General features: G+C 33.8%; 6 protein-coding genes and 3 long non-coding RNA genes across 10 annotated transcripts; 4 read left to right on the top strand and 5 right to left on the bottom strand.

Annotated features, from left to right (window-relative positions):
* Positions 1–1818: 1818 nt before the first annotated feature.
* Positions 1819–2340, bottom strand: LOC123671270. The gene is made up of 4 exons (XR_006746070.1): positions 2312–2340; positions 2139–2255; positions 1910–2081; positions 1819–1833 (listed from the first exon to the last, which is right to left on the bottom strand). It is a non-coding gene; the product is annotated as an uncharacterized LOC123671270 (long non-coding RNA).
* A 391-nt stretch (positions 2341–2731) lies between these two features.
* LOC123671271 lies at positions 2732–48307 on the top strand. Its single transcript, XM_045605018.1, has 8 exons — positions 2732–3143; positions 8478–8653; positions 11083–11305; positions 14877–15081; positions 18486–18722; positions 24035–24233; positions 28560–28689; positions 45159–48307. Exons 2-8 carry the CDS (start codon positions 8495–8497, stop codon positions 45260–45262), a joined length of 1257 nt encoding a protein of 418 aa, XP_045460974.1. The 5' UTR covers positions 2732–3143; positions 8478–8494; the 3' UTR covers positions 45263–48307.
* LOC123671272 lies at positions 28764–34292 on the bottom strand. The gene is made up of 3 exons (XM_045605019.1): positions 34049–34292; positions 31181–31452; positions 28764–29169 (listed from the first exon to the last, which is right to left on the bottom strand). The coding sequence occupies exons 1-3, from the start codon at positions 34166–34168 to the stop codon at positions 28965–28967; spliced, it is 597 nt and encodes a 198-aa protein (XP_045460975.1). The 5' UTR covers positions 34169–34292; the 3' UTR covers positions 28764–28964.
* Positions 48308–49080: 773 nt separating the features above from the next.
* LOC123671273 (transmembrane protein 181) lies at positions 49081–58624 on the bottom strand. The gene is made up of 14 exons (XM_045605020.1): positions 58381–58624; positions 58257–58313; positions 56682–56842; positions 56254–56357; positions 54509–54688; positions 53747–53849; positions 53529–53682; positions 52547–52627; positions 52395–52494; positions 52113–52240; positions 51908–52057; positions 51755–51857; positions 51081–51305; positions 49081–49660 (listed from the first exon to the last, which is right to left on the bottom strand). The coding sequence occupies exons 3-14, from the start codon at positions 56837–56839 to the stop codon at positions 49530–49532; spliced, it is 1617 nt and encodes a 538-aa protein (XP_045460976.1). The 5' UTR covers positions 56840–56842; positions 58257–58313; positions 58381–58624; the 3' UTR covers positions 49081–49529.
* A 2182-nt stretch (positions 58625–60806) lies between these two features.
* On the top strand, positions 60807–62595 carry LOC123671277. The gene is made up of 2 exons (XR_006746071.1): positions 60807–61280; positions 62294–62595. It is a non-coding gene; the product is annotated as an uncharacterized LOC123671277 (long non-coding RNA).
* A 544-nt stretch (positions 62596–63139) lies between these two features.
* LOC123671276 (protein quiver) lies at positions 63140–89256 on the top strand. 2 transcript variants are annotated; one of them, XM_045605023.1, is made up of 4 exons: positions 80601–81046; positions 81115–81162; positions 83802–83948; positions 86114–89256. In XM_045605023.1, the coding sequence occupies exons 1-4, from the start codon at positions 81019–81021 to the stop codon at positions 86323–86325; spliced, it is 435 nt and encodes a 144-aa protein (XP_045460979.1). In that variant the 5' UTR covers positions 80601–81018; the 3' UTR covers positions 86326–89256. The 2 variants fall into 2 exon arrangements, with proteins under 2 accessions (XP_045460978.1, XP_045460979.1); XM_045605022.1 differs by lacking the exons at positions 80601–81046; positions 81115–81162 and adding an exon at positions 63140–63363.
* LOC123671274 lies at positions 66022–69759 on the bottom strand. The gene is made up of 2 exons (XM_045605021.1): positions 69187–69759; positions 66022–67109 (listed from the first exon to the last, which is right to left on the bottom strand). The coding sequence occupies exons 1-2, from the start codon at positions 69323–69325 to the stop codon at positions 66286–66288; spliced, it is 963 nt and encodes a 320-aa protein (XP_045460977.1). The 5' UTR covers positions 69326–69759; the 3' UTR covers positions 66022–66285.
* On the bottom strand, positions 74294–78725 carry LOC123671278. The gene is made up of 2 exons (XR_006746072.1): positions 77491–78725; positions 74294–74545 (listed from the first exon to the last, which is right to left on the bottom strand). It is a non-coding gene; the product is annotated as an uncharacterized LOC123671278 (long non-coding RNA).
* A 7769-nt stretch (positions 89257–97025) lies between the features above and the next one.
* LOC123671280 (NAD kinase 2, mitochondrial) lies at positions 97026–99514 on the top strand. Its single transcript, XM_045605024.1, has 7 exons — positions 97026–97210; positions 97316–97404; positions 97616–97892; positions 97949–98159; positions 98226–98405; positions 98733–99000; positions 99060–99514. The coding sequence occupies exons 2-7, from the start codon at positions 97368–97370 to the stop codon at positions 99287–99289; spliced, it is 1203 nt and encodes a 400-aa protein (XP_045460980.1). The 5' UTR covers positions 97026–97210; positions 97316–97367; the 3' UTR covers positions 99290–99514.
* Positions 99515–102036: the final 2522 nt, after the last annotated feature.

Here is a 102036-nt window from a genome sequence, read left to right on the forward strand (position 1 = left end):
CTTGAGGAATTTGGTTCCATAAACGGGACAGAAGCTCTCTCAGATCATTTAAGGATTCTGGGGTAGGTTGATCTAATCTTCTTTGGAGCATATGCCATGCATGTTCTATGCAATTCAAATCTGGTGAGTGCGGAGGTATTGGTAAATGTGGAATACCATCAAGCTCCTCGCACGCATTCTCAACTATGGCTGCACGGTGCGGTCTGGCGTTATCGTCTAGAAATTGAAAAGTTTCACCAATAGCAGCGTGAAAATTTGGCACAACATTGTCAATGACATGCTTCCTTATAGTGTGAGGCGGTCATATTCCCAGGAAAAATGTGTAGATCAGTTTGCCCGTTGAAACATATCCCGGCCCATACCATGAGACTACCCCCTCGGAATGGATGGACTTCGTGACATAGCGACGATTACGGGGTATGCGTGGGATTGTCCATATACCTTTATTCTTCGAAAATCTGAAAATCGTCCATATCTGGATTCATCAGTGAAAAGGACACTACGCCAATAATCGTTCAAATTGATATGTTGATTTGCCTATTCCAGTCTTTGACGCTTATGGTCACGTGTTAATGGAAATCCTCTTAATGGACGTCTAGAACCTAGATTCACCTCTCTCATACGTCGTCTGATGGTTTCGATGGAAACTTGGACCCCATCTGCAATTTGAAGAGCATTCCGTAGCATTCTACACATAGATGTAGGGTTGTTTCTCGCCGAAACGGCGATGAAATGATCCTGAGCAGGTGTTGTTTTTCGTCGCCCACCAAGCCTTGTTCTTTCCAACACGGAACCTGTCTCCCTGAATCTATTCCAAAGTCGAGATATCACACTTTGGCTGACTTGAAGCCTTTCCGCTACAACAACCTGAGTTAGGCCATCCTGTAGCATTCCGATAGCCCTATTAGCCTCAGCGTTTGTTAATTTACGTCTTGGCATTTTCAGAAAACTGGTTTCAAATCGAAGTCGTTGATAAACTGACTCTATTTCAAAATAAGAACATTCATGAAGCATATGCAAAGAACCAAACTTTAGAAAAAAGGCGACCAGATTAACGAATTAATTGGATCGGAAGTTGTTATTGAAATTTAAATAATTTTACAGCGATTTTCTCGAAGATTACATACTTTTCAAAACGATTGAATACGATATCCCTAACTCTTGTGGAGCAGTATACTTTCCTCTGTGAAAATGAGTACTTATAGGTCCTTTTTTGCCATAACTGATTTGAAAGTAAAATGAATTCTTGATAGTAATAAGGTTTTAGTTTTTGTTTGGTCTGTTGGTTTGATTCTGCAATTCTAAACCGAAATTTGGTATAGGCATAGAGTTTGAGCTGTAGAACGTCCCATGCAGAAATGAACACTTTCAGATATTTCACTGTGTAGCAGATTTTCAATGTTTTGAGGTATTCTTTAAGGAAGGAGAAGAAGGAAATGAAAATTTCCAGTGTTTTTTTCGAACAACTCGAGATAGATACTCTACAAGCAACCTTAATGTAAATCACCGATGTTTTTATGCCGAAAACCCCTCGTTTCTCATATCCACCCTCAGCATGAAGAAGCATCAAAAATGCATTTCTCTTACACGACATATTTTGCTCACCATCCAAATAATTTGATATGAGTTCTGGTCCATCAGGGATCAAGGCTTCAAAGTTTAGTTAAATTGTGAAAATGGCTAGAACTTCATTTCTACGTACATATGATGCCTATGTTCTAAGCAGGATCTGATTGATGGCATCAAAGGTCTAAGAGTTCTGGTTCTTTGAGTTTACATAAAAAACGTAAGGTTGATCCACGCAGGAACTCATTTGGATGCTGCAGATCTTTTCTAAATAGGAAATAATGTGAGATATATTGAAGGATGAGTGAATATAGGAGTTTCGATTGAAAATCAAAAATCTTACCGGTATGCGTCACAAACAAGAATCATTTCTTGTAAAAGTTTTCCATCAGGAGTTGTTTATGGGACGATTTCCCAGAATATTAATAGTAATTTTGGAGGTAAACGTTCCCCAGCCAAAATCATGTGAATCGTTTTCTTTAGAGCTTCAATTTTAACTTTCACATCTCCTTTTTCTGAAATAATGAGATTTGTAGAGATCGTTAATTAGGGCAACACAAAAGACAGCATACCTAAATCATGTTTTAGCTGTAATTCACTGTAGGGCTCTGAATCTATAGGAACGTTTATGAGAGTATAACAGGGTTGCTCTACAGCAGCCATTCTGTAGGTTTTTTCAGAATATTCACCTAAACAAGAGAAATAGATTTTTCAATTCTGATAATGAGAATCGGCATAATATTACCTTTATTATTTCAGTAATTTATCTAATTTGGAATACGATATCCCTAACTCTTGTGGAGCAGTATACTTTCCTCTGTGAAAATGAGTAGGTACTTATAGGTCCTTTTTCGCCATAACTGATTTGAAAATGAAATGAATTCTTGATAGTAATAAGGTTTTAGTTTTTGGTTGGTCTGTTGGTTTGATTCTGCAATTCTAAACCCAAATTTGGTATAGGCATACAGTTTGAGATGTAGATCGTCCCATGCAGAAATGAACACTTCCAGATATTTCTTTCTATAGCAGTTTTTCAATGTTTTGAGGTATTCTTTAAGGAACGGGGAAACGATAAAGGGGAAATGATAATTTCCAGTGTTTTTTTCGAACAACTCGAGACAGATACTCTACGAGCAACCCTTATGTAAATCACCAATGTTTTTATACCGAAAACCCCTCGTTTCTCATATCCACCCTCCAAAACCTCACAAACCCTCCTCACCGGTCGAGTCCGAAACGTAAACACGGCCCAAAGCCAAACAAGATCTGATACCGACCTAGGCCGCCAGCGCCACCCAGGATCGAAAGCGGCCACCCTCCAAACCTGCCCCATCCCGGCTGGATGCGAGATTTACGATCGTCTCCTGTCTCTCCTCTCCAGTACTCCCACGACCTGCTTCGATCTCGGGACGATCGGGGCGGCCAGATCGCCGGAACGCGAAGTTTCTTGAGCAAGGGGGTGAATTATGATCTCTTACGTTTGAGTGAGATTGAAGAGGCTGTCGAGGAGGGTCTTAAGACGTCCATTGCTCCGCCGAGGTTTGATTAGAGACGTGACTGGAGAGGAAATTAAGATGGTAATTTTTTTATGGTTTCGGTTTTTTTTGCGTCGGTTTTTTGATTGGTGGGTGTAGTTATAAGTGTTTTCTCTTGTGTTGATTTTTTTTTGGAAGATTTTGGGGGAAGGTAGTTTGAATTTGGTTGATTATAATCGTAATTGTGTTTATTAATGAGACATTTTAAGGGTTCGTTTTTGTGTAGGTTGTTCGTATACCTCTGAAATCATCGTATGCCATCACCTATGGGTTGAATGACCTATATAGTGAAAAAACTGACTCAAGTTTCATTCAAAATTAACATAAACTATCAAATTTGACAATGGAAACATATCAGTGATACGATATTTCACTCAATTCGCGAGTTTCTCCACAAAAACGCACTTTTTATGTCCATAGTGAATCAACGTTTCATATCAACTCGAAATATATTGAAATAAATACCTTAATATATCAGAAATTCAGAAAATAAACTTCAAGCGCGCCAAACGACGTGAAAAAACCGATGACACTAGGAGAGCAAAAGTTGCAAAACCTTGGATTTCAGCAGGTAGATACAGAAAATAATAAATATTCTGCTCATTATAAATTCGACAATTAGGAAAACCATCGGGTTCTAAATAACTTTTGCATATTTAATCAGGAATCACTCAAATAAATATATTTCATTCAATACAACATACATTCATATATATAGAGGGAGTATACGCAATTTGTACATTTCCTCAACATGGTTAGATTACGTTGTAGGATTGTGATATATTTTCAAATTCACAATTTTACTATATCGTTATGAATGTATGTTGTATTGAATCTATGTTTATTACTTTATGCTAAATACTTAAAAGTCTGATATATATATTACGATGCACCTCTGTATGCAAGGGTTACCTTTTAGGGAGCATGATGAATAATTATTTTTTTTCTGATGGGCCTCACCATCTTATACTGTCATTAAACGCCACTGTTTATATCTATACCAATACCCAAAACGTAGTAATAATTTTGTTCTCGTTGTTTCATCATCGTGTTCAGTTTAAAAACTAAAACAACGTAATTAAATATGCACTTGCGAGATTATACATATATGCAGGTCAATCAGACTATTGTAATTTTCTCAACAATTTCCCACTGATAAAGGGAGAGCTACAACTGAATATAACGTACCTACATCGTTCTAACGAAGCAATTAGTGATGATTACTCTTGATGAAAATTGTTGTTCTCACGCAGTTTCCACAAGATTGAACATTTTCCGCTTGCAGAATTTGCAGCGTTGTTCTGTTCATTCAATTTCACAGGATTATGTTATTATTTTCCACTTATATTCAACCCATTAAGGAAATTCCTATGTTACCAGATTTATTTTTGAGTGCTAGTTTTATCTTCTTGTTGAAAGACTCTCACGAAAATTTAATTTTCATTTTCATTTTCGGCTCACAACAAATTTCATATGAGTATAACTCCGAAGAGAGTGTTAAAATTTCAAGTCCCTAGATATTTTGTTTCAAAATTTTTCGTGTTTCATTCATTTTCAATGTCGAAATACCAGAATTCCGAATCAATATTATATTAATTTTCGAATGCGAAACATTTCCGCTCTAGTCTACAGAGTGAGAATTGAATATATTGTTGTCAGATCTTTACTTTTTTCGGAATAATGATGAAAAATCATGTTACTTCATATGTATCATTCTGTATATTCTTGAAATTCTTGAAAAATACTAACTAGTTTTCATGTGATGCTCCTCATAACTAAATGCCATAATTTCGAAGTTAAAGCTGCATGAACATTATCTTCGTCAAAGTTAAATGATACATTTATTTAGATGGCTTTGATTGAATGAACTGATTTTTTATTACTCAAATGTGGATTACCTCCAACAGTATGAAACAATTGAAGTTTACTCAAATTAAACGATGTTATTTAATTATATATGTATTATTTCAACTTCAGTGAGAATAATATAAATGCAGTTATAACTTCAAAATTATGGTTGAGGTTTGGAGAACATTTCATGAAAACTATTCAATATTTCTCAAGGATTCCAAAAGACGAAAAATATGCAGGATAATCTATTTGAAATATTATAAAAGAGTTCATTAATATTCTGGAAAAAAGGAAGATATGACAACAATGTGAATACCACCATAATATCGACCATATCACAAAAATTTTGCAAGAATTCAATGCTCAAAACTCACTTCGTATAGTCGGCAGTTGATTTAACGTCCATCAAATTATTTCTGAAGATCATAAGTTTGGTTGTTTTTGTGTTATATTGTTGAAACAAATCCAACATTCTTCAAATTTGAAAATTATGAGTCTGTTGATGCAAATAGAAAAGAAATGTCGATTTTAAAACTTATAACCTTATAACACATTATGCCAGGGACTTTGATGTAGCCCGACTTAAGCCAGAGATTTTGATCCTAAATGTATTGATCCAAATTATTTATTCTCCAAAATATATTTTCGAAATCATTACCAAGAAATTTGTACGTTGAAATTATTTCGATGATTTTTTTTAACTCTGGCAAAAGTATCAGTGTTTTAGATTGTACAGAATAATGTACAACCATTATTCATTCTTTATAATTGTATATTTTTTCCTCAATTATTGTATGCTGAATGATGTGAAATTTTAATCTAGGTCAGCTCACTCAGGCTGAGTGAGTTCCTAGTGTGTTACAGAGTCGTATTATAATTAAAATGTATTGATAAATTGAAAATTATCAGAATGGAACTGCCTGTAATTGAAAAACTATTGATTTATTCGAAATAAATGTACATGCGCATCGAATTCATCAAATACTTTCCAAAAAATTTGGATATGCAATTCTTTTTTGTAAGCCCATCTATTTCACTGGATCCATTTGAAGTGTCGGAAATTGGAAAATAAATGAAAACCTGTTATGCTCCGCTCCATGCCACATTTATTTGATGTTTTCTTTTCCGCTCTGTTTTCCCAATTGAATCATTTTTGACTGTTGGGACAGCTGGATATATTTCAAGCGTGGTGTGGAATGAAAAGGTCGTTAAACTGTCACATAAAGCTTGATTAATTCGTATTAGTTCGGGACGTTGTAAAAATTCGGAGCAAAATGGAGGAAAACAATAACATATTCAGATGTACATCGTGTGTGTACACAGTGAAATGTCTGTTCAATGTTGAGAACAAACATTAGTTGATTCACGGAAAATTCTATTTTTCTTGATTATCGAAGCGATAAATTAATTTGATAGGAAACACCTGAATTGAAAAACGTTGTAAATTAGGTTTTTTATTGTCCTAAGAAATTTTCTCTGAAATAAATCTTTGAAATCTTTCGATGAAAAAATGAATTGAAATTGAAATTTATAAAATCCTGAAATCGAATGAAAAAAATCCATCCGCCGGATGTCCAGAGGTTTTTCCTGGACCTACAATTGGCCTCATGTCAAATTGGCTTGATATATTCTAGTCTAAGTCATTCCAAATGTTGAACGATATAAAATGTTATCCTAGATAATCATCACTATTCTGAGTAATCAAGATGTAAACAGTCATCAGTTACATCAGTTACAATTTTTTAAGTTCAATTATTCGAAATTGGTTACAAATCGCCTAAGCGATCTACAATCAGAAAATATTTGTCTATTCTACACCTCATTCTACATCACATTCAGAAAAATATACCGAGTGTTCGTTTCAAAAGAAAGCGAAAGTTATATTCGAAATTAGGGATTCACGGTTTGACTTGATATTCAAGCTACTTGACTTGATATTAAAGCTACTTGACTTGAGCTGGACTTGAGATCAACTCGAATTCAAGTCAAGTAGTAGTTTTTCTATATTAAGTCAAGTACTTATTGAATAGATTCTTGACTTGACATTGAAAAACTATTACTTGACTTGAACTTGAGTTGATTTCGAGTCAAGCTCAAGTCAAGTAACTTGAATATCAAGTCAAGTAGCTTGTATATCCAGCTGTGAACCCCTATTCAAAATATTCTGAACTGAAAAATATTTTTCGACCATCATAATTTCTCGGAATGATAAAAGAGGATATATTATATTACAAATCTATCTATAAAACGTCCTTGAATAATTTTTTCGAGTTTGATGTAGAATAAGGTGTAAAATAGGATTCATAAACATTTCTTGATTTTATATCGCTAAGGCGATTTGTAACCATTTTCGAATAATTGAACTTCATTAATTGTAGCTTCGACACACTGTATAATTGACCAAATGTAACAACCCCAAAGAAAAACGCTTTTGATAGGGTGTCATATTAATGACTGTTCACATTTTGATTACTCAGAATAGTGATGATTATCCACGACAATGTTTCGTATTGTTCAACAATTGAGAACAAATGAGAGCTTTCAGGGGCCTCTAGCGTCAAAACTATAGCCTATAGAAAAACTTTTGCCTACTGAACTTTTTGTTTGGAATGACTTGGACATTACATATCAAAAATTGAGCTGATTTTACAGGAGACCACTTCGGTCTAGCAATTGATTTTTGTACACTGTTATGCAAAGATCTCCAACTTGTACTTGTAATACTTTCACATCTCGGATTATCTCCGCTATGTGAAGTCCTTATATTCCTTACTATTCTTCTTAAGATATTTCTTCTTACAAATCACCGATTTTTATTGGGTTTTCACATAATTTCTTGAAACAAAAATCTACATGGAAAAAAGTGAATAATTTCAATTTGCGAAAAAAAAATTGGTAACTGTTAATTTTTCTCATGAAAATTGGTGATATATACTTTCTACAAAGCACTGAAATATTTTCAAAATATTCGAGAAGAAAAACCTACCAAAAATCATTACAAAAGAGGTGAAACTAAATTTCGGGAATTTGTCTTCGTCTTCGTGCTGCTCTCAACCTATTTGATTCGAAAAAAGAAAGAAGATGAAGTGAATGTACAACTTCGTACACCCTACAAAGTTTGGTCATCCCAGGATCGCTAGAGCGGAAATGAATGGGTACTAAAGTTTGGTTGATACGCGAAAAACCACGTGGTGGTAATCCCTCTTAAGCCACTAATTCGATATAATTTTCATCTGTTATGCTTATAGTTTTCCACAATAAGAATTTGATGAATGATAATTCATTTTCTGGAGAAAATATCAAAATTTGTTTTGACAGATCGGCAACAATATTGTCCCTCCGCTCGCTGATAAAATGAAGAACTAGAGACCCAAAATACTAAAATAAAAAATACTCACCCCCTTCTAGACTCTTCAAATCTGAAGTGCTCGTAAGCTGAGTAGGTGTTCCAACAATCTCCATTCTTAATTAGCATCTTCAGGGCCTTCATCTGAAACAAAATATTCATCCCTGGAATATTTTCAGGCGGTGACCAGGAGGTGATGCAAGTGACAGACAAAGCCGTTTCCACTGATGACGATCTCAAGCAGGGGGAGGGGGCAGCCCCTGTCGCACCTGTGCTATCCCCTCGCTTCGACGTCACCAACTTGGAAGCAGTTCTGGCAACCCTACTGGAGAACAAGGTGGAAGCGATCAAACATGTAAGTTGTTTACGAAACACAAATATTTACATTCTTTAAAGCACAATACTCGTAAATTTAGTATGGTTTAAGGTAGAGTGACTTAATAAACCACAATGGAGATACGAGTGATCTCGTATTTGATTGGCTGCCGTTTTTTGAGCCTAAATATGGCGGCTTTTTGTTTGTATCCTCCGTTTACCTGATTTTTGGGATTTATTCGAAATGTAAGGCAAATTTTATTGAATCAATAGTATGTATTGAATAAATTTGTTCTACCGGGTGGTTCAAAAGTCTTGATACGGTGAATTTATTTAGCGCCCAGGTGGAAAATCGGAATTCCGATGCTGGGATCTTTAGTAATTTCGTTCCATGGAATCGAATGAGCCCATCAGGTTTTGGACCCAAAAAGCTATATACGAGATATGAGGCCCAACTCTGAAATTTCAAATGCAAACCCATCTTTTTTTTGCAGATTCGGATTCAGCGCGAAATTTTACATGCCCTTTTGGGCACAATTTCTGATGGGTCCATCGATTCCTCTGGTGAAATTACTAGACTCCAGTAACAGAATTCCGATTTTCCCCCTGTGCGCGAAATAAATTCACCGTTTCTAGACTTTTGAACCACCCGGTATATACAAATCTAACAGGCCTGATAATTGTAATTTTGGACGAAGTGTCAGTGCAGTTCAGTCAATCGTATTCTGTAGTATACTAGTTCTATGGTTAAGCCCCGCCCCATTCGCCATTTTTAGGCTAAATTTGAACGTATTGTCGACATTATGTTCGTATTAAGTCACTGTAGTATAAGGCATGTTTGTTTAGCAGAGGATGTTTTAGAGCGCTGGTTCACCTAATAAATCGTGCTCGGTCTCGAAAATTGACCCGGAATTGTCTTAAAGATAAGGTTGGAATCACTGATAACAAATTCGGGTTGAATTCAAAGATGACCTTCCACCTATAACCTCCATAACTCCCGAACTAGAAATTTAAAATTTTCAGGGTAGGTTGAGATCTCCAATGTCGCGGCTAAGTGTCGGTAGTATAAAAGATGGTTGACCGTCGGTTGAGTTCAACCGAGCGTCAATGAATAAATATGAGATCATAGACATTGAGGCATATAGAATTATTAGTTATTTTCTTTTTTTTTGTGTTCGGACTAGGAAATCTAAGAAAAAGTGCACGAGCAGTGTAGCCAACCGAAAAAAATTCGGGCATAACCGATGGTTGTACAACCGACAAAAAAAAAATTTATAATGTCCGCCCTTAGACAATACAATACTTTGCGCCAAAAACTTCAATTCTGCTAGACAGCACTACCCGAGAATTTCGAAGGAATTATTCCTGGATATCATTCTACTGAAAGGGACTACCTGTTTGATATTTATGGCCTCTAATAAAACTTAAACTCGTGACAGGATCCCAGCCAAAAGTAAACTAGTGTTAGAGAGTTTCTTATTATCAAAGCTCTTCATCTAGATAAAAATAACCGACAAAAATCATATAATCATAAATCTCATTTCATATAATTGATATTGTGTATATGATGTAATAATGGTCTAAAGGATAAATATATATTATTATTATTATTATTATAATATATGATATGATATGATATATAATATACGACTATTCTAAGAGGTAGTACTACCACTACTAAGTTCAAAACGAAATTATAGAATTTTCTTCTTTGAACCTCCGATTTTTATGGGGTTTTCACATAATTTAATTATGTGAAATAAAACAAAAACAATAATCTACATTGTGAAATGACATAATTTTTGATTTGCGAATGAAAAAAATCGTTAACTTTTCGTTTATCGCAAAAGAATTGATTATATGTGTGATGTAGAAAGCACTGATATAGTTTTGAAATTTTCTTTAAAAAAACATTACAAACAAAGAAAAACTACAATTTTGTCAAAAAAAAAAAATCGACCGCCGTACAGTGGTGCTCTCTACTTATATGATACCTAAAGAGATAAAGTGAATGTACAACTTCGTACATCGTACAGTTTGGTTATCGCAGGAGCACCAGAGGGGAAATGTACTAAATGTTTGACTGATACACGGAAAGCTACGTGGTGGTAATCCCACTAAAGTCTAAGTCAATAGGTGCATGAATGAACCAGCGCACAAGAGCTTTTATACAGTAACATTCATACAAATTATACGACTCAGTTTCGTCCCCTGATAATTTTCAGTTTTTGTCCAACAATTTCTTCACTTTCCAATTGAGTATAGAACGAAGTTTTTATATCCTAATACCTCATCTAACTACCTACCTGTTAAAACTTCGTTACAAGACCAGAATTTCCTTAATTCTCCTTTGTGCCGATAAACTCTAATCGAAAATTCCAAAGCAGTAGCCAAGTTTCCTACAGCCTCTAATTCTCCCATCATTGAAAACTTGCGATGGATTTCCGTTCTGAACAAGGAAATTTGCAGGAACGGAAGCAGTCCAGTGTCGGCTCCAGTCCGAAGAGCATAGTACATCGTTTGAGAATCACTTCCACCTCAACAACCTCATCGGGGAAGGGTGGGAACGATGTCGATTCGGAAACAAAGAAACGACCACCCAGGCCGATGCCAGTTGCAAGTGGAATATCAATCCGCAGATGGCAGCAGATGCAACCTACCGATTCTTGTGATACTCACTCCAGCAACTGCGGTAAGTGGGAACGTTTATAACGCTTAGCGGGACATTTATACCCCTTTGATGCCAGAAGGGGTGTATTGTAGGTTTATTGATTTTGAACAAACGGTATTTTGTCTTTCTGGAAATTAAAATCCAAAATTTTTGCCACCCCTATGGTATTGGAAAATACTACCCGGATCCTTCGCCATTTTGCAATCATTAAGATTAAGATAGATGGGTAGTTTTTATTTATTCAATGATAAAGTTTGAAAGTAGTATGCTGATTTTAAACATGGTGGAAAAACCAGCGAACATACTGAACTCTTTGGTCGCCCGAATTTGGCATTCGTTCCAGAAAACATCAAAAAATTTCACGAAATGGTTTTGAGTTATCGTAAATTGAATTTGGAACGTTTATAATGCCAAGCGGGACATTTATACCCCTTTGATGCCAGAAGGAGTGAATTGTGAGTTTATTGATTTTGAAAATATGGTATTTTGTCTTTCTGGATATAAAACATTGCTTCAAAATTTGCGCCACCCCTAAAATTGCGGGGAAAATGCTACCCGGATCCTCCGCCATTCTGTAACCATTAAGATTGGTAGATGGGTTGTTTTTCTTTATTCAACGATCTTTTGATTATGAAATGAGAAATATAATCGGTACAAAATTTGTGTTGGGTATGCAACGGTTATGCTAATGATGAACTCTGATGTATAGACGGCACCGTCAAAGCCATACCACATTTTTTTCCGTTTACTAAACTTCAAAAGATACGTGTCAAAATTTATGAATATATGTTTCTGTCTGTATATGTTGAGTCTGGATCGTGATACTGAGGGTTAAGTGATGCTACATTCGTTGTTGCCTAGAAAATGGATTTGAAAGAGTTTGGTGTATTGATAAAACACGTTTTTTTGATGGGAAAAAATACTGTGAGGGCAAAGAATGTTATTTAGGCTCTATTTCATCATGCGCAATTTGGGTTTTGTTGATTCCCTTCCGGTAATTTCGAAGTCAAAGATGCATCACGCACTGGAAGGCCAATTGCCGAAAATGTCGATAAAATCATGGACATTGCCGAGTCCGATCGTCATGTAAGAACTGTTTCGATTGCCCAAAAGCTAAAGATTGCACAAAAAATCGTTTGGAACCGCTTCTATAAGGCTCGATAAGAATCTCGATGTATTGATACCACATGCGTTCACGCAGAAAAACCTCATGGACCGAATTTCTATCTGCGAATCGCTTCTAGATCGCAACAAAATGGACCCATTTTTGAAGCGATTGAAGACTGGTGATGAAAAATAGATCACTAAGGAAAACGTCAAGCGAAAACGATCGTGGTTGAGATGGCAAAAACGGTGATCAAGCTAGGATTGACAGGAAGGTTTTGCTGTGTGTTTGGTGGGATTTGCAAGGAATTATCTAGTATGAGCTGCCCCTCACGGCACAACTATTAAATCGGAACTGTACTGTCGACATTTGGACCTTCTGAAGGAAGCAATTGTCCAGAAGCAGCCAGCTTTGGCCAATAGAAGAGGAATTGTGTTCCATCTGGACAACGCAAGGCTAAACATATTGATAGTAACTCGCCAAAAGCTCCGGGAGCGTGGTTGCGAGGTTCTTATATATTCATCCTATAGTCCGGACCTGTCAACGAGTGATTACTATCTGTTCATGTCTATGAAGAAAAATTTTGCTGGTGATAAATTCGCTTCAACAGAAGCTTGTGAAAATTGACTGTATCAATTTTTTGCCAATAGGGATATTATCTTCAAAATGGCAACAAGTTGTCGAACAGAACGATGCATATATGACCTTAATCAGATGAATCTAACTATGATAATTAAAGCCTTATTTTTTATGTCGAAATAATGGATTTCTTTCGACTATACCTTACATTAACTACTTTGCGTGAATATTTGACCATGAGGAAGCTTTTCTGGAAATGGTTGCTATGCTTCAATAATGTTATACATACTTATATATACGTTCTTCTATAGAAAATCGAAAATAAGATTTTTGAGTGCTTTATCAATTACTTTTGGCAAATTTTGTGTTTGGTCATTAAGGGAGAAGGTTAATTCATAGTTCAAGACTGAAACAAAAAAAAATAGTATGATCATCCAAAATTCCCCATCTATCTAGGTTCCAGGAGTGGAAAAACCTAGCGCCTCTGGAAAAACAGATGAAAGTTACAAAATTTGGTTTACTTTTTGGTATAATATCGAGCGAAATTCTCCTGATTTGAAGATTGAAGGAGAAGAAAGGAAAAAGGGCGTAATATGCGCAAAAACTAACTCACTCAGAACTCCTAATATTGCATCCAATATTAGCAACTGAGGTGGACTGATAAAATATATTACTGAAAATAAACTGAATATCGAATGAATACTCAAAATAAGAATAAAATACATCTGTGCCAATTTGAAGACTCAAAGAATGCCTTTAAATGATTCACGCTTGTTTTCTTTATATGTTGTAAATGAACTAAAAACTTTGGCATACGGGTATATTATGAAACACATTTTACACATTTATGTAATGAGAATATTCGACAGGAGATAATGGCATAGTATACTCCCAAAATACGCAAGCGATGAATATCGAAATGTATATCGAATCGTAATTATGAAATCGATTAATTAATTATTGAATTGATAGATAGTGAAATAATGATTCAACAATTACATGAACATGACAGGTTGGTTAGCGCACTGCAAATAGTTGAGGTTAATATAAATTGATTTCAATTGAATAGATAGCTACTCTTTAGCAATCCACAGAAGCAAAATAATGAAACAATAATTTTTGGTTTTCAATTTCAATATAAAGATCGAACTACTAATGGAAATGAGTACATTCCTCATTTGAAAGTCATCCATTATGGTAGAGATACATACACCATACACTTATTTAGGTACCTAACATTTTGTTATTGGCGCCTTCGCCATTTGGTAGATTTACGGATAATACAACGACTTTCAAAAAGTCCCGGGTCTGGCGCACAGATCACACCTCCAGAGCCATACATTTTTTTTCGTTAGTACCAAATATAAAAATACAGAAATCAAACGAAAAATTTGTTCGTTTGTCGGCAATGGCCAGAGTTCTTTTCAGAAATTATAAGAATTTTCATCATTGAATTTGGTGAAAAATCTATTTATATCGCATTGATATTTATAACTCAAGAACAAGATCTATTTTGAAAAATATAAAATTTTGAAAAATTCATAAATCCACGAATTGGCTACCTAGAATCACAGAATTCAATGTGAGCATAGAATCGATTGTACTCAATATTATATTTTTCACCATACAGTTCTAGCCCTAATATCATAGTTTAGGTGCTTTTTTGGATAAATCCTTTTCTGTATGAGAATTTTGAACGCATTTTACTTAAACGTCACAATGATCGAGTCGCTAATGGGTTACATTCTTAACTGGAAGGTTGAAGGCTCGAATCTTAACAGACTATTTTTTCATTCCATAGGTCGATGTTTCGAGGATTGGAGATAATCTATAAAGCTTTTTTAAATAATAAACCATAGTATGAAATTCTTTTATACTTCAGCACTGATGTTTTTTTTCAATTTCCAGGACCACATAGTCAAGAAATATCAATTTCTTCAATTGACAGTCACCGTTTAATTCGTCCCCATAAATCAAGCCTTAAGAGTCCTCCTGTGATGAGCAGACAGAGCTCACGTGAGACAGATGACCGCAGCCTTCCATCCTTCAGTAGACAGGAATCCCGAGAGTCACATCCTTCTTTCTGTCGTCAGGATTCTAGAGATTCCTATAGGTGAGTCAATGCAGGAATTATAAATTAAACTTATAGTTGGAAGTTTATGTAGAGATCTAGAAGTTCAAAGAAGTGTAGAAAATACAGTCGAATGTCCTTCATTTGGGAGAATGTTAGTTAGTATTTTACCAAGGTTAGTCGTTCTCAAGGTACAACAAAATTTGAATGATATTAAAGATTAAGATCTAAGCTTTTGATCCGCCTACTCTATAACAAAACTAAAAAACCAACTTACAAAAGTTATACACTACTTTTCAGAAATATATTTCATTTCGCTTTTTCGTTAAATATTCAAATGAGAATGCATCAGTTCGACAAATTTTTGCAAATTTTTCTGATTTGCCTAGCACATGAATACACAGAACATTATTTTTGTCGCTCATCTGCAACAATTTTGGTCAATGCTGGGGCGGATTTAATTGCTTTTGAGAGAATGGGGAATGCAGAATATTGTAGAATTTGAAAGTAGCGAATTGTCTTATATTTAAGATTCTAAAGAATGAGCTTCAGTGAAACTATTTCAGCACTTTTCGAGAAAAATCTAGAAAACGTGAACAGTAAAGAATATTTTGCTGATTTCTCGGTGAAACTGATAGCCACTGTGTTATGATTGTCTATATGCCTTCGAAAGACGTAGTAGATACAGATTTGAAGTATTCAAAAGAATATTATGAAACTCAAATTATTGAATGAAATAATACTAATTCATGAAGAAATATAGATAAATAATAATTGCACTGTGAGGTTTCAACAAATACAGGGTGGCCATTTGAAAACGAAACAGACGAGATTACAGACGAAATAAAGTTTTTCGATAGAAATGCTCGGACAGGTCGATTTCTGTTTCGAGGGGGACAACTTAAGATGTAGGTTACGGACGCATAGCGCTTCAACCCTTGCTACAACAACGCTCACCCCCAAATTTTGAATAGGGAAGATGGGGTGAGTGATACCACATTTGAAAGGTATTTTTATACTGATTTCAGCACAGTAATTGTTTTTTCATTTTATGCATTAGTTCTCGAAATATTCTTAACTAAGTATTTGAAAATGAAGTAGTGTTTTCATGGCACTTGTAGTGTTTTGTGAAAAATCGACATTTTGAGCTTCAAAACAACCATGACTGTGGCTTCCTTCCTAACTAACTAACGCATAAATATTTCGAGAACTAATGCATAAAATGAAAAAACAATTACTGTGCTGAAATCAGTATAAAAATACCTTTGAATTGAGGTATCACTCACCCCATCTTCCCTATTCAAAAATTGGGGGTGGGGGTTGTAGCAGCAAGGGTTGAAGCGCTATGCGTCCGCAACCTACATCTTAAGTTGTCCCCCTCAAAACAGAAATCGACCTGTCCGAGCATTTCTATCGAAAAACTTTATTTCGTCTGTAATCTCGTCTGTTTCGTTTTCAAATGGCCACCCTGTATATTATTATTAAGACATAGTAGTCTAAATATTTGGAGGGAGAAGTCACAAAAGGTAATTCTTTTGTACTATTATTACTTTTATGACCTGGAAAGGTCAATGATTGGAGTTAGTCTCAGAGATAGAATACCAAACCGAACGACAAAGAACTAAAAAGCACTTAGGACTATAACGTTGATGCATAAGAATCTCCCAATCAAGCTCCCAGAGCTTCTGGTGAATCACTATCGATGTGTGTGGCCAAGCGTTCTGTGTTGTCCTGATGGAACACTATTCCTCTCCTATTTTCCAAAGCTGGCCTCTTCTGAGCTATTGCTTCCTTCAGACGGTCCAATTGTTGACAGTACAGTTCCGAGTTAACAATTGTGCCGTAAGTGAGCAGCTCATAGTAAATGATTCCCTGAAATACAACCAAATACACAGCAAAACAAAACATTTCTGGTCGTCAATCTTAGTTTGGTGACCGTTTCTGCCGGGTCACTGCGTTTCGACTCCGACCGTTTTCGCTTGACGTTGTCGTAAGTTTCCATCATCAGTCACCAACCGTTTCAAAAATGGGTCAATTTTGTTGCGATTCAGCAGCGATTCGTGAATGGAAATTCGATCCATTAGGTTTTTCTGCGTCAACTCGTGTTTTAGAGTTAAATTTTTATGGGAATAGGGAACATCAAATAAAGAAAACCACTTTATGTGTTGGCCGACGTTTCGAAAATTTCATTTTTTCACCATCAGGGCTCTAGAATTAAAAAAACACATCAAGTAAATCAGAAGCACACACCCAAGTAGATATAAAATTCGAAAGAACAGATCGTAAACAAACACAGCTCAAGAGCAACCAAAAGGAAAACAAACCAAGATGAAATATTGCACAGGGCTATATCAAAATACACATAACATCAATACTAAAAAATGCAGACAATATAGTTATAGATGGATAATTATTTTTTTTTAAAACTCGTGTTTTACCCATACACCGAGCTTCTTCTGGAGACCAGCCTTATACAAATGGATCGAAACAGTTTATTTGTAATCTTACAATGACGTCGGAATCGACAATGTCCATGATTTTGTCGACATTTTCGACAATTGGTCTTCTAGTGTGTGGTGCATCTTTGACATCGAAATTAGCGCAACGGAATCGACAAAACCAAAATTGCGCGTACTCTTAGAGTATCAGGACCATAAACACTATTTATATTTTCAGCCGTCTGGCTTGTATATTCGCCCTTATCGAAGAAAAACTGTAAAATATATCGTATTTTCTCTTTGTTTGTATCCATCTTTGACGCCGAGCTCAAACTGAAATGATTCAACTAATCACAAAACTGTCAGAAAAGTTTTTGTAGTACGAAATCTCATCTTTCTAACGCTGTCCAGTGGAATCCGTTCGGACACGAAGATACAGACAATTCAAGCCATCTATTGGAGAAATAATAGATTTTTTTACTACAACTAATATTCCATCCAGTAATTGTTGAAATATAATTTTTGTTTGAAAAATATACCAGAAATTGAAATTCATTGTTATTTTATATACAGAATGAATTTCAATCAGGTCTGAAGGGAACCAATCCGAAATGAAGATATTTTCATTAATTCCCGCAGATTCGAATAGGAATTCCCTAATCGGTTATAAATTCTTGTTACGAGTAGTTTATCCTTCCATTCTGTTACGAATTCAATCCTTTCCAAGCGTACTCCGTGTGATATCATAAATTCATTTTGTGTAGTCGTGCACAAGGTCAGCTCCAACAATTTATATGTCTCTATATGCTTGATAATACGCTGCACTGTTTATCCAGATTAATATGAAATGAATGGCTTATATTTAATGAAAAATGCCCCAAGGGTTGCTCGCTTCGTTTCAGAATTATTACCGCAGTTGCACTATGCGAAATAATTGCACTGAATATTTAAACTTCCAAGTCGGGCTTTCATTAGACCTCGGGGTGATCTTTTGAATTATATTTTTAGGTACGGCTTCAACAGGCAGGACTCGAAAGATTCCAGGGAATCGACCTCTCGAATATTCATAAGGCAAGACTCGAGAGATTCTAGAGAATCAACAACGAGATTCCTCAGGCAGGATTCCAAAGATTCGAGAGATTCTTATAGGTGTTGCGATGTGGAAATATGCAAGTGTAGGACCTGCCATCTTCAACAGAGGAACCACTCGGTGACCAGAACTTGTTGTTGCGAAAGAGGAGAAATGTAAGTTCTGACTATGCTCTCTTCGCAGTTATTTGTGTGTTGTTATTTAACAATAGGTAGGTAACTATAGAGTTCGGCAGAATTTTGAAAGAATCACAATGGGATAATGGGTACTATAGTTCTTCCAATCTTACTTCAACTATTCCATAAAAACGCTTCTCCAGATTTTCATTTGATCTCGTACCGCATCCACACTCTTTTTAAATTGAATTCTTTTATCGCAAAATATTCATCTTCGTTTGATTTAAAATGCTTGAGAATTATGCGTAACACCATCGTCGAAATCATTAAAAGCCCCTCTCTAATTTTCTCGAGAACTGTAGAATCCTTCGTCAGTTTTTGATTAGATTTTCTTAAACGACTCATAATAACTAATAGTTTTATTGATGAGATGTGGAAGATGAAGACAACTCCCACTAATAAAAGCGATCAAATTACCACGCAGCAGCATGTGAACGATTTCGAGCAATGAAAGTGACTAAATCGATACATAATATATAAATAGAAATAATCAGTTACAAAACGAACTGAAACCGAGTAAAAATGCTCATTTTATGAATGTACCTACGCACTCATCTATGTGAATCATAATAAAGATAAGTGATAGATGTGCGTAGATGCAGCCAATGAGAGTAACCAAATTGGCATGAAATGGAACGTGGATTATTTTAGCCAATAGAAACAACCAAACCGAGACATCCTAGTTCCAGAGACTATTCGCTATAATACTATAATAATAATAATAATATAATAATTATTTAAGCACCTGCGGTTACGGTGAATGGTAAGCGATATCGAGCCATGCTAACTGATATTTTATTTCCAAAAATTAATTTGCTAAATATCCATGATATTTATTACAACCCAACCAAAACAACGCAACCTGTCTTACAGTGCGCTTAATCATTAATTCATTGAAAAATCAATTTGGTGACAACTTCATTTCCAGAAGTGATCCTGTTAACTGGCCTTCTTTTTGAGCGACACCTCTCAATTACTTTTAATGAGTGTATGTTGAGTCCTTGGTTCATGCCGACTACCAGCATTTCTAGAAGTATTAGGAGCCAATAGTCTGGAAATCATTTTCGCCATATGTCCAGATTTATTGAAAAAAATTGTAAAAAATTGGACTGAGCGAATGGACTATGTAACTCGTAGCCGCAGTGTACATATGCTAGAAATCATATTGAAAAAATAAATGCCATGAAATTATCTACCAGATTAAAATAATAAAAAATTCATTCCAACAATATTTCTCTCTTGTATTATTATTTAAAAGTTCAAAGCTCTGAAAAAAAAAAACGTTTTGATAAAATAACTCATATGAATAAAATAATCGACAAGGATGACATAATAATAAATCACATCTCTCACAATAACATACAAGATAAATGAAGCTTCTGCTAATTTTATGCTTCATTCCGATAGCTGTTCAGGAAATCTTCATTAATTCAAAGCTCTGAAAAAAAAAACATTTTTTTCAATAAAATAACTCATATAAATAAAATAACCGATAACGATGACATAATAATAAATCATATCTCTCACAATAATATACAAGAAGCTTCTGCTAATTTTATGTTTTTTTTTCGATAGCTGTTCAAAAGATATATTGAATTTCATTCAGGAAATCTACTTTGTCAATTCAAAGCTCTGAAAAAAAACCTATTTTTTCAATATAATAACTCACATAAATGAAATAATCGACAACGATGTCATGATAATAAATCATATCTCTCACAATAAAATACACGATAAATGAAGCTTCTGCTAATTTAATGCTTTCTTTCGATAACTGTTCATAAGGTATATTGAATTTCATTCAGGAAATCTACTTTATCAATTCGAAGCTCTGAAAAAAACCGATAGCTGTTCAAAAGGTATATTGAATTAATTTCAGGAATTTACTTTATTAATTATGGGAACGTCTCTTATTCAATCGATTTCTCCAGTCCTCGACTCTTAAAAGCCCTCCAACAATCCGTGGCTCAAATTTCAAATAACATTCCAAGGAAAAGCACTGTATAGGAGTAAGAACCTTTTCGTTGAAGGAACGAAAGGATCATACTGGCTCCAAATTCCAAAATAACTGACATAATGAGTTGTGGCCTCAGAATAATAAATTAAGATAGAGGGAGTATATGTCATTTTCAGGAAAAAATTTTTGTCACCAACATGAACTTTCAAATTTGAAATGAAGCGCGCGGAAATGAAAACATATCACTGATACGATATTTCACTCAATTCGCGAGTTTCTCCACAAAGAACGCACTTCTTATGTTCCACAGCGAACCAACGTTTCATATTAACTCAAAAGATATTGAAATAAATACCTAAACATATCAGAAATTAAGAAAATAAACTTCAAGCGCGCCAAATGACGTGAAACAGCCGATGACACCAGGAGAGCAAAAGTTGCCAAGCCTTGGATTTCATCAAATAATAAATTTTTTGCTTATCATAAATTCGACAATGAGGAAAAATATCGTAATTCCAATTATTAAAATTTACATATTTAATCGGGAATCGCTCAAATTAATATATTTCATTCAATATGATATATATTCATAACGATATAGTAAAATTGTGGAATTGAAAATATATCACAATCAGACAACGTAATCTAACCATGTTGGGGACATTTAAAAATTGCGTACACTCCTTCCATCTATGTTTATTACTCTATGGTAATGAGTAAATGATATAGAGATCTGTTCGGGGAACGAGCGCTCGAAAAGCATAGTTTTAATCGACTCCTCATTTCACGAGGAATTGAAAATCAATTCAAAAGCAATCCACACAATTGAATCCAGCATAGAACATCATCAATTCAAGCCAGACTCAAATTCCTGAACTCGGTCGAATTCCAAGACGTCGCCCTCCTGATCTCCGAATTTAGATCTATCCTCGCGATATTCTCCAAATCCCTCCGACCTTTCACTATTCAATCCTCCTCCCCCAACGAAGGGGGTAACGCACTTGTTGCTCCTCCTGGAACAATGGCTAACAAACGCTGGAAATAGGTGGAGGATCGATATCATCGTTCTGGTCTCCTCCAGAGAGTGATTTACTGCTCCGTAATATATGACTGCTACTTACAGCCTGCCTCCTTTGAGGTTGATATCGCCGCTAAATGGAGGACCAGGGAGGGAATTGTGGAGATCGCGAGAGAGCTATTTTACCGTAAGGAACGTTAGATATTGGAAAACGACCCTTGAAGTATATCACTTCACAGGCGATTAAGCTGAAGCCACGTTGTTTTTATGTTTTATAGACGACTGAGTTTTATTCCTCACGCCTCTTATCTTATTTTTAAACACTTTCTTTCAGAGTTATAGTTCTTCCAATCTTTCTTGAACTACTCCATAAAAATGCTTGTGAAGATGTTAGTTTGATATCATGTCGAAACTATGGACGCGCACTATCTTCACACCCTAGAGTTGAAAATGATATTTACGCGATTGTATTGAACTCTGATGTCGATACTTTCAGATAATTCGCGACGTGAATAGCTTTTGTTGACATATCATTAATGGCCGAGTTCAGCAGACTCAACAGTTGTGGTACAGTTGTCAATATTCTATGAATTTTCTGCTGAACGCATTCAGTTTCCGCTATGGAGCGGTCGCCATCTTTGGTAAAGAATTTATTTTATGCTACTTTTTGGTAACATGTTGGGTTACTAACATTAGTGATATTTGTGACAGTGATAAGCAATAATGGAAACTGAAAGATATGCGTTTATTAACATTCTGAAATGTTACTCTGAATAAATTTCCCAAATATTGAAGAATAAAATAGTAATAATATCAGAAGCAAACATCGATACAGAGCCGGCGTTAGGGGTGAAACAGTGAAGCGACTGTTTCAGGCGCCTCTATTCGAGGGGCGACAATCGAGCTCAGTTTGTGGCCGCCTTTTCATATCTCTAAAAAAATTGATTCTCAAACACAACATGAGGTTAGTCCGCTCCGCTGCGTTTATCAACTTTCCCTGCAATAAAAATTTTCAAACCGTCTTCACTAAGCCGCCTGTTCAATAAATTACACATGGCAACCAATATAAGCAGCATTGCCTATCACCCTAATTGAGAGAGGGGTGAAATGTATTTCACAAAGACAAAAAACAACAATATATTTCCGTTCGAATTACGTAAAAGTTGTTTACACTTTCAACATATTGAAAATTCCAAAGATTTTGCATTCGAAACTAGTTACTGTTAAATGCCAAATGTTTTCAATCCCATTTGGTTTTCGAAGCTTTGCATGCCCTACCGTCCTCTTGTGTCTTGTGATAGGTAATCTTTCATTGATCGTACGATGTGTCTTGTGAATGTGAAAATTAGATATATCACTTACGCATTGTTCATCGGCGTCGAAGAAATCCAGGAATAAATCAAGATACCTACAGCGGAAGTAGCTGTTTTATTTAATTGAATAACCTTGAAAAAAACCGGCATAATATTATAATTGAAATATTTCAATGTTCTTTATTCACTAGAATTCATTTTTTTTTAAAGCTCAATTACAAGATTCTTCATCGGAAGTAGAAAGTTCTGTATTATCATCGGAGCAGGTGATCTTTTTTGGTGGGGAGGGGTTGTGTTTATGAAGGAGGTCATGTTGTTGTTGATACTTTTTCAGCATAATCAACTATGATGACATGATGTTAACTAAAAACACAAAAGTGTTTTAGATGAATTTGGAAGTAATTAGTCCCAAGATATGGCAAACTAGTATTAACATTGATAGAATTGATCAAAAAATGTGATGAAAATTATATTGGTTAATCTCATCTAGTTCTTTTCGTATTCCCCCAAAAATCTTTTCTCTAATGATATGACAGTCCTTAGGATGCGAATTCATTTTTTCAAGTCACTCGCTACAGAATTCTGCAAACGACATAGTCGAAAACATTAAATAGAAACCTCTCTCATTTTCTCGAAAACTGTGGAATCCTTCGTCGGTTTTTGATTAAATTTTCTCAAACGGCTCTTAATAATTCCCCAAACCAGTTTTGTTGATGATATTTGGAAGATGGGCATAACTCCTACCAATAGAGCTACCAAATTCCCACGCGGCAGCACGTGTACTACTTCAAGTAATGAAAGTGATCAAATCGACAAATTCGACAATTCGACAAATTCGATAGACAATTCCGAATGTTTTATAGACGACTGAGTTGGGGAAGAAATTTTCAGAACTACATAAATGCTCTCTTCATAAAAACGTAATTTTTTACGAATATTTATGTAGAAGTAAGAAGTGTTCTTCGTATTGTTCACTGTCAATTCTATCCAATTTGTTCCACAGGAGAGTTCAACGTTCTTTCGACGAAGATTACATATCTCTCAAAATAGATGAAGAATGCGTGTCTGACGAAGAAGAACGAAGAGCAAGACGAAAAAGACGACGCAAAAGAAGAAGACGTCTTCGCAGGCAACTTGCTCTAGAAGCGATGAGAGGAGCAGCTTCATTACCTCCTAGACCTCCCGCTGATGATAAAGTGAAGGTAAGTCTTCGTAGTATAAGAAACGAACATTCATGAAGTCAAGACAACAGTCAAATTTAATGGTTAACCTTAGAACCAACCCTCTAGGTTGGTTGAGATCGAGTGGTATCAATTCTCTCATATTGATAAAAATGGAATAATTCATATAATAAATTCTTTATAATAATTCATTGGATGCTGGGATTTCAATGGATGTAGTGTACCTTGGCGTTGCAAAATAATTTGATCGAATGCCAAGGAGGAGACTACTTCATAAATTGGATGATTTTGGTATTCGAGGATCTCTACTAAATTTCATCGATTCATTCTCATCAGATCGTTCCTTTTCTGTTAGGGTCGGTAACAAGTCATCCTCTTTGAAGTCAGTACTGAGCGGTATACCACAGGGATCAGTTCTTTGCCCCCTCCTGTTCATTTTATATGTGTCCAATCTACAACCTTTATTAAAAGCTCCCCTATCACTATCACGCAGATGATATACAAGGTATACAGTAGGCGAAGTGTTATCGATCTCTGCAGAGTGAGCTAGATTTCCTGGTAAAGTGGTGCCTTGACTGGTTTCTTCCATGAAGTGTCGTGTTTTATACATTCATCATGTTTGTAATAAAGCAGAACAACGGCTTTATATGATCTAGAAGTGTTTTAGAAGTAGCCATCCGGTTGCTGCACTTTACAAGACATACATTCGCCAAATCCTGGAGTTTGTTGGTTCTGTCTGGCATCCATGGCTTCAACCAGATGCTCAAATGTTCGAGTCTCTGCAGCGGCATGTCACAGAGTTGCCATACGGGGGTGCAAAGACTTACTTACCAAGATCGCTTGAATATCATGTGTCTTGTTGACATTAAACATCGTGGAGACATGATTGTGACGTGTAGAGCATTGTATGGTATCTTCGGCTCTGATCTATTGCATCTCTTTGAGTTGAACACCATTCATCTAAGAAGGCATTACTTGAAATTAGTGTGGGAAAGATTTCAAACGAGATCCCATGAGAGTATTCTGAGTAACCGAGTTTACACCTGCTAGAATCAACTTACTTATGATGTTTGAGCTCTGTCGATGAACGTGTTCAAGAATAGGTTCGACATCTGGAGGTCAAGGGTTTTTGAATAAAGTTAATTATGAATTCATATGTAGAATATTTCAGTTATTTTGTTTTTCTCAAATTGTTTTGGTGTTATTTTTCTCATCAAGGTTTTATTAAAGTTTGTTTAGTTTATCTTATGTATTTATGTAATAATAATAATCAAAATTGGGTTTGCATCAAGAGTACAGTCCTGATTACAACAAGGTTTTTCTTGGAATTAAGACGTTTATATTTGAATAATAGAGTGTTGTAGTTTAATGACATTTCTGTTGAAAATGTAAACTTAACTGGGAATTCATTTCATGATCCACACTCATTTTCATTGTAAGGGACACAAACCACTCCATCTAAGGTTATCAGATTTTGTAAATGGTCTGCACAAGTTCTGAGGAAACATTATAAATTTTCCAATCAACAACTTTGTATTTATGGTTGTTTATCATACTTTTGTTTGGTCTGAAGTTTTCGAAAAGCAATATGAAGAACTGCCATCAAATTGTGAGTTATATTTTCGATGCCAACTGATGCAATTAGCCAAAATGCAGAAAAAAGGAATGTTCCATTCATTTCTACAACACAAAATCTCATAAAATTGTTATGTACAGAAATAACTATAACACGAGGTGGCAAAATTTTAAGTACCTACTCCTAATCTATTCTTCGCCTGAATTATAATACTCTCACATTTGGCAAGATCATACAATTGAACTTGCTGTTTACTAATTTCCAAGTCCGCAGACGAATTGGTTTGAAATAAACATGCATCGATCGAAGCTGTCATTCAACCACGTGTCTGATGGATACATACTCAGTTTAAATAACGCAGACATTCCTACATGAGATTTATGTTGAGACAGACCAAACATCCATTGTATTCGCTAACAATAGTACATGCAGACGTTATTTGAATTTGTATAAGCAAAACAAAATGGTCATATTATATGAGTATTAGTACATTGCTAACAGATTAATTGTTTTAGGAAATCATTCACTTTTCTTCAACTGCTGTAACTTTTATAAAAAAAGAATCTGAAAGTTATGGATGATATGATAATACTACATATAATATTCACTTTCTAAAAGGCCTCATCAAAACATTACACTAACACCAATGGATATAAGATATAAGATATTTTCCGACCAGTCATATTCATCTCAGAGGAATACGGCGGCAATACTCAAGATGTTTATCTTCCAGCCAAATATTCACAATGATTGTATGTAAGGTGAGAGTTATCATGGTGTTCAAATATGGTATTATTCGACTAATTTGATCTCCCAAAGGTTGAATAAGATTCATCTAAAATTTTTCATTCACGTTTCAACATTCTGGAAATGTTGTAAGGTCTTGGCATAGTTGCATGTCACAATGTGAAACTTGTTGGAATCTTGCAAGGCGTGATATAGTCCAGAACGTATTATGTGATCCAATGTGATGTCATTGAATTCTTACAAACTTCAATTTTTTCGGTACTACTGAAGCGGCAATGCGCTTCTTTCCAAAAACAATTGCTTCAAATGGTACAAAATTTGGTACTGCAATTGAATAACTTAAATACTCAAATTCAGCAGCTATGTTTATTTCAGTTGAAGACGTTGATGAGTAGTCAGATCGATGCAAATTTGGACTGGAAAAGATTTAGGTTAAGAAGTAACCAGTTGTTGGCACATTCAGTGCTAAAGCTGGCTTTCAATTAAATATTCTCTGTTTCTATTTGGTTGTCATCGTTGTCTATCGCAACTCACCTTCAATGGCAGCAGACGTTGGTTAACACTATAAACCTAGATTTAGGCCATTTCAATTTAAAAATTTGTGATTTGATTGTTGTTCATTGCGATTGAATTGAAAACATTTTACTTAATTTCTACAAAGTTTAAATCATAATAAGATAATTGTTTGGCTACATCAGTTGAAATGATGACGAAAACAGTTGACGTATGATGATTTATAATTTGAAGGACATCAGTTTATCATTCATAATAGATTATTTTTAATTGAGTGATTCGTTCATAATAAAATTAGAGATACTTCTTACACATCACCGATTTGAATGAGGTTTTCACATAATTGTTTCAAATAATAATCTACATTTTAGTATCACAATATTTTCAATTTGCGGATAAAAAATAATAATAATTTTGATAACATTTCGGTTTTCCCAAAATAATCGATGATATTGTATCCCTAAAAAGCACTGATGTATTTTGAAAACACTCGTACTACGTCCTACAAAAAATCATTCAAAAGGGAACATTTATATAAAGATATTCCTAACTTCTACGGACCATTCAATCGTTCTGACAACACCGCACATTTTTTTTGTCCCTCCCCCTCTCGGCAAATATTGAAATATCAGAGAATGTCACGTGGTGGTTTTTTCTTAATCTTTTCGTTTATCTGCTTTTTCACATTAAATAACATTCACAGGTAAATAAAATTTTATATACAGAGTTAGTCAAAAATGTGTACCAAGCTTTTTGGGGGTGATAGTTCATTGGAAAATAAGTATAGTTTGATGAATATACTTATGGCCCAAAATGCTTATTGAGGGAGATATATCCTTCCAAAGTTGATAAAATTTAAAAAAAATCTCCGCATAACTTCTAAACGATGGATATCACCAGATTGAAATTTCGTGTATGAATGTATGTTGTTAAAATACTTTTTTCTACACTTCTACATTTTTGATATTGTTATACATGGTGTTTTTAGAGGGTGAGCCATGATTTTTCTTTCGTTGTATTGTAGAAAGGATAGAAGCCTTCGATTGACCGAAGAAAATCAAATCAATTTTATCCAAATACAAAAAATTGAAAAAGTTCTGTTCTTAATTTTGTCAATGATATAACCTTCAGTGTCGTTGATAAAGAATAAGTACATAACAATAAGTCTGTCCCAACAAGGTTTGGATAAAAATAAGGATATACCTTCCTTAATATGCATTTTGCGCTATAAGTTTATTCATCAAAATATACTTATTGTTCAATTTACTATCGCCCCCAGAAAGCTCGGTACACATTTTAGACTCACCCTGTATCGGAAACAAAGAATAGTGAAAGAAATGGCGAGGAAATTTTTTTATGATATTAACCAAGAAAAGTGAAAGAAACTCCAGATCAATATCCATACTCTCGGGTCCAGATTTCAATCGTATTTTCAGTTGTGGAATGGAAATTTCTAATTGACTGATTTTTATTAATCTGGAATGTAACGGAGTTTTCTTGTTTTTGTTCAGGTTCTAGATAATGATGATTTGCCTCCAAAGGCAAGATGGACAATTGTTGCAACTGCCAGTGTGCTCCTGTTTTTGTGCCTCTTCCTCGTTGGTGTAACCCTTCGCATGGCGCCTCTCATTGATGATATTGGTAAGTTGCCATAAAAACATTTTCAGATTAATGTGTTGTTTCCGCTTCAAATTTTGTTATTTCAGGAATAAGTCTCACGGTAATCAATACTTTATTTCTACGCCTAATTGATAATGTATAAACAAGTAAAAATATCTTCAACTAACAATAACCTAATTAAAACACCTTATAAAAAATTCGACACAAATTACCATCAATCGTGATTTCTGTTCTTAAGTCTCACTTATTCGAAAGATTATCACAAATTGTACGTTTAAAAATTGCACATTTACGTCTTAACAACTACAGTTGTATCTTCCAAACCTTCTTCCATCGTCCATTCTATGTGTCAATGTTATCACTACTATCAAAACGCTAACAGTCAATATGAAGAAAAACATTCCAATCACCAGCCACACTATTCGACGTCTCCTCATCTCTTTTCTATACTCTTCTGTCAGTCCTTCTTTAACCACCAAGGCGTAGTCAGCTTTTTTGCTTCTGAAAGAATGAATGATTATGTGAATTGAACACTGACAGAGCAAGACTTAAAATATAGGCAAGATACATTTTGTGAGGCCATCCGCTGACGCAAGAAAACGTTTCCTAAAAAATTGAAATTTTATATAATTAAAATGTAACCAAATAAACAAGGTAAAAAGGAAATTTTCTGTGTTTAGCCTTACTAATAATAGCATCGTTGTCTAGTTGGATGCTATATCTGCTTCAATGGATAAGACTGCTAACTGCTTTCCATTGTATTTCTTAAATGATTTTCAATTAGTTCAAATTAAGTAAGGACTTTTAGGCTGTTAATTTGCCCAAATGTTGGTTATTTTTGAGTTTCGAGACATGTATAGTGTATATTCAATGGTCAATAGTTGGAAGTCCAAATCCATACTGTTTGACTGGCCAACGTCTGCACGATAAATCTTGAATGGAATAAGACTTCAAGTTATGTTTAGAGACTTAATTTCTTGTTTGTGTAAGTTAATAGGTTAAATCCCTTAGATGGCTAAGATAGACCTAGTTAGGTTAGACAGAAGACCAATCCATATCATTGGCAGATCAAAAAAAATTTTTTTTTAAATTCATACATGGATGACACTACATTCAGTGAAATCAGTATGTAGTTCACCGGAAGATCGAAGGGATTCCTTGGGTATCTGTTATCTTTTCTCAAAGGCAAGGTTCAAGAGTTCAGCCAAATATTTATTGAAGTTATGCCTTTGCAAAAAAATTTTGGTGGTGATTCCTTGTCAAAAAATAGGGTGGATGAAATTGAACTGACATTTTATGCGGGGAAGTAGGCATCCAAAAAAATTTTGGATGTGTCTATGATTCCAAGGGGTAGAAGAAGCCATCCTTCAATCTTGTTTAGCAATAACTTTTTCTATATTCATATTTTACAATAAGAAACATAATTTTGGATAGACTGAAGAATTCTTAATAAATTAGGTCTCTTGTAATTTTTTGCTAAAATTCACGGTTTTTGAGGAAAAAAAGATTAACAGATAATACGCCTAAGTTGTGGAATCTGGAATTATTTGCGATCTTGAATTCATCCAATAGGCATATGTCAAAACGATTTTATTATTGAGAACTGATACAAATATGAAATAAACGTTACGAAAAAAATTAAGAAATTAAGAACTATTTTTCGGACGCCATTTTTAGGGGGCTGTAATTAAGCAGAGGGGTCTCAAAAAAAAGGTTCAAGGAAAGCACCGCCCTATATTTCGACAAGAAATCGCCCCCTGAGTTTTGTCGCAACTATTCATATACACCATACCATATATATAAGGAGCTGCCGATGAATGCGAATATTGTTCTTAGTGGGTTATTCATTTTATGAATTCTGGGAGAAAAAGAGATCATAGCACATAAACCATTGTTACATCAAACAGCCTGTTATTGCTATCTTCAACTTATCACGATAGCTTTTCTGTTATATTAATTCTTGAACATGGCCAGCATTTCGTATGATAATGTTGTCGTTAGTATTCTGTTATAACGGTTTGGGGAATCATGCAAAATTTTTGGAAATAAATCACTTCAATAAGGATTTGGACTAGTGCGTGAAAGCTTCTGTCTCAACATAAAGACTTTTCTCCTTTTTGGTAGAGGTGAGTTTTTATTGGAATTACATATTCATATTGGATATTTAAAACTCAGTCCTCTTCTGAGTAGCAAGAGGTCTGGTAAGACCTTATATCAAAGATCAAGAAGTCAAGATAAATATATACATGCTACGATACTGATACTACCTTGTGCTAGATTGTAACATTATGTTCACTCATATTATGCTTGTTTCTGTAACAAAGTTGCTCAATACGAATATTTAATCTGCGAAAAGACTACCGCAGGCAGATGATAGTGACAAAGGAACATAAAAATACTAATTGATTAGCTTATTAACAACAATTGATAATTTAAAATTGTCACCACACGTCGAACGATGTTCGGACTATAATGATATGATGCAGATTATGCTTGTTAAGTTTTATCTTACCCTGAAAGATGAGATGCCCGTCTTTCTACTCCACAATGATACTTGGAACCTCTTCGACCTCTTGTCGAAACAACGCTTGGTGTCCTTTTGACCGTAGAGTTTCTTCTACTGGGACTTGGAGCGAAAGGTGCCCTATCAAATATGCCATCAGCATCGTTACAACTGTGTCTTCTTCCAACGGAAGATACAGGGACAGTGAGTGAATTCTTAATGGACAATGCGCTTCTCAGGACTTCATCGTGTAGGGAACGACGAGAAGAATGCTCTGAATTCTGGAAAATACAGTACTTAGAAGATTTAGGAGATGCTGAAGCTGTTAAAAGTTAGAATATAATCCTGAATTATCAATACATAAATCTTGAATTGAAAACCTAGAAACTTAAGCAAAATCTAACTATAGGAGTGTCGTAAAAATTTCCATTCTAAATGTTTTCTTACTAATAATTCCAAAGTAATATAATCACTTGAACTTTTTCCTGAAGTTTCATACAAAATTTGATTCAAATTCAAATTCTTTATTGATCCCTTCGACATTAAAAAGAATGTATGGAACAATTTCAATTCGAAGTATCGAAAAATGGGGATACCTTTCACAAAAGATTCAACTAGATTGAAGTTTAATAGGTACAGGATCGTTTGATCGTAACAGCTCATCTTAATATATAAACTAATCGACAAAAGCTCATGACGTCAAGTCTGTGCTATATTTGAAATTTTTATATAAACTTTTTTTAGAAGCTTCCCTGAATAGGCTAAAATATTACAGATGTAGTATCAACTGTAACATTTGAAGTTAGGTAATTTTCGCAAAAATAAACCATCAAATGAAATTTTTTGTTGAAACCTGATCCACATGAATGAAAAAATATACTGGATAGTAATAGAAAGTGTTAAACGACACATGAAATCTAAAAGCGACTATCTTTCTAACATTTTAGCTTCCTAGAATAAATATTTATGTTGCTACATTCAGTGATAAAATAAATCAACGGATTCGCAACTTCAAACTCTATTTTGGAAATGATTCATAAATTATGTTTCCGTCGATAGATGGAGTTTGTTTTGAACGTTATAAACATGAGCTATCATCGAGAGTTTTTTGATCTTTCGATGTGAGAAAAAAATTTGAGACCATTCCTGATATAAATATTCACGGAATGATTCGATTCATTGTTCTTTACTGAACTTGATGGAAATAAATTTTATATGAAAAGAATGATAAATTTCCATTCCACAATTTTCGTTAGAAACTATAATGTAAGTAACCGCGATGAAGCCACACTGCTATGTGTTACGTATTATTTCTTTGCATTACTATGGATATTCTGTTTCATCTGTAATAATTTGAATTATTTCAGTCACACTTACATTTACACCACTTTTAGAAATAAAGAGTTTTCCAATAATAGGTTTCATGACAGCGTCAAAAGTGACAGCTGCCCAGATAGGGGCAGATAGGGGGGTTCTTCAAAATGAAATCTCTTATTGGAAAACCCTTTGTAACACAGTAATCTTCTGCAACAGTATGGATTCAGCCGCTGTTTATAATTTCAACTGTTAAAAATGAGATTTAATAATAAGTTTATATGGGTATTTAGAAGATAGGTTTTGAGATAAAACGATTGAAGAACAAAAGAATACAAAATACAATGGATTTTCAAACTGTCATAAGATATTTAATAATTTGGAGAAATTCTAATTCACTTTTGTTTGGAGTATATACAAGTTGTTCAAACGGAAATTTGAATTCCTTGTAGTCAGAAACATACGTGTGATCAAAAATTTCAAGAACGACAAAAATTTCGTTCTCGAGGGGGCCAATTTTGAAATTCATTTATCGTTTGCCCAATTATTTTTGAATTTTGAACTGCACATTGAATGATGAATTAAAAATTCGAGGTGAAAATCAATTCTGTTCACCCGACCTACGGCTGTATATGCCTACTATTCCTATAGAAGTAGTAGAGACTTAAAATTTTCATTGTAGGTTCAGGGTCAAAATATTTTAACTGAGTACGTTGATAGGTGAAATCTTTTCTGTGGTTTCGGATTGATACACCTGTGAAATTCAATATTTTTAGTGGTTAATGGTTTGAAAATCATCCATTCGACCGAATTGGAATTCAGTAATTGTCAAAGAAAAAAAGTGGAGGGAAGAAACATGCCATTTCATGATTGTGAGATTGAATTTTTCTTGTATTAAAATGTGTTAAAATTTACATATTCCTGAATGTATATTTCAGAATATCTTCAGGAGAATGAACTGAGTTGTTTCTAATATTTTAGAATACAGAAAGGGTTGATGAAATGCCAAGATATAAATAAATACAAGAGGACGAAATTTTCGAAATAAGTCGAGTCAAGAAGATGCAGCAATTTTTTTTTAAAAAATTTGTGAATTTCAATAAAAAGATCGATTTCATGCATTCCAAGAAGTGAAACAGACATAATATGTTGTTGAAAGTATTGTCCTATGTTTCCATGGATATCCAAAATGCAGATTACTGTTATTATAATATAAAAGATTTGAACTTCAAAGGCACATATTTTGAAAACCAAGACATATCAGGTTTTGTTTTGACATATATGTGTTCAGGATATGACTGAATTAATATGAATTAAGAAGAGTACGAGCAAAAAAAAAAATATTTATTGATTATAGATGTAACCTATTGAAGGTTATCATGAAAAATTTAAACAAGCGCGCAAAATCTCTTGAATTCAGGTCAGTGCTTTTATCATTTTCTCTTCAATGAGATACGCTAGCTTTTGCACTCCAGGACCTCATTTCATTTGTTCAATAAGACAGAACAATGACAAAACCCAAAAACCATTTCATCTACGAAACGAGCACAAAAATCTACTAACCTTGTAATGGCATGGCTCCTCAGCTGGCGAAACCTCCACGTAGGGAGACGTAGATATCTGTCTCTCCATCATTAACTCCCTCTTCTTGGGGACAGCTCCCCTGTTCGTGTACAGCTCCATAGGTGAAACTTCACTCACGTTCAACGAACCGAAAACTGACCGCCCAATGTTTCCATACCGCTTGCGAAATGGCTTTAAATATAATCTTGTAGTCTCGATTCGATATAAACACTTGGGATGCTGTGGCTTTAAATAAAATGGACCGAGCCAAAGTACCTGTACGTCGGTTTACATGTTCCCGTTATCGATTCAAATCGAAATTTTGATTTCTTGTCAGTTTCTTTCGTTCTAAAACTGAAGCATTGACGACAGCTCAATATTCCTGTTTTTTCGTTATTGGATTTGAAATTTTGGGAAAAAATTGGGACGTCCAATTTTCGATGACTTTTTCCAAGATTTGTGCACAAATCTTGGAAAAAGTCATCGAAAATTGGACGTCCCAATTTTTTCCCAAAATTTGGCCGTATATCGGCAATAACACGGCGAATGTTGTCTTCCAAATGGTCAAGGGTTTGTGGCTTATCCGAATAGACCAATGACTTTACATAGCCCCAAAGAAAGTAGTCTAGCGGTGTTAAATCACAAGATCTTGGAGTCCAATTCACAGGTCCAAAACGTGAAATTAGGCGATCACCAAACGTGTCTTTCAATAAATCGGTTGTGGCAAGAGCTGTGTGACATGTTGCTCCTTCTTGTTGGAACCACAGCTCCTGGAAATCATGGTTGTTCAATTCAGGAATGAAAGAGTCAGTAATCATGGCTCTATACCGATCACCATTGACTGTAACGTTCTGGCCATCATCGTTTTTGAAGAAGTACGGACCAATGATTCCACCAGCCCATAAAGCGCACCAAACAGTCAGTTTTTCTGGATGTAACGGTCTTTCGACATACACTTGAGGATTAGCTTCACTCCAAATGCGGTAGTTTTGTTTGTTGACGTAGCCATTGAACCAGAAGTGCGCTTCATCGCTGAACAAAATAAAATGGACGTAGTGCGCGATACGTATTCCGCACAGAACCATTATTTTCGAAATAAAATTGCAATATTTGCAAGCGTTATTCAGTCGTGAGTCTATTCATGATGAATTGCCAAACCAAACTGAGAATAAATCACTTGACAGCTGTCAAATCGGTCGCCATCTTGAACAATAATTCCAACTTAAAGTTATATACCTCGCAAATAAAACATCTTGGATCTTAGCAAGAAATATGCTAGACCTCCTCACTGCTAGACCTCCTTATTGTTATTCACTTGCAGTACCAAATCCAAATCGAATGTAGAGGGGAAATCTGATTGCACTATAATTTTTGTCTCATTTAAGACTTACGTTTGAACCAGCTGCCAAATTTCATGATTTACGTTTTGAAAGGACCCAGGTTCCTGCAAACTATAACGTTGAGCTAGCAGAACTTTGCGATTTCTTCCACAATGAAAGAGCAAAAAGTTTTTCAATAGGGTTTTAAATTAGCCTAAAATTATGACCTAAAAAAAAATCTGAAATTCCAAATTGGTTCTGCTAGCTTTACTAGGGTGAATTTTTAATATGAGGGAAGTAGTCTTTGTTATCAGCTTTACTAATTTATTTTTATTTCAATTTAAGGATGTAATAATACCAATATTTTTTCAGTTTATAAGCCAACCATATAGCTAAACTACTTACTAAAAAAACTACAGCCAATAGCTTAATCCAAATATCTACTATTATAAACTAGAAATATAAAATTAGCTTAGCTAAAATATAAAATTCCATATTTTCGGTATGTTCCACAATTTGCGTAGTTTTCCAAAACTATAACTCAACTTTAATATATAGCTCCATATATATAGCTCTCTTCGAATGTCTGAAAACTCGATAGAAAACAGATTCTGTGAAAACTCAGAAAGTTCGGTCATCAGTACATTATTAGACTGATACATTTCCAACTGAGTACATGACCGATAGATACCTACTGGCTTTGTTTTGTTACATGCCAAACAGACGGATGTAAGGATGTGGAAAACCCTGTTTTAAAAATAGATACAGTGTTATTAATGAGGCCACTTTAGTTAGTATTAAGTTCAAGTCAATGTTGACATTATTTTCCACTAATTGAATTGATTTAGTACTTGTTCGATGATATAGTGTTTCATGATGGTTAGCTGTGATGATACTTTAACGATATACGAATATTACGAATTCATAACTATATATTTCAACAAACCATTACATGTTGTGTAAAGCTGACATTTACTTTGACTTTATAACGAAGCATTTATTCATGTCAACAGGTACAAAGTTCGATTTTGATTTATTATTTTTTATTATAAACCGCTCTTTGAGTTGCGTCGAATAACTATATAAAAATCGAATAAAAAATTACTATGTATTTTCAATAGGTTGATAAAAAAATTAGAAAAGCATTAAAGTGAAGTCAGAATGTTTCATTTAATCATCGATCCTAGGACATCACATAATCTATATTAGTAAATGTGGTCTCCAAGGGCGAAATTGGGGCTTGATTTCACGCCAGTGATTTCCTGTTTTTTCGATACAACGTGAAAATGCAGAATTTCAGGTTGATTAGATCAGATGTATCTGCTTGAATTGTCAATTATTTTGAGAGAATAAGCGGAATAATCCTGGGTTGGATCATTCCAAAAAGTTACTTCGATATTTTGATACTGGGAAATCTAAGAAATACATATCAGGATCTTAGCCAATATGCTAGACCCCTTCACTGGATTTCCTTACAGGGCAATTGCCGCCTCTGGAAGCACCTCATGAGAATGGGTATAGTAGTAAACTTGCTGATTCTGTGGGGAGGAGGAAGAATCTCTGGATCTCCTTGAATGCCTTGTCATTGCTAGCTAAAGCAGATAATGCTCTTGACAAAAGACTTGTAGTATGGAGGAAGTAACATCCTTGAAGCCATCCCAGTTACTGGAGTTTATTAAAACTCTGGAACTGAAGGGCGAGCTGTAGACTACGACTAATGATGATGAGGCACAATAGATCATGAGGTCGCGGTGGAATGAAAATCTCCTTAGATATACGAGGCGTGTATTTAAAGTGAGGTCTCCAAGGCCATTGTATCGCCGCAAGTAGCGCTAGATGAAATTCGGTAACACTGTTGTATACGTTAGGCCCCCCTCCACCAATCGACACCTGGTGGAGCTCATTAGGACGCTCAGTCTTGACGTAGCAGCCATTTGCAATGGAAGTGCCGGTTGTCGCTCCCGCCAGGTGCGAGTTACGTTCAGTCATTAAGTTTTTTCACTAAAAAAAAACTCCACCCATAGAAATTCATCGTCAATTGGAAGATGTGTATGGTGAGAAATGTATGGACGTGAAAAACGTTCGAAAATGGTGTATAGAATTTTCTGCTGGCCGACTAAACGTTCACGACGAGGAGCGTAGCGGCAGGCTGTCACACTCGGACGAAACAGTGCGGAAAGTTGAGGCGCTTGTGCTGAAAGATCGCAGGTTCACTCTCAATGAGTTGGCCGAAAAACTCCAAGATGTGTGCAGTAGAGACTCTATTCATTCAATTTTGGTGAATAACCTGAATAAAGTTCATGAAGCGGTCATTTCGTTCTTGCGCGAGGCGGTGGGATCGTGGTTCGAGGAGGGGATACAAAAGTTTGTCGTACGAATGAGGAAGCTCATCGAAGTGAATGGCAATTACGTAGAAAAATAGCTTAGATTTCAAGCTTTACAGCAATGTACAAAACTTAGTAAATAAATCTTATTTAATGTGAAAAAAATAAATGGAGACCTTACTTTAAATACACGCCTCGTATATATCTACATCTAAATTTTTAGAGGGCATGAAATTGTTGTCGGATCCTTATTTTCGAGTAAAATCTCAACCTGACTAGATTTGTTGTAACGGAAATATTGATTATTTAATTTCTATTATTCTTCTTGAAGATTTGATCAGCTTGAAATTGTCCTCCGTTAATTCAATCGAGACAATTGGACTCAGCTACAAACGCTTACAAATCTGTATTCGACCTCGAGGCCTTCATCAGTCAGATGAATTTAACTATTATTTTTCAGTAGATGAACATTTTGAGCTCAAAATTGGGAAAATACGGACTTTGGGAGAAATCTTGCGCAATGAGAAATAACACGAAGGTTTGAATGATATAGAGTATAGACCTTCAAGGTCTTCTTTCTCATGAGTCAAGACTATACATTTTGAATTATCGGTGCAATTCAATTCACAAATTTGGTTCAGACGCTCATTTTGAAAACTCGCTTTAACAATGGGTGAAATTTCAAATATGAAATTATATATTTTGAATTTAGAAATGAAGCAACAAACGCGTCTTGATCAATACTTCACAGCAATAATGTGATATTTTGGCCGCTAGTTTTTCAAGAAAAGGAAATGAATTTACCCAAAATTCTGGGGAAATTCATTAAAGACGTGCCAACGAGTTCAACCCAGAAATCAGATATGTTCGTAACGTGATTCATACCAGACAAGACGTCATCTGATCTTCATTCAGGGAATCGCGGCTCAACTTTTTTGTTGTACGATTTCCAGAATTAACCAAATATTAATTGATATTTTTCTTTTAACGGATGCGTACTACTTCCAGAACGGTCTGAACTGGTCTCTGATCCTCATTATTTATAGCTTCGCTAACGGTGTCGGATGAAATTAAAAATAAGGCACTTGCTCAATTTGGCATAAGATTTAAGTCAATAAATAGATGTAGTTGGCTTTCACAGTCATTAGATCAGAGACACTGCGAATTTTACACAATGGTTTGTAATTACTCTGTTCTACGGACTGGAAATAATCACATTAATAATAGCTATTTGTCCCCATACTGAGATATACCCACAAAGGACAGAAACGTGGTTTCTTTATTTTTCAATGAAGATGTTTTTTGACTCCACATAGATGGGCATGGCACACAGATGGCACTGCCAAAGTTCCATACCACTTTTTCTCGTTAGTACCAATCTTCAAAAGATTCTTGTCAAAATTTCTGAATACCAGTCACGACTGGATTTAGATATTTAACGTTAAGTGACGCTACATTTATTGTTGTCTTAAAAATGGATAAAAAATGTTTCGTGTATCGATAAAACACTGTTTTTCATTAAAAAAAAGTGTTCAAGTAAAGCAATGGCTTGATAAGACTCTGCTCCATCGACAAAAACGGTTTAAAAGTGATATGCTGATTTTAAACGTAGTTGGGCGAATAGTTTCAGAAATTATAGGTAAAAATCTTGAATTTTCAAAAAAAAACCTGATAATACTCCCGAGAATGCAACTTCTACTGGACGTGAGCGTCGCCTTTGAAACCTCACTTTGTTTTAGATCAGGACTTGATGTTTGAAAAACGTTTGTATTTGTGGGGTATGTGACGAATAATTCTGGAGATATAACGATTTTTGAGGGGAAATTCAATTTTTTCCCAAAATTCGAGTTCAAACTTCCTCAACACCGTGAGCTCTACGAAGAATCGGTGAGCGATGCCAGAATTAATGATCTCGGATTAGCCTGATTTCGATCTCACCTGAAAAATTTTTTGTTCAAAAATTTTCGTAAAATTTTCCATATCTAACTCTTCGAAAATTGAAAAAATTGTTCCGAACCCAGGGTTATTCCCGAGTTAGGCCAAACTTTATTTGGAGGGTCTTATCCATATGATGAATAGAATCGAACAGTGACAAACATTGATTTTCAACTTCTCTAATACTAATAAGTATTTGAGTGAAATTAAGAGAAATACTACTTCCACATCAAGAATTAATTTTTGGATTACAATCTTAAAATTCCTTATGATGTCCGTCAAGAAAAACATGTATGACCATTACTTATTTAAAGTCTTAGTATTGGAGTAGTTTAGAAGAGACATATTTACGATGCTGTACGAGCAGCAGCATTGTTTTGAGGTGGTAGAGAAGTTGAGCCAAATCTCATCAAATTTGTCCATTTTGTTATGGATTCCTGGCTGAAGGGACAGCAGGTCGCCGTGACATATACAGATTTCTCCAAAGCATTCGATAAGGTGAATCATGTTTTTTTGCGGAGGAAGCTGTTAGCATTTGGCATCACAGACCATTTGCTTGAGTGGTTTAGGTCATATCTGGATGGCCGTTTCCAGAGGGTTGAGGTTCGAAATTATTTTTCCTCATCTTACGCCACTCAATCGGGTGTTCCACAGGGCGGTCACCTTGGGCCCTTCCTGTTTCTCATGTACATTGATGATATAACAACTTGTTTTAGGTTTGCTAGATTCCTCTTATTTGCCGACGACTTGGAAATTTTTTTTTGTTGACAGTTGTCAGCTTATTGGACACATTGAATCTTCAGTCTGATCTAGAGAGGCTCGAGCGATGGTGCAGGTATAATGGAGTGTTTATTAATGCTGGAAAGAATAAGCATATGTCAATATCTAGGAAAACAAATACGTTCTGTTCAAGATATATACTCAATGGAACAATCGAACAAGTTTATTGTTGTGAGGGATTTGGGCGTTATGTATGACTCCAAGATGAGTTTTAGTGTATGTTGAGGGTATTGTCGATAGGTTTCATTTATGATGCATTTTTATGAATTTTATCAATACCATTCAACATCTGTACATCATCTTGGTTAGACCCCATATGGAATTTGCACCCTCTATGTGGTGCCCCTATACTCTGCTGGGTAGTGATGAGATCGAGAGTGTACAGAATAGGTTCTTCTTTGTGTTTCATACACACTGGGTATTCCTCGGATGAATTTCTCGTTAACTAGTATGAGAGCTCAGCTCCGTTTGCCGACGTTGAAAATACGTAGAATTAGGGGTGATGTGCTGCTTTGTAGGGATGTTATCAATGGTGAAGCTTCTATCCCTCTTTGCTTTTCACGTCCTGCTCAAAAATACTAGAGGATCAGTCTTGCTTGGTGTTCTGAATTATCGGTTTAATTACGCTAGGGAATCACCAATTCCCAGAATTTCAAGGATGGCGAATGTGGCTGGGTTTTACGTTTTATATAGGGTGATTCCGAAGGAGACCGTCAGATTTTAGGAGAAGTTTACATTAGTCAAGGCAGCTTCCAAACAATGTTTGGTTTATGGTTGGGAACCTTTATTGAGAGTCTACAGGGTGATTGAACGATATAGCTTTACTATCTAGTTCAGAATATTCTCACTGCCTTGGGGAGGAATAACGATATTGTTCATCATTAAAAAAAATTTCTAGGAAAACTGGACGTGTACAAAAAAAAATAAAAACGCTCCAGTAATGTAAACTCATGGTAGAATCTTGAGCAGGTAGCAAATTTTTGAACACGGAATGTACAGGGTGTTTTTTCAACCTGCATATTTAATCTGAACTTATCATAATTTCACCCTGTATTTTTGAGGAAGTGTTGGAATTATTGAAAGTAGACAATCATAATATTCTACACTGAAAATTTCATCAATATTGATCAAGCCATGCCAAAGTTATGAATGAAAGAAAAATCGGTCGAATCGCACAAATCACCCTGTACCATAAACCAAACGTTGTTTCGATACTGCCTTGACTAGTGAAAACTTCTCCTAAAATCTGACGGTCTCCTCCGGAATCACCCTGAATTGTAAATGGGTTAATCCCGTAAATGAATAAATAAAATAAATATAAAGGAAATGAAGGAATGCAGCGAAATGTCCTTATCTGATACCTTATTATACTCATTAGCTCACGTCCGCTGTGAAAATCACTTCGATAATAGGTGGTGTGCTTCTTCGAAATAGGTATTTCTTCTACTGAGTAGCCTCAGGAAAAATATTATAACTAAATATACCAAAAATATACAGGGTTCCAAGAGTTAAATATGCCAAATGCTATATATTTTATTGGAAACTGTCAATGGAAGATCTATACAAACCGTCCCTGCTTTCGTCCACAGAAGAACCTAATGCAAATCAAAGGTGAAAGCACCTTGAAATGAAAAACCCAGAAAAACCGTCGTGTCTAGAAATAAACAGCACTTCCCCATATGCGCGCTGCTTTCAGATCTTCCTACAATCAACGCTGAGTAGTAATATTAATTTCGAGATAGTAGAGTTATTTGCATACGTCAAGAGGTTGTATATAGAGGTCGAAATAACCGCTAGCATATTTCATCGAGCACACTTTTCGAAACAGATCAAATAAATCAAAATCGGACGATTCAACCAGTTTTATTGGGCGTTCTCGATCCCATTCATCTGGAAACATATATACGAAAATATTATGACAGATTCGACTGGCGATATATATATTATATTTCTGTCGATTGATTCATCCTGATGATATGGCTAATATTTTGCCGATATGCATATTTTTGCATTGAACGATGATATGCGTCAGTTAGTTTTACGACTTATTAATTTTTCCAGGAATAACTAAACTGGATAAACTTCATTCAGGATGTAGGTATTCTAAGTTACGAAAAATAAAATACGATGATCTTCTACATCATTAGGTTTCAATAGTTTACTCGAGACACTCAACCCTCATCAACCAAAGACTCCCAAAATACCACATCATAACATAGGACACTATACTGTAATAAACTCCAAGCTAGGCAGCAATTGGGAGTAGATTTTTGAGTCAAGATATAGCATAAAATACACGGTCCCAGTTTTTACAAATGTGAGTTACTTCATGAATCCACCTAAGATTTAAATCAACATGCAGCCCAAGGAATCTAACACATCAGGTTTTCCATAGAGTCTTGAATGATGAATGAATAGCAAACTTCAGTACCACTGTTTTGGAATTTAAAAATCTTATTTTTGTATTACGGTGGCGCCACTTTATAAAACATTGAATGATAGATTCACAAAGAGTCCCGAGTTCTGCAGTCTGTTAGCCATGGCTACAATCGAGGTATCATCGGCATAGAGTAGCAGGACGAAGTCAGAATTATAGTTTGGGGAATCATTAACGAAACATTAGAGGCCCCAGGACTGAACCCTTTGGAACTCCCATATTAATGGCATATTCGCGAGAAGGGTATCCATCAATATCAACTTCATAAATTATTCAGTAGGATAAAAAGCTGTTGACGAATTAAAAAAAAACTTCTCTGAAACCTAGTGGGTATAACTTATTCAATATGAATCTATGTTGTAGCTTATTGAAAGCTTTCATCAGTGGCATTTTTCGAAAGGGGAACAATCAAATCTTCCAAGCATACTTATAATTCCTCATATGATTATTTAGTTTTCTTGAAAATATTGTTCTAACAGAGTGATGCAAGACATCAAGTTCATAGTACCACATCATCTGTATTTTCATTGAATGTCACAAACCAGGACGTTTTGATTTCAGATTTGTGTTTGGAATAGGTACTGAAAAATATAAATAATGATTAATGGGAATAAGACAGCTTCGAGAATAACAATTAAGACATTTTTACCCCGAATTGGACAGAACTAGGAACCAGATTTTGACAGTTTCAACCCGATAATAGACTTTTAGATTTTATATGATTCCATTTGTGTTATTGTTCATACCGAACGAACTTTTTTTTTTTTTGTATACTGTTGTCACGACGTTCAAGGAAGAGAATTGTATTGTATTTTTTTTTTCAGAACTAACAGGCGAACCTCTTGTGAGCCTCTGTTCGTCGTGTTTATTTGCAATATTTATTAGAATATTATATTAGGTTGTGTTGAAAGCAAATAAACTTTATTATTATTAATAACAATCAAGTGAAGTTCTGTCTATTTACTTAGACTTGTTCATAGTTAGAATTATACAATGAATTCTCACATAAGATTTAACATGCACTTAAAATTCACCCATAATTAATTATCATCATAATGAATCACATTTCATATAGTACCTATATACGAAAGTTCTGTCTTATTCAACAGGCGCATAAATGTATGAGCGCTCGAAAGCACCTGAAACCAGGTCAGCTTCTCTAATTTTTTTGGGATTTTTATTCCATCGTAACGGTAGATTGAAGTGCTTGTTGATATCTATCCAATTCGGGGATATCTTTCTTTAAAAAGAGCCCTTTTTTAATGAATACAATTTCAACGTCCTCCCAGATTACTCCACTTCTGCCTTTTCATCTCACAAAAAATGGGAAATTGCAGCAGCATCAAATCTGGAACACTGGGTGAATATTAAAAGCTCCATTAATGTAAAAAGATTCTCGTTGCACAGGCTTAATAGCATGCATACGTTAAGATAAAAGCCTTGCAGAGTAGTTAACCTACCATGAAATCACTATTTTGAAATTGCTAGATTTAATTATTCCGTAATCCTTGCGATATATACACAATTTAAATTTTTATTTTGTTTTTGTCGCAGAAATATCGCGATTTGACTATTACAATAATACTACCTACTTGTTCATTTTCCACTGAAATTTATATTTTATTTAGCACTCCATCTAAAAAAAAAACAACCTGGATCAATTCATGATACTGTTAGTATTCTTTGGTGTCATATTTTCTTGTCTTTCCAGTGGTTTCGGATTTATATATTTTTAGAATTTTGTTTGTTCAATACCTTGAAAAACAAACCTTGCTGTGAAATGACAACACGAAGGGATATAGCTACTACATTTGGCGATGACCGTTCTACTAGAAGATCAAAAAAATATTTAAAAAAAATTCATTCTTTATGTCTATATATATAGACCATCGAAATAATAAATAGGAGCTCTGACTTATGCTGTATATATGCATATATAAGATGTCATTCATTATGTTATCGTTTAATTAATCTACAGGAGGGGTTCTTTATTACTTTATTATTACACTTTACCCCCCGACTTTTGCCTATACGCGTAGGATTTCTCCTCGCCGTCGGCTTCTCACTCCTCGCTAAGAGGAACATTCACTCACTCCCAGATATTTAAAATATCAGAAGGATAGAGCTCGGTCGTGTCCGGTCCTTGTGGTCCCCCTGGTTCTCGTCGAACTTCTGGTCCTCTTACATGCGAAGTCACTTTACTATTATTATTTATTATTATTATTACTTCATTATTATGATAAGACCTTCTGAAATGATTTAACTATTGTTGTGTATAGCTCTCAATTCATGTTGTAACAAACTTTTTGTTTCAGTGCGTATGGAAAACGAACAGCTGATAAACTCTTACAGCAAGGATGCAGCTAAGATGAATTTGACACTTGGTAGACCGCCCGTACAAGTTATAGACATCACGTGAAAAATACACTCCTTGATGTCTGACGGATCTCTATAGTGACCTTAGTTTCATTTCGATTCGAAAAAAAAACAGGATAACATAGGCTGTGTGTGTTTTAATGTCAATAAGGTAAGGTTACTCAGTGCCAAACACGGAGATTGTTGTTGATGGTGAATTTAGATTATGATTTTTCATACAATCACAGGAAAAATGAAAATGGAAAATATATAATTTTATAGGGTGCGGCACAAAACTAGCTGAGTTTGGGAACTCAGAATCTGAAATGACAGGATTTTCAAGATATACAGTAGAAAATTCAACTATGTATTTCATAGTATTAATTTTTTTTCGGTTGAATTAACATGAGACAAAATTTTAAAACATGATACTCTATCATAAAACATCAACCATACAAAATTTATAATTTTTTTTTGTGACTCATGTATAAATTGAACTTTTTCTCCCTAATTCATAAATCGAATTAAACATGTCATATCCGGCATGGAAAATCCTTCAATTTTTTTTTTGGATTATACCAAGGTTTTATTTCTTCATAAGAAAGTATGTTCTTTTCATTTAGTAGTTCTCTCCATTTTTCCTTGTCATTATTTGATATCCTGAACTAGTTTTCAATATTACGTCTGCGTTTTTAGTATTTTTGTTTTGTAATCTTTGATTTTTTCAATTTTCACCATTATCTGGAATGAATAGATATAGTTCGTATTTGAAATTCCCTTCATTCCCATGGAAAAAACACAGTTTCTTGCTTTTATTGGTTATAAGGTTTTTTGCTTTTCATTTATGTTTATTCTCTGCCTGTTTATAATATGTGCTAACTTTATAATAATAATATGCGCTTAACTTTATTAATTTTTTGAAGTAGGAATATGTAAGGATGCATGAAATTTTGATTTGGCTTTTTCTTTTTTTTTAGTTTCCTTAGTACCAACTCGATGGTCGTTTTTGTATTTCGAGTTGATTGTGGAGTAATATGTAGATTATTAATTAACTTCTTAAAGTTTTTTTTTTCATAATCTGCTCGATTGGCAGCAGGTATTATATCTATTTGTTGTTCATACAGATGAAAAGGCGATTTACTTTGTATATTGTTAATTCACTTGCAGCATTTTGATTTTCATAACTTTTCCGCTTGTGGTGCTATATTCGACTAATAAAATAATTTACCATTTGCACTTCTGCAAATACTGTGAATTAATGCATACGCATATAATCAATAGAATTTTTCATTTTGAAATCCATAAATGAATTTGATTCTAAATCGAAATATTATTCTGAAAAATCCTGCATATCTTCGAATATAATTGTGCCGCACCTTGTATTGAGTTTGAATGAACAATGACTTGTTTTCGTGTATACTAATTTTTTTGGGTACGAGTAACCTAGAATCCAAGTCTTTCTCAAGTGTTATAGATAACGTAACCTGAATTATCTGTCTCAAATATACCCCTCCAATTCTCTAGGATTTTTACCAAAAATCTACTCAATGAGCGGCCATTTTATGGTCTTTCTAATCATATCATTTCTGTCAATTATTGTGTACTCTATCTGGCAATACATATAAACATTTGATTCTATCATATTTATACTTGTAACACTCGTCCAGTCCTAGTAGAATGTGATCTTCGTCCCTCACCTAGTATTAGTATCAATGAGTATCGTATCTCATTGAATTAAGAACTTATATAAATGAAAAACTCAAATTTCTCGTCTTTTTACTCTACATAACATAGGTATATACAAACATTGGTTTTCCATCTCTCAGGACATTCGAAACATTTTGAGGCTTGTATACTTTATGGAGGAAAACAAAATTTAAAATTTAAGATTTTTACAGTCGATTTGTTGATGTTTTGCAAATTACATTCTCTGATAGAAAATCCATGTTTTCCTTCGAATAGAAAAATGTGTAGGAGAAATTGTTTAACTAAATGTTGGATCTCTTCTTGTGACTGACAAAATATATTATATAATCAGCCTTTAATCAGCATGATATTCAATACCGAGTACATAATAAATATAACTTCAATTGCAAAACTCACAGTGATAAAAATTCGATTATTTCGAATTTTATTATATATAACTACCATTGACTGAAATTAACAGACAAAAGGAAATACAGGGTGATTTCAAATTGTGATGAACACAACTATTTGACAATTTCCTGACAAAATATCTTGAACACTTTATGAATTCATTAGATTCTCGTAGATTAACGAATATAGTTGTGAGATTGAACAGAGTAGAAATGTTATAGAAACGTTGTGACCTTCATTAGAATATAGCAGAAAACATGGAGTTTTTAATTAGAAATTCACTCACTTATTCTATAGTTTACTGTAATTGTTATTTAGATATCATTAGAATTGTTACTCAATTATTTTGGGATTTTGGAAAGGGCAAGTTAGAAACATTTTCTGGCCATACATACTGCAACTATTAATCTCAGTTTCAAACGTATCAATCAAACGATTGAATTTTCAAAAGTAGAAGTATCAACCTTGCAAAAGCAATAACAATCTTGTTGTCGTGATCAATAGTTATTATTTTGAATTATGTTGATTGTAAGTTTCACAAAACTTTTATGAACCAATTACCTCGTTGATTTTATATTGGTTTCTGTAGTGGATTCAAAATCGAACTGATATTGGAAACAAAAATTATTGACCGTTACATCAACCAAAATAGAAATTTTGTGAAACTCACTAAGCGTAAAGCAAAATGAGTACTCTCATATTCTTTTTATGATTTACTGGTGATTCAACTGAACTGAATAATCCTTTGTTTCTCAATATTCTTGATGATAATTTGGTTTAAGGGTTGAAATAAATATAGAATACTATTAACTTCAGAATACAGTAAGACGATTATATCGAACAAAGGACAATCGTTCAAAACTGAAATATAATGAAACTCAAAATATTACATGCTAGAAAATAAGAATCATGTTGTAATATATTGTTGTTATAACTTTGATGTTCGTTAAATTATACAGGTGTTTATTACTGTTTGTAGTTTTAAGTGGTCAATAAATTTGTGGAAAAACTATCCTTGTGTTTCATTGATGGAATTTGGATTTGAAATACAATTCTAGACACTAAGGTAAGACGACAAAGCCAATTTCATAAATTGTAAGCTTTATAATATTTTAGCTCATTGTTTTTCGCATTAATAATAATTTCTTTTTTTGGAGAACGTTGGCTTACCTTTCACATATTGACTGAACAATTTGATGCAGAATATAAGGTACTTAATTGTTTTCGTCATCAATAATTATTTTTATTATTGACAGAATGCGTTTGTGAGCGCATTCACCAATTTGTACTTTATTTGGGAATTAATTGATTATCTGAGGGTTTTCGAATGAATACTAGAATTAAAACAGAAAAACATGGAATTTTATTGATCCAATATGATTACAAAAACTAACCCTAATATTACTGGATTTCAATGACATTGCAATCGACTTATTTTTTTTTTATATGCGGAGAGATCTCAACTGCGGTCCTTTCAATTTCATTAACAAGAACAGATTTGTTAGAAAACTGGTTGAGAAATATCTATCTTATTTCTTGTTTCATATTATATTCCGTCAACTTCATATAAATAACTATGCTGAATCAAAAGAATTAAAAATTTCGATTATATAATTTCAAAATTTTTTATCAATGAATCCCTTTTGGAAATCAAATCAGTTGCTATAATATCAGAATATCATACATAAAAAATATATTTATTGATTTATGGTGATTCTTATTTTTCACTCAGTTGCAAAGATAAAAAATTGACTACATTGATAGTTCTAATACTCAAACCTAAATTGTTGAAGCAGGAATATGATCTTTAAATTTTTCAGTCAATATTCTTACCTATACTGAAAAAACAATTCGAATAATTTCTTTTGGAACGACTCCCATATTGTCATTGCCATGTTTGGGAAAGAAGAAAAAATCTTCTTTCAATGACATTCATACATAGTTCAGCATTGTTGGTTTCAATAATTTTGAACCCAAAACCCAATCTCCAATCACTTACACTGCTTCAAACCTTCAAAAATCAAACCATTATTGCACCTCACTACCCTTACTATTTATTCCACTTCATTTTTGTTAATTTCTCCCTTCAAAAATCATCCGAACAAATATTTAAATATTTCAAGATTATCAGAATTCATTTTACACACTTCGAATGAATAACAATTAATACGATACAGCAATCAGTATCTTGGATTGCTTCAAAAGATAACCGTTGTCAATATAAAATATTGAAATCAATCGCTGTCATCATCATTTCTCGATCTGTTCAAAGGTCTCCTACTCTCTTCATCTGATCCATATATCACATCTTCGTCAGAATCGTTGATCATGGAGAATGCTGGGTTATCTTTGGTGATCGCAAACTCTGCAAAATTCATAAAATTAATTCATTTTGTAATGTTAGTGCTTTACAAAAAGAGGTATGTCCAATAATTAGAAAATGAAATGAATATTTGAAAATTCAAGATGAACACTGATTGGCATCAGGAGCTTTTGCTACTGCGCTCGTGTAAAGCACAAATCAGTCTATGTATTCAAATAAGGTGTAGTAAAAAGAAATCTATTATCTTTGCATGAAAAACAAGGCTTTAATTATCATAATTAGAATGATCCGATTTAGGTTGTTTTGTTCGATAACTTGTTGTCATTTTGAAGATAATATCATTAAGCCTCTCTCATAGAAGCCCTACTGGCAAATAATTGAGACAGTAGCCTCTGCTGAAGCAATTTTTCACCAGTAAAATTGTTCACCATGGACAGGAACAGATGGTAATCACTTGGTGCCATGTCCGAAAGATGGATGCATAAGAAACTCCCAACCAAATTTCCGGAACTTCTGGCAAGTCACCATTGATGTATGGCCTGGCGTAGTCCTGATGGAACACAATACGCTCTATTAGTGATGACGTCACACACCGCCATTTTAATTCTCCTGTCAGTCTTCAGAATCCAAACAAACAAATTGTCATTCAAATTAGTACGTTGTCGTTGAAGAAATTGGCTTATTTTGATAAAAGAGATCATTTGAGGAACGATTCTACTATTAATTGATAGACAGAAAGCACGATATTAATGCCGTAAGTTCGAACTTGAGGTTCAACTAATAAACACGACTTTTTACAAAATCTGGGGAATGATACAGGATTCAAAGTTACTGGTATTAACCTCGTTCCTTCTGTCTATCAATTAATACTGAAATCGTTCCTCAAATACTGTTATTTATGAAAATAAGCCAATTCCTTCAACAACACCGTACTAATTTGCATGACAATTTATATGTTTGGATTCCGAACACTGATAGGAAAACCAAAAATGGAGGTGTGTGACGTCACACTAATAGAGCGTATTCCTCTCCTATTGGCCAAAACTGACCGCTTCTCGGCGATTGCTTCCTTCAAAGTGTCCAATAGTTGATAGTTCCGAGATAATAGTTTTGCCGTAGAGGAGCAGCTGGTGTTTTCCTCTTCTATTCACCAGTGCTAGCCAGTCGAAAGCTCAATTGGGCGTTTGACCACAGGGGGCAGCTAATAGTAGTTTATTCCCTGCCAATCCCACCAAACATACAACACTTTCCTGGACCTGAATCCTAGCTTGTTCATGGTCTGGACCACTTAGTTGGCTTTCGACCACGATCTCTGTCACTTGACATTGTCGTAAGCCACCACCCTCTTGTTCTTTACACTTTTTAATTAGCGTTTCACCGCATGTTTCGACCGAAGTCGGCATCATCAGAAGCAGCAGGTTAGAACGGAGTTTATAAAGAACTCTAATTATTTCATATTTACCATGAGCTGACGAGTTTCCTGGAGAATAGAGATAGGCCATCGTGTAGAGATAGAAATTCAGCAACGAGTAGAAAGCCATAAACTGCGCTGAGCTCGTGTAATGTGTGGAGAGCCTAGCCACGAAGTTGTCTTCCAAAAATCCAACTCCAAATCTCAGGAAGGTGATGACGCAACTAATGGAAAGCACGATTACCATGAGGAGTGTCAAGTATTTCAGTCGCAAATCTGAAATGATAAATGTAATTTTCAAATGGAACTTATGTTGTGTATATGCTTGAAATAACTATTCAATTTTTGAATTTATGTCTCATAACTGGTACAAGATCCAAATGAACTCTGAGAGAACTCACAGAGGTATAGAAGGGTTACAATATTGAATATAAGTAGAAAAGCTGGGAGGGAACTTGTTCGAGTACCAGAAGACTTTATTTTTCGGTTTTGTAGGTTGTAGTAGCCCACAGAAGGTTTCAGTTCTAGCTTGATTTTCTTTTTTTCAAGGGAACTGTTTATATGAAATACATCAATGGAGTGAATTATCAAAAAATATTGCTCCTACATGCGAGGTAATTTTATGTTGATCACATCTGACCAATGATAATATTTCAAAGGATCTGTTTATTGAAGATAATTCGAAAATTTTGTAATTAAAAATATCCTTATAGAATATTACTTACCGAAGAATGGCATCGATCTCAATTCAGTATACGCTCTCAGTATGAGTACTCCTAAATAAACTATATAAACCACGCTGAATATGTAAAAGAACGATTGAACCACCTGAAAAAAATTTTAAATCACCAAAGGTAAAATCTCATCGAAGAACTCACGTAGTAGTTTGAAGTATCGATTTCATGGTTGTAAGTGGGATCTTCAAGTTCGTTGACTTTTTCCCAAGTAGAGAGTATTATGGCCGGAAACCATAACATGGAAACCAAGAATAGTTTGGGCACGTAAAATGTCAAAAATTTCCTCTCATTCTGCAATCAAACAATGATAAGGACTTTTGTTGGATCCAACTTGAGATGAAGATACCTGTCTGAGACCATGGTAAATGCACAACCAGAATAACAGCAGAGCACAGAGAAACGTGGCTTGTGCAAAGGCATCAATCAATCCAGGAATCCAGGAATTTACCATGAACATCATTGGAAAAACAGGATCTGAAATTATTCAAAATAAATTTGTTAGCTGCGATCAACTTTAATACAAAAACTCGCAAGTATACAGACACATACAAATATTGTTGAGTGAATCGCTAAAAATATGATTTTCCTATAAATAGGTAAAATTTCAAAGGAAATTGACAATTCTTACTGTTGTAACCCATCAGGCATAGTAAAAGTATGGACATCCACTTCTGTTCTATAGACCAGTCATGCATTGCGTACTTCTTTAAAGAATAAGCAAACCAACACTGAAAATGTATGAATTAGCTAAGTTATCACATGATTCATTTTTTAACTTACCCATATTAAAAATGTCGTCACAAGAAACACAAACCTGAACCAGATTTCAATTTTAGTGAAGCCAGGGTTGTAGGTTTTGAACTGAAAGTAAAATTGAAATAATAAATTTCTTCTCTATATGCTGAAATTTTGATGTATTAGGTGTACAACTTTGCTTCCGCCTTTTTGCAATAGATGATTGAAGCTGTAAGTGCTAGTCGAAACAGAACGCCATCGAAATAATAGTCGATTTTTGTCTGCATCATAGTTATTCTCGGTTAAACATGTCAGGTTACGACCCAAATTCTCGTCATTTGCGGAAGGTTTTAATTTTCTGCTTCAATATGAAAAAATCTGCGGCTGAGGCTCTTCGAATGCTCTCAAATATCTATGGTGAGACCGCTATTAGTGAAAGAAAGTGTCGACGGAGGATTCTACTTTTCAAGAATGGTGAATTTGACGTCAAAGACCGGCATGGCGGTGGAAGAGAAAAGGTACAGAATTAGAGGCATTACTTGATCAAGACTTGTGTCAAACGCAACAAGAATTGGCAGGATCATTGGGAATGACACAACAAGCCATTTCAACTCCTGAAAGAAATGGAAATGTATCAGAAACGAGGAAATTGGGTGCCGTACCAGTTGAAGCCGAGATATGTTGAACGGCGTTTGTTTGCTTGTGAACAGCTTCTTGCGAGGCAAAGACAGAAAGGATTTCTCCATCACATTGTGACTGGAGACGAAAAATGGGTTCATTACGATGATCCCAATCGCAGAAAATTATAGGGATATCAGTTGTTAAAACCGACTGAAACGAACGATAATCGAGATTAACTGATGGCACATTGGCCATGGTCGAACCTTAACGCCTCCTAAACGCTCTTTTGACATATATAAAATACACTAGTATAATAAGTAGAGATCTAGATATATTGAATCTTGTTGAGATTTAACAAAATGAAGTAAGGAACATACAGTAAAATATTTTCAAGTGAAGTACTCACGTAAAACGTCACTTGATTTATGTTATATCTCTTGTGGAATGCCTCTAAACCATGAAAACGCACTGTGAATATATAATGCGTGTAATCAAGATAGCCCAGATGTAATACAATAAACTCATCGCAGTTCTGATTTTCACATCTCAAATGCCTTGTCCTGAAAGAAATACAGTTTTAAAAGAATGAGTGGCAGTCAAACAGGAGGTGAAAAGTAAACCAACCTATTTTTTGAATGTCTGTTATCGACAACAGTAATTGGAGTATGTTCTCGAGTGAGACCTTCTATGGTTATCGTCACTTGGAAACTTTTGTCGTATATTTCATCTGAAAAAATTTGGAATATGAGTTAGATAATAATGTTTGGAAGGAAAGAACGCTGCGATACAATAAGACAGCTAGCACAATCTGCTATGTAACTAAAGCTTAACAGATCCTCTGAGTTCACATGTGAGTTACCTGCAAAAGAGGCCTTAGAACGAATGCTATATTGCCTGCAATACTAAGATTCAGCTGAGGCGTAGCAGTATGAGTTAAGACCCCTAACACCCAGTTGCAGGAACGGTAATTGAATTTTAATGCCGCATTAAAATGTTAATCCTCCATTAAACGGTGCAGGTAGCCAATAGGCTCCTCCTACCGGAGGATTGAAATTTTAATGACGGCATTAAATTTTAGTGATCGTTCCTGAAACTGGGGAAACTTGGCATTTTACATGTTTGTAGCGGACGATGTTTAACTAATTTTCATCTGAATATATGACACAATGAGTACAGGTGTTCAAAAAAATTCTTCGATAGATAATCCTGAAAATAATGCATTGGGGCTTTCTATGACCTCTTAACGCTACAATGTGTGAAAAAGTCTTCTCTGACAAGCCACCGTAGACATAATCTATACAATCATTGCTGCAATTGCAGTCCCTCTTAAATTATAAAATGATATCAACTGAATATTAAAGAATATAAATTTTTTAGTCAACTCACCGTCCCTATTCTCTGTTGTTAATTTCACTATAAGCCACAATTGCTGTGAATAAGTGGTCAATGAAGGTGTTCTCATCGTAAAAGGACCTGAAGCTATTTGTCCTTGATTGGTGATATTGAGGTTATTCTTTGGCAACAACAATTTACCATCTAATTCAGCAGTACTGGTAATCGGAGGTCCTATTATAATGGAAATTAGTAAAAACTAACCAATGGAGTGGAATTATTAAGATGAGAGTATGGTATCTTGAGTTAAAATGAATCAAAGACGTAATATGAAAAAATTGTCAATGCCAAACTGCCAATTCAACATTGACCCAAAAAAGAGTTCATTAAAATGACGATGCATTCAAGTGCAGACTCCTTGAAACTGTATCTACAACTAGATGCAGAACATCATGTGAAACTGTTTCAATGACATAACAAACAGAACTGTCATCCGAAGCGTTATATATTTTATTTGAAGGTAAGCCATTTTATGGATCGGTTATCTACTGCTGGACATGAAAAAATTGTAAAAACTCACAAGAAAAATAATGATTTTGTGTTAAATACATTTTGGGCATTGCGGACAGATTATGGTCGACATAATCATCCATCTGAGCGTACAATTGATAAGACAGTAAATAAATTCGAAGACACTGGGTCTGTTACTGATGTCTTGAGGCCCATACATGAAAGTGTTGAAGAATATCCAAATTAATTAATTCCTCGGCGCGCACAACATTTGGGTCTCTCTTACGGCACGCTATGGCATCTGGAGATGCATCTACATCTTTATAAGGTTCAGTTGAAACAAGAACTAAAGCCAGCTGAACATGGAATGTGTAGAACATATGCCGATTTGGTGCTTGAACAACAACGTTTAATGGATGAATTTTCGCATTGTATATTTTGTTCAGTGACGAAGCCCATTTTTCACTGGGTGGTTATGTAACCAAGCAAAATTATCACATATGGGATAGTGAAAGTCCTCAACCTGTTACTTCTGAGAGACTATTATATCCACAATAAGTCCCTCTGGTCTAGTTGAGTGATTAGCCCGTACTTCTTTGAAAAAAAACGTGTCACTCAAAATTTTTTTACGCCTGAAATCGTTATAGGATTGGTGAAGATGTTGTGCAAGATGGTTCAAGAATCTATTCAAAACGACCCGTTTGGCCTTCATTGCAAGAAAACTTCCCCGGACGCTTAACTTCTCATTTCGGAGAAGGGAATTGGCCACAAAGATCTTTTGATTTATTCCCTTTGTTTTTTGTGGAGTTATGCGAAAGATTGTGTTGATGCCGATAATTCTCAGACTGTTAACGATCTGAAAGCCATTATTCTCCAAGTTATTGGTGAGATATTGCCCGAAATGTGCTCGCGCGACATCGAAAATTACCACACAAGGACCGAGTGCTATAAAAGATCAAGCGGAGAACTTTCAATTGATTTTGTATTCAAATTATTAACTTCAATTAGGGTGATTTTTACTTCAAAATCAACTGAAAAAATCAACAATGTTCCAATTTAATGCTTGTTGTTTTCTTGCATTCCTCAAAAATTATCATATTCCTTTTGGACTAATTTTCTCGAGAAATGGTCTTATCGAAGACCGCTCGAAATAATATTTGAGCATGTTTAATTTTTCGATGTTAATATCCAAGTTTGTTGATTCTAGGCAATTTCACTCATGACAGTTTTTCCAAAATCATTTCATGTGCGTTTTACGTTTATTAATCATAAAAATCGAATTAAATTACCTGCTATTCCTATGAAAATTGCTAATCCTAGAGATGTAAAAAATGCAATAAATGTCATAACAAATTCGCGCTTATGCATTGTATATAATCGCATCTGCACTGACCTGAAAGAAAAAAGGGATATACTAGTTAATTATAATAAAACAAAATCATGCAATTGTCAGGATTGAAACAAATATATGTTATAGTGATTAGTTGATTAATTTTTCTTTTTATCTGTATGACTTATCCTATACATTTTTTCGTCTCAGAGGATTAATAAATTATTATTATTATTATTATAAAAGGAAGAATCCTCAAAATTGTTTGAGCCGAGGAAGATGAGAAAAATTCAATTTTTTTTCAAATAAACAAAGTTTAAGTTTAAACAAGTTTAAAAAATTATGTAAAAATAATAAATAAAAAAAATTAGATAAATATAAACTTACCGTTCACAACGATCATGATGATATGCCGGAGCTATATATTTATCAAACTCGCTGAAAAGTTCACAGAATTGGGATAATATGTTTCTTATTCTTAAACTCCAACCACCTGAAGGTAAATGATATGAGTAGCCTAGCCCGTCACCGTTCAACTTTGCCATTTTCTGTAATTGAAATTATTCAAATGATCATCATCAAAAAAACATAAAAAAATATTGAAAACAAAATTACAAAAGTCTTTATTCTGAGTTTTAGATATGTGGAAAAGCTAATATGTAACTCAAATTGGAGTTTAAATATAGAGATGATGAATTAAGAATATAGAAATTTATTTTATATTTTAATTATATAGGGTGTTCCACTCTATTATGGTTAAGCGCTGAAATTTTCGATTTTTTTTCAACAGTATCATTACGCTCCATAAGAACTACATTCTGAAAAGGTTCACCTGTAGGCTATACAACTTTTGCCGCCTCTGAATTTTATACCTTGTAGTTCACAATCATCTCAATCTCATTTTCTACGAATAAAATTTTAACTTCATGATTTGTTTTCCATCATTTTTGTTAGATATTTCAATTTTTTTTCAAATTTATGAATTCGTACTTTGTGCATGTATAATATTTTTTTTTATTTTGTAAATCAAAATAAAGAATTAATAAGCTCAATCTGCCGTCCCTTACAATTTGCCGCCAAAGGCTTCAAACTACTCAGCCTGCTGGTCAATCCGCCACTGAACCCAAGGTTGTTCGAGGTTTCATATGCTTCAAATTACCATTTTGAGATATTTCGTATTTTCAGAAATATTGGCGGGGTCTTTGAAAGATCCGAAATTAATGAATTTATTTAAATGACAGTTTGAAACTGAATACTAGAAGAACGCAGGTAAGTACTGACTTCTTTGATAATCATGAGAACTCTCCTGGGTGTTCAAAATGGAACAATTCATTGATTACTTTAGTATTGAGCCTAAGCCAAATGGCGTAGCATGTATTTTAAATTTCTATTAGGTAGCAAATTGTATTATCTTCGAAAAACTTTCTACCGAGGGAGAAGATAAAATAAAGGCAGTGCATTTTGAACATTCTCAATATTAACGTTTGAATAAATCATCAATGAATCGTTTGATTTTGAACACCCAGTAAATTTCTCAATGATTTTCAAAAAGGCAAAAAGGCAAATAAATTCTTTCATTTCAAAGTTGATAAGTTTTTCCAAATTAAAAAATTGAAATACTGATCTCAAAACGGTATGTTTAAAGCATATGAAACTTCGAACAAATTTGGATTCATTTATTCCGTGCAATCAGGAAACTCAAAAAAAAACAGGGTGTTTCATAAGAAAAAAAAACATATGTCTGGTCATTTACACCGTTTTTGGTACACCCTGTGTATCTCCACTCAATTTTAGAAGGTAGCTCTAATGGAGCCTAATGACGCTGTGTCAAAAGTAAAAAGAATTTCAGCGGTTAACCGTAATAGAACGTCGCGTCAATGGTGGAACACCCTGTATGGAAATCGTTTATTGAATTGGCAACATATAACACTTATGATAGATGAAAGCTATAACAACACTCACCTTTTTGCGTACTTCCTCAAGTGCATCAAAAGCAACACACTCAATCAACTCATATTCCTGTATACGATTATAAAAGGCAAAAGATTATTCTTACTTTTTATATAAATATTGTATAATAACTAACATTTATTTAGGGAAATATTAGATTGCAGCTACATCAACAACTGAACTAGGATGCCATCAAGTATGATAATGGTGAATATCGATCTGCGCTACAGTTAAACTCCTGAAAAACCACTTGTTGCTTCCTTACTCGAAGTCTGCAACATTCGTCAGTTGGAAATCACCTCATAAGCACATAAGAAAATAGTTACAAATGATTCCTTCGCATTGAATTATTCTTGGATGAGTAAAATTTTATGAACTATAGACGTACTAGTTGTACAGCATGCTCATGCTAAGAGTACATGTTTTTTTCAAATTATGTTCCTTGGATACCTTGTAAGAATATTAAGGCGACGTTTACCCTACCTATAAGTACTTAAATATACAGGGTGTCCCGTAAAGACCACGTCAAACCGACGGATAATGTAGATCAATGGATAACCCACCTGCTATGACAAATTTCCTATTATAAAAGTCTTACCGTTTTCGAGATATTTTTTTTTGAAAATAATGAATTTTTGCCCCCTTCAATAGTTTTGCCCTTACGGTTGGTACAATTTCACATCTTTCTGGTTAGTTCTTTTTGGTAGTGGATTATTTTGTTCATGAAGTTTAGCCCATCGTAGTAGAAAAAAATGTACCGAGCTACTGCTGCACATTTCACCAATAAATTGTCTATTTTATAGTGATTTCAAAGAGGTATCACACAAGTCATTTGTTATTCAAAAAAAAAAAAGATATGGCTGTTTTTATCCAAATGGGTACGTTTCTGACAAAATCAAGTTTGTCAATTCTGTTAAGAAATCTTCGATATTGCATTACTTAGTGAACAATGGCAATTGTTCAATTTTGCCGGCAAATTTTGGAAAACATCATGCAGATCCAGATTTTTTTAATAAAATCATTTGGAGCGACGACTCTTCCTGTACCAAGGATGGGTACATGAAGACCTTAATCCTCTGGACTTTTAATATTGGGGCTGCCTAAAAGACAAAGTATACGCAACACCCATACGTGATGAAGCCGAATTGCGGATGCGTTCTCTCCATTCGGCTTCATCACGTTTGGGTGTTGCGTATACTTTGTCTTTTAGGCAGTCCCAATAATAAAAGTCCATAGGATTTAGGTCAGGTGAACGAGGAGTCCACAAAATTTCACCTTCTCTTCCAATCCACCGGTGGGGATAAGTTCTATTCAAATGTGCGGTAACTTCGAGTCCGTAATGTGCTGGGCATCCATCATATTGAAACTACAGACTACGTCGCAGCGCCAGTGGCACATTTTCCAATAAAATGGGCAGCTGGTTGGTTGAAAATTCCAAATAATTGTTTGCGTTCTGTGATGGCGGCAGTTCGATCGGGCCCAAAATTGCACCATTAAATATTCCAGTCCATAAATTGATCTTGAATCGAGATTGTGATCTATCTTCTCTCACCTCGTGTGGAATTATGATATTCCAGCTATGCAAATTGTGGAGATTTATGTACCCATCCTTGGTACAGGAAGACTCATCGCTCCAAATGATCTTATCAAAAAAATCTGGATCTGCATGATGTTTTCCAAAATTTGCCGGCAAAATTGAATTTCGTTGAGGTGAATAATTATGCGAGTAATATTTTCGCACGTAAACAATTGCCATTGTTCACTAAGTAATGCAATATCGAAGATTTCTTAACAGAATTGACAAACTTGATTTTGTCAGAAACGTACCCATTTGGATAAAAACAGCCATATATTTTTTTTGAATAACAAATGACTTGTGTGATACCATTACACCAATTTATTGGTGAAATGTGCAGCAGTAGCTCGGTACATTTTTTTCTACTACGATGGGCTAAACTTCATGAACAAAATAATCCACTACCAAAATTTCCAATGAAAATATTTCTCATAGCCCCCCTTTAAAATTTTCGGAGGATGTTTTTAATGTAAACGTTGAAATCATTCTTCAGCAATATTTTACTGAAAAAATTAACCAGAAAGATGTAAAATTGTACCAACCATAAGGGCAAAAGTATTGAAAGGGGCAAAAATTCATTATTTTCAAAAAAAAAAATATCTCGAAAACGGTAAGACTTTTATAATAGGAATTTTGTCATAGCAGATGGGTTGTCCTTTGATCTACATTATCCCTTGGTTTGACGTGGTCTTTACGGGACACCCTGTATAATAAGAAACTGAACAGTATTGGCAGACTATGTTTTGAAAACTGGACATTCTGTGTCAAAATTCATATAGGAACTACCTGAAAACTGTTCGAATACCAATTCGTATAAAAATATTTTGGATACAATGAAAGGTATTGGAATGTTCAGAAGAAAATACCTATAGGTTGTTTAATGTTGACGTAACACCTATGAATCTATGACTGCTTATGGTTATTAGTATGAAAGGTAAAGATAGATATAGAGACGTATTCATTAGTTTATAATGAAATAAATACCTATATGATTGGTGTTAGAGTTGAGTTGTAACGGTTTATTTGCTACAATAACATAAAAAAAAATGTCTTCTCCTATTTCGAAGGCAGACTGAGATTGAAAATGATTTAGATCAAAAAATTATACTAAGGACCCCTTTTAATTTTATTTGCAAAACCATCTCCTAAAATCTGATATAATAAATCTGTATAATACAAAACTATAATCTAATTCTCGACGATACGTTTTATTTAGCATTCTTTCAACATTAATTACTAGATATCTTTGCAATAAAAAAACAATTAGGTACCTATTCAATTAAAATCGCATGGCAATTCGAAAAATGAGAATAACACATTTATTTTTTTATAGTTGTATTCATTTATATAAAGATTATTTGATTTCAATCGAAGGCTAGTTGTCGCTCTGAAATCAAGATGGATTTTAACATCTCATGGCTTTTAATACTTTTCATCTTCATCATTTATGTGGCTAACGCGTGAGTGAATGTTATTTGTACCTAACCTATATTATGTCATGCAAGAGCCTACAAAAAAACGATTATGTTCTCAGATGGATAAAAATATTTACCTTAGAATTTTTTCTAGGTGAATATCATTTGCAATGGCAAATGAAATTTTGAATGAAATTTGAAGAAAATTCATGTTTTCCGCATCACGCTAACGCACATTTATTATTTTCAAGAAAATTCTGGCGAAAAATTTTACAAAACCTACTATCGATAAGGCATCGTATTTCCAGTTTGTGCTTACTTTTCCAAAAATTTAATTTCTACACCCTAAAAAACCTGAAACATAATAATTTATAAATGAGTAAATTTTATCAAAGATAGCAATGGAATGACGTCAGTGATCGAAGGCAAATGTCGTTGTCAGACTCTTAAAACAATCCTTAGATCCTATTCCAAATATTCATTCTATAATGGATTCTTGATTAATCAAGAATATGATTAATTATGACTCATTCAAATTCTTATAGAATCAATATTTTATATACCTCCATCTTGGTAAACATGGTTATAGCAGATGAAAATTAAATCAAAAACAACTAAAAACTAGTCTTATTACGAATGAAAGAAATACGCTCAATCAGAGTAATTACATCAACATCGGAAACATAGCATAGGGTTGACAACACAAACATTAGAATTTGTCCGGTCTTCAAGCTAGATACAGTTGACATTTCGAATTAGCTATCCGTGACATGTACATTGTTAAAATAATATAATACATTGATACTGAGTCCTAAAAATAAGTTGCCTTGTTTTGAAGTGAAAGTTGAAAAATAACAGTACCTACGTAATATATTAACTTTTATTGAAGTATATTTTTTTTTGAAATAGTAATATGAAAGTCAATAGTTGAGTTTTGAATTTGGAAATCTGCCAATTTATAACCGATGTCAATGTTTTTAATATGAATACAATTTTTGGATGGTAATTTTATAATTTTTTTTGTCTGTTTCGATTTGTGATTTTGAATGTATTTCCAGAGTAGAAAGCAAGCCAACAAAGGGTACAGATACCATTAGAAAGGGCAGATTAAATTTTATGCTCAAAGATGGTTATGGAAAACATTCATCTTCTCCATTGAAGTCCAGTAAAAAAGATCCCCACATATACCACTAAGTGTTTCCATCGTTTAATATTGAATATTTTTAAGTTAACATCACAGAAGAATTTGCAGCAAATTCAATGATGACAATAAATATATTGACAACAATTATTTTCAATGAACGAATGAACAATGAATTCTCTTATGAGAGAGGATATTCAAATATACCTTTGCATCTATTGTTTTTTCATTATTACTACCATGTTCATATAGAAAAGAAAGCATCCCATGTTTTGGGCTAGGTAATAGCGATATCGATATAGAAATAGGGTATTTCTTTGATATCTGCAATATAATATTTCATTACTCACTGGAATATTCAAATATAGATTCAACACCACCCATGATGACAGGACTCTTTAATTGACTTAATATTCTAACTCTTAATATCTCATCTAATCTAATAATAACTCTATAGTGCTCGACTTTTTTTAGTCATTTTTCTTAAAGGACTATGTTTTTGGAAGGAACATGTATTTTTTCAAGTGAAATTGCGTCGAAATATCATTTACTTTTGTACATCATTTAAACATTTTCTAGCTATTTCGGAAAAATTTAGTTTCAGATATTAGGCTTGGATTTCACTTGTAGGAATGCTCACATGGAATGTCAAAAGAAACGTGAACAGGAACTGATCTTGGTTCAACTTTATAAAATATTATTATTGATAAAGGAAAACGTAAACATCTCTTATGCGATAAGATTTCTCGTCGAAATTTTGAGAAGATCTCAACTATCTATTCTTCTATTCGAGTTTCATCGAATATAAATAAGCGTCAGTTTATTAGCCTTCTTCCTAAATGTATCGCCGAATGTGGATATTTCTTCTTATAACACAATGTTTCATTGAATCTATAGTGTGTGAGAAAAATGTGACTCTCAATGAAACTAAAGTAGAGATCAATTCGACTCAAGTTTCGAATATTTTCACACCACCTGCATGTGATTGTAAGTAGTCATAATTGGTTCATTTTTTCTGTAAAATTTCTTGAAATTACTGAAGAACTGGAGCAATACCTTTAGACTAACTTTCAATTCTACTAAAAATATAAAGGTAATGATTCATTATTTCTGATAATTAGCACTAAAAATGATTATTTTATGTCTGAATTCTAAACTATTTTTTTACTCTATCAAATAATATGTAGCTAGTTCTCGAAAATTATTTTATCATTTATTACTTTGTATTTCAAGAATTATTTTATCGAGCAAGTCAGATGAGTAATACAGTATCTACCCTCGTATCTACCATATTTGAGTACTAAATTTCTCCATTGGTGTTTTTGGCGCTCAAAAGCTTCTAACTTCATGTCAGTGTTTTTTTAATGTTTTATGTTTTGAATAGTGTAGTGTTTTCAGAAAATATATATTTTCATCACATGACGAAGAGAATGTTGCAATACAATAATGATTCAAATTTTATTTTGGAGAATGAAATGCTGTATTGATTCTTTGATATTGAAACAAATTCTTGAATATTCGTGTGAAATATATGTTTTTTCAAGTAATTCGTCAAATAATCAGAAAACTGATCCGAATTCGAAATTTCTCTTTGTTTCTTATGACTATCGGTATCCGTATACTTTTACTTGTATCCGTTTGATCAATCTTAATTGACATTACTAATATAGTCGAAAGTCATCTTTTTAGAACAGAATTATGCGATTAGAAAAGATATACCTAAAGAGCCGAAAACTGCGATGAACAATCTGACTGATGTGTAATTTATTTTATATCTCGAAGAACAAACCATTAGGATAATTTCTTTATCAATTTATTTATTGAATTATTTTTGTTGATGGTTGCAATTAACAATTATCGAGTATTGGTTTCAATTAACTCAAATAAATAAATTTTGAAGTACATCACATACGATCTTTTTTCGGTTCTAATAATTTAGACAATCGATTTGATGCTTATTATTTTTATTAATTCGCCCTGATCCAACATGTCTGAGTTTTGTTTTTTAATTATTAAAATGCACTTTTTCTATTCAATACGATAATATCATCAATATCTACATCCTGTCTATAACTAGCATATTATTTTTGAAGAATTCTTACTAAAATTTATATGAGCAATATAATTCTGGACACTAGGAATACTAGGATAGGTGAAATTTCAAAACTGAAGAGTTCATAACATTAATGACCGAAATAATTTTTCATTATTTGGTGGTCACAAAACGGTTTCGAGATTTCGAATGTTAATATTGAAATCACTATTTTGAGCTACATAATTTCAAGCTGAACGCATCATCAGAAACATAGGAAATTCAAGAAGCATATTGGAAAAGAAAGTCCGAAAGGGTTGTTATTTTGTGTAGATATATAAAAAATAATCATATCAAGCTACTTTCAATATTTCGTGTTGATAGCTCAACCAGAACCATTTTTTATTATTTATATATTAATACAAGCCATACCATGTTATATTTTTTAAATTAGGAAAATTTAGTTTTCAAAAAATGGCACAGAAATCTAGTGTTCCCATTTGAAAAAACATAACTTTATGTTATAGCTTCGTGATTAAAAACCCTCTGAAAAGATGAGCACGCCATTGGATTCTACGTAAAAATACGGAGATATAATTTTTTGTTGATATCGGAATTTATCTAATTCTCGCTTATAACTCGAAAACAAAAGAAGGTGGTCAAAAATGAATACTACCCTTGTTAGTTAGTCTCAGAAAAAGAAACCGAGAATGGGGTATCAGATTTTGTCTATCTCCCCTGGTTTGAAAGTTTGAAACATTCAACAAAATATTGCATAAAATCAAAATGACGTTGAAGACCCAGCATCTCGAAGACAGAAAAGATATTTGCCATAAAGCAAAAATGTTTCTCCTGTAATTTACAGGACTATGAATAGGTTTTTACGGTTTATGGTAAAACACCCTGTATATTAATGACATCAGCTTTCTATTAACACTGGTTTACTTATGTCTCAATGGAACGCAGTTGTGACAGTAAGCCCTGGCGCATATTGGGACGCAGACCTAATGCGAGATATTGCTAGATACTGCACTTGGTAAAAATACCTCGCATTCGCGTGTGCGTATTGATAGATCGGTTTCGGTGTTCTTTATATTAAAGCTCTGGGGTTGTTGTAAATCAGTCATTCCGGTTTATGATCTCAAGAAGGTCTCACATCTGGGTGGGAATTTTGTGTGCAGCTATATAGAAGCGGAGTTTTTTTGAATCAAGTAGTTTAACCACAGTTTAGAAACCATGTGTTTCTATACTGTGGTTTAACTGCATACCTTGATTCAACCTAATATTTACTCCGAATGATATAATGCTCAAGGATTTTTCTCAAATAAATTTACAGAATAAAATTAAAAAACATGTGATTGTATGAATAACAGTGGAATCACAAAAAACGTTGCAAATTTTCCACTATGTTTAATTGATCCTCTTTCAATGTGAAATAATATGTCGAATTGTCAAGAAAAAATTAGAAATATCAATAAAAAAACTTTGTAATTAAAATTCAGCGGCGGGGTTGAAAGTCGAAACTATAAATGAAAAAAATTTGTACCTATACTGTATAATGGTAGGAATGTATACTGAACGTTAAAATCAGGACACTCTGAATTTTTTGAACAACAAACGTAGGTATATAATGTTCTGAAATTCTTTACATTTTAGAACAATATCTTTGAAAACGGTGAAATTACAAAATCTTACTTGTAATTTCAAACAAAGGAATATATGTATTAAACTGAAACAAAAATGATAAATAATAGATAATGAATGATAATAATGAACATAGAACATGAATCATATAAACTGAAAAACAAAACGAAAATAATACATAATGAACATAAAAACATGAGTTGTATGAAACATAAAATATAAAAGAAGATAAATTAATTTGAATCATCGGAGTGGAATTGTGAAGTCGAAGCAGAAGACATGTGAGACCTACTCGACTGGACTGTCGATTGCTGAGGATATGATGGTCTTGTGCTCATGTCTCCAGGAAAATAGGGTTGCGTTGGGAAGATTGTTCGAGGAAAGCTCAGCACTCGTGCTTCCTCCTGTGAAACTGTCACAAATAAACTATTTTTAATGAAATGCTGAGATGCTACAGGCAGTTTTTTTGTCATCTCACACATAGACATAAAAAATAAGTCAAGGCTGTCCTTATGCCCCATTTTTTCTACCAATTGTTTTCTCTCTTCCCTCCGTTCCTTCGACCTCTGTTCTCTCTGTTCGAGAGTTTTATGCAGCAACTCTTCAATATCCGTTTTATTTCTTTTTCTGTTTGTTTTTTTGAGAGGTGTTGAATATTCATTTTGATCGGTTGCCGGTGCATCAGATGTCCTTTCTACGTTATCCATGCTTACTTGGGACAGCTCTGTAATTTCCAAATCTTCTGGTTTATTCTCTGTAATATCCAAATTTTCTGATTTAATCTCTGTAATTTCAAAATTTTCTGGTTCATTCTCTATGATTTCCAAATTTTCTGGTTTATTCAATGGCTCCGTTGGAGGTTCTTCGTCCTCGATGGTGAAATTAGTTTCATCTTTCTCATTGACCATGTACTTTATTAGAAACTCCATCTGCGATTGAAACTTCCATGATTTAAGATGTTTTGCCGATGCACCACTTCTTAAGTAACGTTTTTGTCGCCTCAAGGAATCTCTGTGGTTATTCCTAAGTTTCGACCATGCATATTTGGCGTCATTTCCTAAGACAGAGATAAAAATCATTCATTCGATCTTTATAATATGCTGTACCTGAGTAGGTGCATTGTTGAATCTTCAAAATATTACCAATTTATTCATTCAAGAAGTAGATATTAAAAGACTCATTTGAAATTGGAATTCGAGTAAATAATTTTTTGTTTCAGGAATTTGGCAACTTGTGATAGCTACAGAAGTATTGCATTTAGATACAGGAAGAGGTGTAGAACAGAACCTATCCAAAATTGTGAATCAAAAGAAAAATGTTTTGACAACAACGTTTACTCGTAACTATAATGTGAGAAAGAATGATTTGATAACGAAGTTTGAACCGAAAATTACTCGAAATGTTAGCATTTTTTGATTAACGATTCGAAAATTCTTACTTTATACAGGGTGTTCCGAAAATGGAGGTACGAAGAAAAATGAGAAATTCCTTGAATAACCTTAAGAATAGAATGCCCTTTACATGGGCCCGCAAACGCTTTGTTTTGGAGATACAGGGTGATTCTTGTAGACCTACTTTTTTGTGATGTTTATAATCTTTTGAATCTTTACTAATTTTCCCTACAGATTGAGCCAAAACTTATAATCAATTATTTATTCATCACAGCTCACTGGATCTAATAATAATTCGAATTTTCCTGAGGATTACTGAAGAATTGTTTGACAAGGAACGAAAAGAAATCAAAAAGAAACAAAAAAGTGTAGTACTGGACCAGACTTTCTTTTTAAATTTTTCTTAACTACCAGTAGTTTACCAAAAAAAGTAACTCAATATTTCTCATTAAAAAAATCAGAAACTCTTTAAACCCATATCCATTTAGCTATCTCAATAATCATCTCATTTGAAAAACTCAATATTTCTCCTAAAAAAAAAATTAAAACGCGTTATTCCTATAGTAAATTCGCAAGTTTTTCCATTATTAACTCCATCCTTCACAACACCTCTCTCTCTTTGATAGTTTGCAAAGCGATGCGAGTAGAAACCACGTGAGGGCAAGTCCATGTTATTATAGATCTATGATCCCAACCGATTCAAAGAGAAACTAAAGGATGTTTTTTCGAGGTATATAACTTTGAGTTGGCATTACTGTTCAAGATGGCGACCGATTTAACAGCTGTCAAGTGATTTATTCTCAGTTTGGTTTGGCAATTCATTATGAATAGACTCACGCCTGAACAACGCTTGCAAATAGTGCAAAATGAAATTGCCGTTGTTCCCGATTTTCATAAGCGAATTTTGTTTAGCGATGAAGCGCACTTCTGTTTGAATGGCTAAGTCAACAAACAAAACTGCCGCATTTGGAGTGGAGCTAATCCTCAAGTGTATCTCGAAACACCGTTACATCCAGAAAAACTGACTGTTTGATGCGCTTTAAGGGCTGGTGGAATCATTGGTCCGTACTTCTTCAAAAACGATAATGGTCAGAACGTAACAGTCAATGGTGATCGGTATAGAGCCATGATTACAAACTTTTTCATTCCTGAATTGAACAACCATGATGTCCAGGAGCTGTGGTTCCAACAAGACGGCGCAACATGTAACACAGCTCGTGCCATAATCGATTTATTGAAAGACACGTTTGGTGACCACCTAATTTCACGTTTTGGACCTGTGAATTGGCCTCCAAGATCTTGTGATTTAACACCGCTAGACTACTTTCTGTGGGGCTATGTAAAGTCATTGGTCTATGCGAATAAGCCACAAACCCTTGACCATTTGGAAGACATAATGCGCCGTGTTATTGCCGATATACGGCCACAAATGTTGGAAAAAGTCATCGAAAATTGGACGTCCAGATTGGACTACATCCGAGCCAGCCGTGGCGGTCATATGCCAGAAATCATATTTGAAATGTAATGCCACAAGATTATCTTGCGGATAAATAAAATTCATGTCAATCGAATAATCCATCGTTGTTTTATTGCAATTTAAAGTTCTATGGCTCTAAAAAAACACACCCTTTACAATTGAAATCGTCTAATGACACTGAATTTAAATCGTGAGAAAATCTTGAGATCTATGCATCTTGATTTCAACCGGACAGAGATCGTTTTTTTGATAAATTTCGAACTTACCGTTTTCTAAGTTCAGCTTATTTGCAATATTACCCCAGATCTCCTGTTTATATTTCGTCCTTATATAATAAGGATTTGTAGTGTCATACAGACATGGATAACCACGCACTGCCTCAATCAATTTCTCTTCCATTCCCATTTTGATTGTAATTATACTTCCGTCGATAGCCACTGGCACTTCCTTTGTGTTCCTTCGACAAGTTCCGTGTCGAATCTACCTCCAGCAATACCCAAAATGCCGCTTGTCACCCAGTGCGTTAGTTTTGCGCCCACCTATTCAGCTTCACAGATCACAACAACTGTACGATCCCTCGCATTACAGCTGCGTTCGACACAGTCATTTTCTTTTTACTGCACATGTGCTTCGATATGCGATGCAGTGGCGTGCCCAGACACAAGCTTTCGGGAGGGATAAAGACTTAGAGACAAAAAAAAATGGTTATCCGTTTCCTTCGTGTCCTTTCGTGTTTTCAGATTGTATTTCATTGTGTTCGGAAATCACTTTGAGCTCTGAATAACAATATTTTGATCAATACTTAAAAACAGTTTATGTGGCACTGCTCCGACATAAAAATCATATGAATTATGAACGATTCCATGAATAATAATTTTTTTTGGTGCCGATGAACCTGTGTAATCGTCAAAATACACAAGTTACCAATAATACCTATGTATATGTTACTTATTCGGTCAAATATTATCATTTTCATGTTGAACTTCAAGGATTATGATTTTGGAAGGGTTTGAAAGTTTTTCAAGAATTGGTCATTCAGTTTGGTTTCATTGTGAGACTCATTCGAAATATCCGTTAGTTATTATGTTCATTATTCTTGAAATTTTTGGTTGAAATGTCATTTTTCGTGTCTACTGGACACAGGAGTAAAAAAAATCCTAAGGTTACTTGTGAAAAACTGTAATGTTTTAAACTGTGTACATCATCATGAAAAAAAAACAGGGTGTTACATTTGAAAAACTCGAGAAAAAACAATTTTAAATTCTTTATATTTGGACATTGATAACGGACAACCTGCATAATAAGTTTTTTTTTTTATACGATCCGTACCGTTGGAAAAATATCCCTAATATTTTGCATCATGATAGAGGTATTGAAGAGAATTGCAAATACGCATTAATATAAGGGGTGTTCCATTTAAAAAAATCACTCATTTGTTGAATAATTTTATTTGGAAATACCCTGTATATCAGAAAATAATTTCCAGAGATGCAGAATTTTTTTGTTTTTTTTTTAATAATAATAATAACCTAATTGAAAGTACAAAGGGAATGTTCGACAACTAAATTCTTAAAACGTCTGGTTTGGCAGCTATGGAATCCTAACGCACTATTGCAGGACTCTGTATATCGTATTTACAAAATTATTTGGCCGACGACAGATCAAGCCTTTTTTCAATCGCTATTTGATGAATTAATTGTTTCAATTTTTCAGCGTTGATGGATATTCCTCCTGGGGGTGATATATCGCCCTTATCTCCGCCTTGGGTACGCCACTGATGCGATTTAATACTGCAGTTATCAAAGAAATGAACAGAGTTATTCGAATCGAAAAATTGTCTGTGCTGTGTTTTACAATTTAATGTATTTCATTCAAATTGCAGTTTATTTGTAAAGACATCAGTTTTGAATTTACTATACAGTAACAGGGTGTTACTGAATTGGAGTTACAAACGAAAATGACAGATACCTCGGATCATTTTAAGAAATACAGTCCTATAACATGGGTCCGGAAACCATTTTTTTTCGAGATGAAAATGTTGAAGTTCAAGTTTTTCCTCATAACCCCTTCCCTTCACAAGATATTCAACTTAAATCTGTCATAAATATTTCAATTCGAAGTTTTCATCATGTGCTAAGCTAATTTTGAATGAAAAATAAATCTGTTGATTAATATTATTTTCTGGAACAGAAAACGGTGACCCGCTTCTTTCCCAGAATATTTTTTTTTGTGAACCACTGGTAGTTCAGAAAAAGAAACTGTGGTCCAGTATTATACTTATATTATTATACTTATTATAGTTTCTAGGCGGCTCTTTTCAAATAATTCTTCAGTAATACTCAGGAAAATTCAAATTATTATAAGATCCAGTGAGCCGTGATGAATAAATAATTAATTGTAAGTTTTGGTATAGTATATCCAAAGTCACTTGAACTAGTCCATAAAATAGCTTGGCCATAGATATCCCTTTGAAATGGATACCGCTATCCGCTAAATACCGATGTTTATTGTAAAGTATTGTTAAACAATAAATCCACTGGCCCCAAAGGAATTTCTGGTAATTTGGACAACCTTTGTGTAATCGAAATATTCAGCTTCCTCCAAGAGATTTTGGATATATTATACTTATTTACCCAATATGTAGAGAAGATCAATAAAAATTCGATAAACTATTATATGCTTCACCAAACAGTAGGACTGCAAGAAACACCCTGTATCTCGAAAACAAAGCATTTGCGGGCCCATGTATACGACATTCTATTTTTAAAATTATTCAAGGAATTTTTCATTTTTCTCCTCCAATTTAGGAACAATCGAATGGTATGAACAATCGAATCAAAAAAATGCAATTATTCCGTGTAATTTTTGGATCAAACTTCGTTATCAAACCTTCATTTCTCATATTACAGATATGAGTAAACGTTGTCTTAAAAAAAAGTTTTTCGATTACCACCCCCAGGAAAAAAAAACGATCTACGCCCTTGATGTAATGCGGCCGGGCTAGGCCCGGGTACATATTGTGACGCAGCCCTGATGCCAGACATTGCTAGATAGGTACTGCACTTGGGTAAAAAATAACTCCCATTTTCGTTCGCTTATTGAGAGATAGAATAGCTGGGATCGGTTTGGGTATTCTTTGTATTGAAGGTCTGGGGTTGTGGTGATTTGTGAATCAGTCCTTTCGGTTTATGACCTCAAGTAGATCTCAAATCTGGGTGGGAATTTTGTGTGCAACTAAATAGAAGAGAAATTGTATTGGTTCAATTAGTTTACTTGAATTCTTGTTTTAAATTAAAACAAGTTTTTAATACTACTAAGTTTTTACTACCAATTAAATTAAAATTGAATATTACCTTCAAACCAACAAATAAAATGTCATCGTTGTTGTTCAATGCCTAAGACTCAACTCCAAATACAAGTAAGAAAGAAGGAAGAAAGTTTATTCAGAAGTAGGTAACAACAATTACAAACTTTAATGAATTTTAAAATAAAACAAAATTTTATGAGCATATATTGAGGAAGAACATTCGACCTAAGCTACATAAAGAAATGTATCTTGTGTGCCAATTATCTCTTCCCAAGAAATTTACATTTGAATTGTCATTGTCGTTGTAAGTCAGGAGTTTATGAGTTAACATGTTCAACTTGCAATATGAAATATTAAGGACAAACAGGACGTTCATTCAAAACTAGATTTACTGAACATCGAATAGATTCCACCTAAAATAAGCGACTCTCCACCTTTGCAACACATTGTTTAGATAATAATCATCCTTTCCCTACAATTGATAATATGAAAATAGTACATGTAGAATCAAAAGGCAGGAAACTAAACTATTCAGAATCCATTGAAATATATAAATTATGGAACAGAAATAGTTTTGAAATTATGAACGAACAAACAGAACTCTGTTAATTCTTAAATGTTCAATGCTTTCAAATCAATCCTGGTAGTTAGATAACGGTCAAAAGTGTTTGCTATCTACCGAATTTTATAGCATCTTCCCTGAGTGTTCCCAAGTACCTTTTTTTGTACCTGTTTTAACATAAATGCTCTGTACAATTTGTAGAATCTTCACTTCACAGTGTCTGAAGACGAACTAGAATAAGTTCGAAACTGCGGTTACACAATGTAATCCCTAAATTGTTTTTTCAATTTAATTGGTTGTAAAAACTTAGTAGTGATAAAAACTTGTTTTAATCATGATCAAGTGGCAAATAGTAACGGCTGAAACAGTTCAATACTTGTTTCAAATGTTGGAATACCTCGATTCGCTTTCTTCACCTGAATCTGATTCAGAAGCCATACTAGAATCTATATCTGAATATTTTGAGTATGATTTCACTCGGAAAATACTTTGGTGTACAATAATTCAATAAAATCCGAGAGAGGTTGAAGGTTCACAATTTTGATTCACAGTAAAAATCATCTGGGACGTTTCAAAAGACGTTTGCACTTCTATGGTCTAATACGCAATTTTAATATTTATTCCCGCAGATCCCGCAATTTTGATACCGCAGAATTTCGGAGGGATCCTGCATTTACAGGATTCAGCATTTGCGGGATTGGATTCTCTTATCTTACCATGTAGTGCTGCTGTATGCGACAGGGCTATTTTTGGCGGATGCACAATATTGAAAATATTAATTTGGTGTCAATGTGAGTGTTGTAAATTTCCAAAAATATAGGGTTAATTTTTTTCTGATAGAATCATGTAGTTTAGTAGTCTAGAATCCAAGCCTTCTATCTGAAATCAGCAAGCTTTCGAGCTATAAGGCCATCAAATTGGCTACTAGTAACTAGAAGAATTTCCTGTGCTGGATTCCTGCTTGGAACATAAATCATACCTCTTTGGACATCTGAGACCAGAATCTGGATGTATATACCTTTGTTTAATATAGAATCACGCACCTAATTATCTAAATTTATTATCAACTAACTTTGTAAGTGATTGCCGATAATCAAACAAAAGCCCCTTAGGCAACCTAGAATGTTTTTTTACTGAACAAAAATGACCCAATATTATATTTTTTCATTCCGAAGAATATATTAATTTTTTTTAAAACTCTTCATTTTGGTTCTATTCCCGAAAATATCTTATTTTGGTATGTTTATACCTAATTTACAATAGCTTAAGTGATTTTAGAAACCACCTGACTGCCCAAAACTTCTTTTCCAAACTCAAACCCTTCTCCACTACTGCATTGAAGCCGCTAGCTGCACTTTTGAAAATCCATTCATTTGGAAAATAATTTGAAACGTAACACATTAACAAAACCTATGCAGGTACTCCAAGCTACAGAGATGATTCAAAGAAGCCGAGTGAAATCGGGATAAAAAACATCAAAACATTATATCAAAACTTCAGTAAATTACCGATGTTCAATGAGGGCACTTTATTGTATTGACCAAGAGAGGAACACATTGTGAAAAATTATGATCATCGAATTACTTTTGTCCATTGTATCCTTTACAGAAGCATGTTCCCTTATCGCAGTAACCTCCTAAATTTCCAAGTCTGATGCAGTTCACTGCGCAAAGCGAATTGTTCAACTGAAATCCTCCAGCAGTGAAACTTAGCACATCACAAGTAAGCCTCTTCATCCTAACATGAGGCGAGTTATCTGGAAGAATACATACCTATATAAATATTAAATCTAACTGAAATAAAAACAGAACATAATTCGATGAATTGTTAGTTAAAATCAGTTCAATCCAGAATTTTCAGCACGATTATAGTTGTATTCAGTCAGCTGCAATATGCAATGTGGATACATGTGGATCTTAATTGTGGATCTTATCGAATAATCAAAATATATGCTTGGGACCTGTACTATTCGTATTCATTACAATGACTCACTATTCCATGTCTTCTTCTTCTTCGTCAGCCTTCCCTTATCCACTCCTGGACGTAGGCCTCTTTCATGTTCCTCCATGCTGTCCTGTCCTGAGCTATCTGGACTATTCCATGTGAATGTACTTAATTATTTTTGCATTTATATGGATTTCAATTTGAGCTGGTCTTATCTTTATTAATAATTTTTTTTGGCTTACCACATAATGCCCCCATCTATATTTATTATAGCCTCATTTACAGCTATTTATCATATAATTTTCGTTCTCTAGAGCTATTATGAGATAAAAAAGAGTTATTCGGATCGTTCTATTCGATATGAACCATGATATATCATTCATATTTCTCAAATACCGTATTGCTTAGAACTGGCAACCATACATCTTGATATTATAGATATATAATACGAGGTACCAAATTGAATTTCAATAATTTTAACAAAGATACTATGATGCGGTCATTTGGACCATTCCATCATCGCTTTGAGGCAAGGGGGTACAAGTAGACATTTTCAAAATGATTCGGTCTAGTAGAATCTCTGCTACAAACGACGAAAATGATGGAGAGGCCAGAGAAGATTTGCAGAAGTAGTGGATGTACTCTCCTTTTGTTTACTCCATTTTTGGAAGGGAAGAGAGGAATATATTGTCGCTCTCTGTTCTTTTCGGATTTCTTTCTCACACATGATATTACATCTCAAGGGACCGACTTGCCAGCACTAAATATAGTGAAACTATTTGGAAAACATTTGCCGCCTCATATGAAATTATTAAATGAATACGAATTCAATAATCGAGGTATTTCTATTTTGAAATGCCTCTATTGTGTAAAAGACTTTGTTTCTGTTTCCTAAGATTTCAAGAACAAGAATAATTATTTATTTTTACCTGTACTGTAATTTTATCTGGCTTGTCCTCAATACCTGCACATTTTAGTGTCCTAATGTATCCATTAATTTATTTTTATTATTACATCATCATTACCATCTTACTATCATTCAACCACGGTTTTTTCTTTGTTTTTCGTATGATTCCAGCTGATTATTTTTGTACCATTATACTCTTTTCAAAATAGGTCCAAAGTTTTCGAATTTTCGGATCAAATATTATACTATAAACTAACAAAATGAGGAAATGTTTATAGAAATACGAACTTACCTATTATTGGGTGGCTCAAAGCCGCGTTGATAATGAGACTAAACAAAAAGAATATTTGTTTCGTTTTCATGCTCATCTTTCGCGTAATAATACTGACAATGGAATAAGAATGTCCAGTTTTTCGAACATTGCTATTTCGATTTATTGAATAACGGACATAAATAATTATTATTATTAGCCTGTTCCAAATGAGATGAGAGTATAATTGGACAGACCTTTGTCATGATTTTTTGCGTTATTCTTATGGTTTACACAGATAGTGTAACGTGACAAAGAATATAATAAGGGAGAGCGGGGCTGGAAGTTCCGATTTTCAAAAAATACTAAATTTTATCATGAAAACGAAGGAATTCATTTTCAACAGGGGATAATCTCGTACGGATATTTATCGTTTTCAGAAATATTATAGTCGCTTTTACTGATATCTCAATAGTTTTTTTTACAGAAGCAAATGTATGTAAAATTTCGGAGCGGAGCATTCAAACCCCAGGTTATTTCATGCAGAACTGAACTAAACCTTTTTTTTTTAGTTAAAATAAAATTGAAGTCCATAGCATCTACAAATATTATCAAATTTGAATATACAATTTCAAAATAAAAAACATAGCTGGTTACTTCTAGATGAACTTTCAATTCAGGTAAATTTCAATTGAAACTAATCTTTAGTCAGCAGTCCTCCAGTTGTAATTAACTTTGGAAATCTCCATTTCTATTCATCAGCAATCTTTTTCATCATTCACAATAATTAGGACACATATAAATAACTTTATTATTTCCATCTAAATATTTGGTAGGAGCCTAATTTTTACACATGGTATGGTACATTATATCCACTGGTCTCTTGATGGAGAATTTGAATATGAATCATAAAAATTTTGCAATAGATACCATTCCAAATCATTACCAATGTCACTCTCGCTATCTTGCCTTTTGCTTTTTCTTGATACTGATAATCTCCTTCACCTTTCCCCTTACCTTTGCCATTTATTTTTCTTGTATCTTGGTTTTTTCTGTTTCAGTCTTTTTAATGTCTTCATCTGTTTTGTCTTTTTTTTGCATGTTCTTCAGTCCATAATGTTTTTCTGGAGAGTCTAGTTAAATAGCCTTTTTTCGTAATCGTCGTTCTCTAGAAGTTGATGTAAGTTCATGCGGAAATTTCAATTTCTCTTGCTACAGTTTTAACAGGTTTTCCGTCGTTGATAACAGCAGAGGCAGCTTTATGTAACAATTGTCTCGGAGGTTTTACCTCTCTGTCTTTTAGTTTCAGATCTCAAGAATAAAATAAAAATGTGTCATGAGAATTTTAGATACGATTTAAAGTCGATTGGTGTTAGTTGTTCCGAGGAATAACCAGCCCCTCCAGAAAGGAACTTATGACCCCAAATTAGTTTTATATACGAAGACTGACATACCGGCAAACTAACAAAATCAATTTAAACAATACTCAAGCAATAAGATTCCTTACTTACGTAACTACAATTTGGGAAATTTACCCATGAATAGGTTTATAATTATCAAAGATAGACAAAATAGTTCGAACGTGAAAACTGACACTTACGTGACGTTTCGAGAGCACGTGCACACAGCCATTCCACCACCGTCAAGAGTAATAAAAATTACTGCCAAATTGGCGCTCCACTTGGTGCTTTAGAAGCATGTTTTGCATATCTTGCCATCTTTTTTCGTTACAAAGTTATTACCATCGGAACACCTTACCCCGGAAACTTCCAGCCCCACTCCCTAATTTATTCAGTTATATTCGTCCTATACACAAAAATTGAGAAAAAAATCAAATATACTCCTGGGTGTTTGAATTTTAAGGTAACATAATACGCTACTTATACTTCTAATTATTAGTTTTGTAACTACTCAAATTAAACGTTGACGAATGAGCTGTAATGAAAATCAAGATAAAAGCGCTTGTTCTCGCTATAAAATTCACAATTCTGTTCTCTGTTTGGCACAGCATCATCTCTAGGTCATAGTATTAATTTCATTGCCAATAGTTTTTTTGGCAAACAAAGATATTCGAGAAAATAATCAACTCTTCACCTCAAATTGCCCAGAAATAAATGCTTGTTTTTATGAACAGAGAGAGAATAAAATCCTTTGTATTTTTTGCTATGGCTAAACTCCTTCAGAACCGCGGATCTAGATGAGGAATCATTTCGAAAAACGATGCAAATTTCACACTGAGGTTTATTATTTCCTACAAGAATATCTTGAATCATTCAAGTGAGTGAAAGCGCAGTGATGTGGAGTCAGGAATTTTTACAGCGCTCATTCATTCATGCGCCAATTTCACTCTTGGCAACCGCATAATACCTATTCTATTACCTATTCCATGGTTTGCAAGAGTGCAATCGACGTATGAAGGAACGAGCGCTCAAAAGTTTTTCACATTAGTGCCTTCCTCGCAGTTTTATCAATATTATATTTGAATTTTATATGCATAAAGCTTTAACGAAGTTGTAATTCTTATTTTATATATACTTATCTATCTCATTTCCGTCGATTTTGTGCAGAAGAAATATTAGATAATTTTTTATTTTTGTATTCGGTTCTTACTACCTTATTTTAATTTTCACTGACTTATCACAATTATTATTAATTATTTATTTATTACTTACCTACAAATTTGATTCAACTGTTGATCAAACGCTTTTTACTCAATTTTTCTCGAACACTAAGTCCTCATAGCGAAGGAAAAGGAGACAATTGCAACATTAGAGGTTCATGTCAGAACCACATTGAAACAATCTTCAAATATCAGAAAGCTAGAAAAAAAAATCATAGAAGAAATCATTTTGCCGCTCCAAACAAATTTTATTTGTATTTTGTAAACCAGATAAACCGACTAACCTTAGTGTGTGATTTTGACTGAAGAAATAATAAAATTTATTTAATTTTTGTTCGCAAATGCTGACAATTTATTTATTGCTCTAAAACCGAGCGAGATATTCATAAAAATTCAGTGGGTTTCAAGAGATAATTATTGCGCATTTTTTGACAAGCAATTGAGAATATGCGTTTGATTGTGCAAATCCCCTATTTCACGAGATAAAATGAAAAGACAATGAGTTATTCCAAATTGAAAATCATTTTTAAATTTTCGTTCAATTTGTGACAAGAAGTCTCGAATGTCGTTTTTCCGTATGGGTCACAAAAAATATGCAAAAAATATTAAACATCTCTATTCATCGCAGCCAATTATACTATTGGATAGTTCCTAATGATGTACGGGTTTTTCCAATAAGAGGTTTAATTTTGACTAAGCCTTTTTCTAGGTAGTTGTCATTTTTGAAGCTTTCATATCTTTCGACATTCGACAAGTAAAAATTACGCCATTATTGAAAAGGAAATGATATCTACACGCTTCAACATTGAAATTATTAAAATTTATTACAAAATGCTGAAAATTTTGCATTAACAGTTCGCAAAACTGAAGCACCTTTTTTTCCTTTCAAAAACTTGAGACCAATTCATAAAACAAGTATTTTGGAAGAAGCTTTAGATACTTACAATATAGTCCTGTGTGTTTTTTTTCTTTTTGAAATAGTGAACATAGAACGCCTTTAAGTAAATAATAATGAATTTTTTTTTGGTTGAGTTGAGCAGGATATGCATGCGTGCATGACTTGACTCAGCTATTTGTGGAAATAAAGTTCATTATTATTATTGGAGGCGAAAAATAAATAGTCGGTAACTTTAACACCCTGTATATTGGAATATGAAGCATTTCCGAACAAATATTATATAGGAAGCTATCATTATTTTTTAATGCAGAATAACTCCATAAAAGAAGATCTATTTCAAATGCGTTTTATATAAGGTGTTCCTAAAATGGAGGTATAAAACAGAAAATGTCAGATTCATAGGATCATTTCAAGACAAACATCTCTATGAACATGGGCCCCCAAACGATTCGTTTTCGAGATACAGGGCGTTAAAGTTTGTTTTTCCCACATTCCCTTCACAAGATATTCAACTTAAATTTGGCATAAATATTTCAATTCGAAGTTTTCATCATGTGATATGCTGATTTTGAATGCAAAATGAATGTGTTGGGTGATATTTCCTTCTGGAACAGAGAACAATGCTCCCCTTCTTTCCTCCTGAACTTTTTTGTGAGAACTACTGGTTGTTTATTAGGAAAATGAAAAAAAATCTTTGATCTAGTACCTACTACACTTTTTGGATTCTTGTACTTTTGACGTATGTGCTACCGATTTCGAGAAACAAATTTCAAACAAGTCTCCAGTAATCTTTATATAATAATTTAAATTATTATAAAGATTTTACTATTAAGCTGTGATGAATGAACTAATTTTAAGTTTTGATACTTTTCGCCCAATCTGTAGCGAAGATCAATAAAGATTCGATAAACTTGTATAATCATCCCAAGAAAAATAGGACTACAACACATTGCATCTCAAAAACAAAACCTGTGTTAGAGCAATTTCCTTTTTTAGAATTATCCAAGGAATCTTTCAATTTCTTGTGTACCTCTAATTTAGCTACACCCTGCATTATGCTTAGAAACAAACATTTATAAACTTCCTTGATTGAAACTTAGAGTGTTTGTTGGAGTGTCGAAATTTCAAATCGTTCCGAAATTATGTCTCTAATTTATGTGCGCATCAAACGCCTGCGCCCAATGCAGATGTGTCGGGGATACCCGGTGATATCACCTGAAAAAAATCATTCAAGTTCGGTATCATCGCTCGAAGAAATAGAATTGTATTTGCGGTCGAAACACTCAAAAGCCACTGTTCTGATTCTGTTTCTGTTAATCCACGACTGAAAATAAACGGCACATTTCATCATTTGAAAGGTTTCGTTTTAGAATGGTGGGGGAACTGCGCAAAGATCAATAGCTAGGAGAAGAGATGCCGCAGAAGCGGTATATGTTGAATTTATTCCTCCAAAGAGTCAATTTTACAAGCATGATTTTGAGGAGATGAAATATTGAGGTTCATCTTGAGGAATGTGGACATATCATTACTCAATTAGAGGAAATTGAAATCTTCATGTAGATACTGGCCGGTAGTAGAATAATGACTTCGAAATCAACTGTATAAACATTATGTTAAAGTGTATCTTATTCTTGATAGGTAATAAATCGAGTCGAATTGATGTGTGAGATCTTATGTCAGTGTACTCAGTGATGTTTTTATTGCAGCTATTTTGTTTTTAATATTCGTCGTCTATGTTGAAGCCGAGTGTCAGAGTAAGTGATTTTTTATTAATGTGATTTCGTTTTACTCTCATATTCTAGTGGTGATCTCCTGTGATGATCAAAATCAATCAAATTTTTGAGATTCTCAGAAAAATTTAATGATTCTATCCTGGTTGATCATTATATTTTCGTCACTCATTATAAAACTATTCTGAGACTCTAAGGAATCCGATCAATAAAAATTGGTCTCATTGTTGACTTTTTCTAATTCTTCTATATCAACTGAATAATCTAAATTAATAATTCATTGATTCTATAAAACAAACAATTTGTTGTTTGATGTTCATTTCGGTTTGTTTCGAATAATACATTATATGATTGGGTTTTTATACAGGGTGTTTAAAAAAAAAAGGTGGCCCCGAGGCTACATCAGTTGGGGCACTGAGAAATGGGATGGATTTGTTCAGTGAAAATTTTTTCAACGCAATCCGCATACAAGCATGAAATATTTCATGCTTCCACTCGATTATATTTCGATTTTCTCTTTGTGATCCTCCTGTTCATTCAATAACTTTAGCATTAGAATGAAATACATAATTGTTTTTGATTTCAATTAATAAGTATTTGTCTTTTATAATAGGCAAATTTCCAAATCAAATTATTCCGAAAATCATACATAGTGTGAATTTCACCCAATCAGACTTGTGTAGCGAATGAATGAATTAAATTATATTCAAATTGCTATAAAATTTTCAATAGAAAATTCAACCCTAAAAATTTAAACCTACGTCTCAAGAACCATTAATTTAGCGCCCTGAGAGCGAAAATAAAAATAATTAATCTCATGCGATATGTCAGTTTTTCAAAATATTCAAATTGAATGTTTAACATCGAAAAAATGTGTGTATACATTCTTCCTTCATCTTAAGTTCGGATGATTCGAAAATTTTACTGAAAAAACCCAATTTTTTCTTCAGTATTCTTCCCTCAATTCTACCTATTTGAGCAACGGGCAAACCTTTTTCTAAACACACTGTAGGTATTAGAAATAATGTTATGAAAATTATTCCATTTAATTTTTTTTCGGTATTCGTTACAAATGATCATAGAGAATTCTTGTAATTGTTTTTTTTTAATCACAGTTTATATAGGCTCTATTGTGTACAATTTCAAATGCTCACTAACTGAGAAATCTCTTAACTTTACCCTTCACTATTTCCAAGTTGCTTTATTGTAAATAATAGACCAGCAATAAAGAAAATTTTCAAATTAGTAAATAATTTGTCATCTCCAATTTTCTCTTTATATACTTCTTTTATCTTTTTTACTATACGTATTATGTTGATTAATAGCTTTTGCAGCATGTCAGATAAAAATTAATCAAATTAATCTCAAAAAAACTTCTTTTGAATGGAACACTCTCATTTATCAAGAAGGTGGTTTGTGCTGAATACAAACATATTTCTTCGAAGCAAAAAAGAAAGAGCAATTTGAAGTTGAGAAAAAAATTGCATTTGTACCTCTATCTATACAAGCATTTACTTACCTAAAAGTACAACTAACAATGAATTTGAAACTAGATGGAAATTTTCATAACACATTACATTGCATAATGTTAAAAGATAATTATTCAATCGTAACCATTGTAGAAAATAGCTTGGAACATAATGATAAAGTACTAAAACGCACCCTTACGTATCTACATGGGTGAAAAAAAAGATACAACTAAAGAATTCTGAAAATCAGATAACTATAGTCAAAATGAAGACCCTTCAATGAAAGATTAATAATAAATTATATAATTATAATATAATAAGGAATGAAATTTCCTTTCCGGAAATTCTGAATGAAAAATAGAGGAAGACGAATAAAAGAAATGAGAAGCAGACAATTAACTTAAGACTCACTCTCCTGATAATGTCAGAAAACAAAATTCAATTCTCCGATCGTGTTCGAAGTCAACAAGCTCTGATAGTTTATGACAAAAGATGTAAATGGCCGATTACAGTCGATTTTCATATTTGATGAAACCCAGAAGTACAATTTTGAAGGCGATTAATTTTTTTCCGTTTCATTATAGGAAATAATGAATCATAAGAATTTATATTGTATTTCATATCACATACAGGTAATATTGTTTTATAACTCAGTGATGTATTTTGTTTATTTACTAAAATAAAAAAATAAACTCCATTATATGTCGTTGTCCATCTTCCAATTCATTATTTTTCGTGTAGAATAATTGTCATTTATACAGATTGACTCTCCAAAATGGTGGGTAACTAGAGTAAAATTCATACATCCGAAAGATCACCTAATTTTTTTTCAAACGAAAGTGTCCTTTCTCGATTTTCACAAAGACCCTTTGTATATTATACTCCAGAATGGGGATATATAACAGTGAGTAATGGGCAGTTCAATTTATTAACTGGTAGTCAACAGCACAGAACCTAATAACCATTATAATTTTTATGTCTTATAACTGCTCTTTATGATAAAATTGCTAAGTTGAGGATATGACCTATTACGAGGAATTGCATCTATTATGCGTAATTTCAAGTAGTTCCTTGCATATCCCCACAAATCCTCATCTTAACTCATGAAACTTCTACTAATACCTAGATAGAATATTCCCTAATTAGTCTCTTCGATTTGTAATATTATCTTGATCTGATTGAATGAATTTTCAGCCCGGAAAATTTACTGCTATGAATGCGATAGTTGGTCAGATATCAGATGCAAGGACCCTTTCAACTATACTGCCCTGCCTAGGGATTTACCCCCCTTGATGACCTGCAATGGATGCTGCGTCAAGATGGTCAGAAACTCAAAATCACGTAAGAACTTCTATATCTATAATAAAGCTCAGATTCGTATACATACAGTATACACCATCACACTCAAATTTCACAAAGTAATTGAAACAATGATTATGTTTTGTTGTTGTAACAATTTTGTTGTTGTTCGAAATACTTTGATCTCTTGAGGAAAAATAAAATTATTCTGACAATGGAAGTGTCTTTACGGTCTATTGTGCTCCCATCGAAGCTATTCTGGACATTAGTCTTCGTAGACTACAGCTAGCCCTCCCTTACTGGAAAGCACTGATTACTTTCTCACTTCTACAAGTCTCTTGTCCATAGCATTTTTTGCGTTGACTAGCAATCACCAGGTGATCCGAAGTTTCTTCCTCCACCCTATGGAATCTGCACTTGTCGTTTTCTGATGGACTGATACTCTTGAACTGCTTTCTGGCGTGACATTGTCCTGTAAGGAATTCAGTGAGGATGTAAATTTTCGCAAAAATCTAGAATCTCCTTAGATTTTGCAGCACCATATGTTCGAAGAAACTTTTTGTTTCTCTTTCGATTTTTACCTATTCTTGAAACTCTTTCTTTTAGGTATTATTATTAATTATTTGAGGTTGTTGCGGCTCGGTTGGCCTTCTGTTATCTGCGAACCCATGGTTATTTTGTTCTTAACTAAGAATTCTCGGCTTGGCTTGATATTCAAGCTACTTGGTTTGAGCTTGACTTGAAATCAACACAAAGTCAAGTCAAGTAGTAGTTTTTTAATGTCAAGTCGAGTATTTATTTATTAATTACTCGACCTAATAACATTGAAGAACTACTACTTGACTTGAATTTGAGTTAATTTCAAGTCAAGCTCAAGCTACTTGGCTTGAGCTTGAGCCAAGTAGCTTGAATATCAAGCCAAGGCATGAATTCCTATTCTTAACTCTAACCATTCTTAAAATCCAAACGGGTCGACGAGACTGTTTATAAAACCAACAAAATCCTTAGAAGCCTTGGCTGTATCCAGGACCGACTTCCACATATAAGTGGTTCTTAGGTCAGTGAACCCCGATCATTTGCATACCATGTGATCAGCTGTTTCTACTTCCGTTCCACAAAGCCTGCAAATCTGCTGACCCATACGGTACGAAAAATTTTTGTAAGAACATACTATACTACAGAATGAAACTTCATTTCCTTCAATCCCTGAGTGACAGAGAACCCAGACTGGACAGACCTTGTTATTCTTTACTATTCGTTGAGTTCCAATACCATTTTAGAATCAATGATATACCTATGAGCTCAATTCTCTGTTTGCAGCTTGGCTCGAAGAATAATAAATAGATACTAACTAGGTTCATTTCCACACATCTTTCGGTGGCAAGTACTTCTGCCTGAAAGATACTTGGACTGCGGTCTAAAGATAATGAGCATTTTGTGCTAGCCCTCGTCGTGGTTTCAGAACCGTTTTTGTACCATTTTATGGTATTATTTTTGAGAGCTGTGATTGTGGTCTCCCTTATCCAATCTTCTTTCCTACTTAGTAGCATAGGTTTTCGTTATCATCTCGTAACTGGGAAGGTCTGCTGATGGTATATAATTGGTTAGACAAGACCAGGCTCTCTGATTTGTCATTCTTTCATTACCGGTAACTACCTCGACAGTTTCAATTGAGGTGTAAGATCTATAATGATCTCCAATGCCGTAGTAGGTCAAGTTCTCATAGCTCCAGGCTACCTTAGTATTCTATAGAGGGCTCTCTTCGTGCTTACTCAATTTGGCATGCCAGACTATTGCACCTTAAATTACTATCGGTTTCAAAATCATGACGTGCATCCATCGTAGTATTTTTGGATCACATCCCTTACTTCTTACTAGTCAGTCTTCTGTATGCCATCAAGGCCTTTGTTGATTTGGCAGCAGTAACCCCAATATGCTTGTTCCATAGAAGCTTGCTATCTACGGTTATTCCTAGATATTTGACTTGAGTTGTATTGAACAAACATTCTGCCTACCAATGTTGCCGTTTTGTGCATTAGTTGAGAGGTTGATGACTATGGCTCGCAAAGCAAAGCACTTATCGTGGACAATATGAGCCTTCAACGTAGCTCTTCAGTATTCCTACGCTTGATAAAATGTTCAGATGTTTGAAGCTTCTGATTGCTCCAGAATAATATGAAAATCTGAGCTTGGTTCTTTTTTTTCAGCTTACGAAGTGGTCAGAAGGACTTGCACATCCCAGCTTCAGATAAACCTATTTATGGTTGATCATGTGTGCATGATGGAAAGTAGCGGGACTGGTCACATGTGCTTTTGCGAGGAAGACATGTGCAATTCTAGCCCAAAACAAGTCACACCTTTTTCCTGCCTGAATCTAGTAGTTCTGGTTGTAAGCCTGTGCATGCTAGTTAGACCATGATAGTCAGATCGTAGTATTTGCTTCAAATGGCAATAAGAAATCGTGAACACCACCTCATGTTTAAAGATAATTTATAAAGAATCGCCATTTTACCTCGAGTAGGTATGAAGAAAGAAATTTAATTTTGAAAAAAAATATAAATAAACTTACGATTAAGAAAATGTAAAATCGTGTCTAGTTGGAAATATTTTTATAATTCAATAACCTCGAGTTGTAAGTGAAAATGCATACATTTATGGTGGAAAAGAACGATGATTTGTTCATTTTCGGCAAGAAGTAGAGACCACTGTCAATATTTGATCCAATATCTAATCAATATAATTATTAGGCAAGACGAAAGAACTCATTCGCCTTAAATACAGGGTAAAACTTTAAAGTTTTAATCGTAAGGAGTTAACATCAATAGTTGTAATAGATGAACAAATCATTTGTTTATCACTTTTTTACTTCATTTTCTACGACAGCATTTTTTTAAATATCTTGAATAATAATACTCTTAAGGAGAAAAGATCAAGTTTACCATAAGCAGTATCATATTTGAAAATCGAAGATTCCCTTCATTCAAAAAATTACCCTTTGGTGGAAGACATAAATTTAATATTTAAGTTTGGTTTCTACAAGAAATAAACAATCAAATATTCAACGATCAACTCTTTCCTAGACATTCTACGAATAAACTTAACATTCCCAGAATAATTGTTAAAAATAAGTTTCTCAGTGAAAAATATATATTATATCTACCTGTGGCGTTTGATAATATTTGACATCTTGTAAGGTATTTTCATTGAAAAATAATTGACCACTTTTCAGCTCAAATCTTTCAGCTTTCGTTCACGTAGTTCTTACCTACTTCAGTAATGAAAAGTTTTCTGTGTAAACTCATAATATAGACTGGAGTGAATCAAATATTTGATTTCAAATTCCAATCAAGTAGATAGTTATTTCTGGTCATCTGCATAAACACGGAAGTTATATAAATATAATAAAAGTTTAATGATGTTCAAAATTGTTGCTTACGCTACTTATAGTTAGATTCAAAACAAGAAACATTGCAAAACCTTCATGAGCGTATGAATTAAATACAAAATTCCCACAATCTCATAATTCAATTGAATTTATCCAGTTTGATATCCGAAGTACCTATAGGTACAAACGTTTTTAACCTTCTTCTCAATTGAAAGTATAAGGGAAGACATATCAGATCTAAAAAATTGATCCCACGGTAGAAAGGTTGATTTCTGAATGTATTCAAATGTTCTGTTAGATAAACCAAAACTACGCGTTTGAAATTATAAAACAAATAAAAATGTGAATACTCCTGCTGAGAAAAGTTTTCTAAGTGGTTCAGCTGTTGCTGTAAGTCAGTTTATATTTAAATACGGATTACCCAATTTAAATGCGGTTCTACTCTAACAATCTCTTTTCTTCGAAGCATAGTAACAATGATATCAATATAAAAAGAAGCTACGTTTATTCCAGCATGGTTTTTGAGAGTTCTATCACGTTCCAAAATACTATAACGACATGAATTGCAAAAATGTATAGACAAAACTTGGGAACACCCCTGTCAAATCATTCATAGTTATTCAATTTATTACGGAACTAGTTTCAAAAGAAAGAACGTTTAATATCACTTACATTAGTACAATTTGTGTATGAATTACATAACATCTTTTATGTCCAAAATTTTAATGAATATTTTATTTGTTATTGAATAAGCACTTGATATTATAAGTTAAATAATTCCTATTGGAGTTATACTTGAATTTGAGATTTATGTAATTAGTTCTGAACCAATTGTGAACTTTCTGTATAAACAAAACTATAATGATTCAATTTAATATAATTTCTTTTATGTTATTGAATAATTCAATGTTTTAGGGGGAATGGCACAAATATAAATAATATATCTGTAATTAAATACATTTGCTCAATTTAACTTGATTCAAGTTTTAACATTTTTCATAAGGTTCGACAGAATATACAAAATAATTATTTCTCATTTTAATTTTTAAATTGAATTGAAATACAGGAATTGTATTATGAATTAGACAAGTTATGTCATAAGTCTTAAAGGAAGACATAGTTTAAATTGGGTTGATAAAGTACCTATCTACAGTCAAGAGCCATCAAACTGTAAATTAGAATAAGAATTTGAATTTGTTTCAGCATGAATAATTGTGTTTGAAATTTTCTGTTAGAGAAAATTTCAGTAATGTTTCATGGTTGCATGTATTTGGTCGAAAAGTGATTCACTACATTTATACCTATTGAATAAATTCATTTGAATGAAAATTAAACATACATACAAATTTTTCAAGAATAACATGTAATGAATATTTTTCGACTGAGCATTTTGAAATTAACATTATTATTTTAGACAGAAAATTAGTTCTGTTAAGTGATCCAAACTTTCAACTTAAGTCTCTAGGTGTGTTTATTATTATTTACAGAATTACACATCGGACACTAAACATAAAATTGAAATAGAATGTAGAATCATCAACCACTTTGCATGTTTTCACAACTTAGAGTCACGTAGTTATAGAAAAAATTAAATGAAAAGGTATTTTGAAGTTTCCTGTTGTGGGGGGAATTTGACAGCATGCAACCCTAGAGATGAAAGCATGAAATGCAACATCTAGAGATGCAATGTTCGCACTTAGAGAATGAAATGAAATGGCATGGATTTCAGACAGACATATTTCTTCCTCACAGAAGAAATGAGGCCATAACGCTATTTACATTACTGTACATGTTATTTATGTTACGAAATTGGTTGATTCGAAATATCCAACATGATTTCGTCTGCAATCAATTTCTTCAAATCTGTGTAAGAAGAATTTACTGTGTAAACTAAAAAAAGAACATATAAGAAAAATTTCATTGTTATTTATTGTAATAATATCCAATAAATTTATGACTTATTAATAGGAAAAATTTCATTTATAATGTTTACTTTATGTGTTCGTCAAAACAATCACCAGCTGATCTACCTATATGTATAGTTCTACATAGAGTTGATAGCTCTATCACCGATTAGTCTTTACTCCTATGGATGCGGTAGGTCAATTGATTGTTATGCAGAAATGACAGAAGTCCTATCAACAAAGGGTGTCATTCTATCGAATAACAGACGTTCAATAATGTTACCTACCACATTCAATAAAATTATTGGCCTCTAATGGCCCAGATTGGGAGGGTTATCTTATTCTTTAATTTGATTTTTTTTTCATTATATCGACTGTTTCGCCAGAAACTACACATGTAACAAAGAAACTATCGAAGGCGTTTTTCAATGACTTCATGTGTGCTTCACTAAAAAAATGGGCACCATTGACTCCTGCTACCTGAACACTGCTATTGCCTACAGCATCATAAATTATTGTTAGGGAGATTTCAGCCTCAGAAAGCTTTTACACTGCTCAGAGCTGAGGGAATTGGACATATTTTTATATTCTTGATTTCTTCATCATTTTATAGACACTATTTAAGTTGACATCGTGCAAAACAGTATTCAGATCTTATTGTATATTTGGTCAACATTTCAACATTGGTCACATTGAGTATCGAGCTGATGTGTTGCACCTGGTAGAACTTACATTTGTGACCCTCAGCTCGAAATTGAAGTTTTTCAGGACCACTGTCTAGTGTCTAGGTATCCTACATAAAAACTCTGCAATAAAACAAACAATTATCCACTTTACTACAATAGTACCAAAGCTCGAACGCCTTGCTCAGAAATACATTAGTCAGCCGACGTAGATCGGTACCAAAGATCACTCAGCAACATTAGTGCATACTTGCTGTAGTCGTTTGAACCCACATTATATCCAAAATCTGCTCTACCATAAATTAAAGAATCACCTTTTAAGGACTGCCATATTCTCGTGTCTGATTTACAAAGATATTGTAGAAATTTTCATCAGATTTCCATAGATAAGACTATTTTACACCAGTGCTCATTGACTTACATGAAAACACAGTCGGCCTCTCTTGAAAAACACTTACATGTTGTAAAGGGTGTTTTTTTTTAGAGCTATAGAACTTTAAATTGCAATAAAACAACGATGGATTATTCGATTGACATGAATTTTATTTATCCACAAGATAATCTTGTGGCATTACATTTTAAATATGATTTCTGGCATATGACCGCCACGGCTGGCTCGGATGTAGTCCAAGCTGGACGTCCAATTTTCGATGACTTTTTCCAACATTTGTGGCCGTATATCGGCAATAACACGGCGAATGTTGTCTTCCAAATGGTCAAGGGTTTGTGGCTTATTCGCATAGACCAATGACTTTACATAGCCCCAAAAAAAGTAGTCTAGCGGTGTTAAATCACAAGTTCTTGGAGGCCAATTCACAGATCCAAAACGTGAAAGCAGTCGGTCACCAAACGTGTCTTTCAATAAATGGCACGAGCTGTGTGACATGTTGCGCCGTCTTGTTGGAACCACAGCTCCTGGACATCATGGTTGTTCAATTCAGGAATGAAAAAGTTAGTAATCATGGCTCTATACCGATCACCATTGACTGTAACGTTCTGACCATCATCGTTTTTGAAGAAGTACGGACCAATGAGTCCACCAGCCCATAAAGCGCACCAAACAGTCAGTTTTTCTGGATGTAACGGTGTTTCGGCATACACTTGAGGATTAGCTTCACTCCAAATGCGGCAGTTTTGTTTGTTGACGTAGCCATTCAACCAGAAGTGCGCTTCATCGCTAAACAAAATAAAATGGACGTAGTGCGCGATACGTATTCCGCACAAAACCATTATTTTCGAAATAAAATTTCACTATTTGCAAGCGTTGTTCAGGCGTGAGTCTATTCATGATGAAATGCCAAACCAAACTGAGAATAAATCACTTGACAGCTATTAAATCGGTCGCTATCTTGAATAATAATGCTAACTTAAAGTTATATACTTCGAAAAAAAACACCCGTTACTTGTATGTCTGTTGATACATTTTTTTAGTGCTTCTATTGTTTAATTTACTGTTTGTTGAAAGCCTGCATAATTATTCAATTTCAATTTTCATTTTATTCAATTAATCAATAAGTCCATGACTCCAAATGGCTTAATCTTTTACACGATAAGCGCGATAGGCAGATATTCCTGATTGAAAACCATATCGTATTGGTTCAGTGCATTTTTAGATTGTATGAATATTATCGATAGTGAATTACGCAAATTGTAACTGAAGGAGTGGAAAATGAATAAACTCATTGGTTCGGCATTTATGGTAAAAACAAAACTGCTCATTACAAAATCAGCAAAATTTCATGGTCCAATAAAAAATTCAAACCAAACACTCCAACACTGTTTTTTTTATTGGTCGCGAAAAGGACCAAATGGCTTTATACGACAACCTCTTGGCCAGGCGTTGGGATCCATCAGGTCACCTTTTAGTGATATATCTGCACCCACTCTGAATGATCTGCTGAGCGTATAGTCATCTGTAGATAACTGGGTTACCACAAAGTTTCGGCTCTTGAATTTATTTTTCAGGTATGATTCGAGCTGCAACGCAGTTACAAGAGGCCGCACCACTATACACACGTAAAGCCAAAATCTCCCGTCAATAACGTCATCGTTTTCACCCCATATGGTATTGCTCTTTCGTTTTGTAAGACCAAAGTAATTTTTTTTTACCGCGGACACTTTGTTTGACTTGACATTGTGGTAGTCCGATTGAAGTATTGAAATTATTAAATCTTTGTCCTTTACCATAGCTTCCATGTTGTTATATAGCTGTTGTGAATGTTTAATCTTCAACTCTGCGGTTTTCAAATCATTTTTCATCTTGATTATGTCATCATGGTTAGATCGATTCGAACAAGTGGCCTCCTGGAATCCTCCAGATCCTATGGTGGATCTGGTGTTCATGTCGAGTCACTCTTCTTCTTCAATCTTCTAAATAGGCTCAGCACTTGTTCCTCTTCTAACTCGTCCAATGCGGGTAGACTGCAATAACTAATTCCACCTGTGGTGATATCTGCACAGCTTCAATCACTATTCTAATGCAATTAAATTGATATGAGCACTTATTTTTTGTATCTGTGCAACTCTGAGATAATATCTTTGGAGTCCCCTGATGACGTCAGGGCCCAGGTGGAAGCTAGGTATATCTTTAGGATGTCTCTCACCATTTTGGCGTTATCTTATCAATTATTGTTTTTTATATCGGTTGAAATCAATTCCTCACCGAACTATACGCCAGTGCAATATGTGATGGAGAAAGAATAAGGTGAAATCATATAAGTGCAAACATACATTTTTAACAATTATTTTCAATTCAATTCAAACATTTTATGCTTATAATTATAAGAAACTCTCCAGAGGGATACCATCGACGACTGGTTTTATTTGCCAAGCTTTCGGATTCATTTTAATCCATCTTCAGGGCGTCTACAAGATATACAATAATATTTACAAAAATGTAACACTTCTTACTTTTTAAGGTGACTTAAATGGTCAATTTGGTAAATGTATCATACAAAAATACTGGATTTGGTCTAACAAATACTAACATATATTTTCAACTCACTGAATATTGAGGTTTTTGGTGCTTTCACGTCTTATTTCATTGAAACATCTCATGTTATCAAAATCCTGTAAAAATAATAAAAGACGATTTTACAAACCTTTATGGAAGTAGAAGGTGAAATTATACCAGCACTATACAAAATACGTTTACCCTCACCACTCGAAAATCCTTACTGCCTACAACGTGGCGCGTTCATAATATGCTTAAAATAATTCAATACAGATGGCACGCTATAGCGTGGATGCTTTATTCTTGCTTTAATCTGATTTGTCTATAGTCAAATCAGATTAAAGCAAGAATTTGGAGGAAAATGATTGATCGCCATTGTCCACTGAGCTCCATTAGCCGTCGCTCCCCTACACCTATCTATTGACCTACCCGATTTGAAAATCATTTTACGATGGACCTGTAGATGAGTTAAGTGAAACCACAGTCCAAATAATTTTCGTGATAATAAAAACTGCATATCTCGCTTGCATACCTAGTTACCGCATCTTATTATCATTGTTATTCCACGTACGCATTCTTATACGGAAATGACGAAAGAACGCATGCCTTTTAACATCAATCGATCTCCATTTTGTTCAAAACATTGTTGTTCATTAGAAAAACTGCTTAAATTGTTGCTGACCTGTGATTCCGAGTTTTCGAAGGTCTCAAATTTCATATGATTTTGATTACATGAAATATTTCAATGAAAGAAGAGGTAAAAACACAAAAAACCTCAATATTCAGTTGGTTAGCAATATATGTTTGTATTTGTTAGACCAAATCTGTTTTTTTTTGTGTACTAGATTTAGCAGATTGACCATTTTTAGTTACCTTCCTAGACAATAAGAAGTGTTCCATATTTGTAATCATTATTGTATATCTTGTAGACGCCCTGAGGATGGATTGAAATAAATAAAGCTTGGCAAAGAAAACCAGATTATTATTGGTGCAAACCAGGCCGATTCCCTCAAAATGTAGTATAGTAGTATGATGACATGGAATAGGTAACTCCAATCTGAAACTTGCTTGATTTGATATGAAGCTACTTGATACTACTTGAGCTTGATACGGACAAGCCGCACGGCATTGCGTTTAGGCAAAATAAAGGTGTTTCCATGGAATTAAACATCAGCGGGTCAGAATGTGTCAGAGGAAAATACTTCTCAATCCGAAGATCTTGAAATTGCGACACACCAAAAACTAATACTAATAGAAAGAAGAAAGCCATGAATTATTTCACACCTGAACAAGATCCGAATAGTATGAACACGGCTGATGAGCAAGGGAAATGCACGGGTTAGGTAAACAACTAAACCCACCGTAAAAGATCTAAATGGAAAAGGCATTTTCAATCTAAAAATACTAAAATCTATGAACAAGCTTTGGGGAAATTAGAGCATTCGACTTCTAATGTAAGTGCCTCTGCAAGCACCAAAACCATCATCAAAGGAAATACATCAGTGAGTTTGACATCGATCTCCTTAGTTTATTCAAGAAATCTCTTGTGAATCGAGCAAATGAAATGGCTTGGTGTTATGAAATGGACGGAATTGTCTGAACCAGATGCTGACATATATTTTAATATGGTGGAAGAAGCACGAAAACGTTTTTCCAAACTTGGCCAAATTGGCAAAGATTTTTTTATCAACACCAGCATCTTCTTCAGTTTATGTTGAAAGATAAATTTCCAGAGCTGCTCTGACTTACAAAAACCCGCAAGTAAATAGATTAGGCAGAATGGAAAAAGATGTAATCAAACAGTGCTTTGAGATTTGTCAATATTGATAAACTATATTTTTTATTATGTTATATATGTTTTATAGTGATTTAATTTGTGTTTCCATTTCAACAATCTTGATCTTTTTGGTTCTTTTATACGATAAATTTCATAAATAAAAGTGTTTTTTGCAAGATTTCTTCTCATTTAATCATTTTTTATTAATGTGCACACTGCACAGTACGGATACAATAAAATTGCTGAAAATCAAGTATCTTGATAGAATGTACTTATTCTGGATTAAACATGTCAGCTTACGAGCCAAATTCTCGTCATTTGCGGGAGGTTGTTATTTTCTGCTTTAATCTGAAGAAATCTGCGGCTGAAGCTCATCGAATGCTCTCAAATACCTATGGCACTGCATTGTAAGTGAAGGAGCGCTGAAACATGGCTGAACCGAATCTAGGCTACGCAAGCCTTTGTCCATGCCTAATGGCAACCTCATGAATATCACGCCTAAAAATCAACTTTTCCCTCCAATAGGGAGGAATAGAGGAACTCAAAATTTTTTCTACAGTTATCGTCATCTGAAGCCGAAATATATTCTCGACCCGGAGCCACGCAAGTTGGTTACTTTCTCAAGCCAAAGATGAACCGACAGCACGAGTTCTGTACCTTCTGTAATCTGTACCTACCTTGAAACCGAATCAAGACAAGCATAAAATAAATATAAAATACTGCCAATCCATAGTTCAATTTGGACAACACTAATGATTCACAAAGATACTTTCGTGAGGAAAAGTCCAAAAAATGTCTCTGCCGATATAAGTTTAAGAAGATGCAGAATTGGAGACATTACTTGATCATGACTCTGACGCTGGGGACACCCTGTATTGATTGCATTCGAAGTCTTCAAGGCATCTCCAGATGAAATATTATCTTTAGTTATCGGATTCGCTGCATGAGTAATATTGCTATCGGTCACAACATCTTGATTTACATGAATGTTATCATTTCTCTTATCACATCGGATACATATTTTACTATCTCTTCTCTATTGATCCAAATATGGTGCAAAATTTAAAAGCACACAAATTTTATCTAAACCTCTTCATTAAGAACGTATTTATATATTTATGTTTCAAAACTGTATTCTCTTGGAAGTCAATCGTTTCCATTTGTAGTTTTTTTTTTGTCCAGTTTTATTGCTCCTGAAAATATTTGCAGCTTCACTGCTTCATTCATCATAATTCATTCATCTGGATTTTGTTGAAGACGGAAAATCTTTTTGATAATTCCGATTTGAGATCAATGATGGAAGTCTTGTATCATTGACCAACCGCAATATCATCGTTTTTCAAAAGACCCAGTTTCGTGAAAAGTTACCTAATCACTGACACTGACGATGCTGAGGCTAATGAGACTGGAGAAAAAAATGAAATTTCAATTTCATTAGGGACAAACCTAGATGCGCAAAAATAGCAAAACTATTATTTCTGGTATTCACGCTTATTCTAAGGTAGGTGTAACAATAAGGACGAAAATAGCGTTTTTACAGAAGTATATGTTGAATTCAACAGAAAAACTACCGCTTGATTGATGTTGAGAGAGTGCAAATTGGTACAAGATGGTTTTTTTCATGGCATACCGCTCAGTCCACGCGTCGAAATGGAGAAAATACCTGCTACGGTATAACACGAAAGATTTCAAATACTTGGAGAGGATGCGCATCCTAAAATAAAATAATAAAAATAAAATAATTCCATAAAATTCCATAGAATTTCCATGCAAAATAAGTAATCGAACGAGTGGTAGAATGAGCCTTCTCTACGAGTATTATACATTATTTTCTTTAATTACTGAATTTTCATTGAAATGAATGAAATATGGAAACATTTCCATAAATATCATTTAGTGATTTTTGCATTGAAAAATGTGGGTTGGCAGAACAGTTTTTTGTATCACAAATTTGACAGATAATAAAAAGATCCGTGGCTGGAGTACCGTGGCGAGTACCAACATAAAAATTTCGTTTTTGGTATTCTTCATGATTTTTCTATGAAAATATTTTCACAGAAAATTGTGCTCGATACTGCATTTTACATCCAAATTCAAATTATTTTTTCGATCTAATATGCAGTTTTGAAATTAACAGAAAAAAATTTCGGGCATATTTACCGAAGTTCTAGGCGGATTATTCCCATTTTCAAATTTCATGATAACACTCAATTATCTGTAAATATGAATTTTCCAAAATATTGTTCTTTAATTTTTTTGCTTCCAAAATTTTGTTATTTCCAAATAGTGAGTATTCAATAATTACACTCCAACCATTTACGGTTAATATTCCATTATTTTAATGGCGCACGAACGACACTGGTAAAACCACAGAATTTCATTAACCACGTGCTTTTGGCTGCCAAATTCGATATAAACATCTGCAGTAGAGAAATCAAAATACTAGTCGTCATTATGATAACCTTCAAAATTTCAAAATTTTTAGTGCCATATTTTTGACCCTTAATGCAAGCTGAAATGCTTGTTTATGAAAAATCTCTTATGTCGTGTTGCAATATAACGTATAGATAAGGTTTCCTAACAAAACAATCTGTTGTTAACGGTGAGTTTGTTTCCATTATATGGAGTGAATTTAACTCCAGTTATTTTATTGAATTATTCTAATAAATATTTTGTCTTATTGGTGGAAAAATGTTTTTTGTTCTAGATAAGTAAATTTCTGAAAATTCCAAGTGATAAAGTAATTTGCAGATATCATTATGAATAAAAACAAGCTTTTACAGAACATTTTTTTCGGTGAGTTGTTTATTTATTATTTTGAATATTAGTTTATGCATCATTCAAATTATGCTAATGAAATATTCAATTAATTTACATATATATATAACCTTAAACTTGACATCGACGGGATCGATCATAGACCTTTGTTTCTATTTCCTTTCTTTATGATATTGAAAAGTTATCAATCATAGGCGTAGGACACATTCTAAGGCATATTTTTTTCTAGGATTTAATAAGAATGTTGGAAATTCTCGTTTTGTCAGTTCTGAAACTCATGGTAAATTGGAATTGAATAAAGTATTAATTCTTTCCAAACTCACAAGGTACGACTATGAAAGAATGAAATTTAAGGAACTAAACGACAATGAATTTGAGCAAACGTTGAGAAATAGAGGAACTAATCTCGAAAAATTGAAATACCACAATAATCTACAAAAAACAAATGTTGCTAAAGTTGCAAAAGTCTTGAAGAATATGGGAAGTGATGTGAAAATTGTTAATCGGTTTGTGGAATGAAAAGTAATATAGACAAAAAAATTATTCTGTTATATTTCTTCAGGTTCTCTTACAATAAAAATGCTATAGAATGGGCAGATTGCGTCTTACCTGCTGGAGGAGATGGAACATTTCTTTTCGCTGCAAGTTTAATAAAAAACAGTAACATACCTGTGATAGGTATCAATTCAGATCCCAACCGTTCAGAAGGTTTTCTGTGCTTACCAAAGAAATATTCGTCTGAACCACAAGAGGCCTTCGAGAAATTTAGAGCTGTAAGTTAAGAGACATGTCTAGAATTTACAAGATCCATTTGTTGTTCATAATCTCTTCCTTTACAGGGATCATTCAAATGGACGTTTAGAAGTAGAATACGTAGTAAAATTGTCGGTGCTACCAAAATGGAACCAAAGCTATTACATCAAATACCTTTTTATGATGCTCAGAAAGTATTAGAAAAGGAATGGGAAAAGGTTAATTCAAATGGTGGTAAATTATTACCAGTCCTTGCACTCAATGAGGTAGGCAAAAAAAAATGTACAGAATATGTAATTAACCTTGAAATATTATAATATTTGTTAAACTTATAGTGCTTCATGATAACTATCATTACATTTAGCTCATCATCGGTGAACAAATTCATTATGATATATTTCAAGAGAACTGTTTTCTGTGTTGAGAAATCTATCAGCTGGTGTTTTTTTTCTTTATTTTTCAAGGAGTCTAACTGAAATTGGGTAAACTAATATTGGGTTACCCACTTGAAAAACAAAATTTGATATAAGATTACAAATTCTTCACCAGATTTGTGTATAGAAAACTACACTACAATTTTTTTTTCATTCCAGATTTTCCTTGGCGAAACGTTGTCAGCGAAAGTATCACATCTTCAACTTAATTTCAATGACGCAGATCACTTTACCAATACAAAATGCTCAGGATTATGTATTTGTACAGGAACAGGGTCAACTTCTTGGTTTTACAGTATTAACAGAATTTCAGTACAATCTGTAGCTGAAATATTGCGGTTGATGAATATGAATCCAACTGAAGATAAAAATAGCTTGGCTACAATTTATGCTGACATGTATAATTACAATTTGAAGTTTGCTCCAGGTAAATCAGTTTACAATTTTTTTCATATTGCCATGAGGTATATCCCTATTTTTTTTCAGATGACGATAGAATGGGTTTCAGTATTAGAGACATGATACAAGGTGGAGTTTGGCCAGATCCAAAAGGACTGAAACCTAGGGGATTCGCAAAGAAAATTGTAGTGAAATCAAACTGTGATGATGCCTATATTGTGGTAGATGGAGGTTTATCTTTTGCCTTCAACGATGGAGCCACTGCTATCTTTGAATTGAATCCTGAAGATAATTTAAGAACTGTTATTTTAGATTGAGGATATTCTTAATCAGTGAAGACTGCTTCCTTATATAGCTATTAAGGAATTTAGAATAAGAATAAACACTTTTCTTAGATGTAATACTTATAAAATTTTTTATGATAGCATTTGATTGTAGATTTTTTATTCTAAACACTATTTATGTTTATATAACATTCCACTTTTTTCATTACAAGCTGTGAATAATTATAAGAGCTAAAATAAAAAATTTTTAAACTAGAATTTGGATATTTTTTTCATGCGTTTTATGCAATTGAATCTGAATGCTACAAATCAAGATTGTAATTGTGGAGAAACACTTCTAAGTAGAAGTGTACAGGATTTTTTAAATCAGAATGGAACTCGATACTGAGATAATAAACCTTTGGAATCTTTTGTAGAAAAAAAAATTTAACAGTTTATATTTTGATAGGTGTAGAGTAGAATTCAAGAATCACATAAACATTCCGTCCAACCAACACCCCTATAAAGTTGCCAAAGCCATTTTCTTAAAAATCGATGACACCTATTCCAAAATTTGTTGCTCACCTAGTTCTTTTTCTATAGAGTTGCTCACCTAACTTAATAGTTAGAAGTGTCAAACAGAAATGATTATCGAATGCCCCAAAACAGGCGTCTATCTGTCTTAGAAAACCATCTCCTTAATTATTTAATCACAGCTTTTGTACCAACGTTTAGGAATGCAACATTAATTACCGACAAGTCAAAAAAAAATCTAACAAAAAGCATTCAGATTTTAATAGGTATACCAAAAAAAATTCAAATGATGGTAGATATTTTATTGTGATAGAATGATATATGTAGGAAATATTTTCTATAATAACACCAAGTCGTTTTTAATATAAAAACTACATATGAATATGTACATCTCAAGTAAGTATAGTCTATAATAGAATTGAAATACATATCTGTAGTTCAAGAATCTCTGCAATAATTTTCCATTCAGTTATTACCTATCTACGTCTATATTACAGTTAAAGCTTCAACAGCAAGATATCCACGTTTTTCAATGAAAGTGGCAGTCTATACTTGATACAACAATAATAATCGAAACATTTCAAATTATAAGGGCATACACTGAGGAACAACTATTACAATTATTATGTATTATTACATTCACTTATTTAAATGGGCTTCAATATTCTAAGCTCTAATTCCTGCAATTAATTTTTCAAAATCATACGTTGTGTAAGCAAAATGATTTTTTGAATGAAAATTGATTTTCATCTTGAATTCAGTGATGATGGCTTTGCGCCAGTAATTTGAAAAGGACAAGTGTGAAAATGCAATTTTAGTTCGAAAAATAGATAAAAGTTGATTTCACTGTTATAAATTCTAATATTGGACTATCTTCACTATGAAGAACTCACATTAAGCTTATATAAAGTATGATTTCTGTTTTTCATTTCACTGAATAGATTGTGATTGATTACCCATTTCTACAATAACAGAACCATTGATGTCTACTCTAAGCACTAGTTCTTGGACGGAAGATGCATTCTGCTTTGGAAAATCATATTGAATTGTTAAAAAAAGTTAATAATTCTACATCTCCTACATTTATATTATATAAAACAGCCATAAATGAAACTGCTCTGATTGTGGTAAGGTCAATTCACTCAATAAAAACCTTATAAAACGAAAAGATCGATAACTATCAAGAATTATTATAAGCTAATAATTTGTTCTCGTCATATACCTGTATCATAAAATCATAATTCTGAAAAGAAAAGAGTGGGAATGGGAAATCTCAAGATTGAAACACGTGTTTAAAAGGTTGCCGGTTTAGTGACTCTTCCGAAAGATGGCGTCGTGGGCTGTGAATCTTATAGTGACTTAATTATTATTATTATTAAGTCACCATGCGTCTCTCGAAAGGACCTTTGAGAGAGGGCGCACCTTCAGAACTGGTTTATAACTCCTCTTCACCAGGTACTAAAGAAAAAATCCAACTTTTTATTTTGAGTATTTCTTCCTGATCTTCACATATTCCCCATAATATTGTAAATTTTCTGGTATCAATTTTGACTCAGCAATCATATGAGCTGCCGAATAAGCTAGTCATCAACAGTCGGAGCAATATTATGGATGAACTAAAATTCCTGCAGAACACTCGCTATTCAACTGAAACACCCATAGAACATAGAAAAAGTAGAAACCGAGATTTGGAAGTATCGAAATTTAACGTTTGGACACGTGCAATACAGGATAATTTTTGGGATGGCCTATTGCCTATAAGACGTTTGTGGAAAACTAATAATAATTTTGAGCTGAAAATTTGCATATTGGGGTTTGAGATCTTTCTCCTTAAATATTTTCAGATCTCTACAACTTCCGGTTATACCGGAAACAGACTAGGTACTACTTCCTTATTTCAAATGGCGCACCCAGTATATTATTGCATCATCAGATAGCTTTTTAATGACAATTTTGAAAATATACCATATCTTGGGTGAAAACTCAACGGTTCATCATGAGTTAATGGGATTCTTATGAAAGAAATGGTGCCGATGAGGACTCACATTTTTTTGAATATTTCGCCAGAAAAAGCTTTTTTTGAGATTTTTTTTTCTTTTTCGATTCTGCACAAGACTGTTTGCGGTTTGGAACAAAAATGTACAACGTGTATAAGAAGATCATGAACTAGTTCTTGATCTTCTTATAAACACATAATCTTCAGTTTTGATGAATTTGGGTTGTTCAAGCTTGGACATTCTATTTATAGCCCACTATGTGAGTGTGGT

This window comes from Harmonia axyridis, chromosome 1 (assembly GCF_914767665.1).
Source record: "Harmonia axyridis chromosome 1, icHarAxyr1.1, whole genome shotgun sequence".
NCBI lineage: Eukaryota > Metazoa > Arthropoda > Insecta > Coleoptera > Coccinellidae > Harmonia > Harmonia axyridis.

Excerpts from the sequence above, each read along its gene's own strand:
- LOC123671273 (XM_045605020.1), bottom strand. The coding sequence starts at position 56,839 with ATGGCAAAGTTGAACGGTGACGGGCTAGGCTACTCATATCATTTACCT. Across the intron at positions 53,850-54,508 it reads AACAACAGAGAATAGGGACG|ATGAAATATACGACAAAAGT; the intron begins GTGAGTTGACTA and ends AAATTTTTTCAG. Across the intron at positions 51,306-51,754 it reads GAGATCGATGCCATTCTTCG|ATTTGCGACTGAAATACTTG; the intron begins GTAAGTAATATT and ends TTATCATTTCAG.
- LOC123671280 (XM_045605024.1), top strand. The coding sequence starts at position 97,368 with ATGAATAAAAACAAGCTTTTACAGAACATTTTTTTCG. Across the intron at positions 97,405-97,615 it reads TTTACAGAACATTTTTTTCG|GATTTAATAAGAATGTTGGA; the intron begins GTGAGTTGTTTA and ends ATTTTTTTCTAG. Across the intron at positions 99,001-99,059 it reads CAATTTGAAGTTTGCTCCAG|ATGACGATAGAATGGGTTTC; the intron begins GTAAATCAGTTT and ends ATTTTTTTTCAG.
- LOC123671276 (XM_045605022.1), top strand. The coding sequence starts at position 63,216 with ATGTATCGCCGAATGTGGATATTTCTTCTTATAACACAATGTTTCATT. Across the intron at positions 63,364-83,801 it reads CACACCACCTGCATGTGATT|CCCGGAAAATTTACTGCTAT; the intron begins GTAAGTAGTCAT and ends ATGAATTTTCAG. Across the intron at positions 83,949-86,113 it reads GGTCAGAAACTCAAAATCAC|CTTACGAAGTGGTCAGAAGG; the intron begins GTAAGAACTTCT and ends CTTTTTTTTCAG.
- LOC123671271 (XM_045605018.1), top strand. The coding sequence starts at position 8,495 with ATGCAAGTGACAGACAAAGCCGTTTCCACTGATGACGATCTCAAGCAG. Across the intron at positions 8,654-11,082 it reads AGGTGGAAGCGATCAAACAT|GAACGGAAGCAGTCCAGTGT; the intron begins GTAAGTTGTTTA and ends GGAAATTTGCAG. Across the intron at positions 15,082-18,485 it reads GATTCTAGAGATTCCTATAG|GTACGGCTTCAACAGGCAGG; the intron begins GTGAGTCAATGC and ends TTATATTTTTAG.
- LOC123671272 (XM_045605019.1), bottom strand. The coding sequence starts at position 34,168 with ATGGAGCTGTACACGAACAGGGGAGCTGTCCCCAAGAAGAGGGAGTTA. Across the intron at positions 31,453-34,048 it reads AGGAGCCATGCCATTACAAG|AATTCAGAGCATTCTTCTCG; the intron begins GTTAGTAGATTT and ends TGTATTTTCCAG. Across the intron at positions 29,170-31,180 it reads CGGGCATCTCATCTTTCAGG|AAGCAAAAAAGCTGACTACG; the intron begins GTAAGATAAAAC and ends TCATTCTTTCAG.
- LOC123671274 (XM_045605021.1), bottom strand. The coding sequence starts at position 69,325 with ATGGGAATGGAAGAGAAATTGATTGAGGCAGTGCGTGGTTATCCATGT. Across the intron at positions 67,110-69,186 it reads TAAGCTGAACTTAGAAAACG|GAAATGACGCCAAATATGCA; the intron begins GTAAGTTCGAAA and ends TCTCTGTCTTAG.